This window comes from Zalophus californianus, chromosome 11 (assembly GCF_009762305.2).
Source record: "Zalophus californianus isolate mZalCal1 chromosome 11, mZalCal1.pri.v2, whole genome shotgun sequence".
In the NCBI taxonomy this organism is placed as follows: domain Eukaryota; kingdom Metazoa; phylum Chordata; class Mammalia; order Carnivora; family Otariidae; genus Zalophus; species Zalophus californianus.
Window position 1 is genome coordinate 22,830,053 of NC_045605.1, and position 144,179 is coordinate 22,974,231.

Sequence of the window (144,179 nt, forward strand, 5' to 3'; positions counted from 1 at the left end):
ATAGATCACACCTAAATTCTAAGGAAGACAAAGTCTGCCAGCCAGGGATACATTTGCCTTCCCAACACAGCTCTCTACAAACAGGGAAGGCACAAAGAAACATTTCAAAGACAAGATCCTCCAGATTAGCATGTGTTCTTGATTTATTCTGTAATTAACGATAACTCAGAAACAGAATGAGAGGTTCAGAAAGACAGCAAATGAATATGAGCCAAATGAAAAAGGAATCTGGGATGTCAAACACGGTGAGATGTGTGTTTTGTCCCTGTCTGTGAGCAGTGGTTTGATCAGGCAGGCTTTATGTGAGGTAGGGGAATATGTAGGGATTTTAATTTGACTTGCGTGGTTTAGAACACAACATCATCCCTGGCTGCAGAAATTGATTTGAGAATACAACTCGCCTGTAGCTTTCCCTCTGTGTTTGCCTTCAGGTTGGAGAAGAGGCTAGAAAATGCAGGCTTGCAAGGTGCTGATGCCAGGTGCTGGTGAAACTGGGAATATGCCCAGCTATTTATCTATCTCTTGATCCATAGGGAATCTGAAAATATTAAAGAGGTAACTTGCATTAGAAACTTACGTTGCATCAGACACTGGTCTAGGTGCTCAATGCATATGTTCTATTTTTCTGATCCAACCTCAGGAGATAGGTCAGTTTTTTTTGTTTTTTTTTTTTTAATTTCAAAAAATTTATTTCTGATGCTTCTCAGAAGCTACTGGAGGAAATGCTTCATTAAAATGAGACTAAACCAAGAAAAGAGGACATAGGATCCGGGAAACAGGGCATCCAGAAGAAAAAATACTAAAAGAAATAACCCTGGAAGAAAAATGGAATGGATGAACCCTGTAATAGTTTTGACAAAGTGGAAGATTATACTCTTTGTTTTTTTTTTAATATTTTTATTGTTATGTTAATCACCATATATTACATCATTTGTTTTTGATGTAGTGTTCCATGATTCATTGTTTGTCCACAACACCCAGCGCTCCATGCAGAATGTGCCCTCTTTAATACCCATCACCAGACTACCCATCCCCCCACCCTCCTCCCCTCCAGAACCCTCAGTCTGCCCTTCAGAGTCCATCATCTCTCATGGTTCGTCTCCCCCTCTGACTTACTCCCCTTCATTCTTCCTCTCCTGCTATCTTCTTCTTTTTCTTTTTTCTTAAAGTATGTTGCATTATTTGTTTCAGAAGTACAGATCTGTGATTCAGCAGTCTTGCACAACCCACAGCGCTCACCACAGCACATACCCTCCCCAATGTCTATCACCCAGCCACCCCATCCCTCCCCCCCCAACCACTCCAGTAACACTCAGTTTGTTCCTGAGATTAAGAATTCCTCATATCAGCGAGGTCATATGATACATGTCTTTCTCTGATTGACTTATTTCACTAAGCATAACACCCTCCAGTTCCATCCACATTGCGGCAAATGGCAAGATCTCATTCCTTTTGATGGCTGCATAATATTCCATTGTGTATATATATCACTTCTTCTTTATCCATTCATCTGTCGATGGACATCTTGGCTCTTTCCACAGTTTGGCTATTGTGGACATTGCTGCTATAAACATGGGGGTGCACGTACCCCTTCGGGTCCCTACATTTGTATCTTTGGGGTAAATACCCAGTAGTGCAATTGCTGGATCGAATGGTAGCTCTAATTTCAACTGTTTGAGGAACGTCCATACTGTTTTCCAGAGGGGTTGCACCAGCTTGCATTCCCACCAACAGTGTAGGAGGGTTCCCCTTTCTCCACATCCCCGCCAACATCTGTCGTTCCCTGACTTGTTAATTTTAGCCATTCTGATGGGTGTGAGGTGGTATCTCATTGAGGTTTTGATTTCGGTTTCCCTGATGCTGAGCGATGTTGAGCACTTTTTCATGTGTCTGTTGGCCATTTGGATGTCTTCTTTGGAAAAATGTCTGTTCATGTCTTCTGCCCATTTCTTGATTGGATTATTTGTTCTTTGGGTGTTGAGTTTGATAAGTTCTTTATAGATTTTGGATACTAGCCCTTTATCTGATATGTCATTTGCAAATATTTTCTCCCATTCTGTCGGCTGTCTTTTGGTTTTGTGGAATGTTTCTTTTGCTGTGCAAAAGCTTTTTATTTTGATGAAATCCCAATAGTTCATTTTTGGCCTGGCTTCCTCTGCCTTTGGTGATGTTTCTAGGAAGAAGTTGCTGCAGCTGAGGTCGAAGAGGTTGCTACCTGTGTTCTCCTTTAGGATTTGGATGGACTCCTGTCTCATGTTTAGGTCTTTCAACCATTTGGAGTCTATTTTTGTGTGTGGTGTAAGAAAATGGTCCAGTTTCATTCTTCTGCATGTGGCTGTCCAATTTTCCCAACACCATTTGTTGAAGAGACTGTCTTTTTTCCATGGGACATTCTTTCCTGCTTTGTCAAAGATAAGTTGACCATAGAGTTGAGGGTCCATTTCTGGGCTCTCGATTCTGTTCCATTGATCTATGTGTCTATTTTTGTGCCAGTACCATACTGTCTTGATGATGACAGCTTTGTAATAGAGCTGGAAGTCCGGAATTGTGATGCCGCCAGCATTGCTTTTCTTTTTCAAGATTCCTCTGGCTATTCGGGGTCTCTTCTGGTTCCATACAAATTTGAGGATTATTTGTTCCATTTCTTTGAAAAAAGTGGATGGTATTTTGATGGGGATTGCATTGAATGTGTAGATTGCTCTAGGTAGCATTGACATCTTCACAATGTTGGTTCTCCCAATCCATGAGCATGGAACGTTTTTCCATTTCTTTGTCTTCTTCAATTTCTTTCCTGAGTATTTTATAGTTTTCTGAGGACAGATCCTTTGCCTCTTTGGTTAAATTTATTCCTAGGTATCTTATGGTTTTGGGTGCAATTGTGAATGGGATCGACTCCTTGATTTGTCTCTCTTCTGTCTTGTTGTTGGTGTATAGGAATGCCACTGATTTCTGTGTGTTGATTTTATAGCCTGCTATTTGACTGAATTCCTGTATGAGTTCTAGCAGTTTTGGGGTGGAGTCTTTTCGGTTTTCCACATAAAGTATCATATCATCTGCAAAGAGTGAGAGTTTGACTTCCTCCTTGCCGATTTGGATGCCTTTGATTTCTTTTTGTTGTCTGATTGCTGTGGCTAGGACTTCCAATACTATGTTGAAGAGCAGTGGTGAGAGTGGACATCCCTGCCGCTTTCCTGACCTTAGGGGAAAAGCTCTCAGCTTTTCCCCATTGAGAATGATATTCGCTGTAGGTTTTTCGTAGATGGCTTTTATGATATTGAGGTATGTACCCTCTATCCCTATACTCTGAAGAGTTTTGATCAAGAAAGGATGCTGTACTTTGTCAAATGCTTTTTCTGCATCTATTGAGAGGATCATATGATTCTTGTTCTTTCTTTCGTTAATGTATTGTATCACGTTGATTGATTTGCGGATGTTGAACCAGCCTTGCAGCCCAGGGATAAATCCCACTTGGTCGTGGTGAATAATCCTTTTAATGTACTGTTGGATCCTATCGGCTAGTATTTTGGTGAGAATTTTTGCATCCATGTTCATCAAGGATATTGGCCTGTAATTCTCCTTTTTGATGGGGTCTTTGTCTGGTTTTGGGATCAAGGTAATGGTGGCCTCATAAAATGAATTTGGAAGTTTTCCTTCCATTTCTATTTTTTGGAACAGTTTCAGGAGAATAGGTGTTAATTCTTCTTGAAATGTCTGATAGAGTTCCTCTGGGAAGCCATCTGGCCCTGGGCTTTTGTTTCTTGGGAGATTTTTGGTGACTGCTTCAATTTCCTTAGTGGTTATAGGTCTGTTCAGGTTTTCTATTTCTTCCTGGTTCAGTTTTGGTTTTTGATACATCACTAGGAATGCACCCATTTCTTCCAGGTTATCTAATTTGCTGGCATAGATTTGCTCGTAATATGTTCTTATAATTGTTTGATTTCTTTGGTGTTGGTTGTGATCTCTCCTCTTTCATTCATGATTTTGTTGATTTGGGTCATTTCTCTTTTCTTTTTGATCAATCTGGCCAGGGGTTTATCAATCTTGTTTATTCTTTCAAAGAACCAGCTCCTAGTTTCGTTGATCTGTTCTACTGTTCTTTTGGTTTCTAGTTCATTGATTTCTGCTCTGATCTTTATGATTGCTCTTCTCCTGCTGGGTTTAGGCTTTCTTTGCTGTTCTTTCTCCAGCTCCTTTAGGTGTAGGGTTAGGTTGTGTATTTGAGACCTTTCTTGTTTCTTGAGAAAGGCTTGTATTGCTATATACTTTCCTCTCAGGACTGCCTTTGCTGTATCCCAAAGATTTTGGACAGTTGTGTTTTCATTTTCATTGGTTTCCATGAATTTTTTTAATTCTTCTTTAATTTCCAGGTTGACCAATTCATTCTTTAGTAGTATGCTCTTTAGCCTCCATGTATTTGAGTTCTTTCCGACTTTCCTCTTGTGATTGAGTTCTAGTTTCAAAGCATTGTGGTCTGAAAATATGCAGGGAATGATCCCAATCTTTTGGTACCGGTTGAGACCTGATTTGTGACCTAGGATGTGATCAATTCTGGAGAATGTTCCATGGGCACTAGAGAAGAATGTGTATTCCGTTGCTTTGGGATGGAATGTTCTGAATATGTCTGTGAAGTCCATTTGGTGCAGTGTGTCATTTAAAGTCTTTATTTCCTTGTTGATCTTTTGCTTAGATGATCTGCCCATTTCAGTCAGGGGGGTGTTAAAGTCCCCCACTATTATTGTATTGTTGTCAATGTGTTTCTTTGCTTTTGTTATTAATTGCCTTATATAATTGGCTGCTCCCATATTCGGGGCATAGATATTTACAATTGTTAGATCTTCTTGTTGGATAGACCCTTTAAGTAGGATATAGTGTCCTTCCTCATCTCTTATTACAGTCTTTGTTTTAAAATCTAGTTTGTCTGATATAAGGATTGCCACCCCAGCTTTCTTTTGGTGTCCATTAGCATGGTAAATGGTTTTGCACCCCCTCACTTTCAATCTGGGGGTGTCTTTGGGGCTAAAATGAATCTCTTGCAGACAGCATATGGATGGGTCTTGTTTTTTAATCCAATCTGATAGCCTGTGTCTTTTGATTGGGGCATTGAGCCCATTTACATTCAGGGTAACTATTGAAAGGTAGGAATTTAGTGCCATTGTATTTCCTGTAAGGTGACTGTGACTGTATATTGTTTGTGTTCCTTTCTGATCTATGCTGCTTTTACGTTCTCTCTTTGCTTAGAGGACCCCTTTCAATATTTCTTGGAGGGCTGGTTTCGTGTTTGCAAATTCCTTTAGTTTTTGTTTGTTCTGGAAGCTTTTTATCTCTCCTTCTATTTTCAATGACAGCCTAGCTGGATATAGTATTCTTGGCTGCATATTTTTCTCGTTTAGTGCTCTGAAGATATCTTGCCAGTCCTTTCTGGCCTGCCAGGTCTCTGTGGATAGGTCTGTTGCCAATCTAATTTTTACCATTGTAGGTTACATATCTCTTCTCCCGAGCTGCTTTCAGGATTTTTCTCTTTGTCTCTGAGACTCGTAAGTTTTACTATTAGATGTTGGGGTGTTGACCTATTTTTATTGATTTTGAGAGGGGTTCTCTGTGCCTCGTGGATTTTGATGCCTGTTTCCTTCCTCACATTAGGGAAGTTCTCTGCTATTATTTGCTCCAATATACCTTCTGCCCCTCTCTCTCTTTCTTCTTCTTCTGGGATCCCAATTATTCTAATGTTGTTTCGTCTTATCGTATCACTTATATCTCGAATTCTGCTCTCGTGATCCTGTAGTGTTTTCTCTCTCTTTTTCTCAGCCTCTTTATTTTCCATCATTTGGTCTTCTATATCACTGATTCTCTCTTCTGCCTCATTTATCTAGCAGTTAGTGCCCCCATTTTTGATTGCACCTCATCAATAGCCTTTTTGATTTCGACTTGGTTAGATTTTAGTTGTTTTAATTCTCCAGAAAGGGTTTCTCTAATAACTTCAACACTTTTTTCAAGCCCAGCTGGTATCTTTAAAGTCATGATTCTGAACTCTAGGTCTGACATCGTACTAATGTCCGTATTGAGTAGGTCCCTGGCTGACGGTACTACCTCTTGTTCTTTTTGCTGAGGTGATTTTTTTCGTCTTGTCATCTTGTCCAGAGGAGAATAGATGAATGAGAGAACAAAATGCTAACAGGTTTACAACGTCCCCAGCAAATATACTGTATACAAATCAGAAAAGACCTGAAACCAGAGGAAAAGAAAGGGAAAGAAAGAAAAAAGAAAGAGAAAAAAAAAAAGAAAAAAAGATAAAAACAAAAACAGAACAATACAAAAAAAGCAGAATATGATCAAATATGATCAGGCTAGTGCATAGGTCAGTGCCACACACTAGATTTTGGGCTTATTTTGGTCTGTTAGAAAAAAGTGCCTCCTAAAATTTTAAAGGAAGAAAGACATATATATACAAAATAAGGGTTGATACAATGAAGGGATAGAAGATGACTGTAAAGATGAAAATTATAAAAGATTTTATAAAAGGACTTGATAAGATAAGAAGTTGTTTGAGAAAAGAAAGAAGAAGATTTAAGAAAAAAAAAAAGAAAAAAGGAAGAGAATGTGATCAGGCAGGAGACTCGAACAGAGCCATACACTAGTGATTTAGGGTATATTTTGATCTGTTAGAAGAAACTGTATCTCAAAATTTTAAAGAGAGAACAACTTATATATATATGCCAAAAATAAGGGTAACTACTATGAAGGGATAAAATATGACTCTCAAAATGAAAAATAAAAAAATTTTTTTTTTAAAAAAAGAGATTGATAAGATGTTGGTTGAAAAAGGAAAAAAGAAAAATTAAAAAAAACAGTTAACAAAAATTAACTTTGATAAACTAATGAATCATGGTAAAAAAAAAGCCATGAATTCTATGTGCAGTATTCCCCTAGTGCTGGAGTTCTCCTGTTCTCCTTGATCGGTAAACTTGGTCTTGGCTTGCTGGCTTTTCGTGCTGATCTTCTGGGGGAGGGGCCTGTTGCCGTGGTTCCCAAATGTCTTTGCCAGAGGCTGAATTGCCCCACCCTTGTCGGTCCGGGCTAAGCAAGCTGCCTGAGTTTGATCTCAGGAGCTTTTGTTCCCTGCAAGCTCTCCGTACAGCCTTGGAGGACCAGGGCAAAAATGGTGGCCTCCCAATCTCCACCCGGAGGAGCTGAGAACTCTGGGCTCCGCTCCTCAGTGCGCCCACAGAGAAAAGCAGTCACTCCCTTGTCCCCGGTCTCCAGCCGCTCTCCGCGCTCACCCGGCCCGTGACCGAGCGTTGCTATCTCTGCCACCCGACCCCGTGTGAAGTCTCCAAACCCAGCAGATCCCTGCGGTGCGTTCCCGCGCCACTCCTCCCAGGGAAGGAAGGGGAGTCTCCCCGGCTCTGCCACTTGTTGGGTCCCTGCTGTAGGAGCAGTGGCCCGACTGGGCCGCGGATCACAGTTTATGCCAACCCCAAGATGAGACCCCGCGCCTCGGCTCCGTCTCTGCAGCCGGCTTCCCCGCTCCGATACCTGGGAGCTCTGGCACACTCAGGCACCCCCGGTCTTTCTGTGACCCCAAGGGTCCTGAGACCACACTGTCCTGGGAGGATTCCACCCCCCGCTTAGCCACTGGAGCGACGTCCCTCAGCGGAGCCGACTTCTAACAGTTCCGATTTTGTGCTCCGCGGCTCTATCACTTGCCAGAAGCGGCCCCTGGAGGCCCCCTCCCCCGCCGTCTATCCTCCCGAATATCCTCCGCATGTCCTACCTTCCAGTAAGTGGTCGCTTCTCTGTTCAGAGAGTTGTTGCTACTCTCCTCTTCGATCTCCTGTTGAGTTCGTAGGTGTTGAGAATGGTTTGATCCCTATTCAGCTGACTTCCTGAGACCAGACGAAATCTAGGTCTCCTACTCCTCCGCCATCTTGCTCCACCCTCCGAGATAGGTCAGTTTTGCCCTTGGACTCAGGTAAGAGAGGCCTCTACCCGGACCTTGTTTTAGTGGGTGTATTTTGGCTCTTCTCCAGATGTGTCCCTCCCCAGAGGGTAAGAAGCAGCTCCATGCGGACCAAAGGACATTCCCTCCAGACACCTGGGACAAAGCAGTTTCCTTCTCTCATATCCCTGGACTAAATCCAGGTTCTGAGCAGGCCTCCTACCCAGGTCTGTCTTTGATGCAGACTGTGTTCACAATGTGATCCCACATCTCCAAGCCAACTGCATGGCCCATAGACACACAGAGAGTTTTGTGTAAGCTGGACTGCTAGGAAACTTACCTCCACGGGACTTGCAATGCGGGGAGGAGCCAGGTGTGGGAAGGGGATGGGAGGAGGGTAGCCTGGGCTGTGTCATCTCCTACACCATCAAAGAGTTCTAAATTCAAACCTTGTGCTTCCAGGTGATTATAAACGTGTTCCTCAAGGTGGGAGGATAGAACATGCTTTATTTAGTCTGTTTGCCTAACTTTTACTTTTGATATAGGCTGCCATGTGTATTCTTGTTCTGGGCTCCGATAATGTTAGGGGTGGGCTCAATGTAGGGATATTAATAGAAAAATGGAAAATTTAGTCACTGGTTAGTAAATGCTGAAGTCAGAATTTGAATTCGGGCAGTCTTACTGCAGGATCTGTACTCTCAACTAGTACCTGATATTTACTCTTATGAGGGCATCCTGGGGAGGTGCCCATTCAAGTCAGCTAATATCCTGATGGGATTAGAGCCTTTAGACAAACATGGACAAACTTTCTCTCCCACTGTGTTTTAGAAGAAGTGTAATGGAACCCCTGGCAACCTCTGATAAGGTAAGTAGAGTGCATGTCAGGGAGGAAAGGGATCAAGGGAGAATCAGAGATATTGGAGATAAGGAAACCTGTTTGAGCCACCTTATCAGTGTCCTTGCCAAAAATCTGTAACTTCATTTTAGTAATGAGTAAATAAATCTAGCAAGTCCAGAATGGAGAATGTGATAGGTAGATTCCCGAGACGGACCCCCAGACTCCTGGCTTTGGTTATGCATGCCCTGCGTAATCCCCCACCATGGCGGGGCAGGGTCTGTGGATTATGGGATAGTCAATCCCTTGACTATCATGCAAACATGAAAGGATCTTACCAATGTAACTAAAGTCCCTAATCAGTTGTCTTTAAGGTAATTAGTTGGAAGGAGATTATCCCAGGAGGAAATTACTCCATCAGTAGGGTGGCCTTAAATCAGGGCTCAACCCTTTCCCCTGGGAAAGAAGCAGCAACAGACATTCTTTCAGCCTTGAAGAAGGAAGCTGCTGTGTTTTGGAGAGGGTCAAGTGGCAGGTGGTGGCCTTTGGGAATGGAGAGCTTCAGACCTACACCTGCAACAAACTGAATTCTTGTTAACACCAGTGAGCTTGGAAAGGAACCCCAAACCACAGATGAGACCGCAGCCCCCAACACCTTGAGTTCAGCCTGGCGAGACTCTGAGCAGAAGACCTGTGTAACTCAGGCCCAGGATCCTGACCCACAGACACTGGGAGATAGCAAAAGTGTGTTATTTTAAGCTGCTAAATTTATGGTAATTTGTTTCATAGCAACAGGAAGCTAATGGAAGGTGGATTTTACAAGACAACTGGTTTGTACTCTCCAAAAAATCACGATCACACACACACACACTCACTCACACACCAGACATAAAGGTAAGGGGAAGATTCTAGTTTAAGAGCAACTAGAGAGCAAATAAATAACAATACAGAGCACCAACAATTGCAGAACCCGTCTGGGCCAGCAGTGATTTATGGAAGTTGGTTCACACTGAGTCTTGACAACTCAATTTTTGTTTTCCTGCCTCTCAAATGTCCTTTACCCTGTGTTTCGAGCAGAGGGTAGGGCTTATGGCTTTGATCTTCACAATGTCCCAAAGTGGATAGGGACAGTTACTTGAAACTAATTGTGCTATCCTCTTGCTATGGAGAAGTGACCCCAGTCTCCGAAGGCCAGGGTTTAATGGCTGTGGTGGGGTCGTGTAGATGAACATCAACGGTCCACACACACCCTCCTTCCCATAGCTCTGATGGTTTGGGAGGTGGGGTTATGAGCTTCTTGGACAAATTTATAGTGATGGCACAATATATTGGGACCGGACAATACTTCTGCAGCAAGGACTTTGTGCTTGGGAGGCTCAGGATGACGTTTGCTGGCAGTACTCCACTTGTCATTTCCCCACTTAGAGGACTGTACTCCCCACCTAGACTGCTGTCTTCAACAGGGAGGATAAAGTTCCTGAAAATGGAATTTACATTAAGTTGTGAACGATCTTTCGACTGCCCGAATGGTTCCCCCAACTACTACCACCAAATTCACATGTTGATGCCATAACCAGCAAAGTGATTGTATTTTAGTTGGTAAGTAAAGTTAAATGACGTTATAAAAGTGGGATCGTCATCTGATAGATCAGTGGCCTTACAAGATGATGAAGAGAGAATGATCTCACTCTCTGCACGCATGCACCGAGGAAAGGCCATGTGAAGGCCCAGTGAGAAGGTAGCTGATTGCAGCCCAAGGAGAGGACTCTCACCAGACAGTGACCCTGCCAGCACCTTGATCTTGAACTTTCCAGCCTCTAGAACTGTGAGAAAGTACATTTCTGTTGTCCCCGCCCCCTAGTCTATGCATTTTGTTATGGCCGCCCAAGCTGATGAATACAAACCTTGACATAGGCACTATATTACCTGAAAGACTGCTGGGTGAGTCCAATGTTTAACCCACAGGACAAGCTCTCTGACTGTGGAATTTCAGTTTTTGTGACACTTTGGTATTGGAAGTCAGCCTGAAGATCTCTAGAGGGTTCTAATGATTTTACTTATGGAGGTGGGTCTGTTGGAGGAATTGCAAAACATGCGTGCATGTGCATTTGTGCACAATGTACACACACACACACGCACAGCACCAGAATAGCTGGGTGGCAAACACATTAATTGAGCCAGGAAAAGATTCATGGGCAGGAGTACATTTTATTCATTCATTCGTTCATTCAACAAACAGGTATTAATCATTATAAACTAAGGTTATATAGGGAGAATGACATATTTCTAGGCAACATGGAGCATGCTAAGAAATATAAAGACGTGTCCTTGGAGAGGTCCCAGACATACACCAACATAAGACAATGCAAGTTCTATTTATTAAATGCCTAAAATGAACTTGGCCCTGTACTACATGGCTTAGCTTAGATTACTTCATTTCTATACAATCAGTCAAGGTGTATATAATTGCTTCCAATTTATATGTGTTCTATTGAGACCCAGAAAGTTTAAATAACTTCTCCAAAGCCACACAGACAGAACCAAGACTTGTTTGCTCTCCAATATAGCATTCTACATGAATCATTAATAAGGTGGTGTCTGATTAACCATGTCCCTGAAAAAAAGAAATAGGCTCTAAAGTGTTAGAGAAATTCAGGGTTTGATATCTGAGCTAATAGTCAAGGAAAGCTTCATGGAGAAGGTGGCATTAAACTGAATTTATATAGAAGAAGCAGACACGTGAGGGAAGACAGTCTAGGTAGTTAGAAAGGGCTGACCAAGGCCACAGTGATAGGCCCAAGCTATGTGGGAGCAGTGAGATGTCTGCACTGGCCACAGCAGTAAGGATTGATCTAGTAGCGTAGCCAGACTCAGAGAGAAAAAGGAAGTGGTGAGCAGGAAGAATCTGGAACGGAGAGCTCCTGGAACCCAAGCGGCCAGGCTCAGAGCTCGGGCCATAGCTGGAGAGAGCCTAAGTCAGGGTGGAGGAGGGAAGAGCCATGGGGTGAGTCCTCACATTGTCGCCAGGGTAGGATGGTGGTCCTGGTGTGCCACCCTGTGGTGCTGGGGAAGGGAGAGAGGCAAGGGATGCGTGCCGTTGAGGACGAAGAGGAAGAAGAAGATGATGACAAGAGGGCTGACTTAGTAAGCAGTTACTACGCGCTGTGCCCTGTAGCGAGTATTGTTCCGGGTAAACGCATACCAACAGCACCGGACAATAATAGACACTGTTCACACCTCCACTGGACAAGGGAGAAACAGGTTGCGAGAGGTTAAGTAACTTGTCTAAGTTCCCACAGCTTGCACGTGGCAGGGACAGGATCTGAGCCCTGGTTGCTGAGCACACCTGCAGAGCTGAAAGCAAGGGAGGAGGGTCCCCCAGCTGAGCGATGGCACATCTGGGAGGGTCTTCACGGTCCCCCGCTGTGTTTGCCGTCCTGTAGCCCACACCAGAAGGGCCGTGGGGAACACGCAGAAAATACCAAGACATCTAATTGACAACAGGGGTTTTGAAAATGTCTCCGTGTTCTCTAAAATAAGGAGTGCCGGCCTCTCGCGCTGCTTCAGAACTTCTTTATCTTTTAACAATATTTCCCTTCAAATTTTAACTCTGCTGCCTTCTGCACTGAGGATTACCTAAAGGCCAAGTTTGACATTCTTAATCCAACCATTTCTGAGTTATCTGAGAACAGGGAAGGTACAGGGATAAATGCTTGCAGCATTAACTCTAGGAGGGAACAGATGGGAAAGTTTCCTTCCCTGAGGACCCCGAGGGGCTCAGACCTAGGGCAGGACCCCTGTGAGCCGGGCAGAGATAGACCTACTTTTAGGTCCCAGAGCCCCTTGTTTGTTTTGGCTATTTTTAAACACTGCCTATAGATAAATGAGGTAGCCACTGAAATTGCGGGGAAGGTATTATTTCCCCAAAAGGAGCTTAACTAGAGGAATTGGAGCCATAGGAAGGCATTGACAAGCTCAGCTGTCAAGGAAAATCAGCAGGTGTTTATTTTGCAGGTACCTGCCATGAACCCCGGGAAGGATTGGGCCAGGAGGCAGATATGCAGAGGAAATATCCTATGAAAATAACCAAAGCCTATAGGAATTTTTATTTCAATTCAGTCATTATTGAGCATCCACCAGGCAGCAGACATGATGCTCTGTGCTGTTTGGTGAAGCAGGGACAAGCAAAGCAGTTCTGCCCTCACAGAACTCATATTTTACACTATTTATATGGAATTAAACCACGTTTTTTTCAATTGTATTCTGAATAGAAACAAAATAACAGCCAGGCACAGCGGCACTATATTCTTCACCTGAATTAAATTAAGGTAGTAGGAGATTCTAACACGTTATTTACCGTAATGATAGGGACAGTGACATTGAGCCAACACAGTCTTATACACACACACACAACACGCACACACACCTCTTTTATCTCATGTATGAAGGATATATTCTTTGTTTACAATTAGCCGAAAGAAAAGTTTGTAGTTTTTAGGTTTTAATAAAGCGAGAAAATATAGGGCCAAATCCTCCCTATTAAGTGTCTTACAATTGGTTTGAAAAGACCTTCACATAGGAAAAAATGAGAGAGCAATTTAAGACGATATAGTCAAGTTCTGCTGTTACCCAGGCCACTTCTATCAAATTTAAGCACAGATTCTGCCTCCTTAAGGGAACAGACTGCTCCTAAGAACTTGGCATTAATTACTGGGATGCAGATGGGTACGAAGGGATGCTGCCACAGCTACAAATGAGTCTTATCCATCCAATAAACTAGGCTTACTCAGGAATACGTTATAGGTCCTAAAAGTCATAAAAGTGGACTTCTTTACAATTATACTACTTTCCTATTTTATTTCTAAATTCATCTGAATTGCGGGAGTTCACTCAACTACCCCAAAGCCTGTATGTTCAAGGCATGGTAGTGTATTCTGGGGTAACGCAGTGAGCAAAACAGCCCCATAGGGTGCCTGCCCTCACGGAGCTTCCATGCTGCCAAGTGACCCAAGAACAGGTAAATCAATACATAAATTAAATCACTGCAGGAAAAAAGTCTATGAAAAACAATAAGGCAACAATAAGGGAGAGGATTATGGTAAGGGTCTACTTTAGACTGAGCGGTCAGGAAAGGCTTAAGGATGAGTAAGGATCAGCAAAGTGAGTAGCTGGGGAGAGCATTTCTGCTGTAAGTAGATAAATAAAAGGGCCTGGTGTTTTCCAAGACCCAGAGAAGTCCATCTTGGCCACTGGCTAGTGAACACGGAAAAGTGTGGCCAGAAGCTAGAGAGAGGGGCAAGGATGGCCAGATCCTACAGGACTTAAAAGATCACAGTACGAAGCTTGGACTTCCCAAGTAGAATAGGACATAATCTGAGGGTTCTGAGATAAATAGGAACATGATACAGTTTGGAAATGGACAAGATCACTCCACTTCTGTGTGGAGAGTAGATCAGAGCACGCCTGGGGTGGAAACTGGCCTTGGGTGAGGAAGCTATTGCACTGGTCTGGGTTAAGAGAGAAGTGCTGACCTGTTAAGGGTTAGGACCGTGGAGATGGAACAGGTGGACACATCTAAGAGATACTGAGAATCTGCTGCTACCTCACTTGAGGGGGTGACAGAATGGGCAAAGTCAGGGATAACTTTCTCTTTTACTTGAGTAAATGAGTGGCCGGAGTGCCCATCTGTGACAGAAAGGAAGAAGAGGAAATGTGAAGGAAAAACAGATTTGTAGATTTGACGTTTGGAGGAAGAGAGACTTTATGTGTGAAGGTTTCTATTTTCCTAAAAGAAGGTGAGATCCCAGCTCCCCCACAAGGCCCCCAAATATTTTTTGGTCCATTGCCCATTTTTCCAATTTCCCCTCTTAACATTTTTACGGCCTCCTTCCCCCTCTAGCACGTCCGCCATTTCTTCCTGTTCTCTGGTCACTTAGCTCCAAGAGTGCAGGCCTCTGAGTGCAGCAGACATACTCAGAGCCTTCCCCAGATACAGATTCTACTGAAACCCAGACCCAGGGGAACTACAAAAGGGAGGCGGAGAAGGTTCAGTATTTTTTTATTATTATTATGATTGCCAGTCTCCCATTTTAGGGCACCCTGATTGCTCTGGGGAACTATGGAGCAGTACTTTCTTCCATTGTCAGTTTAATGACCCTATTATACTAATTGTCCCTTTCACCATAATATCAACTCTTCCTCCCACATCTCTCAGACAAATGACCTATCCCTCCAAACACAATCCACAGAAGGCTTTGACACCCACCTAAGTAGCCTGCAACTATAGCACACCGGTGTTTGTACACGTATATGCACAATATAAGGTCCCAGGAGGAATAGATGTTCCAAAAATAAATGTCATCATATTATTATCCTGTAATTTTCTACCATTATTTGCAGAATCTGAGATGCACCAGGTAGAAGGATGAGGGACCTGCAGTTCAGTAGTTTGTATTTAGGGTAGAAACATATGGAAGAATGACAAGTGGAGATAAAACCTGGCTAAGGGGACATAGGACTTGCCAATCTGATCCAGTCAGTCATTTGTTAATTCTTTCATATCTTAAATGTTCGCTGAGTATGCACTCAATGACTTCTCTGTATGTTCTTGGCATTAGAAATTTGAAAAATGAATATGAGCTAATTACAGTGGGAAAAGAGCAAGTAGGGCTAAACTCCAAGTGTCCTCGGGACTCTGATTCAGGAGAGACAGCTGTGCAGCTGGAAGTAGGGCTGGAGAAGGTGTGGGCAGGGCCGCTCATGGTCAGGGAAGACTTTTATAAAGGGTGATATTTATGTCTCATCTCAGTGATATTAAGTGGCCATGGCATAAGGTATATGGGTGAGGGGGAGGATGGAGATTGGAAAAAAGAGGTGAATAAAGGATACGAGGCAGAAAAAATATGCGGGAGCTATCTATCTATCTGGACAGGTGTTCTGCTTTGCATTTCATAAACATCTTCTGTAAACATCTTGCAAACCTATGTTTACAAGTGTTTGACTGCTCTGGATATTCTATCTCTGCATCTCACTCCTCAGTCTTTATCTGCTTGGGTGTTCTTTTCCAAAACGATTTTCCATACTGTTTAACTGGACCTAGGATCACTCCCTCAGATAAAAAAGCAGTTCTCTTTGCCAAGGTTGACTTCTGACCCTGGTCTTTGTCTCTTAATCACTCAGCACCATGTACTGTGCTGATGTCAATGAATAGATTTTTCACAAGGTTGTGGTGGTGATGCCGCATTGAAAGAGAGAGATGCAGCAACTCAGAATAAAGGAACAGAAATCTGCCTTACTCCTCAGATTCCCTAAAATCTAATTGACAGAGTAAACATACTAGCTTTAAGTGACTTAAGGGCACTTGCAAAATAACCTTCAGACAACTATGAGTTCTTACTCTCCAAGCTGAGTACCTGAGTGCTGAGTGGAAGAAGAAGAAAATGGCTGACTTCATCTGTTTCAGTTACTTTGGGAAAGCTTGCCCAGATAGCATTTGACGAATCTGTGTTTCGGGGTGGTGCAAAGAAGGGCAGTTGGGGGTGGGGGTGGGGACCAAAGGAAAAAGGCAATGCTTAGGGACTCAGTGTTGGTGAAGCCTACTCGGGAGCTCCTTGCATGTTGAGTGACTGGCACAGCTAAGAAACTGGTGCCCATTTATTTGCCTGACTCAGAATCAACATTCAGAGAAAGATGAAAATAAAAAAAAAAAAAATGAAAAAGGCTTAGATTCTTTGGCAAACCAATAACAGGCTTTAGGATTTTGCTTTAAACATTTGAATAATCCTATTAGCATCTTAGAAAAACGGGGTTATTTTAATGACAAAGTATACATATCTATATATTTCCCATCCACCAGTGTCTGAAGGAGATTATCTATACTCGTTGAAGCCTACTCTTTTTGTGGGGTTTATTTCTGCCCCCAGGTATGGAGAGGCAGGAGAGGGAAAGAACCACTCAGCTGCTCTTCTGGGGCTGAGTCTGTCAGATAATGTCTTCTTTGTCCAGCGTGCCAAGTGGCATATGGATTGGTTCTCTTTGGTGTCAAGACAGCCCAAGCCCAGAGGGGGCAACACCGTGCAGGGGCCGACTCAAACTGCAGAGTCAGAACTCTGACCCAAGTGTAGGTTTCAGTTCTGGCTATGACATTTCACTTACAAAATGGGAACGACAACAATAAAGTCATGAGGCTGTCTTGACAATTGAACACTTTCAAGTGCCCAGACAGCCAATTCTGATTGTTATTTATGGATGCTTTTGATGACTGTGAGCCTGTTTTGTAGTGTTTTTGTTTTTGTTTTTGTTTTTTCAAATCAGCTACCTTGACTTGGAGCAGGTAGGGTTTGTTTTCTGGCTGACATGTAGCCTTGCTGGAGGTAGAGTATAAATGACTTCTTGTGTTCTCTTCCAGCCTTAGGATCTGACCAATGAAGCTTATGGAGTTAATCTCTCTGTTCAGTAATATCATGTCTGTATGAGAATAGTATATATGTTTTTGTGAATGTGAGTTGTATGAGTTTTAAGGAAAGAATATCGCTATGTGGTTGGATTTTCTTAGCAATCCTCTTTATTTTACCTACCCACCCCTTTCCCCCAATTCAAGAGTTTCATGATCCCTGGACAAGAGAAACATAGATGCTTACATGAGAACTAGGACTGAATTTCTTCCAAAGCCTTCCTATTTCTCTGATGTTGTTACTTGCAGGGATCAGATGTGCATGCTGCCAGAAACATTTCTTCTATATGTTGTAATGACTCATGCCCCCAGGATAATGAACAAGACTTGGCAAATGCCAGTACCTGGTACCAGAGCCAACTGGAGACGTCCACATCAGAGAAGCTAATAGTCAGAAGGCTCGAGTAAAAACTCCATTAGGAATTTGCAGTGAAAACAAAAGGCATTAGCCACCAAAATCTTCTTTGATTCTAACAAATGATAGTTCCTATATGTGTTTCTTAGATGTATTTTCCTTTCTGATCATTTAAATTTCCCATTGTAAATCTTTATTTCAGCTAGTAAAACAGGCAAGGAGAGCTTTGGGAGATATTAATTCATAGTCAAAGAAATCTATTGAGAGACATATATAGACGCTGTGTTCTTGGAAAAATCAGAGTACAGTGAAGACAAAAGTGTAATTTATTTTTCATTCAACAATCAGGTAAGTTTAGTTTATATTGTGCAGGGCCAGAGGAAGAAAAGAGGTGTACAGACACGGCTGTGCACATAGTAGGTGCTGGTCAAGTGCATAGGGGGTAGTAGGAAGAAAAGAAAGGATTGATGGAGAAAGGAGACGAGGGTGACAGGCCGAAGGGAAAGAAGGAGAGAGCATGGCATGACCAGGAGCAAAGGGAGGAGGAAGACACACAAGGAGACACTGGATGAATCTTGAGGAAAGTGCTGGAAGTCATACTCAGCTCCTCCTCTTGTAGTTTCAGAGAGCTGCTGCCTGCTGAAATGCTAACTGATTAGCTATATTTTTCATGCTCTTCCAGTGTTTTACACTGTAAACCAAATTCCCTGTAAATTGGAGAACCATAGCAACCCAATACGTTATAAATTGGTCCTGGGGGACAGAGCCAGTGGGGGTGGCCAGAGGGCCAGGGAAATCAATGTCAAGGTCAGAAGAGGCCCTTGAGGTAGAGGTCCTTGGTACCCTTAAGGCACTAGAGTCAGAATCCATCCGCAGAAGGACCATGGAGGGGAGGGTGCAGAGACAAGGGCTACACCAAGGAAGGGGCTCTTCCTGCTCCTGCATGTCCCACGTCTGGTTGGCCTCAGGGTTCAGCCATGCTCCAGTGCACAGGACAAGGTAATGGAAGAGTAAGCAAGAACATTCGTTATTTCTACCCAGGCAGAAAACAAACAGCATCAAGAACAGCAGAAGACTCAATGTAGAACAGCCTACAAACTGCAGGCTGCAACCTCCATGGTATTGATTGAGTGCACCTGTCCGTCTTCATCTTTAACCGTGAGCTTGATTGCTGGCAAGTTTATAGGATTATGGCTTTAATTGGATGCCTGTGTTTTACTAGATGTAAGTGAAATTTATGGCCCTGGGGTTTGTGGTGCTAAGGTTTACCTCAGTCACTGCCTCTTAGCTGAGAGGTCTGAGACCTGGGAGCCAATCCGAGCGAGCTCTGGGGCTTGCGTGCGAGGGAGGCACCTCTGGAGGCTGCCTGCAGACTGGGGTCACACAGAGAGCAGACAGACCAGGACAGGAGCAAGGAACTCGTGCTGCACCCAGGAGCCTTCCTAGCTTTCTGGCCTCATCTGATGCTAAGAGGAACTGGTGACAGGCATCCTGGAGAAATTACTGATCTTTTGTTAGGTCCCCAAGTGCTGGCATTACACAGGCAACTGCTCAGGAGGATGGCTGCTGGGCTCGCTCTTATGCACACAGTTATTGCAAAGGCTTCTAGAAGAGTCTGAGGGTTTGGGAAGTGATAGGAGTACATGCAAGCTCATTAAGCCTTGAACCTAACCCGTTGGTGTATTCATCATCGGCTATTTAATAACTTGTTATGTAAATTTAAATTATTATTTCATTTTTCAAAGTATGATTGCTCCTAATAACTCATTTGGACTGCAGAGGAGCTCTTCATTCACATATTAATTTATTCATTTAGCAAATTATTTATTGAGTGCCTAATACGTGCTATTTCCTGGGCTTTTGGGTGAGAGCAGGGAGAGTTCTGATTTTCTCCATTTTGAGGCTGAGAAAATGAAAGCCCAGAAAATGTATGTACTTTAGCCTGGTCACACAGAGACCTCCTGGAGAATTCAGAACCAGAACTCAGATACCTTATTCCAAGTTCAGAAAGAACATGGCCAGCTGGTTTAGTGGATCAGACTCAGAGATAACAAATAAATTGGCAAACTCCAATTAGTAAATGAATCCTTGGACTTCTGTTCGGCTACTCAGAAAATCCAAACGCTTATTTTCTAGTTTTACTTTGTCTTGGACAGTTTTACTTGCTAAATTAAATGGCCCCCAGGAAAGTGAGAGATTAGATACATCACTGGGTCACTTCTCCTGACCAAGGACAATAGAACAATGCCTGATGAGATCCAATCCCAGTTGTTTGCAAACAATTGCATTCCTTATTTATGAAGTGGCTTGGATTTAAGGTTCTTTGGGTGGGGCCCAGGTTGAAGTAGCAAAGATTCATCATTATAAAACAATTTGATAAGATAAAAATAGAAAAGGCTTCAGTATGTGCTAGGTACTCTGGGCAGCACTTTGCTTGCAGTATCTCATTTGATTCTTAAAACACCCATTTTACAGATGAGGACATTAATTAGAGAAATTATACAATTTGTCCAGGGCAGACGGCTCCCAAATGGGCAGAACTAGGATTCTAAGGTGCTTTAATGTGACCACACAGCCCAAGCCTTTAATCGGTACACTCCCCTAGAGAGTACGTTGAGGCAGGCACCATGACTTTATTAATGTACCGATGACACTGTTTTAAAAAGAACTTAAACTCTTCACACGTTGGCTGACAAGATAAATGAATAAATACATGATAGAAGAAGAGAGAGTGCTAAAAAATTAGGGTGCCCAGGAGGATGGAAGAACTTAACTGCCAGATCAAAATGGTTGGATTGAATCAGTGGCCCTAGAGAGCCTTTGAAGGCTCTTGAACAGAGGCACCATGTAAGGAGAGCTACATTGTATGCATTCACCCACCGACGGGATTAGGGACCTACTGCAGTAGGAGAGGCAGTGCTGAGGCAGTCAGTGCGCTTGGCAACAAAAAGGAGTAGGTTAGTTCTGGTAAGAACGCAATACACTGGCAGGTCAGCCTTGGACGCTGGGTCTGAAACGTCTGTACAATTCACGCGGATATTTGGAAGAATCTGGAAATGCCAGCCTGGAGATCAGGAGAAAATAGGCAGGGGCTGGACAGATGCGTTTTAGATAAAGCTGACAGTTTGAAGGAGCTTAGGAAAGGAGGGATCTTATGCGGCCACCAGATGGATAAAAGACTGATCTCAGACGTCTCTTTTTGAGAAAGAGCAATAAGAAAGAGAGAGAGAGAAGTGAGAAAACCAGGAGATATATGTGGGATAGAATTTCATGACATAGAGGATAATCAAAAGTTTCAGAATCTGTAGAGAAGTCAGGAATGAGGATTAAGAAACAACAGTTGGCTTTAGAGATTCGGAGATCACTGGTGTCCTCGGGAGAACCATTTTGGGAGACTGGTGAGAGAAAGTCATCTTGCGGCGTTCACGAGTGAGCGGATGTTTGCTGAGGGGTTGGGGGGCGCACTCTGTTGAGGCAATAGGGTAGCAGCTTAGAGGTACCAAGAGGTTAGCAAGAGAGCAGAAGGGCATTTTATTTTATGGGTGAGGAGTGATAAAAATCTCTTTGTAAATAGAGCAAAAATAGCTAGAGAAGGAGATAATGATTGAAGCAGTAAGGTAGTAGATGAGATCTCTTTTTTTAAAGATTTACTTATTGAGAGAGAGAGTGAGCATGAAAGTGGCGGGGAGGGGTAGAGGGAGAGAGAATCTCAAGCAGACTGCCCGCTGAGCATGGAGCCTGATGTGGGGCTCCATCTCACGACCCTGAGATCATGACCTGAGCCAAAACTAAAAGACGCTGAACCGACTGCGCTACCCAGGCACTCTGAGGAGATTTTTGATAGAGCAGGGTCTTTGAGAAGGAGAAAGTGGTGGGGAAAGAACCTAAGTGGTGAGCTTGGTCATAAGAAGAAGCATGGGGCTGCTTCCAGTACAAGGACTTTGAATGAAAGGATGAGCAGAGAATGGCATTCTAGGCTCCTGGAAGATTTGCGTAAATATTCTCGGGGTCTTCTTCTGGAGCACATGTGGGTTGAGTGGGTGAGGAAATAGCAAGATTTCAGGAAACTTTCAGGGGAAAGGGAATGTGGAGTGATGAGAACTTAGTATGTGACGAGATTGTAGGTGAGATGAAAAGTCCAGCTGAGGTGAATATGACGTGTGGTTAACAAAGATTAAACATGTTTTTGTGAAATTCTCCAGTTGCATTTCACAGCCTTGGAGGGTGAATCGAAAAAGCACAGGGTAGTTTCCCAAAGTTGAGAGCTGCCAAGGAGAAACATGATAAGGAGAGCAAGGCGTTTGAGGGTGGTAGTGGAATGAGTCAGCGTTAAGGTGTGTAGGGAGGCGAGTGAGCTAAGAACGGAGGTGATGAGTTACAGGGGAAGAAGGAATGGCATGCTTACTGCAACTCGTGGCTAAAACAAAGTAAAGGCAAAAGGGACACTGAGAAGAAGGAGCGAGAAGCTGGAAAAGGAACTGCTGCAAGTTTAAGACCCCAGATGTAGGAGAGTAGGTTCTGAGGGGCGGTGATGTGTGGCTGTGAGGGTACACAGATCCGCTAGTCTCTGAAAATGTTACAGTTACAAGATATCCATGTGAATGCTGGCATAAAGGATCAGGGAACAATCACAGAATGTAATGACATTCACATGCTGAGGTCAAGGAAGAAGCAATGAGTATCCTGGAACTCTATAGCTAATGAGTACAGTATGGTATAGGCTTCAAAGATGAGCAGATACCTGAGGACAAAGGGACACCGGTCTAGAAGCTGCAAGGTGCACAAGCACATTCCCTTCTTCTGGCTCTGGGTTGTCATGGGTGGGGAGGGAAGAAATGAAGTTTGTTGGGAAGCCTGTAGGGGAGACAATAAAGCATGATGGTTATCAGCAGGGCTTCCTGGTCAGACTAGTTTGTTTCAATCCTGGTTCTGTCCCTTTCTAAGTGGGTAGTCAGGGGTAAGCTACTCAACCACTGTGTCCCTCAGGTTCCTCAATTTTAGAATGGCAGTACTGGTGGTATCTACTTCATGGGGCTGCTGTGAAGATTAATTGAAATAATTAATAAAAGAGAGTAGCATCAATGCACTCACTATGTAGTAGTTATTCAATAAACAATTAGCTTCCATGTTGACTATTTTATAATAATTATTGCTATTTTTGGAAAGGGTATACAGGAATTGGTATCATCAGGGAGAAAAGTGGTTTCAAGTTTATGTAGCCAGGTGGGGAGCAGTATTGAAAAATAATATCAAGAATGTAAGTAAAACTGAGGAATGGTTACATAAAATGTGCTGTATGTGTCAATAAAAAGAAATATTATTCAGAAAAAAAAAGAATGTAAGAGATTTTGTCTACGACAGAATTGGGATTCCAAGGTTCACCCTGGTTCTGCTCCTCAGAAAAGCGATAGCCTTTAAGAGAACAGGGGAACAGCAGGTTGGGGGTGATGAGGAGCTGGAAAAAGAAGGAAGGAGTCAAACTGAAACTTCCAGAGTAGATTAAAGGGAGTCAGGATGGAGGGAAAAGCACTTTTGATCTGAGCTTTTTAAAAAATGTTCCCTTTTTTAGCTTATTTGTCCTACAATGACTTAGAAAAATGCTTTGCTTTCTTTTGATGAGAATAATAATCCATAGCATTGCTTTGGAAATTTTAAGTTTTGAATGCAGGAAGTCTTTTGTCCTAGTTTTACCAACAAATACTGGATTTGATGAAGGTCTGTTCTGTTCTTTTTACTAACCCAGTAGTTTCTAAAAGTCTTTTTAGAAAAATTATGTCATTAATTTGAAAGAAGACATACTAAAGTATTCGTTATTACAATCCTAGTTCCTTCTTCTGCCCTGGAAAATGACAGATCTCAAAAGAAGAGAGGGGGTTTTGCTGGCACAAGTTTGGCTGGCTTGTGAAAGGCTTGTGAAAGGCTTGGAAAGGCACAAGTTTATCTGGGATTTCAGTTGGGGGTATCCAAATGTCTGGGGGCTGAACTTATCTGGAGGACTCTACAGATAAACCTAGGAATGACTCCAAGTCTGGTCTTCGTTGGATCTGTGGAATGGAGCAACCATGTGTGGCCCCTCCCCATGGCTTGGGCATCTCACAGCATGGCATTTGGTTCTGAGAAGGAGCATCTTAAGAAAGGAATGGCCTTTCCAGGAGAACTAGGTAGAACCTGATTAGGTTTTTCCGATCTAGCTTTGGAAACCTTCCAGTTTCATTTCTACCAAACCCTGTTGGCCACAGAAGGTATAAACACGTCCATATTGGAGGGAACATAGATCCCTTCCTCTGCATGGGGTGGCTAGGAAAGACTTTGTGGCTATTTTTAAAAACCACCAGAAAGACAAACTATTATATGACAAGGCTATTATCATACAACAAAAATAGTTTCTTTTTTTTAAAATTTTTTTATTGTTATGTTAATCACCATATATTACATAATTTGTTTTGGTGTACTGTTCCATGATTCATTGTTTGTTCATAACACCCAGTACTCCATGCAGAACGTGCCCTCCTCAATACCCATCACCAGGCTAACCCATCCCCCCACCTCCTCCCCTCCAGAAACCTCAGTTTCTTTTTCAGAGTCCATCATCTCTCCTGGTTCGTCTCCCCCTCTGACTTACTCCCCTTCATTCTTCCTCTCCTGCTATCTTCTTCTTTCTCTTTTTTCTTAACATATGTTGCGTTATTTGTTTCAGAAGTACAGATCTGTGATTCAACAGTCTTACACAATTCACAGCGCTCACCGTAGCACATATCTTCCCCAATGTCCATCACCCAGCCACCCCATCCCTCCCACCCCCGACCACTCCAGCAACCCTCAGTTTGTTCCTGAGATTAAGAATTCCTCATATCAGTGAGGTCATATGATACATGTCTTTCTCTGATTGACTTATTTCATTCAGCATAACACCCTCCAGTTCCATCCACGTCGTTGCAAATGGCAAGATCTCATTCCTTTTGATGGCTGCATAATATTCCATTGTGTATATATACCACTTCTTCTTTATCCATTCATCTGTCGATGTACATCTTGGCTCTCTCCAAGGTTTGGCTATTGTGGACATTGCTGCTATAAACATTGGGGTGCACGTACCCCTTCGGGTCCCTACATTTGTATCTTTGGGATAAATACCCAGTAGTGCAATTGCTGGATCGAATGGTAGCTCTAATTTCAACTGTTTGTGGAACCTCCATACTGTTTTCCAGAGTGGTTGCACCAGCTTGCATTCCCACCAACAGTGTAGGAGGGTTCCCCTTTCTCCACATCCCCGCCAACATCTGTCGTTCCCTGACTTGTTAATTTTAGCCATTCTGACGGGTGTGAGGTGGTATCTCATTGAGGTTTTGATTTGTATTTCCCTGATGCCGAGCGATGTTGAGCACTTTTTCATGTGCCTGTTGGCCATTTGGATGTCTTCTTTGGAAAAATGTCTGTTCATGTCTTCTGCCCATTTCTTGATTGCATTATTTGTTCTTTGGGTGTTGAGTTTGATAAGTTCTTTATAGATTTTGGATACTAGCCCTTTATCTGATATGTCATTTGCAAATATTTTCTCCCATTCTGTCGGTTGTCTTTTGGTTTTGTGGAATGTTTCTTTTGCTGTGCAAAAGCTTTGTATCTTGATGAAATCCCAATAGTTCATTTTTGGCCTGGCTTCCTCTGCCTTTGGTGATGTTTCTAGGAAGAAGTTGCTGCGGCTGAGGTCGAAGAGGTTGCTACCTGTGTTCTCCTTTAGGATTTGGATGGACTCCTGTCTCACGTTTAGGTCTTTCAACCATTTGGAGTCTATTTTTGTGTGTGGTGTAAGGAAATGGTCCAGTTTCATTCTTCTGCATGTGGCTGTCCAATTTTCCCAACACCATTTGTTGAAGAGACTGTCTTTTTTCCACTGGACATTCTTTCCTGCTTTGTCAAAGATAAGTTGACCATAGACTTGAGGGTCCATTTCTGGGCTCTCGAATCTGTTCCATTGATCTATGGGTCTGTTTTTGTGCCAGTACCATACTGTCTTGATGATGACAGCTTTGTAATAGAGCTGGAAGTCCGGAATTGTGATGCCGCCAGCTTTGCTTTTCTTTTTCAATATTCCTCTGGCTATTCGGGGTCTCTTCTGGTTCCATACAAATTTTAGGATTATTTGTTCCATTTCTTTGAAAAAAGTGGATGGTATTTTGATGGGGATTGCATTGAATGTGTAGATTGCTCTAGGTAGCATTGACATCTTCACAATGTTGGTTCTTCCAATCCATGAGCATGGAACATTTTTCCATTTCTTTGTGTCTTCTTCAATTTCTTTCATGAGTATTTTATAGTTTTCTGAGTACAGATCCTTTGCCTCTTTGGTTAAATTTATTCCTAGGTATCTTATGGTTTTGGGTGCAATTGTGAATGGGATCGACTCCTTGATTTGTCTCTCTTCTGTCTTGTTGTTGGTGTATAGGAATGCCACTGATTTCTGTGCATTGATTTTATAGCCTGCTACTTGACTGAATTCCTGTATGAGTTCTAGCAGTTTTGGGGTGGAGTCTTTTGGGTTTTCTACATAAAGTATCATATCATCTGCAAAGAGTGAGAGTTTGACTTCCTCTTTGCCGATTTGGATGCCTTTGATTTCTTTTTGTTGTCTGATTGCTGTGGCTAGGACTTCCAATACTATGTTGAATAGCAGTGGTGAGAGTGGACATCCCTGCCGCGTTCCTGACCTTAGGGGAAAAGCTCTCAGCTTTTCCCCATTGAGAATGATATTCGCTGTAGGTTTTTCGTAGATGGCTTTTATGATATTGAGGTATGTACCCTCTATCCCTATACTCTGAAGAGTTTTGATCAAGAAAGGATGCTGTACTTTGTCAAATGCTTTTTCTGCATCTATTGAGAGGATCCTATGATTCTTGTTGTTTCTTTTGTTAATGTATGGTATCACGTTGATTGATTTGCGGATGTTGAACCAGCCTTGCAGCCCAGGGATAAATCCCACTTGGTCATGGTGAATAATCCTTTTAATGTACTGTTGGATCCTATTGGCTAGTATTTTGGTGAGAATTTTTGCATCCATGTTCATCAAGGATATTGGTCTGTAATTCTCCTTTTTGATGGGATCTTTGTCTGGTTTTGGGATCAAGGTAATGGTGGCCTCATAAAATGAATTTGGAAGTTTTCCTTCCATTTCTATTTTTTGGAACAGTTTCAGGAGAATAGGTATTAATTCTTCTTGAAATGTCTGATAGAATTCCCCTGGGAAGCCATCTGGCCCTGGGCTTTTGTTTCTTGGGAGATTTTTGATGACTGCTTCAATTTCCTTAGTGGTTATAGGTCTGTTCAGGTTTTCTATTTCTTCCTGGTTCAGTTTTGGTAGTTGATACATCTCTAGGAATGCACCCATTTCTTCCAGATTATCTCATTTGCTGGCATAGAGTTGCTCATAATATGTTCTTATAATTGTTTGTATGTCTTTGGTGTTGGTTGTGATCTCTCCTCTTTCATTCATGATTTTGTTGATTTGGGTCATTTCTCTTTTCTTTTGGATCAGTCTGGCCAGGGGTTTATCAATCTTGTTAATTCTTTCAAAGAACCAGCTCCTACTTTCGTTGATCTATTCTACTGTTCTTTTGGTTTCTAGTTCATTGATTTCTGCTCTGATCTTTATGATTTCTCTTCTCCTGCTGGGTTTAGGCTTTAGTTGCTGTTCTTTCTCCAGCTCCTTTAGGTGTAGGGTTAGATTGTGTATTTGAGACCTTTCTTGTTTCTTGAGAAAGGCTTGTATTGCTATATACTTTCCTCTCAGGACTGCCTTTGCTGTATCCCAAAGATTTTGGACAGTTGTGTTTTCATTTTCATTGGTTTCCATGAATTTTTTTAATTCTTCTTTAATTTCCTGGTTGACCCATTCATTCTTTAGTAGGATGCTCTTTAGCCTCCATGTATTTGAGTTCTTTCCGACTTTCTTCTTGTGATTGAGTTCTAGTTTCAAAGCATTGTGGTCTGAAAATATGCAGGGAATGATCCCAATCTTTTGGTACCAGTTGAGACGTGATTTGTGACCTAGGATGTGATCAATTAGGAGAATGTTCCATGGGCACTAGAGAAGAATGTGTATTCCGTTGCTTTGGGATGGAATGTTCTGAATATGTCTGTGAAGTCCATTTGGTCCAGTGTGTCATTTAAAGTCTTTATTTCCTTGTTGATCTTTTGCTTTGATGATCTGTCCATTTCAGTCAGGGGGGTGTTAAAGTCCCCCACTATTATTGTATTGTTGTCAATGTGTTTCTTTGCTTTTGTTATTAATTGCCTTATATAATTGGCTGCTCCCATGTTCGGGGCATAGATATTTACAATTGTTAGATCTTCTTGTTGGATAGACCCTTTAAGTAGGATATAGTGTCCTTCCTCATCTCTTATTACAGTCTTTGTTTTAAAATCTAGTTTGTCTGATATAAGGATTGCCACCCCAGCTTTCTTTTGGTGTCCATTAGCATGGTAAATGGTTTTGCACCCCCTCACTTTCAATCCGGGGGTGTCTTTGGGTCTAAAATGAATCTCTTGCAGACAGCATATTGATGGGTCTTGTTTTTTAATCCAATCTGATAGCCTGTGTCTTTTGATTGGGGCATTTCGCCCATTTATATTCAGGGTAACTATTGAAAGGTATGAATTTAGTGCCATTGTATTGCCTCTAAGGTGACTGTTACTGTATGTTGTCTGTGTTCCTTTCTGATCTTTGCTGCTTTTAGGCTCTCTCTTTGCTTAGAGGACCCCTTTCAATATTTCTTGGCGGGCTGGTTTCATGTTTGCAAATTCCTGTAGTTTTTGTTTGTTCTGGAAGCTTTTTATCTCTCCTTCTATTTTCAATGGCAGCCTAGCTGGATATAGTATTCTTGGCTGCATATTTTTCTCGTTTAGTGCTCTGAAGATATCTTGCCAGTCCTTTCTGGCCTGCCAGGTCTCTGTGGATAGGTCTGTTGCCAATCTAATATTTTTACCATTGTAGGTTACATATCTCTTCTCCCGAGCTGCTTTCAGGATTTTCTCTTTGTCTCTGAGACTCGTAAGTTTTACTATTAGATGTCGGGGTGTTGACCTATTTTTATTGATTTTGAGAGGGGTTCTCTGTGCCTCCTGGATTTTGATGCCTGTTTCCTTCCTCACATTAGGGAAGTTCTCTGCTATTATTTGCTCCAATATACCTTCTGCCCCTCTCTCTCTTTCTTCTTCTTCTGGGATCCCAATTATTCTAATGTTGTTTTGTCTTATCGAATCACTTATCTCTCGAATTCTGCCCTCGTGATCCTGTAGTTGTTTCTCCCTCTTTTTCTCAGCCTCTTTACTTTCCATCATTTGGTCTTCTATATCACTGATTCTGTCTTCTGCCTCATTTATCCTAGCAGTTAGTGCCCCCATTTTTGATTGCACCTCATCAATACCCTTTTTGATTTCGACTTGGTTAGATTTTAGTTCTTTTATTTCTCCAGCAAGGTTTCTCTAATAACTTCCACGCTTTTTTCAAGCCCAGCTAGTATCTTTAAAGTCATGATTCTGAACTCTAGGTCCGACATCGTACTAATGTCCGTATTGAGTAGGTCCCTGGCTGACGGTACTACCTCTTGTTCTTTTTGCTGAGGTGATGTTTTTCGTCTTGTCACTTTGTCCAGAGGAGAATAGATGAATGAGAGAACAAAATGCTAACAAGTTTACAACGTCCCCAGCAAATATAGTGTATACAAATCAGAAAAGACCTGAAACCAGGGGAAAAGAAAGGGAAAGAAAGAAAAAAGAAAGAGAGAAAAAAAAAGATAAAAACAAAAACAGAACAATACAAAAAAAGCAGAATGTGATCAAATACGATCAGGCTAGTGCATAGATCAGTGCCACACACTAGATTTTGGGCGTATTTTGATCTGTTAGAAAAAAGTGCCTCCTAAAATTTTAAAGGAAGAAAGACATATATGTACAAAATAAGGGTTGATACAATGAAGGGATAGAAGATGAGTGTAAAGATGAAAATTATAAAAGATTTTATAAAAGGACTTGATAAGATAAGAAGTTGTTTGAAAAAAGAAAGAAGATTAAAAAAAAAAAAGAAAAAAGGGAGAGAATGTGATCAGGCAGGAGACTAGAACAGAACCATACACTAGTGATTTAGGGTATATTTTGATCTCTTAGAAGAAACTGTATCTCAGAATTTTAAAGAGAGAACAACTTATATATATATGCCAAAAATAAGGGTAACTACTATGAAGGGATAAAATATGACTCTAAAAATGAAAAATAAAAAGTTTTTTTTTTTTTAAAAGAGATTGATAAGATGTTGGTTGAAAAAGGGAAAAAGAAAAAGAAAAAAAAGACAGTTAACAAAAATTAACTTTGATGAACTAATGAATCATGGTTTAAAAAAAGCCATGAATTCTATGTGCAGTATTCCCCTAGTGCTGGAGTTCTCCCGTTCTCCTTGATCGGTAAACTTGGTCTTGGCTGCTGGCTGTTCGTGCTGATCTTCTGGGGGAGGGGCCTGTTGCTGTGGTTTCCAAATGTCTTTGCCGGAGGCTGAATTGCCCCGCCCTTGTTGGTCCGGGCTAAGCAAACTGCTCGGGTTTGATCTCAGGAGCTTTTGTTCCCTGCAAGCTCTCCATACAGCCTTGGAGGACCAGGGCAAAAATGGTGGCCTCCCAATCTCCACCCGGAGGAGCTGAGAACTCGGGGCCCCGCTCCTCAGTGCGCCCCCAGAGAAAAACAGTCACTCCCTTGTCCCCGGTCTCCGGCCGCACTCCGTGCTCACCCGGCCTGTGACCGAGCATTTGTATCTCTGGCACCCGACCCCGTGTGGAGTCTCCAAACCCAGCAGATCCCTGTGGTGCGTTCCCGCGCCGCTCCTCCCAGGGAAGGAAGGGGAATCTCCCCGGCTCTGCCACTTGTTGGGTCCCTGCTGCAGGAGCAGTGGCTCAACTGGGCCGCGGATCACAGTTTATGGCCACCCCGAGCTGAGAGCCCGCGCCTCGGCTCCGTCTCTGCAGCCGGCTTCCCCGCTCCGATACCTGGGAGCTCTGGCGCACTCAGGCTCCCCCGGTCTTTCTGTGACCCCAAGGGTCCTGAAACCACACTGTCCCGTGAGGGTTTCACCCCGCTTAGCCACTGGAGCGACGTCCCTCAGCGGAGCCGACTTCTAAAAGGTCTGATTTTGTGCTCCGCGGCTCTAGCACTTGCCAGAAGCGGCCGGCAGAGGCCCCTCCCCCGTCGTCTATCCTCCCGAATATCGCCTCGGATTCACTTCTCCGCACGTCCTACCTTCCAGTAAGTGGTCGCTTCTCTGTTCAGAGAGTTGTTGCTACTCTCCTCTTCGATCTCCTGTTGAGTTCGTAGGTGTTCAGAATGGTTTGATCCCTATTCAGCTGAATTCCTGAGACCAGACGAAATCTAGGTCTCCTACTCCTCCGCCATCTTGCTCCGCCCCCCCAAAAATAGTTTCTGAACGTCATCTAATACCAACTATTCCCCAATTATCTAAAAAATGTCCTTAATAGCTGATGCCTCATTTTTTTTTTCAAAACCTGGATTCAATCAAGGACAATACGTTAAATTTCTTATCCTATATCTTTTTTTAAAGATTTTATTTATTTATTTGAGAGGGAGCACAAGTGGGGGGAGGGGCAGAGAGAGAGGGAGAAGCCAACTCCCCACTAAGCAGGGAGCCCGACACAAGGATCAATCCCAGGACCCCAATATCATGACCTGAGCCAAAGGCAGATGCTTAGCTGACTGAGACACCCAGGCACCTCTCTTATTCTATATCTTAAACTGAATTTTAAAGAAATCTTACCGTATAATATGCAATTTAACATCATTCTCCATTTGCCCAAGTAGCTTACTTTCAGTAAAATCTGAAACAACTGTTTAATGCTTTCAGGGGCAAATTTGCAATCTGTCTTTGTGTAGATGCAGTACATATGCTGAGACTGGCCTGAAATCGGACTGATTACATTTGTATCATTCACTCACTCATTCATTCATTCATTCATTCATTCATTCAATAACTTATTGAGGGTACACTATATTCTGGGCACTGTGGTAGATGCTAGGCATATAAACATGAATAAGACAAAAATCATATAAAAAAACTCAGAATCTTCACATTCAATTAACTTTCAATTAGGCAGAGTAGACAGAAACTCAATAGGCAATTATTATCTAGTAGGATATCTGGTACAACTGGTCTAACAGGAAGTTTAGTAGAGTCATGGGAGCAAAGAGACAGGAGGGCCTCACTGTTGAGGAATCAGTTCAGAGTCTAACAGGGATATAGATATGTCTGTAGATAAATCACAGGAGAGTGCTATAACAGATATAATAGAGCACGGTAAAGAAAGTGCATATAAAAAACATTTAATGACCCATTTCCCATAAAATAAAATCCAGATGCCCTACCACGTTTTGCTTTACCTCTCTTCCCTTCACTCTTCTCTGATTCACCTTCCTACGTCCAAAAGTGTCTTCCTAAGAATCTTAGTCCTGTTGGGTTGCTCTCTGGCCTAGCCCATTTACCCAAGTGGGTCCTCGGCACATTTTATTTCATAAAGTTTAGACATACCCCATTATACATTTAGACTTATTTCTGGGCCCAGACACAAAGTCTGCAAATTCTACTCCCCACCCTCTGTGTGCTTCCCCTTGGGTTTTTTCCTATGGACGTTGGAAAACTGATGGGCTCCCACAGACTCTGCCATTTTGGACAACATCACTGCTGCTCACTAGGGAAGCCATAAAGCCTGGCTCATTTGCATGAATCTCTGCAGTGGCTCTTCTGACCCCAGGGCTGTTAGAAGTACTCATTAGATCCTCTTTAATTAAATATGTAACACACATCATGCCATCAAGCATAGGAAAAAAAAAAAAAAGAAGGAAAGAAAAATACAAATCTAACAACGTTCCTGCTCCTAATTAAAAGCAGGCTGTCTTTGCCTGAGAGCAAGCTGGGGACAGCGCTTTTATCCTGGGCACAGCCTTGGAACCCCTGGTGCCAAAGCCAGGGGGCAGGGATATGAGGCTTTGGATGTGCCAAGGGGGTTGAGCTTTGTTGGGTGACACAGGCTCTCTACCTTCCCAGTAGGTGGGATCTAATTTCAGCTCCTGATATGTGATTCAAGGTAAGGACAAGCTTTCATTTCCTTTCATCCCACTTTTCAAATGCTCTTCAATTCAATACCATATAGTAGTATTGTAGGTAAACAAAGTATAAACACAGTGGGATGGTCTCACCAAGCAAAACCTCATGAAAGCTCAAAGAAAAGGAACCACATGCACCAGTTGCTCATATGTGATGTCAATAGGAAGTGGAGGAGCAGATTGGCCTGGGGGCCCCAGGGGTAAGCTCTTAGAGAGTCTCTATTGTATGCAAGGCAGGAGGTTGAAAGCTGCATCCATAAGTAGGAGACCTCTACACTCACCATCTCATAATCTTGGTTCTTAGGTACCCCTTGAGCTTTCCTCCTCCTCTCTCCAAATCTCTTCTCATTTGCACTCCACTCTTGCCAGTTCTCTTTCTTCTGGTGAAACTTAGCAGGGCCTCTCCACCCCTGCACTTGAGCGACCTTTGCTATTGTGTCCAAATCTTGAAACAGCTTCCCCATGCTCAGTGGAACCAAAACACATCTTACTCATATTTTCAGGAATAGTGGCTTCTGAATTTTTATATCAGAGGGATAGTCTGGTTGGAAGGGAGGCAGGGCAGGAACGGTGGCTGGGAAGGAATTTATCCTGATGCTATATATGCTTTGTCAGCCCAGTTTTTATTGATTGTGTTTGTTTGTTTGCTGTAGCCTTAAAGGGGCTAGGGACACTCCCTCCTTAGGTGCTGCTCTCAGATTAACCAGGATTTCTGGATCCTTTATAAAACTTACTTGATGTGGAAAGAATGATTGTTTTTTAACCCTGCTGTTCTCTTTAACTTTTCACTCCAGTCCACACCCAATGTAGTGTCGTAATGGTCATCAGGGAGAACAGGAAAGGAGGCTATTCATGGTATTTATTTGCCAGGTTTGCTGCCAGCTCTTGGAGCACAAGAGCCATTGAATCTATCAAGGTCCTTTAACCACAAGGACATTCATTTCACAAATAATTATTGGAACTTATTATGTGCCAGGCCTTGTTTCAAATACTGGGGAAATAGCAGCAAACAAAGGAGAAAATGCCCTTCCTCCGGCAGAGCTTACATTTCAGTGTGTGAGTCAGATAAGACAAATAAGCACCTAACTATATGAAATGTTAGGTAGTAGAAATGTCAGTGAAGGAGAAGAGGCAGGTAAAGCAATGGGAAGTGATAGAGGTACTAGTTTAGAAGGGTGGTTGAGCAGGACTCTCTGATGTGTGCAAACGTGAGCAAAGACCTGTGTAAATTGAGGGGGTGAACTGTGTGAATATCTAGGGCAAGAGGCAGGTAGGATAGCATATTCAAAGCCGCTGAGGCTAAATCTTGGAGTATTTGAGGACTAGCAAGGAGGTGACTGGGGCTGGAACAGTGGGAGCCCATAGGAGAAGCATTAGGATTCCTCTGTTGATTCTAAAGGGTCAAAGCCCAAATTTGAATCTTGCTACTGCTTTGGACCACACCTACATCTTCCTCTTAATGTCTGAAGACTGGAGAGAGGAGATGATTGGCTGCTATTTGTCATACCCCAATTTGGTCATGGTGAAAACAATATCGTGGTGAAGAGTGGAGATCTTGGAATGCAGGAAGGCCGTCAGGGGGCAATGCTATGCAACACAATCAGGAAATTAGAGATGCCAGGCAGAGACAACTCTTTCAAGGCTTTGGACCTTGAAAGATGGGACAAAGGCAAGAGGGTGAAGCAAGAATAAGACAGGTCTAAAAACTTGCTATTTACATGAGTAGAGAAGTGTCAATTTGGATAGAAAAGGCTCTAGTTGATTTGGGGAATGGGAAAAAAAAAGCTGAAGTAGAATCAGACACTCATGATTCAAAAGAAAAATAGAGCTTAGCTAAAGGAAGAAACTGGAGTGGAGGTATGAAGGGTGGAATCAAAGGCATAGGTAAGGTGTTAGATTTGGGAAGTGTACTACTTCTTCCCCTGGGCCAGAAAGGACAAAGGACTCATGGGTAAAGATTTAGAGAAATATGGAAGTTGTATCTCCAGTCCAGAATCATCTCCAAAATTCAGGATTTGTGTATCTAGATATATCTAGAGTCATATTTCTGGTTTAATAAGAATATGAATATCTATTGTATTCAATACAGTTGTATTTGTGTACAAATTATACATTTATTGTATATAATTATTTATTGAGTAATAGGTCCCTCTATTATATTGTATAATAGTTATTATTGTATAATAATACAATTATTATATTATAAGATAGATCCCTCAAACTCTTTGTGTCCATACCTAAACTACCGATCTGCTTCACCCACCTCCAGATGTGCTCCACCCTGGTCTTCCCCATCTCTGATGTAAACAACTCTTTCTAGTTGCTCAAGCCATTCAGAGCCCTTCTTTTTCTAGCCCCTTATCAAGAATTTCTGTTGTCTCTATTCAAAATATATCCCCACCCAGTTATTTCTCATCACCTTTATAACTATGACCCAAGTCTGAATCATGATCAGCTGTCACATAATTTATTATAACTGCACCCTAACCAAGCTCCCTGCTTCTGTACTGGCCTCCCCTCTGCCCTCAAAGTCTACTCTAATCAGAAGCCAGGGGGCCTCCTTAAAAAATCAATGTCTGGGGGCATCTGGGTGGCTCAGATGGTTAAGCATCTGCCTTCAGCTCAGGTTATGATCCCAGGGTCCTGGGATCGAGCCCCAAATCGGGCTCCTGACTCAGCGGGGAGCCTGCTTCTCCCTCTCCCTCTGCCTCTCCCCCCTGCTCATGCTCTCTCTCTCTCTCTCTCTGTATCTCTGTGTCTCAAATGAATAAATAAGTCTTAAAAAAAAAATCAATGTCAGATCATATCACTCCTCTTTTTACAATTCTGGAATGTCTTTCCATTTCTAACACAGTAACATCCCAAATCCTTAAAATTGGTGAGACTCCACATGATCTCCCTTCTCTGCACCCCCTTACCTTCCTGACTACATCACTGACACATCCGGCCTTTCTTACTCTGCTCCAGCTACTTTGGCTTCTTCTTTGGTTGTTCAAGACACCAGGCATCCTTCCATCATAGAGCTTTTGCTCTATCCCTTCCCTGGATCTGGGTGTTCTTGTCTCGTAGATGCCCGCTAATTCCATCACCTCCTTCAAGTCTGCTCAAATTTTACCTTCACAACAAGGCCTAACCTAACTCCAGTTATAGTACATACTCTTTCTTATGGCTTTTGCTCTTTACCATAGTACAGTTGATCCTTGAACAACACAGTGGGGTTAAGGGCACAGACCCTTGCACTACTGAAAATTCACGTCTAACTTTTGTCTTCCCCCAAACTACTAATAGCCTATAATTTATCCCAAGCCTTACCAATAACATAAATAGTTGATTGATACATATTTTGTTCTATGTATTATATCCTGTATTCTTATAATAAAGTAAGCTAGAGAAGGGAAAATGCTATTAAGGAAATCATAAGGAAGAGAAAATACATTTACCCTACTGTTCTGTATTCACTGGGAAAAATCCACAAATAAGTGGACCCACGCAGTTCAAGGGTCATCTATACTTATCTTCAGATAACATATTATATGTTTGTCAAGTTATTATATTTAGTTTTTATCCCCCTGCCAGAACGCTCATGTAATTTTGTCATTTTTTGTTGTTGTTGCTTTAATTCACAGATGTAGCCCAAATACTTAGAAGAGTTTAGGTGCTTTGTTTAATGAATCAGAATGGTAGGTAACGGAGAATTTTAAGGACCTTGTACTGGGTGAACTTGGTTTTCCTGGCAAAATATGCGGCAAAGTCATCTGCTGAAAGTAAGATAGAAAGTTGAGGGATTGAGATTTGAAAATACTTTGGAACTATCTCTGAAGAAAGGAGGTAGGGAATTATCCAAGTAGAAATAAAAATATTACTGACTGTCAATAAGGGTCAAGCTTTTTAAAATTTATTTATTTTAAAATTTTTATTATTTATTTATTTGAGACAGAGAAAGAGAGAGCATGAGTGGGGCTGGGGCATCAGAAAAAGAGGGAGAAGCAGGTTCCCCACTGAGCAGGGAGCCCGATGTGGGGCTCGATCCCAGGATCCTGAGATCATGACCCGAGCTGAAGGCAGACGCCCAATCGACTGAGCCACCCAGGCATCCCCAAGGGTCAAGCTTTTAGTTTTTTAAAAAAGCAAGTGTATTAAGATGCCAAGATGTATGATTATATTATTATCTTCAGAAACGCCTACCATCCCATCTGTAGTAAGTTGAAAGGTGGCCCCCAAAAGGAATGTGTGCATTCCACTCCCTGGAATAGATGAATATTACTTTATATGGCAAAAGAGTGAATTTTACCTTTTATTCGGAGAAGGCCATGGAAAATGGAGCCAGAGATTGGAGTGCTCCCGCCACAGCAAAGGAACGTCAGGGATGACTAGCAGCCACAGGGAGGAGGAGGGAGCCCTGGGCCAGCTCCCTTCACCCCTTCACTTTCCTTTCTAGTCCCACCTGTTCATGTATTCAAAACAACATATTATTAATTTTTAAAATTTTGATATGTAGAAAGCCTGATGCACTCGTTGGAATTGTTTCTTTGATCTGTATTATGTTTACTATTCATTCCTCTTGGTGCGTGTAATAGTAGGGCATTCTTTTCCGGTCCTACTGTAAGCACCATCTCTTCCATGAAGCCTTTCTAATCCTTTACCTGATCCAACATGCCCTTTGACAGAACATTTAATTTTTCCTTCTTTTCCAGGAGTTCCTATATTCTGCCTTGTGAGATAGTTTTGCATCTCTCTTATATTTACTCCTTGTGCATTAGGCCTTTAAAAGCAGAGTGTTTGTCACAGATTCCTTTGTATCCTCAATAGCACTAGACCTAATGATGATGCATCATTCATGCTTATAAGATGCTTATTGAGTGCATTATGTTGATACCTACAGTATATATTTGGATGGAGGATCCTTTATTACATATTCGTTAAAGTCTGGACAGCTTAATAATAAATATATCTCATTTATTCCTCATCTTACTAAACTATTGTGCACAATCTGCTTAGTGTTTGACTTCACTTACCTCCTCACTAGTCTTGTTTCATCTCTCAGAAGCTGTGTGTTGTATCTGCTAACCTGCATCTGGCTGGTACTGGAATCTTTTCTCAAACGAAAACAAGTGGGGAAACAAAATGTAAGTGGGTAAAGGATTCATCAGAGTCAGAGTTCTTAATTCTATGCTTCTTGGACTGAACACATGTAAGGAGGGGGAATCCAGTAATAAAAGCATAAAGAGTAAGGAACAACCCCCAAGAACATGTATGGAGATGCCATCTGTTTACCGGGGTCCCTGCTGGAGGGAGCACAGTGGTTCCCGGGGCTTGAAGTCCTGGAGCCCCTGGTCGGCTTTCCGAGCCAAAGAACAAGCGTGCTTGGGAAAGCTCAAAGTGAATTCCCCTAAGCTCAAAGCATACAGAGCAAAACACAACTTCCTTCTGAAAAGGAAATGAAGTGTTTTATTTCTTTATTTATTAGATTTGTTACTAACCGTACCCTGTGCCAGAGGCCCCAAGGCAGAAAAGCTTATTGTAAAATAATAGAGATAATTAAATTTTATATTATGAAACAGCAATCAATGCAGCAAAACTAGTATCTAGTCCACTGGGGATATCAAAACTAAAGAGGTGGGTTCTGCATGATGTCCCAAGGCCAAACGCCACCGTGGTCTCCATTCCCTTCTCCCCTCCTCATCCATTAATATTTATTAAAAATTGTGGTTGCTGGGTACTTCACTTTTTTTTTCCCCCTACAAAGTAAGATTGGAGCTTAATTATATAAATGACAGAGAGAAATATCTCCTGGAAAATGTTTTGGGTATTGACCCATAAAGAACTTCAAGAACTATCGTCACCCTAAGACAGATTTGTACAATTGATTAATTTTGTCCTCAGAGAGTTTTCACCTGTTTGATGCAGCTGTTCTCCCCTTAGAATCTTCTTCCTTAGATTGCTCCCAGGGTCCACATCATCCTCTCAGCTCCTCTGTGCAGAGTTTCATGTAGAATGTCCCAAATCTTTTTCCAGGACTCTCCTAAAACCCTACTTTTCTCCTAAACTTTATCGGCTTTTCAGTATGCCATTTGCATTTTTAAAAAGTAAACATATCTGCAAATATATATTTCCCACAGGAATAACAGTGTAGAAATTAAAAACAGAGGATTTAGTGTGTAGGAGATCTGGGTTTGATCCTGGCTTCCTCACCTAGCCCACCATATGACCTTGGGAAATTTTGTTAATCTCTTTTAGATGTATTTTCCAGTTTCACCTAGAAAACAAAAATATAACTTCACTTTTCTTTGGAAAGAAAAGTAAACCAGTAACTTGTTTATTGGCTGTCAAGAATTTGCTCTCACAAGAAAAAGAAGGCAGATCCTGCAAAAGACAATAAGCAAACATTTCAGAGACAGGGGGACTGAGGTCTGGGGCCATGTGGATACTTGTCCATAAAAAAGGAAGTGCTGAGTTGAGCATTTCACCATCACAGTGGCAATGCAGCAAGAGACATGAAGTTTACAAAGATTTTTAGAGCATCACAGAAATCGCCACAGATTTGCAAACTACACAATTCGTGGACATTTGAGACACTAAGGGAACTGTGGATTTGCGTGGTGGCTAGAAATATTAAAGTCCAGCTCTGTAGAAGGTGAGGGAGTTGAGGCATAGAGAGTCTAAGTAACTTTCTAAAGAACACGGAGCTATTAAGCAGTGGAGCTTGGAATCACATGGAAAGTCCTTTAAATCTGTTCCACAAAAAAGGGAGGTGAGTGTGGGTGGGATAAATAAGCGATGGTGAATAAGGAGAGCACTTGCGATGAGCACTGGCTGTTGTATGGAAGTATTGAATCACTATATTGTACACATGAAACTAATATTACACTCTATGTCAACTAACTGAAATTTGAATAAAAACTTTTAAAAAAAGTCTCTGGAAACATAGAGTTGGTGGGGAATAGCTGTCCCTTTAAATGAAAAAGAACATGAAAACTGATTGTTCTGATGTAAGCATGAGCCATACTATATCCTGGAAGAATTATTAGAAAGAAAGGGACATAAAAAATCATATGTGGTTATATTTTGGAGGTAGATTGCAAGGGTTTAATTTTTTTTTTTTGGCATACACTGATGTACTTTTAAAATATTCTACAGTGGGAGTGCATAATTGTAAAATAAAACTACACATTATTCAAAAGAAAAAAAAATCCGTTCCACAAAAAGAATCAAAGTTCTTCGACTTTTGGTATCAACTTGACTCAAGAGGGCTCAGTTTGACAGCGTAGACATCGTTCAGTGTCAGACTTTGGACTCCTGGATGAATGAATTCAATGAATTTTGAAGTAATAATGACATTCATTTAGGTAAGAATACAATTCTCCATCATTTCCTCAAGCACTTGCAAGTAGGTAGGAAGAGTATAACCGCAAGGTCTTCTTTTCTTTTTCTTTTTTCTTTTTTTAGAGAGGGACAGAGGGAGAAAGAGGGGCAGAGAGTGAGGAAGAGAATCTTAAGTGGGCTGTATGCCCAGCACAGAGCCCAATGCAGGGCTCAATCTCACAACTCTGAGATCATTACCTGAGCTAAAATCAAGAGTCGGACACCTAATCAACTGAGCCACCCAGGCGCCCCAGTTCTTCTATTTAAACATCACTTCACAATATTTAATATTTTTATCATTAAATAACTCATTTGTGGTGCATCTTTGTCCGTACTTCTACCCCTGGGCACTAAATATAACAAGTACAAAAGGGCTACCTAAGAGTTTGGGGTAGCTTCCAGTAGAGGACCAAGCCAGGATGTTTGCAGAATCAGCAGCATCCGGTGCTACCCAGAGCGACAGAACAGGTGTAGGGAATCCCACTATGGGTCCAGGAAGACAAGATGTGTCATGGTGAGCATCACAGAAATGGCCAATGTGTGTATAACATGGCAAATTGCAAAGTGTGCTGCCTTCCTGTGCACTTACGTCACCAAAATCTCAGAGTACTTACTTAATCTGTTTCACAAAGGAAAAAAGTCGGGGGGTTAAAAGAAAAATAGAAAATGTCTTTATTGAATCTGAATACCTGAGGAGATACTGAACAACTAGGCTTTAAAAAAATTTTCCTTTCCTGTCTTCTCAGTGATAATAGCCACCAGGGGACATTACAACAACTTTGGAAGCATAATCTACATATATATTGCAGTTGTGAACAGAGAAAAAGATTTGGAATCAGACTGACTCAGGGTGACTAGTAGATCCACCACCTAGTAGATATGAGAACTCAGTCTTCTCAACTGGAAAAAGGGGCCAGGAGTCCTCATCTGTCATGGTCATTATAAGGATTAGATACGATTATGATGTACATAAAACAATATTAAGCTTGGTGCATCAGAGAAATTCAATTACTTATAACTGTAGTTGTTATTTTTATTATTACTAGGAGAAGGATATGAGAAATAATCTACTGGCTACATTAATAATAAGGAAAAAAAATTGTTCTGCATCATGACTCATTATAAAAGAATGATGTTCCCTTGAGGAAATGATGGAGAACCCTACTCAAACACCTGCAAGAGGGTAGAAACATACTCACCAATGTGATCAAAATTTTTAAAAATAAACATTTTATGATAAAGCAGAGGAAGGCCCAGATTAAACTGATTAATACCATGGAAAACAAAATGTGTGCCTCAGGGGGAGAAAACAATGAGAAAATAATGAATATAATAGGAATAATATCAATGGACCTCTACATGTTAGACACTGAATACTGTCAATATTAAAATACTAAAATATGGCTATTTCAATACAAAGTAATGTATATACAAAGTTATATGTATATACATATATATATATGCATATATATATGATACCCTTAAAGTAGTACTGAGATTGAGCGGGATTTGAAGATGGCTATAATGTTGTAATAGAGGGGGAATACCTTGCATCAACAAAATTAATCTAATAGAAATTCCAGAAGAAGAGCACCATGTAAAAATTTGCGTATCAGTAGCAATCTTCAATCTACAATTGGAGCATAATGGCACATATTTGAATGTGGACTGAAAGCAGAAATGGATAGAAGTGTTTTAATGGCAGAATAGTGTTATAGACCCTCTAAACCCACCTAAAATGTGGTACAGAACTCCCTAGGGAAAGATACTGACCTAATGGCTTATTGTGACTATCCAGGCAATGCTGGAGAGTCTGAATCTTCTAGAAGTGGAGCAACTTGTGAAAACCATGACACGATGTACTTCTATTTTGTATTTTAAATGGTAAAGAAAGTCACAAGGAGGAAATCGTTGCACTGATTTAATTCTGTCCACTTAGGCAAAATTGGTACTGTTGTGTGAGAGGAGCAAGGACCTTGGAGAGAGTACTCTTGTGATATTCACAAAAGCCTGGAAAGACACAGAGGTGACTTCAGAACAGCAAAGTTAAAAATGATCAGATCATGTGTGTGGGTGTGTGATCCCAAGGAAAGAGACTTGAAAGATAACACAGCTTGGGAAAGATAAGATGGTCTGAGCACTTGGAAAATAAGCCCCTATAATCAGAAATTATTCTAATGATAAAGAAAAAAGGGATATAAATCTAAAGGAAGTAATTTAGCTGAAAGTCGAGTTCATATTTTAAAAGGACATATATTAAATATTGAAGGAGGAGAATAAACATCAAGAGAATATAAAAGAGCAGCACCAGGCTGTAGGAATAATGTTAGGTAGCCTAAATATTAAAATAAGACAAAGATTTGAGAAAAATGCTTAAAAAAGAAAAAAACAACAACAAAGAAATTTAAAAGCTGTGTGTAGAGCAGGATGAGCAAGAAAGGTGTTTCAGCCCTCAGCCTGTGTTTCCCAGAAAGCAAAGTCGGAAACAAAGGCTTAAGTGAGAGTAAGAAGCGTTTAGAAGCCATCTCTAGGGGCAAACTTGGGGCAGAGTAAAACAGGGAAGGAGGGAAAGTCCATACAGGGACGCATTAGAGTTGGACACTGTTGAGAGAGACTGGTGCTGGAGCCCATGGAACCTTCTGAGGTGACTTTTGAGGTGGGTCTCATGTCTGTCTGACCTTGAAATGAAAGGTGGGCGTATTGTCCAGCAGTTCCCATCCTTTGGGGTTCGAGGGTAGTGTCTTGAGTGTTCACTCCCCTGCACTTCCAGGTTGTGCCTGAGTGAGGACCAAGATGGCTACCCCAACCATCGCTGTAGATACTGGGCAGGAGGGGAGAGGAGCCCAGCACAGAGATGCAGTGGTTTAGGCTGGCGGGAGCCTTCTTGGGGCTGATTGGTGGCTGTAGCCATGACTGAAGTAAGAGCTGGAGCCTAGAGGACCTGAAGTTTGTGCAAGAGGTGTTTGAGGAAGATGGTGTGATGTATACAGGGAGCAGAAAGGGAAAGCAAAATGGCTCATCTTAACTTCTCTATTAAGGGAAAAAAATCATGAAACTATAAAAGGATAAGCCAAGCATAATTAAGGGAGAACTGAAGCCATTTAAAAATGTCTGGCTGATGGTGCCGGTTTTTTCCACTCAACATTCATGAAGACACAATAAAATAAGATGCACTAAAACTAAAATTACAAGAAAAATGATAAAGAGTAAAGTATAAAACAGTGTGTACAGAAATCATAGTATTTATGGAAGCATTACCATGTACGTTTAAAAAGTGGGGCATATGTATGTATATGTGTTCATATGAAAGATTCATGTATCTCTTACCGTGCAACCTTGGATTATTCATTTAGCCTCCTCAGTACCTCAGTGTTTAGCTCCTGCTCTTAGAGGTGCTCCCACATTATGTTCACTAGTGTGTCCCTGATACCTAGAAGGTGCCAGACTCATCATTAAATGGATAAATAAGAAGTTAAATGGATAAATAAGAAGTTGATTGAAATATGATTGTTACAGGAAACATTCAAATACTTCTTGAAGACCTAGATACTTTTAATATCATACATTTTAATCCATGGATATATTGAACTTTGTATGCTACACTCAGAGCATATATTTTATTTTCAAATTTCAATGAACGATAAAAATTGATTAGGTTCCAGGTCACAAATAAACCTCTTAAATCAAAAATTGAGCAGGAAAATGTCCTGTAACAACAGAGCAAACTGTAAATTAATAACCAAAGTTTAAAAAACAAACAAAAATAAGACCCAGCAATTTGGTAATTTAAAACATTCTTTAGGAAACCTATTAGGACAAAAAAGAAATCAAAATTACAATAATAGGCTATTTAGAAAATAATGGAAATTTAAAAATTGCTTATTATTGTAGTGTGAGGCAACAAAAGTTAATTCTCAGCGGCAATCATCTTAAATACTTTCATTATTAAAATAATAATAAAATAAAGGAATTTAACAATCAACTCAATATATTGGAAAACAACCACAAAATAAACCTAAAGAAAATGGAGAACATGTAATAAGTATAAAGAAAGATTTTTAATGAATTCAAAGACGAAAAAATATAATTTATCAGTAAATCCAAGAACTGTTTCTTTAAACACAACATTCCAATATGAATGAAAATCACAAAAAGCTAATCCCATCAAGACAAAAGACAGAAAATAAAAATAAAATTTTTAAATGGGGACATAATAATAGAGATTTGTTTTTATTTTTATTTTTATTTTTTTTTAATTTTTTAATTGTTATGTTAATCACCATATATTACATAATTTGTTTTGGTGTAGTGTTCCATGATTCATTGTTCATAACACCCAGTGCTCCATGCAGAATGTGCCCTCTTTAATACCCATCACCAGGCTAACCCATCCCCCCACCCTCCTCCCCTCCAGAAACCTCAGTTTCTTTTTCAGAGTCCATCATCTCTCCTGGTTCATCTCCCCCTCTGACTTACTCCCCTTCATCCTTCCTCTCCTGCTATCTTCTTCTTTTTCTTTTTTTTTCCTTAAAATATGTTGTGTTATTTGTTTCAGAAGTACAGATCTGTGATTCAACAGTCTTACACAATTCACAGCGCTCACCGTAGCACATATCTTCCCCAATGTCTATCACCCAGCCACCCCATCCCTCCCACCCCCGACCACTCCAGCAACCCTCAGTTTGTTCCTGAGATTAAGAATTCCTCATATCAGTGAGGTCATATGATACATGTCTTTCTCTGATTGACTTATTTCACTCAGCATAACACCCTCCAGTTCCATCCACGTCGTTGCAAATGGCAAGATCTCATTCCTTTTGATGGCTGCATAATATTCCACTGTGTATATATGCCACCTCTTCTTTATCCATTCATCTGTCGATGGACATCTTGGCTCTTTCCACAGTTTGGCTATTGTGGACATTGCTGCTATAAACATTGGGGTGCACGTACCCCTTCGGGTCCCTACATTTGTATCTTTGGGATAAATATCCAGTAGTGTAATTGCTGGATCAAATGGTAGCTCTAATTTCAACTGTTTGAGGAACCTCCATACTGTTTTCCAGAGGGGTTGCACCAGCTTGCATTCCCACCAACAGTGTAGGAGGGTTCCCCTTTCTCCACATCCCCGCCAACATCTGTCGTTCCCTGACTTGTTAATTTTAGCCATTCTGACGGGTGTGAGGTGGTATCTCATTGAGGTTTTGATTTGGATTTCCCTGATGCCGAGCGATGTTGAGCACTTTTTCATGTGCCTGTTGGCCATTTGGATGTCTTCTTTGGAAAAATGTCTGTTCATGTCTTCTGCCCATTTCTTGATTGCATTATTTGTTCTTTGGGTGTTGAGTTTGATAAGTTCTTTATAGATTTTGGATACTAGCCCTTTATCTGATATGTCATTTGCAAATATTTTCTCCCATTCTGTCAGTTGTCTTTTGGTTTTGTGGACTGTTTCTTTTGCTGTGCAAAAGCTTTTTATCTTGATGAAATCCCAATAGTTCATTTTTGCCCTGGCTTCCCGTGCCTTTGGTGATGTTTCTAGGAAGAAGTTGCTGCGGCTGAGGTCGAAGAGGTTGCTACCTGTGTTCTCCTTTAGGATTTGGATGGACTCCTGTCTCACGTTTAGGTCTTTCAACCATTTGGAGTCTATTTTTGTGTGTGGTGTAAGGAAATGGTCCAGTTTCATTCTTCTGCATGTGGCTGTCCAATTTTCCCAACACCATTTGTTGAAGAGACTGTCTTTTTTCCACTGGACATTCTTTCCTGCTTTGTCAAAGATAAGTTGACCATAGAGTTGAGGGTCCATTTCTGGGCTCTCGATTCTGTTCCATTGATCTATGTATCTGTTTTTGTGCCAGTACCATACTGTCTTAATGATGACAGCTTTGTAATAGGGCTGGAAGTCCGGAATTGTGATGCCGCCAGCTTTGCTTTCCTTTTTCAATATTCCTCTGGCTATTTGGGGTCTCTTCTGGTTCCATACAAATTTTAGGATTATTTGTTCCATTTCTTTGAAAAAAGTGGATGGTATTTTGATGGGGATTACATTGAATGTGTAGATTGCTCTAGGCAGCATTGACATCTTCACAATGTTGGTTCTTCCAATCCATGAGCATGGAACATTTTTCCATTTCTTTGTGTCTTCTTCAATTTCTTTCATGAGTATTTTATAGTTTTCTGAGGACAGATCCTTTGCCTCTTTGGTTAAATTTATTCCTAGGTATCTTATGGTTTTGGGTGCAATTGTGAATGGGATCGACTCCTTGATTTGTCTCTCTTCTGTCTTGTTGTTGGTGTATAGGAATGCCACTGATTTCTGTGCATTGATTTTATAGCCTGCTATTTGACTGAATTCCTGTATGAGTTCTAGCAGTTTTGGGGTGGAGTTTTTTCGGTTTTCCACATAAAGTATCATATCATCTGCAAAGAGTGAGAGTTTGACTTCCTCTTTGCCGATTTGGATGCCTTTGATTTCTTTTTGTTTTCTGATTGCTGTGGCTAGGACTTCTAATACTATGTTGAATAGCAGTGGTGAGAGTGTACATCCCTGCCGCGTTCCTGACCTTAGGGGAAAAGCTCTCAGCTTTTCCCCATCGAGAATGATATTCGCTGTAGGTTTTTCGTAGATGGCTTTTATTGTATTGAGGTATGTACCCTCTATCCCTATACTCTGAAGAGTTTTGATCAAGAAAGGATGCTGTACTTTGTCAAATGCTTTTTCTGCATCTATTGAGAGGATCATATGATTCTTGTTGTTTCTTTTGTTAATGTATGGTATCACGTTGATTGATTTGCGGATGTTGAACCAGCCTTGCAGCCCAGGGATAAATCCGACTTGGTCGTGGTGAATAATCCTTTTAATGTACTGTTGGATCCTATTGGCTAGTATTTTGGTGAGAATTTTTGCATCCATGTTCATCAAGGATATTGGTCTGTAATTCTCCTTTTTGATGGGATCTTTGTCTGGTTTTGGGATCAAGGTAATGGTGGCCTCATAAAATGAATTTGGAAGTTTTCCTTCCATTTCTATTTTTTGGAACAGTTTCAGGAGAATAGGTATTAATTCTTCTTTAAGTGTCTGATAGAATTCCTCTGGGAAGCCATCTGGCCCTGGGCTTTTGTTTCTTGGGAGATTTTTGGTGACTGCTTCAATTTCCTTAGTGGTTATAGGTCTGTTCAGGTTTTCTATTTCTTCCTGGTTCAGTTTTGGTAGTTGATACATCTCTAGGAATGCACCCATTTCTTCCAGGTTATCTCATTTGCTGGCATAGAGTTGCTCATAATATGTTCTTATAATTGTTTGTATTTCTTTGGTGTTGGTTGTGATCTCTCCTCTTTCATTCATGATTTTGTTGATTTGGGTCATTTCTCTTTTCTTTTGGATCAGTCTGGCCAGGGGTTTATCAATCTTGTTCATTCTTTCAAAGAATCAGCTCCTAGTTTCGTTGATCTGTTCTACTGTTCTTTTGGTTTCTAGTTCATTGATTTCTGCTCTGATCTTTATGATTTCTCTTCTCCTGCTGGGTTTAGGCTTTTTTTGCTGTTCTTTCTCCAGCTCCTTTAGGTGTAGGGTTAGATTGTGTATTTGAGACCTTTCTTGTTTCTTGAGAAAGGCTTGGATTGCTATATACTTTCCTCTCAGGACGGCCTTTGCTGTATCCCAAAGATTTTGGACAGTTGTGTTTTCATTTTCATTGGTTTCCATGAAATTTTTTAATTCTTCTTTAATTTCCTGGTTGACCCATTCATTCTTTAGTAGGATGCTCTTTAGCCTCCATGTATTTGAGTTCTTTCCGACTTTCCTCTTGTGATTGAGTTCTAGTTTCAAAGCACTGTGGTCTGAAAATATGCAGGGAATGATCCCAATCTTTTGGTACCCTTTGAGACCTGATTTGTGACCTAGGATGTGATCATTTCTGGAGAATGTTCCATGGGCACTAGAGAAGAATGTGTATTCCGTTGCTTTGGGATGGAATGTTCTGAATATGTCTGTGAAGTCCATGTGGTCCAGGGTGTCATTTAAAGTCTTTATTTCCTTGTTGATCTTTTGCTTAGATGATCTGTCCATTTCAGTCAGGGGGGTGTTAAAGTTCCCCATTATTATTGTATTGTTGTCAATGTGTTTCTTTGCTTTTGTTATTAATTGCCTTATATAATTGGCTGCTCCCATGTTCGGGGCATAGATATTTACAATTGTTAGATCTTCTTGTTGGATAGACCCTTTAAGTAGGATATAGTGTCCTTCCTCATCTCTTATTACAGTCTTTGTTTTAAAATCTAGTTTGTCTGATATAAGGATTGCCACCCCAGCTTCCTTTTGGTGTCCATTAGCATGGTAAATGGTTTTGCACCCCCTCACTTTCAATCTGGGGCTGTCTTTGGGTCTAAAATGAGTCTCTTGCAGACAGCATATGGATGGGTCTTGTTTTTTAATCCAATCTGATAGCCTGTGTCTTTTGATTGAGGCATTGAGCCCATTTACATTCAGGGTAACTATTGAAAGGTAGGAATTTAGTGCCATTGTATTGCCTGTAAGGTGACTGTTACTGTATGTTGTCTGTGTTCCTTTCTGATCTTTGGTGCTTTTAGGCTCTCTCTTTGCTTAGAGAACCCCTTTCAATATTTCTTGGAGGGCTGGTTTCATGTTTGCAAATTCCTGTAGTTTTTGTTTGTTCTGGAAGCTTTTTATCTCTCCTTCTATTTTCAGTGACAGCCTAGCTGGATATAGTATTCTTGGCTGCATATTTTTCTCGTTTAGTGCTCTGAAGATATCTTGCCAGTCCTTTCTGGCCTGCCAGGTCTCTGTGGATAGGTCTGTTGCCAATCTAATATTTTTACCATTGTAGGTTACATATCTCTTCTCCCGAGCTGCTTTCAGGATTTTCTCTTTGTCTCTGAGACTCGTAAGTTTTACTATTAGATGTCGGGGTGTTGACCTATTTTTATTGATTTTGAGAGGGGTTCTCTGTGCCTCCTGGATTTTGATGCCTGTTTCCTTCCTCACATTAGGGAAGTTCTCTGCTATTATTTGCTCCAATATACCTTCTGCCCCTCTCTCTCTTTCTTCTTCTTCTGGGATCCCAATTATTCTAATGTTGTTTCATCTTATCGAATCACTTATCTCTCGAATTCTGCCCTGGTGATCCTGTAGTTGTTTCTCCCTCTTTTTCTCAGCCTCCTTATTTTCCATCATTTGGTCTTCTATATCACTGATTCTGTCTTCTGCCTCATTTATCCTAGCAGTTAGTGCCCCCATTTTTGATTGCACCTCATCAATAGCCTTTTTGATTTCGACTTGGTTAGATTTTAGTTCTTTTATTTCTCCAGAAAGGGTTTCTCTAATAACTTCCATGCTTTTTTCAAGCCCAGCTAGTATCTTTAAAGTCATGATTCTGAACTCTAGGTCCGACATCGTACTAATGTCCGTATTGAGTAGGTCCCTGGCTGACGGTACTACCTCTTGTTCTTTTTGCTGAGGTGATTTTTTTCGTCTTGTCATCTTGTCCAGAGGAGAATAGATGAATGAGAGAACAAAACGCTAACAGGTTTACAACGTCCCCAGCAAATATACTGTATACAAATCAGAAAAGACCTGAAAAAGAAAGGGAAAGAAAGAAAAAATAAAGAGAAAAAAAAAAGAAAATAAGAAAAATAAAAACAAAAACAGAACAATACAAAAAAAGCAGAATGTGATCAAATATGATCAGGCTAGTGCATAGATCAGTGCCACACACTAGATTTTGAGCGTATTTTGGTCTGTTAGAAAAAAGTGCCTCCTAAAATTTTAAAGGAAGAAAGACATATATGTACAAAATAAGGGTTGATACAATGAAGGGATAGAAGATGAGTGTAAAGATGAAAATTATAAAAGATTTTATAAAAGGACTTGATAAGATAAGAAGTTGTTTGAAAAAAGAAAGAAGAAGATTTAAAAAAAAAAAAGAAAAAAGGGAGAGAATGTGATCAGGCAGGAGACTCGAATAGAGCCATACACTAATGATTTAGGGTATATTTTGATCTGTTAGAAGAAACTGTATCTCAAAATTTTAAAGAGAGAACAACTTATATATATATGGCAAAAATAAGGGTAACTACTATGAAGGGATAAACTATGACTCTAAAAATGAAAAATAAAAAATGTTTTTTTTTTTTTTAAAAAGAGATTGATAAGATGTTGTTTGAAAAAGGGAAAAGAAAAAGAACAGTTAGCAAAAGTTAACTTTGATGAACTAATGAATCATGGTAAAAAAAAGCCATGAATTCTATGTGCAGTATTCCCCTAGCGCTGGAGTTCTCCCATTCTCCTTGATCGGTAAACTTGGTCTTGGCTTGCTGGCTGTTCCTGCTGATCTTCTGGGGGAGGGGCCTGTTGCTGTGGTTTCTAAATGTTTTTGCCGGAGCCTGAATTGCCCCGCCCTTGTCATCTGGGCTAAGCAAGCTGCTCGTGTTTGATCTCAGGAGCTTTTGTTCCCTGCAAGCTCTCCGTACAGCCTTGGAGGACCAGGGCAAAAATGGTGGCCTCCCAATCTCCGCCCGGAGGAGCTGAGAACTCGGGGCCCCGCTCCTCAGTGCGCCCCCAGAGAAAAGCAGTCACTCCCTTGTCCCTGGTCTCCGGCCGCTCTCCGTGCTCACCCGGCCTGTGACCGAGCGTTTGTATCTCTGGCACCCGACCCCGTGTGGAGTCTCCAAACGCAGCAGATCCCTGCGGTGCATTCCCGTGCCGCTCCTCCCCGGGAAGGAAGGGGAGTCTCCCCGGCCCTGCCACTTGTTGGGTCCCTGCTGCAGGAGCAGTGGCCCGACTGGGCCGCGGATCACAGTTTATGCCAACCCCAAGCTGAGAGCCCGCGCCTCGGCTCTGTCTCTGCAGCCGGCTTCCCCCCTCCGATACCTGGGAGCTCTGGCGCACTCAGGCTCCCCCAGTCTTTCTGTGACCCCAAGGGTCCTGAGACCCCACTGTCCCGCAAGGGTTCCACCCCCGCTTAGCCTCTGGAGCGACGTCCCTGAGCGGAGCCGACTTCTAAAAGGTCCGATTTTGTGCTCCGCGGCTCTAGCACTTGCCAGAAGCGGCCGACAGAGGGCCCCTCCCCCGCCGTCTATCCTCCCGAATATCGCCTCGGATTCACTTCTCCGCACGTCCTACCTTCCAGTAAGTGGTCGCTTCTCTGTTCAGAAAGTTGTTGCTACTCTCCTCTTTGATCTCCTGTTGAATTCGTAGGTGTTCAGAATGGTTTGATCCCTATTCAGCTGAATTCCTGAGACCAGACGAAATCTAGGTCTCCTACTCCTCCGCCATCTTGCTCCGCCCCCCCAGAGATTTGTTTTTAATTCAAAGAAATATTACACACACGTTATACTAACTTAAAACCTACGTTAAATGGATGAGTTTATAGGAAAAAGATCAATGGCCAACATTAAGTTAAGGAAAAGTAGAAAATCTGATTAGAGCAGTCATGTAAAATAAATTGTCAAAAGTCTTCAATAACAGATCCATGATCAAATGATTTTACTGCCAGAATTTCAAAGAAGAGGTAATTCCCATGCTACATAAACTATTCTAAAGCATAGAAAATGACAGATTGTTATTCATTTCATTTTCTTAAGCTTGAATGTCACAAAAAGACCTACCTATCAGGAAAGCTCCCACCTATCAGGAAAAACAAAACAAAACAAAAAACAAAAAACCCCCCAAACAGCCCCCAAAACTTATAAATGAGTTCACTGACAAATACTGATGCAAAATTCTTGAACTATTAGCAAATCAAATTCAAGTTATCTTCAAATAATCATCCGTGACCAAGTAGGATTTGTACTAAGATTGAAAGGCTGGTATACTACCAGGAGAGATGTGATTATAATATGGTATGTCTCTAAGTCCAATACAACAAAAAATAGTCTCAAAAGATGCTCTAAAATGTTTGATGACAATCCATATGCCTTTAAATTTTTTTAGAAAAGCAAAAACACGGGGCGCCTGGGTGGCTCAGTTGGTTAAGCGACTGCCTTCGGCTCAGGTCATGATCCTGGAGTCCCGGGATCGAGTCCCGCATCGGGCTCCCTGCTCGGCAGGGAGTCTGCTTCTCCCTCTGACCCTCTTCCCTCTCGTGCTCTCTCTCTCTCATTCTCTCTCTCTCAAATAAATAAATAAAATCTTTAAAAAAGAAAGAAAAGCATAAACACATTAAAGAAACTAGGGGTTTAGACGATTAAACCCTTAGTTGCAAAAGGGTATCTATCCGAAATTAACAGCTAACATAATTCATGATAGCAAAATGTGAGAGCCAATCCCATTAAAATAAGTCCACTATCTTCTTTATTATTTAACTCTATTCTTTTATAATTAGAAAATAAATCCTAAAATAGAAGAGGAACAAAAGCAAAGAGACAAAAGGAAAACCATAATGCCAAAAGAACAACTGGCTGCATAATTATATTCCAAATACTTGGTATAAACAATTTAAACCCCAGGGTACAGAAAAAAATGGTAGAAAATATTCAGGCATCAATTGTGATGTATTTTGAAGCATGGAGCCATGCCCGAGACTGCTTGAGATAAACAGATGCTATCTTACTCTTTCTCTATGGAAAAAGGTGGATTTTAATCCACAGGCTAGGACACTGGCAATGGACCCTGGAAATATATATACACACACACACACACACAAAATATAAAAAATTATAAAAATATTAATATACATATCTTATATGTGATATATATTAATATATATCATATATATTAATGATAGAAGTGCTTAGCAGAGGTATCAATTTGAATCAAAATTTGAATTGAACTTGAGTTTGAACTGGTTACTAAGAATTCTTCATTGTTAAAAAAATTTAGTTATATACCAATTTTAGTTAGTTTTACTTCCTACTTTTTAAAAAGTAGGAAGTAAAAGAGAAGTTGATGAAGTAGGACTTAAGGTTTGGTGCATTCTCACCTGCAACTAGATTTTTGGTGAACTATTTTAATGTCCTTTTGGATAATATGGGCTAGGCACCATCTATGGGATTTGTGTTGGTTGAGCCACTGCATCCAGACCAGGCTGTGCACGGCTGAGACAGTTCAAAAGAAGGAGTTTGGGTCTGTAAGCCAGATGGGCTTGAATTACCAGGACAATTCCAGTTAAATTTGTTGGTCTTGAACAAGTTGCTCAATTTTGGCCCATCTTTCAATGAGGATACTTAACTTACATGCAAATAATGACGATTAAAGTTAATTTATAGCAAGTACTTGAGACAGTACCTGGCGGTGTACAGCACAGTATAAGAGAAGCTTCCGTTTTCTCAGTGGCTATTTTAGATGGCTAGAATAGAAGTCTTTAGTGGCATGTGTATTGACTGTATTTTCTCATTTTCTATATTCTTAATGCTCTGACATCTGGGACCTCACCAACTGGAAGGAGACTACCCTTCCCAGAGGTTAGTCAATTCCTAGAGATAACAAACACTCTCAAGAGAGTGCCCTCTCCAAATGCAAACCAAAGAAATCAGAGCCCGTATCCCCACCTGCCTTCTCTTATCAGGGGCCTTCAGTCTGGGACAGTATCCCCCTGCCTTAAGTCACCCCAGGGCTAAGTACTAGATGGACCACCCCTATATCCCAGAGCACACTGTAATTATTCAAATTAGACAACCCTAAGCCTGCCTACCCTGTTTACCCTGCCTTACCTGACCATAAGTTCCCACAAAAAACACACCGAAGGCTCACATCCATGCTTTCCCCTCCCTCCTGAATGACCCTGGTGCTTCCCTGTGTCGCTCCCCCTGACATGCTGTGCCTCTTGCTTTCAGGGATCTGTGAGTATTAACTTCTTCCTTCATGACAGTCATTTCCATGTCTATTGTCTCACCGTATCTGATTAAAACAAATCCCGGTACATTTTAAGCCAGTATGTCATAAAACTGCTGCTGCTTATCTTGCTCATTACGATTATTTTTAATATCCTATAAATGTGTTTAGAAAGAGGCATAGATTTGGGTAAATTAGAGCTAAAGTAACTCAAATTCTGGGTAACAATTAAAAGTCTAAAAGATCTTGACAGGTTGGACTTATAAGGGCAAATAGCACAATTCCTGTACTTCAAAGAAGTGATGCATTAAATGCTGAATGGGGGAAATAAGGCCTAACCACAATCCATCGGGGGAAAAAAGCATTTATACTTATCTCTACATTTGGATGGCTTCAATTTTCAGGATTAGGCTAATGGTATGACATGGTTACTGAAGAAGCAAGAACGAGGGGGGCCCATGCTAATAGTTTGATTGTCAACACAAAGCAGAGGCTCTTTGCCGTCCTATGTGCTGGTTGGGACAAAATCTGAAGCTTTGTTCTTTGTGAGTCCTAGGAAGCAAGGAACACAGTTAGAGTTGGAAAATTAGGAGAGTGAAGGGAGCAAAATAATGTTGAAGGAAGCTACACAGGGTGCAAGACATTGTACTGTCTTATACTCACATATACCTTACGTTCTAATATCTAATGTTCTCCAAATACAATATTGCTATTCTTCTAACAAAAGTTCATAAAGTATTTTATAAGGAATCCCATGGAAGGTAAGATTTGGTATCCTGTAAGTCCTCTTCAAATACTAAGAATTTGTAATTTGTTAGTTAGCAGTCATGCTTTAGGGAAGGAGCCTGGGGCAGAAGGTGAAGTGAGACATATTTTCTTTCTCTAGCAAATAAAAACTCTGCTCCCTATTATATACCTCATATAAAGACATTTTTTTATCTGCTTATCTTTTGAGAAAGGATCACATGTTTAGTAATTTGTATTTAATAGGAGCTCATATTAAATTTAATATCATTTTCATGGGCCAAGTGACTACAGTTGGCTGTTTAAGGTTGGCCATAACATAAAATATTCAAGGAAGAGTTAGATCATCATTGGGTAAATTGACACTACCGTAAGAGTCTAAAATATCTAGACATTGAGGTATTCTTGACTTTGTGGCTTGCTTTGATTATATGTAACATAGAAAAAAAAATGAAAAATCACAAGAGATAACTGCTATTTTGTCTCCTAGGGGATTGGCATGAGTTTTTCTTAAGAGGAATATCTTGTTCATATGCATGAAAAATGAAGCTCCAAAAAACTTTGGAAGAAGACCATGAAATGAAGAAACAGTTAAATTGCTTGGCATAAAAGCTAACACTTATTTGAAGAAGCAAAAAGTAAGGAGTGAGGGAAAGTTCAGAGACCTGGAGATAGGGCCAAGCAAATGGAGAGAAGTTCAGATGTATATGGAAAGAATTCCATGAAGAAAAGTTGGACAGTGAAGGCAACCTATTTGCAAATGATATATCTGATAAGGGGTTAATATACAAAATTCATAAAGAACTCATACAACTCAACACCAGAAAAACAAATAATCTGATTAAAAATAGGTAGAGGACCTGAATAGACAATATTCCAAAGAAAGACAGATGGCCAACAGATACATGAAAAGATGTTCAACATCACTAATCATCAGGGAAATGCAAATCAAAATCACAATAAGCTATCACTTCACATCAGTTAGAATGGCTTATATATAAAAGACAAGGAATAACAATGTTGGCAAGGATGTGGAGAAAAGGGAACCCCTGTGCACTGTTGGTGGGAATATCGATTGGTGCAGCCACTGTGGAAAATACAGTAGTCCTCAGGAAATTAAAAACAGAAATACCATACAAGCCAATAATTCCACTTCTGGGTATTTACCTAGCGAAAATGACAACACCAATTCAAAAATATATATGTACCCCTATGTTTATCGTAGCATTATTTACAGTAGCCAAGATATGGAAGTAACTCAAGCTGTCAATATAGATAGATGAATGGAAAGAAGAATAAAGAAGATATACACACATACACAATGGAATATTACTTGGCCATAAAAAAAGGAATGAAATGTTCTCTTCCGGGGGGCAGAGCAAGATGGCGGAGGAGTAGGGGACCTGGATTTTGTCTGGTCCCAGGAACTCAGCTGGATAGGGATCAAACCATTTTGAACACCTACAAACTCAACAGGAGATTGAAGAAAAGAATAGCAACAACTCTCTGAACAGAAAAGTGACCACTTTCTGGAAGGTAGGACATGCGGAGAAGTGAATCCGAGGTGATATTTGAGAGGATAGACGGTGGGGGAGGGGGCCTCCGTCGTCCGCTTCTGGCAAGTGATAGAGCCCCGGAGCACAAAATTGGAACTTTCAGAAGTCTGCTCTGCTGAGGGACGTCACTCCAGTGGCTAAGCGGGGGATGGAACCCTCGCGGGACAGTGTGGTCTCAGGACCCTCGGGGTAACAGAAAGACCAGGGGTGCCTGAGTGCGGCAGAGCTCCCAGGGATCGGAGCGGGGAAGCCGTCCGCAGAGACGGAGCTGGGGCGCGGGTTCTCAGCTCAGGGTTGACATAAACCGTGATCCGCGGCACAGGGCCACTTCTCCAGCAGGGACCTAATATGCGGCAGATCCGGGGAGACTCCCCTTCCACCCCCGGGAGGAGCGGCGTGGGAGCACATCGCAGGGATCTGCTGGGTTTGGAGACTCCACACAGGGTCGGGTGCCAGAGATAAAAACGCTCGGTCACAGGCCGGGTGAGCACGGAGTGTGGCTGGAGACCGGGAAGACGGGAGTGATTGCTTTTCTCTGGGGCTCACTGAGGAGTGGGGCCCCGAGTTCTCGGCTCCTCTGCGGCGGAGATTGGGAGGCTGCCATTTTCCCTCTCATCCCCCAAAACTGTACCGAAAGCTTGTAGGGAACAAGAGCTCCTGAGAGCAAACCCGAGCAGATTCCTTAGCCCGGACCCAGAAAGGGTGTGGCAATTTCGCTTCTGGCAAAGATGTTTGGGAACCACGGCAACAGGCTCCTCCCCCAGAGGATCAGCACGAGCAGCCAGCCAAGACCAAGTTTACCGATCAAGGAGAACGGCCGAACTCCAGAGCTAGAACACTGCACATAGAATCCATGGCATTTTTATCATGATTCTTTAGTCTTTCAAAGTTAATTTTTTTAATTGTCTTTTTTTTTTTGAATTTTTCTTTTTCCCTCTTTCAACCAACATCTTATCAATCCCTTTTTTAAAAAACATTTTTATTTTTCATTTTTAGAGTCATATTCTATCCCTTCATAGTAGTTACCCTTATTTTGGGCATATATATGTAAGTAGTTCTCTCTTTAAAATTTTGAGATACAGGTTCTTCTAACAGATCAAAATATACTCTAAATCTCTAGTGTCTGGCTTTGTTCTAGTCTCCTGCCTGATCACATTCTCTCCCCCCATTTTTCATTTTTCTTTTTTTTAAAATCCTCTTCTTTCTTTTTTCAAACAACTTCTTATCAATTCCTTTTATAAATTTGTTTATAATTTTCATCTTTACAGTCATATTCCATCCCTTTATTGTATCAACCCTTATTTTTGTACATATGTATGTTTTTCTTTCTTTAAAATTGTGGGAGGCACTTTCTTCTAACAGACCAAAATACACCCAAACTCTAGTGTGTGGCACTGATCTATGAACTAGCCTGATCATATTTGATCATGTTCTGTTTTTGTTTTGTTTTGTTTTGTTCTGTTTCTGTTTGTTTTTATCTTTTTCATTTTCTTTCTTTCCCTTTCTTTTCCCCCAGTTTCAGGTCTTTTCTGATTTATTTAGAGTATATTTTCTGGGGACATTGTCACCCTGTTGGCATTTTGTTCTCTCATTCATTTATTCTCCTCTGGACAAAATGACAAGACGGAAAAAATCACCTCAACAAAAAGAACAAGAGGTAGTACCGACTGCCAGGGACCTACTCAATATGGACATTAGTCCGATGTCAGACCTAGAGTTCAGAATCATGATTTTAAAGATACTAGCTGGGCTTGAAAAAACCATGGAAGTTATTAGAGAAACCCTCTCCGGAGAATTAAAACAACTAAAATCTAGCGAAGTCAAAAACAAAAAGGCTATTAATGAGGTGCAATGAAAAATGGGGGTGCTAACTACTAGGATAAATGAGGCAGAAGAGAGAATCAGTGATATAGAAGACCAAATGATGGAAAATAAAGAAGCTGAGAAAAAGAGAGAAAAACAACTACAGGATCACGAGGGCAGAATTCGAGAGATAAGTGATACGATAAGACAAAACAACATTAGAATAATTGGGATCCCAGAAGAAGAAGAAAGAGAGAGAGGGGCAGAAGGTATATTGGAGCAAATTATAGCAGAGAACTTCCCTAATGTGGGGAAGGAAACAGGCATCAAAATCCAGGAGGCACAGAGAACCCCTCTCAAAAACAATAAAGATAGGTCAACACCCCGACATCTAATAGTAAAACTCACCAGTCTCAGAGACAAAGAGAAAATCCTGAACACAGCTCAGGATATGTAACCTACAATGGTAGAAACATTAGATTGGCAACAGACCTATCCACAGAGACCTGGCAGGCCAGAAAGGACTGGCATGATATCTTCAGAGCACTAAATGAGAAAAATATGCAGCCAAGAATACTATATCCAGCTAGGCTGTCATTGAAAATAGAAGGAGAGATCAAAAGCTTCCAGGACAAACAAAAGCTAAAGGAATTTGCAAACACGAAACCAGCCCTCCAAGAAATATTGAAAGGGGTCCTCTAAGCAAAGAGAGAGCCTAAAAGCAACAGAGACCAGAAAGGAACACAGACAATATACAGTAACACTCACCGTACAGGCAATACAATGCCACCAAATTCATATCTTTCAATAGTTACCCTGAATGTAAATGGGCGAAATGCCCCAATCAAAAGACACAGGCTATCAGACTGGATTAAAAAACAAGACCCATCCATATGCTGTCTGCAAGAGACTCATTTTAGACCCAAAGACAGCCCCAGATTGAAAGTGAGGGGCTGCAAAACCATTTACCATGCTAATGGACACCAAAGGTAAGCTGGGGTGGCAATCCTTATATCAGACAAACTAGATTTTAAAACAAAGACTGTAATAAGAGATGAGGAAGGACACTATATCCTACTTAAAGGGTCTATCCAACAAGAAGAACTAACAATTGTAAATATCTATGCCCCTAACATGGGAGCAGCCAATTATATAAGGCAATTAATAACAAAGGCAAAGAAACACATTGACAACAATACAATAATAGTGGGGGACTATAACACCCCCCTGACTGAAATGGACAGATCATCTAAGAAAATGATCGACAAGGAAATAAAGACTTTAAATGACACACTGGACCAAATGGACTTCACAGACATATTCAGAATATTCCATCCCAAAGCAATGGCATACACATTCTTATCTAGTGCCCATGGAACATTCTCCAGAATTGATCACATCCTAGGTCACAAATCAGGTCTCAAGCAGTACCAAAATATTGGGATCATTCCCTGCATATTTTCAGACCACAGTGCTTTGAAACTAGAACTCAATCACAAGAGGAAAGTCAGAAAGAACTCAAATACATGGAGGCTAAAGAGCATCCGACTAAAGAATGAATGGGTCAACCAGGAAATTAAAGAAGAATTAAAAAAATTCATGGAAACCAATGAAAATGAAAACACAACTGTTCAAAATCTTTGGGATGCAGCAAAGGCAGTCCTAAGAGGAAAGTATATAGCAATACAAGCCTTTCTCAAGGAACAAGTAAGGTCTCAAATACACAACCTAACCCTACACCGAAAGGAGCTAGAGAAAAAACAGCAACTAAAGCCTAAACCCAGCAGGAGAAGAGAAATCATAAAGATCAGAGCAGAAATCAATGAACTAGAAACCAAAAGAACAGTAGAACAGATCAATGAAACTAGGAACTCGTTCTTTGAAAGAATGAACAAGATTGATAAACCCCTGGCCAGACTTATCAAAAAGAAAAGAGAAATGACCCAAATCAACAAAATCATGAATAAAAGAAGAGAGATCACAACCAACATCAACGAAATCCAAACAATTATAAGAACATATTATGAGCAACTCTATGCCAGCAAATTAGATAACCTGGAAGTAATGGATGCATTCCTAGAAATGTATCAACTACCAAAACTGAACCAGGAAGAAATAGAAAACCTGAACAGACCTATAACCACTAATAGCCGATAGGATCCAACAGTACATTAAAAGAATTATTCACCACGACCAAGTGGGATTTATCCCTGGGCTGCAAGGTTGGTTCAACATCTGCAAATCAATCAACGTGATACAATACATTAACAAAAGAAAGAACAAGAATCATATGATCCTCTCAATAGATGCAGAAAAAGCACTTGACAAAGTACAGCAACCTTTCTTGATCAAAACTCTTTAGAATATAGGGATAGAGGGTACATACCTCAATATCATAAAAGCCATCTATGAAAAACCTACAGTGAATGTCATTCTCAATGGGCAAAAACAGAGCTTTCCCCCTAACGTCAGGAACACAGCAGGGATGTCCACTATCACCACTGCTATTCAACATAGTATTAGAAGTTGTAGCCACAGCAATCAGACAAAAAGAAATCAAAGGCATCCAAATCGGCAAAGAGGTAGTCAAACTCTTACTCTTTGCAGATGATATGATATGTTATGTGGAAAACCCAAAAAGATCCACCCCAAAACTACTAGAACTCATACAGGATTCCAGTTAGGTGGCAGGTTATAAAATCAATGCACAGAAATCAGTGGCATTCTTATACACCAACAACAAAACAGAAGAAAGAGAATTAAGGAGTCGATCCCATTTACAATTGCACCCAAAACCATACGATACCTAGGAATAAATCTAACCAAAGAGGCAAAGGATCTGTACTCAGAAAACTATAAAATACTAACGAAAGAAATTGAGGAAGACACAAAGAAATGGAAAAACTGTTCATGAATTGGAAGAACAAATATTGTGAAGATGTGAATGCTACCTAGAGCAATCTACACATTCAAAGCAATCCCCATCAAAATACCATCAACCTTTTTCAAAGAAATGGAACAAATAATCCTCAAATTTGTATGGAACCAGAAAAGACCCCGAATAGCCAGAGGAATGTGGAAAAAGAAAAGCAAAGCTGGCGGCATCACAATTCCGGACTTCCAGCTCTATTACAAAGCTGTCCTCATCAAGACTGTATGGTACTGGCACAATAACAGACACATAGATCAATGGAACAGACTATAGTGCCCAGAAATGGGCCCTCAACTCTATGGTCAACTAATCTTTGACAAAGCAGGAAGGAATGTCCAATGGAAAAAAGACAGTCTCTTCAACAAATTGTGCTGGGAAAATTGGACAGCCACATGCAGAAGAATGAAACTGGACCATTTCCTTACACCACACACAAAAATAGACTCCAAATGGTTGAAAGACCTAAACGTGAGACAGTAGCCCATCAAAATCCTAATGGGGAACACAGGCAGCAACCTCTTTAACCTCAGCTGCAGCAGCTCCTTCCTAGAAACATCGCCAAAGGCAAGGGAAGCAAGGGCAAAAATGAACTATTGGGACTTCATCAAGATAAAAAGCTTTTGCACAGCAAAAGAAACAGTGTACAAAACCAAAAGACAACTGACAGAGTTAGAGAAGATATTTGCAAATGACATATCAGATAAAGGGCTAGTATCCAAAATCTATAAAGAACTTCTTACACTCAACACCCAAGGAACAAATAATCCAATCAAGAAATGGGCAGAAGACATGAGCAGACATTTTTCCAAAGAAGACATCCAAATGGCCAACAGGCACATGAAAAAGTGCTCAACATCGCTCGGCATCAGGGAAATCCAAATCAAAACCTCAATGAGATACCACCTCACATCATTCAGAATGGCTAAAATTAACAAGTCAGGAAACAACAGATTTTGGTGCGGATGCGGAGAAAGGGGAACCCTCCTACACTGTTGGTGGGGACGCAAGCTGGTGCAACCACTCTGGAAAACAGTATGGAGGTTCCTCACAGAGTTTAAAATAGAGCTGCCATATGATCCAGCAATTGCACTAAGGGGTATTTACCCCAAAGATACAAATGTAGGGATCCGAAGGAGTACATGCATCCCACTGTTTATAGCAGCAATGTCCACAATAGCCAAACTGTGGAAAGAGCCAAGATGTCCATCGACAGATGAATGGATAAAGAAGAGGTGGCATATATATATATATATATATATATATATATATATATATATATACACATTGGAATATTATGCAGCCATCAAAAGGAATGAGTTCTTGTCATTTGCAATGACATGGATGGAACTGGAACGTGTTATGCTGAGTGAAATAAGTCAATCAGAGAAAGACATGTATCATATGACCTCACTGATATGAGGAATTCTTAATCTCAGGAAACAATCTGAGTGTGGCTGGAGTGGTGTGGGGTGGGAGGGATGGGGTGGCTGAGTGATGGACATTGGGGAAGGTATGTGCCATGGTAAGCCCTGTGAATTGTGTAAGACTGTTGAATCACAGATCTGTACCTCTGAAACAAATAACACATTATATGTTAAAAATAAAAAAGATAGTAGGAAGGGAAAAATGAAGAGGGGGAATCGGAGGGGGAGACGAACCATGAGAGACGATGGACTCTGAAAAACAATCTGAGGGTTCTAGAGGGGAGGGTGTGGGAGGATGGGTTAGCCTGGTGATGGGTATTAAAGAGGGCACATTCTGCATGGAGCACTGTGTGTTATGCACAAACAATGAGTCATGAAACACTACATCAAAAACTAATGATGTAATGTATAGTGATTAACATAACATTAAAAAATTAAAAAAAAAGAATGAAATCTTGCCAATCATGACAACATGGATGGACCTAGAGGATATTATGCTAAGTGAAATAAGTCAGACAGAAAAAGACAAATACCATATGATTTTACCTACATGTGCAATCCAAAGAACAAAATAAATGAAAAAAACAAATAAACCAGAACCAGACTCACAAATACATAGAACAAACTGGTGATTGACAGCAGGGACGTGCATAGGGGGTGGGTGAAATAGGTGATGAGGGTCAAGAGATATAAACTTCTAATTGAAAGAAGGGGAAAGAAAGGAAAAATGGAAAGAAGGAAGGACAGAAGGAAGGAAGGAAGGAAGGAAGGAAGGAGGGAAGGAAGGAAGGAAGGATGGAATGAAGGAAGGAAGGAAGGAAGAACAAAGGAGGGAGGGAGGGAGGAAGGGAGAGAGGGAGAAAGAAAGAAAGGAAGGAAGGTTGGACAATGAACGTTTCCTGGTGGTAGGGATGACTGGAAGAATTTTAGGAAGAATTATTTTAAACTTAATTTTGTATATTGCTGCAACTTAATAGCCATTTGTTCCACAGAAATGTCTTTTTTTTAAAAAAATATTTTTATTTATTTATTTGAGAGAGAGAGGGAGAGACCACGCACACATGAGCAGGAGGGAGGGGCAAAGGGAGAGGGAGAAGCAGACTATCTGCTGAACATGGAGCCAAGTGTGGGCTCAATCCCAGGACCCTGGGATCATGACCTGAGCTGAAGGCAGATGCTTAACTGACTGAGCCACCAGGCATCCCAAAAACGTCTTTTAAGGAGAGAGTTTTAGGGAGTAAAGGGGCTGTGTTGGTGTATGAGTTAGCACTGGACAATAAGAAGAGAACAGTCTCGATGGGAGGGGAGATGCAAGTTCAATGGAAATAGTTAGTTAAAAATACAGATAACGATGAGAAGGTACATTTAAGATGTATGTCAAAATCTTAGAGTGGATATTGAGCTCCTCATTAAAGATGGGCATAGTGGTTGACATTAATTTCATGTAAATCTCAAAGGACAGGGCGACCTCAGCTGACATCCAGATTGAATGCATAATTGCCTCAACTCTCTTTTTCACTGAGCTTCTGTAGAAACATCTCGAAAGCCAAGCTTGTGAAACAATTACAAACGTGTTCCCATTATTCATATAGCTTAGGCTTTTAATTTTTTTTTCCACCAAAAAGCCTGAATCTGTTATTTCATGTTGAAAGTAGAAAAGGTGATATGTCTCTTGGACATGTTTTTTTTTTTTTTTCTATTCAAATGAACTCATTGTATTTGACCCTTACATAGCACTAGATAGTTTGAAATTAGTTGCATAAATTTGAAAGACTTCAATTTTTAATATGGTCCCTTTAGTAAAAAGTTAGAGGGATTCAAAGCGCCTGTTACAAAATACCAAAGCAAAATCCATGACATGCCACCTCCCCTGAGAGTTCGGGGAGGTTTCTAATTGGTAGTTAAAGGCACATGTTCTAAACTGAAAATCCTATAGAAGAGTGGCTTGAGAACTTCCCATGCGCCAGGCTTTCTGACTCCTCCTTTGCTTAATCTTCCATCTGGCAAACTACGACTTCAGCAGCTAGAATATATATTGATAAACTTTCTTCCCGTATTTTCTTTATTGATCTAGTACAACAGCATAGAAATACATTTCCAAATTAAAGGAAGTATGGAATTGACACCCTAACAGCCTTAGAATAATTTCTGCTTTACTAGATTCTGAACTCTTTTCTCCCTCAAGTTATTTGAATGTGAGCCGAGGTGTGAACAAGGCAGCAATGAGAATCAATAATTAAGCCTGTTCTCTTTATACCTACTATGCTGGGAAATCCATTTCTTTTTCTCAGCCTGATTATTATTTAGCATTTATCCAATACCCTCGAGCCAGGTCTCCATAGCAGTAGAATAAAACTTCGCTAAAATGAAACAAAAACACCTATCAGGACAACCCACTTAGTTTGTTTCCATGAGGGTATTTTATTGTCTTGGAGTGGTCAAGTCCTGGGGGAAGAGGCTGGTGTAGCATAAGAGGGGAGCTAATTTTGTTGTTTGTTTTCTTGGGTGTGAAATGTCATACACCATCCCATGGGGCCACTAGCACGTGTGACCACTGGACAAAAAATGGAAGAAGGATGCCTGTAGAGATGCCTCTTCCAATTTCTCCAGTCTGCCTTGCTCACCTATAATTCCCCCCAGGAATTGTGAGTATTTCTACCCCTATTGACCAGGGAGCAGGTCATCGCAAATAAGAAATGCCTTGTGGGAATAGGTCCAGAACCTTGCACCTTAAGAATACTCCCTGAAATCTTGCAGCCAGATTTTCTAAGGAATCAGTTATGAGGAGAGAGAGAAGAAAAAAGAAGAAAAAAATCATGACCCAAGAGACAAGTGATATTTGTTTATTCCCTCATTCCACTGGGAATGAGTTCTACTGGAAGCTCAAGTCATCTTTGTTGGTTCCAAGCTGATTGAATGCAGGGTGGGGGAATTTGTCACAGCTGGAGAGAAGCCTACTTATATTTCTCCTTTCATTATTTTCCCCAGAAGACTGCAAATCACTTGAAAAATAATGCCTCTTCCAACGTCTTCCCGGGCTCTGATGTTGTCCAGACACAGTTACAGGTACCAATTTAATGGCTTGTACTGGGGCAATGTGTGGACAGATATTTTATTCCAAGAAGAAATGGGGCAATTCTTTATGTAATCCATGTCTGTTGAGGTCATACCAAGTTTGAGACCAAGTTTGAGACCAAGTAATGTCCTAGAGAATCAGGCTTGCATAGTTTTTCGTACTTGATGTTTAATATCCTAAAACATCTTTACTCTGTGTTCCTGCTTTCTAGACTCTTCTTCGGTCTTCATTTATCTAAAAATTGGCTTCCATGGGCAGCAGCCTATGAAAAGGAATTCATTAGCATCCTTTGGAGATTCATATGGTTTTCTCTCTTACCTCTCTAATAAACTTCCTTATTTCTCCTACTTTGCTAGCCATTGCTCAGTCTATCATCTCAACTTCTCCTAAAACCCATATGATTTATCTGTGTTCACAGTCCTGTTTTTTCATCTATCCATTTTCTTAGTGAGCTCATCTATTTCCTCTTTATGCCAATTGGCCTCTGTGCACTTTGCTCTTCCTCCTCTGACTTCAGTCCTGAGCTTCCAAATGGCATTTCCATGTAATTCATGCCTCAAACCCAACCTGTCCCAATTACATTTCTCATTTTCTTCAGCATCTATTCCATACATCACCCAGCTCAGTTCCAGACACCATAGGTATCCATTGGCAGCCTCGCCTCTAACTTGCTCAATTCAATCACTACTTTCCCAACAAGGTCCTAAATCTTTCTGGTTACAAATAATTCCCCTCTATAAAAACCTATAGAGTTGTGTAATTATTTCTTTTTTAAAAAGATTTATTTATTATCTGAGAGAGAGAGTGGGAGGGGCAGAGAGAGAATCTGAAGCAGACTACCCACTGAGCGTGGAGCTAGACTTGGTGCTCAATCCCATCACCCTGAGATCATGACCTGAGCTGAAATCAAGAGTCAGCTGTTTAAACTCCTGACCCACTCAGGCACCCTAATTGTGTAATTATTTCTGTCATCATGTATATCAAACCTGCTTTGTATTATTTGTATTTCAGATAACACTTTATAATTCACACAATTTCTATCTGTCATCACATGGACTCTGTTTTTCTCACTCTTCTGTGAATTTCTTTGAGGGTCCAAGATTTTGGATTATTTATAATCATACCTGCTAAAATTTCTAACACATCTACATTGTATGCAATAGGTGTGCAATAAATCATTGTGGGTTAGTAGATGTCTTAACTTTTAACTCTTTTTTCTACTTAATCCAACATTTCAATGCTTCAATTATGCTACTTCCAAGAAATTCTTTCTCTTGTTACTCATGCCCCAAAATGTGAGAGATGAATAGGAGCTTTGCATGTAATGAGCATCAGGATTTACAACATTGGCAATGGTTGCAGATACTGGTGAAATTTTCTAAATGAGTTGACCATAAAAGTCATACTAATTACAGCCATTTAAATGGACTGTGTACGATGCAACCCAAAACATAATGATTCATAACAGTAATACATGTTAAATTAACTTTGTTGTAAATTTTACCTGATATGATCTTCTTGATTACACTGCTAAAATATTCATGTGTATTTAATTGCCATAAGTTATTCCAATTTTCACACGGTTGTCTATTGAGGATTTAAAAAGAAATCGATGAAACTGTGCTTAGCATGATCTTTAGTGTTGCTGGTCTTACCAGAGTTGCAGTCATTAAAGAGATTGTAACGTCACTTAAAAAAATAAACATATTGTAAAACTAACATTTTTGTGTGTGAGCAGATCTCTGAGTCTTAATACATGTATAGATTCATGTAGCCACCACCCCAATCAGGACATAAAACAGGCCTATTAATAAGAAAAACTTCATTTGCTGTCCTTTTACTACAGTCGAATCCATTCCCATTGCCAGCTCCTCATAACCACGAATCTAGTTTCAGCCCTTTAGTTTTACATTTTCCAAAATGTTGTATAAAGAATCATGCAGCCTTTTGAGACTGCATTCTTTGCTTAGATTCATCAGGTTGTGTGCCTATCAATACTTGCTCCCTTTTTCCTCCTGAGTAGCATGGCGGTCCCTACTTATCCATGGGGGATCCCTCCCAAGGTCTCCAGTAGATGCCTGAACCTGCCTATACGTACTATGTTTTTCTTATATAAACAACTATGATAAAGTTTAATTAATTTATTTTTGAAAAAGATTTTATTTATTTGTTTGACACACAGAGAGAGAGACAGCGAGAGAGGGAACACAAGCAGGGGGAGTGGGAGAGGGAGAAACAGGCTTCCTGCTGAGCAGAGAGCCCGATGCCGGGCTCGATCCCAGGACCCTGGGATCTTGACCTGAGCTGAAGGCAGACGCTTAACCGACTGAGCCACCCAGTCACCCCGATAAAGTTTAATTTATAAATTAGTCACAGTAAGAGATTAACAACAATCACTAAGAATAAATAGAACAATTGTAACACTATGCAGGCACTGCGACATAGTGTTATGCTGTTATTGACCTTCTGAGGATGCATCGGGAAGTTTTAATTACTCTAGTAATACATAGGAGTGCAATTTCTAGGTCATATAGTAATTGTACGTTTAGTTGTATAACAAACTGCCAAGGGGCACCTGGGTGCTGGAGAGGGAGTCTGCTTCTCCCTTTCCCTCTGCCTCTCTCCCTGCTTATGCTCTCTCTGTCTCTCTTTCTCTCAAATGAATAAATATAATCTTTTAAAAAAGTAAAAAAAAATTTTTAGAAGTATTTAAAAAAAAAAAGAAACTGTCAAGCTGTTTTTCTCCAGTGGCTGTATCATTTTGCATACCCACCAGCAATCAATGAGAATTCTGATTGTTCCACATTCTCATAGTACCTGATATTGTCAGTTTTTATTTTACTTTATCTATTTTAATAAGTGTGCAATAGCATTTCCCTAGTGTCTAATGATGTTGAGTACCTACTCATGTGCTTCTTTGCCATCCACAAATCTTTGGAGAAGTGTCTGATTAAATCTTCTATCCATTTGTTTTTTAAAATAGGCTGTTTGTTATTATTGAGTCTTGAGAGTTCCGTATATATCCAACATACAAATACTTGGTCAAATATATGAATTGCAAATGGGTCTTTTCTTTTAATTTTCTTAACAATGTCTTTTGAAGAACTAAAGAGTTTTTAATTTTGCTGACATTTAGTCCATTTTCTTTTCCATTTATGGATTGCACACTTGGGTCACATTTTACAGTTATTTGCCAAACACAAAAAACATGAAGATTCTGTCTTGCGTTTTCTTCTACATTTTACAAATAAATATATGGTTTATTTTAACATACTTTTTGTAAGAAATGTAAAGTATAAGTTTAGGTGCTTTTTCTTTTGAATACATGGATCTCTAATTGTCTGAATGTCATTGCTTGTGAAGACTATTCTATCCTTTCCCTTCCTGAATTGGTTTCGTATCTTTCTCAAAAATATGATTTTTAAGAGTATGCTTGTCTCTATAAAAAAAAAATCCTGCTGATATTTTGACTAGAATTGTGTTGAATCAATAGATCAATTGGGGAAAACTATACATATTTACTATATTGAATTCTTTAACCTATGAACATGGTATGGCTCATCTTTTGTTTATGTTTTTTTATCTGTAGGGTTCTTAACTTTACCTTTTTATGCATGTTTTCCCAGTGGTCGCTCAAAGAATACAATATTCATATTTAACTGTTCACAGCCTACTTAGAATTAATATTTTACCACTTCAAATGGAATGTAAAAAGCCTGCCAGCATATAGGTCCTTTTACCTTTCCCCTTTCACGTTGTACTTACCAACATAAATTGGAAATCCCTTCAGAAAATGTTATATATATTTTATATTTTAAAATACATATTTTAAAGAATTCAAGAAAATAAAATTAGTCCATTATATATATTCAGAATCAAAATTTCTATTGCTCTTCCTCACTCCTAAAATGCCAAGTTTTCTTGTCATAACAAATCCCTTTCTCTGAACTTTCTTTAGCATTGCTTTCAGAGCTTACCAGTTGGTGATGAATCCTCTTGGTTTCTTTCATTCTAGAATATCTTTATTTTGTCTTTGTTTCTGAATATAGATCTAAAATAACTGGATATGGAATTGTGGGTTGACAGTTGTTTGCTTTCAGCACTTTAAAAATGTAGTTTTGTTATTTTCTGACCACCACGCTGGTTCATGAGAAATCTGTAGTCACTTGAACTGACTGCAATCAATTCAAGTATTCCCCTATGTGCAGGGTGCTGTTTTCTTTGGTTGTTTTTAAGATTTTTTTCTCCGGTACTTTGATTATGATATGTCTGGGCATGTATTTCTCTAAGTGTATCCTGTTTAGGGTACACTGAGCCTCTTTATCTGCCGGTCTATATCTTTCAACAGATTTGAAAAGTTTTTGGTAACTATTCCTTGGAGTGGTGGGGGGGTGGGAGGGATGGAGTGGCTGGGTGATGGACATTGGGGAGGGTATGTGCTATGGTGAGTGCTGTGAATTGTGTAAGACTGCTGAATCACAGACCTGTACCTCTGAAACAAATAATACATTATAATTAAAAAAAAGAAGAAGAAGATAGTAGGAGGGGAAAAATGAAGGGGGGAAATTGGAGGGGGGGACGAACCATGAGAGACTATGGACTCTGAGAAACAAACTGAGGGTGTTGGAGGGGAGGGGGTTGGGGGGTGGGTTAGCCTGGTGATGGGTATTAAGGAGGGCACATATTGAATGGAGCACTGGGTGTTATACGCAAACAATGAGTCATGGATCACTACATCAAAAACTAATGATGTAAAAAAAAAAAACTAATGATGTATGGTGACTAACATAACACAATAAAATAAAATTAAAAAAAATATTTTCTGCACCAAATCCTTTCTCTTCTTCTGGGGCTCTGATAACATGTGCTTTAGGTATTCTTATACTGTCTTAAAGGTACCTGAGCCTTTGTTCATTTTTTTTTAAATGCCAGTTTTCTAATTCTTGTTCAGATTGGATAATTTCTACTGACCTATTGTCAAGGTCACTGCCTCTTACCTCTGTCATTTTTATTCTGCTATGGGACCTATCCACTGAATTTTGTATTAATTATTGTATTTTTCAATTCCAAAATTTCCATTTGGTTCTATTTTATAGCTTCTATTTCTCTGCTGAGGCTTTCTGTCTTCTCGTTTGTTTCAAGGGTGTTCATTTTTACTTCATGACGGTAATAATAGCTACTTTAAAGTCCTTGTAAGATAATTCTGCCAAATTATCTGATTATTCTGTATCATCTCAAGGCTTCTGTTATTGTCTCATCCTTTGAGAATCTGTCAAATTTTCTTACTCTTTTGTATGTTGTATAATTTTGAATTGGGTCCTGGACATTTTGAAAATTATGTTATGAGACTCTGAGTCTTTAAAAATTCTTACAGAGATTGTGTTTTTATTTTTGCTTTTTAAGCCATCAATCAATCTGGTTATGTTCAGGCCACAAATTCTGATTCATCTTCTGTGGGCTATGTTGCTAAAGTCAGTTCTGTTTTTGAAGGCTTTTTAGTGCTATTTGGATCTCCCAAGAACAATCTGCAACCTGACAGTGGCCTCACCCATAGCTCAGTTCCCACAGCTTTTGAGAGTCTACCAGGCACATTTAGGGACACATCCCTCCATGAGAAGCTTGGTCTGAGCTCAGAGTTTCTTTTTCTCATAGCCTGTCCTCTGTGCTATCTCGCTCACAGTCTTTGGAACCCAGAGGTTCCCCCTTATTGTTCTTTGGGGAAAAAAACCCTGGGACTTCAGTTTGTCTGTCTGTGTTTTGCTGCTTACCTCTCATAGTTGGGTCAGCCTTCAGGGCCATGTGGCTGGTGGATAATGGGAAAGAAAAGAGCAACATGGATTCCCTACACACTCTTTAGACCATAGTTCCTCTGGTCAAAGAGAATGGTTTTCCTCCTTTGGAGTTTCAGGTGCATGTAGCAACTGCCATAGAATAGTCATAGCTTTGGGAGTGCAGTTGCCTGGGTGCCTGATGAAGAAAGAAGTGAACAGAACAGAGTTTATAATACTTTCTCTGTCCTGTAGGGGGCCCTTCTCCCACTTCAGTTATCAGAAGGAGAAGGCTTCTCTTAGAGAACTTTGTGTCTACACATGGTGCACAAATCCAAGATTTATGCTGCCTTTGAACCCAGGTTGAGAGATATGGAAAGAAAAACCAGGAAACTCACTGCCAAATCTATTGAAACTTATGTTCTGGTTTATTTCTCCAACATATGTACTACCACTTACTTTTCAGAGTCTTTAGATAATTGCTCTATTCATTCTATCCAAGAATTTTAATTGCACTTAATGAGAGAGACAGGATGGAACATACTCTCTCTATCTTAACTGGACCTGGAACTTGTCTATAAAGTAGCTTTGGTGATAATTATACCATGTAGGAACCCACTACTGGTGAGACTGTACATTTTGTAGAACTAAATTTTGTGGTACAAACTGGGTCAGTTTGTAAACAAACTAGTAAACAGACTCATAAAACAAATAGAAAACAAATTATAAAGAAGTATATTTTCTAGAAGTCTTTTTGAGACATCTTGAAGGAGACCAAACATTTATACATACATGGTAGGATTTGGTGAAATGAAGAGAGCAAAGACATTCTGGATGACACATCCATAGTATAGGCACAAAGAAAAAATGGAAATATCCCTCTAATACTAGATGACTTGGTAGATTTTTTAAGACTCCATCTACCATTACCTTTAGCATGCTACTCAACAATTTCCTAAGAAAGATCTACTTGCCTTCCAAGTTCAAATACTCTAGCTGCTTGCAACATCTAATAATCTACTAAAGTATCAACTTGCAAAGAATGAGGAACTGCAGTTTTTGTCACTTAAGTAGTTCAGTGGAATTAACTGTAGCCTCAAACCAAGACTTCAGATTCATAAATTGGTGCATGACCTAATTGTTGTACCTACTTTTCAAAAACCCCAGAGCTATTCTCTGTAGTAATATGCAGAAAACATAACAGCAAGCTGAAGGGTTGGACCAGGGCACTTTAAATCACCAGGCCACCTGATTTGTTTATTAAACTATGGGAGGTCCTTTCTACCTTCTAGAATTTTCTACCCTCTTCCTTCTTGCTTTGAAAGACACATATCTTTGCCCTCATGCCTAAATGTCTTCTTTAGTATTTAAGTCATAAAAAAAGATAATCCCTCCCTATGAAAGGCAAAGACTATGTAAGTGGATTGACCGGTTGAAAATCTACAGTTAGGAAGATGCTTCATGAAATCTGTCTTTTCTGCTACCTTCTTTCTTTTTTTTTTTAAGATTTTATTTATTTGAGAAAAAGAGAATGAGAGACAGAGAGCACGAGAGGGAAGAGGGTCAGAGGGAGAAGCAGACTCCCCGCTGCTGAGCAGGGAGCCCGATGTGGGACTCGATCCCGGGACTCCGGCCAGGATCATGACCTGAGCCGAAGGCAGTCGCTTAACCAACTGAGCCACCCAGGCGCCCTCTGCTACCTTCTTTCTAATCAACTCAAACCAAGCTTTTAAGATAATCTTTTCCAAAGTAAAATCATAGAAGTTAGTGAAATTAGTCACAACTGTTAGTATCTGTGAGGCAGCCAAGACTATTAACAAGTATGATGTAGAGATAGAGTAAGAAATATTGTGTTACTATTATCACAGGCTCTAATTATATATCTGCCACATGGTGTTATCTCCTGGGGAGTTCATGAGTTCCTTACTTTTTGTGGCATCCATATATTGGCTAGATCAATCTGGACAAGACATTATGAAAAGAATTCACTTTGTGGATGAATAGTTGAACAAAATGAACCTTAATCTCATATTCAACCCTGTTATTACTTAAATAACTGTGTGACCTTAGCCACATGGCTTTGCTATATTTAAATCCTTGAAAGGATATTCTATAAAGTGAGGGTAAAGTTTATTTTCTGTAGCCCAAAATACAGAAGCAAAATTAATAAAACTGTAAAAGATACATTTTAGTTTATTATATGGACATTTTTTATTTTTAAAAATCTTTAATGTAAAATATGACATAAAGAAAGTACATAAGGCAAAGGACAGTCCTTCAAGTTTATTAAAAAGAAAATGGGCTTGTTGAGAAATAGAAGTTGCCAGAAACACCAAATGCCCCTCCCATCATGGGTTCCACTGTCTTCCCAAGCTAAGAACTGTTCTGATTTTGGGGGTGCCTGGGTGGCTCAGTTGGTTAAGCATCTGCCTTCAGCTCAGGCCATGGTCCTGGAGTCCTGGGATCAAGCCCCATGTTGGGTTCCCCGTTCAGCAGGGAGTCTGCTTCTCCCTCTCCCTTTGCCCCTCTCCCCTGCTCGTGCTCTCTCTCTTGCTTGCACTCTCTCTCTCTCAAATAAATACATAAAATCTTAAAAAAATTTCTGATTTTCAATAATTACTTCCTACTTTGTTTATAGACTTACCACCCAATATGCACCCCTAAGCCCTATGTTTTTGAGTTTATGTAAATAAAATCACATAGTATATATATTCCTTTATGTTTGCCTGCTCTCAAAAATGTTTTATAAAATTCATAGGTTCTATAAACTGCAGTTAAGTCATTTTCATTGCTGTATAATATTCCATTGTAGAAAACAACATTCATTCTACCCTGATAGACATTTGGGTTGTATCCATTTGGGATTACTACAAATAAAACTGCTGTGAATATTCCTGTATATTTTTCTTGGTACACATAAGTCATAGAATAAGACTTAGTGCCAAATTTTTGTTGAAAATAATCATGCCAGTGTATACTCCTGCTTGGATAGATGAGAGTTTCAGTTGTTCTATATCCTTGCCAATGCTAACACTGGCAATATATTGTCTTTAAAAAATTTTTAATCCATATGGGAGGTCTTTTAGTAATATCTCTTTGTTATTTTAATTCATATTTCTCTAATTATTAATGAGGTTTTTATACTTCTACATATTTTCTGACCATTTTAATAATTTATTCTATGAAGTAGCTAATCAAGTCCTTCATTGTTTTCTATTGGGTGTTTTTCTTTTTCTTATTGATATATGTGAGTTTTTTATTTATAGAATATGACCATGGTGAATATCATCTTTTACTTTTTTACTGTCTTGACTTTTCACTCACTTAATGGTGTTTTCTGAAGAACAAAACTTCTTTATTGTAATTAGTATAATTTTTCAACATTTCATTTGTGACTACCGATTTTGCGTCTTGCTTAAGAAAAGTTTCTATATCCTGAGTTCTTTATTAACGTATAGAAATCACATATCTACAATCTGCTTGGAATTTATTTTTGTAAATAAAGTGATATGAGAGTCAATTTTCGTTTTCCACACAGAGATCTGATTGAATAGTACATTTCCTATTTAGTCAGTTATTTAGTCAATTCTTTTCCAATGGTCTGTAGTACTACACTTATCATAAATCAGGTGTGGGTCTGAAGTCAGACACTATTCTGTTCAACCTTATCTAATAGTCTATACTTGTGCCAATATCACACTTCAAAAAAATTACTACAGTCTTGATACCTGGTAAAGTAAGACTCAACTTTGTTCTCCTCAGGCTTACTGCTATGACTGAATGTTTGTGACCTCCCCAAAACTTGCATGTTAAATTCTAAACCTCAATATGATGGTATTAGGATGTGAAGCCTTTGGGAGTTGATTAGATCATAAAGGTGGAATCCGTATGAATGGGATTAGTGTCCTTATAAAAGAGATTTCAGAGAACCCCCTTGACCCTTCTGCCATGTGAGGACACAGCAAAAAGACAATCATCTATGAGTCAGAAAGCAGGTCCTCACTAGACACCAAATCTGCTGTCATCTTGACCTTGGACTTTCCAGCCTTCAGAACTAGGAGAAATAAATTTGTGATTGTTATAAACTACCCAGTCTATGGTATTTTGTTATGGCAGTCTGAACAGACTAAGACAATAACCTTAGTTCTTCTTACTTTGCATTTTCAAGTTAATTCTAGAATCAGCTTATATATTTCTACAATATAACCTCTGGAGATTTTATTAGAATTGCATTTAATGTACAGATCAATTTGGTAGAATTGATATCTTTATAATATTAAATCTGTCAGAATTTGGACATAGTATATACTTGTATTTATTTAAGTATTCCTTAACTTCTTTCAATATTATAATTTTATAATTAGAAATAATTTTTATAATTTTCTGTGAAAGGATATTGAATATCTGTTGTTATATGTGTTCCTATGTTTTCTAGTATTATGGTAAATATTTTTCAAGAGCTAATATATTACCCAGAAGAGGTACATTTAAAACAGACTAATAAATGTTGAAAATAAATGGATAAGAAAGATATAGTATATAAATATGAGTCAAAAAAAGGCTATAAGATGAATCTTAATATTTGCAAACCAGAATTAAGGCAATAATATTATAAAGCACAAAGAATGGCATCACATGCTGCTAAGACTGACTATAAAAAAGTAAGGAATGTTCATCATAAGCACATAGGGGCCTATCCATATAGTCCCTCAATATATTAAACAACAGCTGCCAGTGCTGAAATAGGAAATCGATGAAACAAAAGTTTTAGGTGGAGTTTGAGCATATTCTTTTCAGAAACTGATAGAACAAAGGGACAAACCATGAGCGGATACATTAAGCATGTAAACAATAAATTTCTTAAGCTCATGCAACTATATACGGAATTCTATACCAACAGACAAAAAAAGATACATTTTTTTCAAGGCTGCACGTAATACTTATAAACATAGATCATGTATTAAGCCTTAAAAAAGTCTCAGAAATTTCAAAAGTTCAATGCATACCCATGATCTTCTCCAATCATAATGTAATAAAACTTAAAACCAGTAATAAAAGGGGGAGCCTTAAAAGCCTACAGGTATGGACTTCAGCTTCTGGGTAAAATGGGGAACTAAGGATTGAATTTACTCTCCCACCTGAAATAACTACGGAAATGAACAAAATACTAAATAAAATGTTTCTTAAAACACTGGATATCAGGTGATGAAAGACAGAGATCACTCAGAGATGGAAAACAAATGAGGTGAGCACTATGATTGCCCCAGGTTACTGCCTGAAAAAGGTTTCCAGGAGGTAGTCCAAGGAGAGGGAACCCTGAAAAAAGCCCAAGAGTCTCCCCGAGTTGAGGAAATGGAATTGGGAGTTCAGAGAAGCTAGAGAAACAATGACAAAAGTTTTTCCAAATTCAATAGAACTATAAACTCACAGATCCAAGAAGCTCAGTGAATCCTAAGCACAAGACACATGAAAGAAACTACACAAGGCACATAAGAATCATTTTACATAAAATCAGTGATAACCAGAAAATCTAGACACTTAAAAAAAAAAAAAGACATCTAGATGGCTAACAGGCACATGAAAAAAGTCTCAACATCACTCATCATCAGGGAAATGCAAATCAAAATCATAGCGAGATACCATCTCACACCTGTTAAAATGGCTAAAATTAACAACACAAGAAACAACAGGTGTTGGCGAGGATGTGGAGAAAGGAGAACCCTCCGACACTGTTGGTGGGAATGCAAACTGGTGCAGCCTCTCTGGGAAACAGTATGGAGTTTCCTCAAAATGTTAAAAATAGAACTATCCTGGGTGCCTGGATGGCTCCGTTGGTTAAGCGACTGCCTTCGGCTCAGGTCATGATCCTGGAGTCCCGGGATCGAGTCCCGCGTCGGGCTCCCTGCTGAGCAAGGAGTCTGCTTCTCCCTCTGACCCTCCCCCTCTCATACTCTCTCTATCTCATTCTCTCTCTCAAATAAATAAATAAAATCTTAAAAAAAATAGAACTATCCTACAATCCAGCAAGTGCACTGCTAGGTATTTACCCAAAGGATACAAAAATACAGATTCGGAAGGATACATTCACCCAGATTTTATAGCAGCATTAGCAACAGTAGCCAAACCATGGAGAGAGCCCAAATGTCCGTCCACTGATGAATGGATAAAGAAGATGTGGAGTATGTATATATATGTGTATATATATATATATATATATATATGTGTATATATATATATATATATACTCAGCCATCAAAAAGAATGAAGTCTTGCCATTTGCAATGACATCGATGGAGCTAGAGTATATTATACTAAGTGAAATAAGTCCGTCAGAGAAAGACAAATACCATATGACCTCACTCATAGGTAGAATTTAAGAAAGAAAACAGATGAACATATGGGAAGTTGGGAAAGAAAAAAAGGAGAGAGGGAGACAAACTATAATAGAGTCTAATGATAGAGAACAAACTGAGGGTTGGTGGAGGGAGGTGGTGGTGGATGGCTAGATGGGTGATGGGCATTAAGGAGGGCCCTTGTTCTGATGAGCACTGGGTGTTGTATGCAAGTGATGAATCACTGAATTCTACTCCAGAAACCAATATTACACTGTATGTTAACTACCTAAAATTTAAATTAAAAAAAGTGGTCAGACAAAAAAAGGATACGTTACATGAAAAGTAAAAAGAGTAAGACAGCAGATTCTTGAGGAACAACCAAGCCAGACAGTGGAACATCTTTAAGGCAATAAAAAGAAGAGCAAAACATTCAAAAAACTTTCAACGTAGAATTCTTTACCTTATGACATTACCTTTCAAAAATTAAGGTGATGTAAAGACATTTGCAGGCATACAAAAGCCAAAAGAATTCATTACTAGCAGATTTGTATTATAAGAAATGTTCAAAGGAGAAAGGTGGTGGGTGGAATTCTGTAACTAAGAAAAACTGAGGATTACAGAAAATGATAATTATATGAGTAAATATGAAGACCTTTTTTATTATTCAAATCTATATAAAAGATAATTGGGTGCTTATAACGAACATAGCAGCAATGTGTTATGGAGTTTATAACGTATGTAGAAAGAAAATATATGACAGGAGTAACGTAAAGGTAGAATGAGTACAAATGGAAGTAAACTGTCGTAGGCTTACATGAAAGGTAGTATCACTTGACAGTAAGCCTTGATAATTTAAAAATGTATATCAGAAAATATAATACTGAAAAGTTGCAGCTAAAAATCAGACAAAAATGGAATCGTAAAAAGATATTTAATTAATATAAAACAAGGAAGGAGAAGAGGGAAAAAAAAGAGAGAAAGGAGCAGATTAAGCAAAGAGAAAATAAATATCAAAGCAATAGGGTTAAACACAACTCTCTATAACACATTAAGTATAAATGTTCTCAGCACCCCAATTAAAAGGTAAATATTGTCATCTTAGGTAAAAAGCAAGATCTAACTATATACTGCCAGTAAGAAATCCACTTTAAATATAAAGACACAATATGTTAAAAGTAAAAGCATGGAAGAGGTAAACATGTTAAAAGTAATGAAAAGAAAGTTGGAGTAGCTATATTAATGTCCAACAAAGTAGATTTTAGAATAGGGATTATTACCAGGGATGAAGGGGATCATTTCATAATGATAAAGATGTTGATTCAGCAGAGAACATAATCTTAAACAGTTTTTCACCCAGTAACAGTTATAAACTATAGACTTGCCCCATTTATTGTGTTTCCCTGTATTGCACTTCAGATATTGCTTTTTTTTTTTAACAAATTGAAGTTTTGTAGCAACTCTGTGTCAAGCAAGTCTATCGCACGATTTTTTCCAAGAGCATTTGCTCACTTTGTGTCACATTTTTGTAATTCTCACAATATTTCAAACTTTTTCATTACTATTCTATTTGTTATGGTGATCAATGATCAGCATTTTCTTGAAATCGAATCTACTCTTGGTGAGGCTGTGAAGATTGTCAAAATGACAACAAAGGATTTAGAATGTTACATGAACATATTTGATAAAGCCGTGGCAGGGTCTGAGAGAATTGACTCCAGTTTTGAACAAAGTTCTAACTGGGGGTAAAATGCCATCAAACTGCATCCCATGCTACAGGGAAATTGTTTGTGAAAAAAAGTCAATCTATGTGGCAAAATTCACTGTTGTCTTATTTTAGGAAATGGCCATGTCTGCCTAACCTCCAGCAACCACTACCCTGATCAGTCAGCAGCCGCCGACACTGAGGCAAGACTCTCCACCAAAAAGAAAAAAAAAAAAACTACAACTCACTGAAAGCTCGGATGATGGTTAGCCTCTTCTGACAATAAAGCATTTTTATTTGTTTGTTTATTTGTTTATTTGAGAGAGAGAGAGAGCACAAGCTGGGGGAAAGGGGCAGAGAGAGAGGGAAAGAGAGAATCTTATGCAGGCTCAATGCTCAGTGCAGAGCCGGATGCAGGGCTTGATCTCACGACCCTGAGATGATGACCTGAGCTGAAATCAAGAGTCAGATGCTAAACTGACTGAGCCACCCAGGCATTCCAGGAGTAAAACATTTTTAAATTAAGGTATGTACATTGTCCTTATAGACCTACTGCTATCACACACTTAATAGACTATAGTATGCTATAAACATAACTTTTATATGTGCTGGGAAACTGAAAAATTTACTTGATTTGTTTTATTGTGATATTCACTTTATTGCGATGGTCTGAAACTGAGCCTGCAATTTCTCCAAGGTATGCCTGTCCATGAAGCAAAACTGATAAAGGAAATGGACAAATTAATAATTATAGTTGGGGATTTCACTACTCCTCTCCTAGTAATTGATAGAAAAAGCAGACATCAAAAAAGAAAGACTGCCTGACTATAGATGACTTAATACTATCAACTAACTTAATCTCATTGCATTTATAGAACAATTCTCACAACAACTGAATACCCATTCTGTTAACTGTACATGGAACTCTTACCCAGACAGACCAGTCTCTAGGCTAGGAGTCAGAAAACTGGCTCACAGGCTCAATATAGCCCATTCCATATTTTTCTAAATAAAGTTTCATAAGAACACAGCCATGCCAATTTACATGACAACTGTAGAGCTATGTGTCTATGACAGACACTTTATGGTTTGAAAGTTTAATTTTTTTACTGTTTGAACTTTTATTGAAAATGTTTATTGACCCCTACTTTAGGCCATAAAACATACCTCAACACAAAGAGCACAATCCATGAAAGAACAAATTAACACATCGAACTTCATTAAAATTAAGAACGTATGCCCTTTAAATGACACTGTAGGGAAAATGAGGAGACAAGTCACAGACTAGGAGAAAATTCTGGCAGACCGCATGTTTGATAAAGGACCTGTGTCCTTTATAATCTGTAAAGAACTCTCAAACTTGATAAGAAAACTCAGTAACAATCCAATAATAAGGTAGGTAAAAGATACATTAATGACAAACACATGAAAACATGACTGACCTCATTAGCCATTAGGGAAAAGCAAATCAAAACCATGAGCTAGCATTGCATATGGAGTAGAATATCCAAAACTAAAGACCGATTGTATCAAATATTTGCATGGGTGTGAAAAACTGGAACATTCATACATTACGGGCAGGGATATAAAGTGGTATAAATAAGAGTTTCGGAAAAGAGTTTGGAAGTTTCTTTAGAAAGGTAAACATACATTGGCTATTTAACCCAGTCTTTCCCCACCTACTGATATAGGGAACAGAAATAAAGGCATATATTTATACAAAGACTGGGGCAGAATTTACTCTAGCAGCTGTATTTGTAATTGCCCCTAACTAGAAATAACCCAAATGTCCATCAATAAGTGAATGGATAAACCAGTTGTGGTATATCTGTATAATGGAATACTATTCAGCAGTAAAGCAGAATAAACTATGGATGCATGCAGCTGCACAGATAAATCTCAATATAATGATGCTGAGTGGAAGAATTCGAGCAAAATCAGAGCACACACTGTATGATTCAACCTACATAAAATTTTAGAAAACGTGAAGATATATGACTGAATGCAGATCACTGGTTGCCTAGTGTGAGTGGGGGCAGGGGAGAAGGAGGAATTACAAAGGAGCATGAGAAAACACATGGGGTCCATGGATACATTCATTATCTTGGTGGAAAGGGAAACAATACAGAATTTAATAAAGAAATCATTACATCGGCCCCAGCCAGAGGTAGCGGTGCCAGTAAGACTTCGTGGTTTTTTACCTACATGCCTCTATTAACATTAGCTCTTTTACCTAGAATGTTTTCCTTCTGTATCCCACTGCAAGTGAAAAAGTAACATAGTTTTATAGAGATTGAATTCTGTCTCTAATTTTTTTTAAAGATTATTTATTTATTTATTTGACAGAGAGATAGAAGCACTAGTACGCAGAGAGGCAGGCAGAGGGAGAAGCAGGCTCCCCGCTGAGCAGGGAGCCCGATGCGGGACTTGATCCCAGGATCCTGGGATCATGACCTGAGTCGAAGGCAGCCGCTTAACTGTCTGTCTCTAATTTTTAACCGATTTGAGGTTCCATAGTATTTAATGTTTTTCCTATTGAAACGTACATGTCAAGCACGACCTTGTTGTTATCATGATTCCTTATTAAATTGTAAGATGTTTGAGGGCTCACAAGACCCTGTTTTTTGAGGTTTTGTAATTACCTCCAGCACAGCAGAAGTAGTCCATTAATACTTACTGAATAAACAAATGAGGGAATGAATGTATTGGTGAAATTCAAGGCCGACACTACGTGAACACTGGCTGGAATTATGTACAATGTCATCATTTCTATAGGTCTAGTTAGATATCCTTTATGATCTTTTATTTTATTTAAAGATTATATTTATTTATTTGAGAGAGAGAGAGAGAGAGAGATAGCATGAGCACAGGGTGGGGGGAGGGGTGCAGAGGGAGAAGGAGAAACAGATTCCCTGCTGAGCAGAGAGCTGGACCTGGAACTTGATCCCAGGACCCCGGGATCATGACCTGAGCCAAAGGCAGACACTTAACCTACTGAGCCATGCGGGCGCCCCTCCTTTATGATATTTTAAGTCTCCAAAATATTGTAATTCCCTGAAGACATCGAATTTCCTCTTTTATATTATTATGATTTTAACTAAAATTTTCTCTGAGGTCCATTCCTATTCTTACCTTTCAACTACCTTGCTATTCTAAAAAGAGTTAAAGTATGTTCCTCCAGAGATTTCCCCATTGATTCTTAAATGGAGTGTCAACAAAGAAAATACTTTGGTGAGGGGGGTACCCATGAAAAAAGATAGTGATGCATGGAATAGGTTTTCTTACAAAAAGTATTTAAAATACGTTATTATGTATGGAAAAATGTTAAGGACATTTCTATCCCTGTTTTTTTACTATGCTATTGTATGCCTTTTAAGAAGTGGGGTGCAGTCATGAAGAATGCCAAGATGCCGCATGATTGATCACCTGATGCATGTATAAATGACATTCAGTTTGCGCAGCATTTACAAACTATCATATTGATGTATGTGGTCTATTTTGTTTTTGCTGGTCTATCTTGTATATCTTGTTTTATTTTCTTACATGTATTGTGATATTTTATTATCTCGTTTATTCTTGTTTTTAATAAAATATTTTCTCTCTATAATTTGGATTTTTTCTATTATAGAATAAAAAACCCACATGAATCAAATTTTTATCACTCCTCACAGTAATTAAGTAATCTGCGATACCGCTTCTTGCTGTCTACTTTCATTCATTTGCACATTATATCTTATGATCTTTTATTGGTGTTGCATCAATACATTTTCATTTTTAATAAATTCCGTGTTCCAAAGTTTGGGAAATGCTGACTTCGTCAAATTATTTATGTGACTATTTGATTAATGTTCTTATTTCTCTCAAGAAAATAAGTTTGAAAACAGACCCCATGTCTGTTTTTTGCTGTTGTATCTCCAGCACCTTGCTCAGTGCCTGATACATGCAAATCCTAAAACAAAACAAAACAAAACAAAAACTCGTCTGTTAATATCCATACAATCGGGAACTGGTAATTTATGCCACTACATTAACAGGGATTCCTATAAGGCATTCAGCCTCATGATAGATGATGAATCAGGTTTTGTTACTTCCAATGGCTTGGTTTTACCATTAGCTCTAGGTTGTCCTGGTTCCAGCCAGCAATCTATCAGGCTGTTCTAGATGGCATCACATATCCCACTAATTGAATATGTTATTTTCTGCCTTGTCCTTTATGGCAAATTTTTGCTTTGCGGGAAAAGAAGGTTTAACTTACCCCATTGCATAAAAGCTACCTTTAGTAGCTTGTGTAATTTAAACTCACTATCAAAGTAATTTGCTTCTCTATTTTTAAATATCACCTTTCTAAAATATTTCAACTGGTGTTTAAGTTGGAAATGTTCTTAAGCATTGTTATAGAGAAGTTATTCTGCAACTTACTAGGGCAGATCAATGAGATTTGAGGACATGTACATTTGTACTTCTAGATTGTAAACTGTTTAATTTGGCATTTTACTGGTGATGACTTCTGCCACATTGTCTTCACTAGAAGGGAGTCACTAAATTCATCCCACACTCAAGGGGGAAGGGAATTAGTCTCTATCTTTTTTTTTTAAAAGATTTTATTTATTTATTTGACAGAGAGAGACACAGCGAGAGAGGGAACACAAGCAGGTGGAGTAGCAGAGAGAGAAGCAGGCTTCCCATAGAGCAGGGAACCCAATGTGGGGCTCGATCCCAGGACCCTGGGATCATGACCTGAGCCGAAGGCAGACGCTTAATGACTGAGCCAACCAGGCGCCCCTAGTCTCTATCTTTTGAGGAATGGACCGGAAAAGATTGTGTAGACCTATTTTTAAAACACCACATAGAGATACATACAAAAATCAACATTATTAGGGAAAAAAAGTTACTTCATTTCTAAAATAAGCACATAATATTACAAGAATGGGATAGAGAGATAACAAGAGGAAACTACGAAAAATTAAGGGGAAAATCACTAATACAATTGCTGAAATACATACATACAAATATAAAAGAAGGGATAAAACTTAAAAGTTGAGAACACTGCTTACATTTTATCATGAGAACCCATAAGGGTAAAAATGTGGAAAACAAGAGTAAGAATATAGATCATTGATCATGAAGATCCAATGTCCAACCGATGGTCAATGCAGCATGGAGAAACAGAAGGGAAATACTTCTCAACAAAGGAGAAGGTAGAAGAGAAGGAATGGAAGGGGAGGAGAAAGGAAATAGGATGTGAACAAAGGAGAAGGAGGGAGAGGAGGGTACAAAGAGACAAAGGAAGAAGAAGAAGAGAAAGAACAAATTTCCTTGGATCCATTGAAGCCGTGTTCTCATTGGTAACTCTGAGTGCTGGAAGATAATATTGCAAATTACTTCAAAAATCTGAATGAAAATGGTGGCCATCCTAAGCGACCATAGCCAGAAAAAGTTCCAATTACATGAGATTACAAATATTTTTAAGATAGGTGAGGACAAAGAATTTTGATCTTTCACAAGGGCAAATAGGAGTAAAAATTTTATATTGGACAGGAAGGATTAATGGCCTGGATGAAAGTCTCCAGAGGAAAAGTGGGATAAGTTATATAAAAGTCAACATAAAAAGGCGATTGAGACTTCCTCTTCCACTGAACACTCCCAAAGAGCAAAAATAGAAAATCTGGAGAAAAGAATCTGTTTGAAGCATTGGGAATTAACAAGGCAGTGAAGATGTAGGAAGCCAAGATTTCCTAAGAAGAAAGCCTAGAGAGGTAAGCTTTTAACCACAGGGACATCTATGGACTTAAGAGGTAGAGCTGGGCAGAGCTTTAGCAGACTTGAATGACTTGGGAACAAATGTTGGGGTTCACAGTCTGCACACACAGGGGCCTTGGTGAGTCTCTTATGGGAAATATAGTAGGATCAAGAGCAAATCCTAAATGAGTCAGATCTCACATGGACTGAAGCTTAGCTTTAATCATATAAATCTTTTACTGGGCTAAGGTGGCTTGGGGTTGCTACTTCCCTAGTTACCTGTCAGAAGAAAATGTTCTAAGGGAAGATAATATTCTGGATGGCAAATATCTCTTTCTATTTTTTTAATAGAGGATGTTCTATATCCTTAACTTCTGGCAACCCCTAATATGTTCTCCATGTATAATTTTTTTTCAAAACTGTTATATAAATGGAATTATATGAAATGTTACTTTTGGCTTTTTTCTGCTCAGTATAACATCAAGTATTTATCAAGTTTCTGTGTATATTAATAGTTGGCTAATTTTCATTCCTGGATAGTACTGCATGCTAGGTTTGTGTCACAGTTTAACCACTTGTAACCAAACCAACACGAGTTTGCTCCTTGGTGAGCCAGAAACTGCACCAGGGTGGGTTGTCACACAGAGAAAACTTTTATTTGCAGAAAATAAGGAGATCCAGGGGAATGGCTTCCAAAGCCATGACTCCCCAGGAGAGGGTCAGTGGGTTCCTTTTGTTTAGGGTTAGGATGACGGTTTAGATAGGGAAGCCTTGTCATCGTATGTAGAGGTAGGCACAAGGTCTCACAGGGGTCTTAAGAAAACATGCCTATACATACATTATATGTTATGTAAATAGGGCTGAGGCTCCTCCTTGGGCAGATATTTCAATATTAAAATGAGGTAAAGGAGGTCACTCCAAGGTCCATCTCTGCAGGCATGAGTCTGGGGTTTAGTTCAAAAGGTCTGGGTGGTCTGGGCCAGTGGGAGGTCTTATCAGGTAGCTGCCATCCCCTGAAGTGTGGTTTCTGGTTTCATTTGCCTGAGTTAAGAGGTAAGCCAGAAAGAAGAGCTTAAGGAGAAACATAAGACAGATGTTAGTGTATACAAGCAGGTGGGCAGTAGAGTCAGGTCTTGGGATCTAGCTGGTGACACACTCACTGGTTGAAGGACATCTAGGGTTTCCAGTTGGGGAATATTATGAATAAAACTGGTATGAACGGTCATACATAGGTTTTTGTGTTTTTCTTTCTTGGTCATAAATTTTCAAGAAGGCAATTTCTGGGTCAAATGGCAATTGAATGTGTAAGTTTATAAAAACTACCAAATTGTTTCCTAAAATGGCTGCACCATCTTGACATTCTCACCAACAATGTATGAGCGATCCCATATCTCCACATCTTTGCCTGTATCTGGTGTTGTCGCTTTTTTGGCTAAAGGCATTCTGGTAGGTGTAGAGTGATATCTCATCAAGGTTTTTCATTTGCATTCTCTCCATGGCTAATCTGTAAAGCATCCTTTCCTGTGCTTATTTGCTGTATGCATATCTTCTTCATCGAAATGTCTCTTCCTGTCTTTTGCTCATTTTCTAATTGCATTTTTTTAACTGTTGAATTTTGAGAGTTCTTTACATATTCTAGATACAAGCCCTTTGTTAGATATTTGGTTTGCAAATATGTTCTCTCAGTCTCTAGCTTGTCTTTCCATACTTTTCACAGGGGCTTTTGCAGACAAAAATTTTAATTTTGATGAGGTTCAATTTATCAAGTTTTTTTTTTTTAACAGATTGTGCTTTTGGTGTCAAGTTTAAGAACTCTTTGCCTAGCCCTAAACCCTGAAAATCTTCTATGAACATTTTACCTTTTACATTTAGATCTGTAATCCATTTGAGTTAATTTTTTATATAAGAAGGACTGATCGGTTTCGTTTTAGGTCCCTTTCTGTATGAATTCAATTTTAAAATACAGCAACGCATTTCTTTGAGTTTCAAATAAACCAGGTCACATATACATAAGTTGAAAGAACGTCAATAAAAAGGAAATGACATGTTTTATGCTTTCGTACTTTGATGCCTTTGTTTTTGCTGTGCCAGCTGCCAGAAATATATAGTATTTTCCTTCCTAAAATCTTCACTTTCTTAAAGTGTAGCTCCAAGTCCCATTTTGCCGAGAAAGCTTTCCCTGACCACCTCTCCTGAATAGAGACACTCTTCCTCTCGTGTTCTATGGCATTCATTGTTTGTACAGTTTGTGCTACGTCCAACTAGCTTCCAGTCATGTCTCACTTCTTTTAATACCCTGTGCTCCTTTCTACCCCAGGACGTTTGTGCATGCTGTTCTCTCTGATTGCAATCCTTCACCATACCCTTCACCTAGGTGCCTCTTCCTTACCTTTCAGTTCTCAGGAGTAATGTTATTTTCACAGAACAGGTTAAGTGGCCCAGTCTTAAACTTTCATAGAACTGGTACTTACTACAGTTGTTAAGCAGGATTTATTTGTTTGATTGTTTGACTTTTTGTCTTTCCCACTGAACTATTTGGTTGTGGTCACTCTTGTGTATAGAGAACAATGCCTGGCAAGTAACCGATGCTCATTAAGTGTTTCTTGAAAAAGAAAAATAAAAAAGAGTGAATGAATGAATTTTTGGTTTGTAAATATCTAAAGGCAAGGCAGAGATTTATAACTTAGAGGTCATCACAGAATCTAGGTGCTAGAAAGATTTAATAATGTCCCAGTGAGAAAACAGAAGCCTTAGTTTATCTACACAAAAGGTATGTAGGAGAACAGCAATATTTATCCAGATAATTTTTATTGGGAGCGGGGGACAGGGTGGGACATAAAAGCCTTCCTGAAATACCCATGTAATTAGAGTTAAATAGCCATAATAATTTAAATGATCTGAGTAATTACTTATATTCTTTGATTCCTTTGCTAACAAAGCCTCCTATTATTTTCTTCATGTAGTAAAATGAAATGACTTAAGAAATATGGGATGGGGGGCACCTGGGTGGCTCAACGGGTTCAGCATCTGCCTTCAGCTCAGGTCATGGTCCTGGGGCCCTGGGATCCAGCCCCATGTTGGGCTCCCTGCTTAGCAGGGAGTCTGCTTCTCCCTCCCCCTCCCCATCTGTCCTTCCCCCAACTCTCCCTCCCCTATCATGCGTTTTCTCTCTCTCTCTCTCAAATAAATAAAATCTTAAAAAAAAAAAAAGAAGAAGAAGAAAGTGGGATGGCCAGGCAAAGGAGGATATTAGTGGCCAGATTTATTTCAGAGCACTTTATAAAGACTGAATATAATTTTGCTGGCCTATTTATGAGTTAAAAATATACATTATTTTGTTTGGCCCATTTTCCATTTTAGTCTCTCCTTGGAGCCCAGTTGAACTGTGGCTCATTTTTAACTCTCCCATCATTGCGTATTTTCTATCCACCTAGGCTGGATGGGACTGAAAATCCCTTTGCTATTGTCAACTAGGCTGGAGCCCACGGAATCTCTCCCAGAAGCAGGAAAGGTAAAAGCCCCTTGTAGAGGACTTTCCATTCTTAGCTTATCCTAACTTCTGTGGCCTGAGGGGCTAATCAAGTATTATAAACACTGATTAAATAAGGTAGGTCATTTCCATCACTCGTTTCCAGAGGGGGAAATGGAGGCGCCTCACGTGGGAATGGTATTTGCAGACTGAGGAAGACAATTTATCGTCGCCTCCTTCCTTCCCTCTTGCAAAATGCCAGCAGAGAGCACTGGAGGCGTTAGGCAGAGTTTGAACGGTATTCAAGCAGGTCACATTTGGGGGCTGAGGTGTCTCATTAAAACTTCCAGTTTCACTGCTGTATATCCATGCGCTGTATATCCAAATCCATGACAGAGGCACTGTACATCTCCCTGTCTTAACGGCTAATGGTCTTTGCCAGGCAGAATGAAAAAGTTGATTACACACAGCTTTGCCAACATCTCTTGACAGGAAAGAGCAAAAAAAATCCTCTTGAACAAATGAAATGTCAGTCAAAACTCAAACATATTAAAACGAGATAAGCTGTATTATTTTCTTAGATTAGAGATTAACTGGTTTCTAATTAATTCCTTGGATGTGTAACAGGCTAGCATGACTGGATTTATCATTCAGGAATATTCTTTAATCCAGTTTTTTTTTTCCCCCTTTTTTACTGACGTGCTTACCTCTTTCTAAAGTTGGTGTTACTATGCAACTCAGAAAGCCACTCTGTCGGGAACTGGAAGAGTGTAGCGCTCAGAAATTCTTTCTTAATAAGGTATAGTCTGTAAAATGTTAGAACAGGCCAAGATCTTCCAGGGGGAAACAAAACAAAACAAAACAACAACTGAGTTTAAGCAATTTGCATCTTGACAATCGCCCACCCCCAAACTTGCTCTGAGCCCTAGTTTGCCTCACAGGGATGTTCCCAAAAAATTGGGTTGTGTGACTGTGTGGGCGGGAGGCAGGAAGGAAAAGGAGGGTTTTAGAATTAAATAGGGCTTTCAAAATATGTTGCAAAATTTCATGGCAGGGAATGTGGCGTGGGGGAATCACTGGAATTAGTGCAGGGTCTATGACATTCACACTCCTGTTTTCTCACTAATGGCTTTTCTTCTTGAAGGTTGGATACGAGCAAATCTCTGTATCTTGACGCAAGGCATCCTGAAGGAGAGACACCCATCATTCATAGCTTCTTTTGTGGGTAGAATTTATGAAACTGTAATCCAGAGATCTCCATATGGCCTTCAGATGACGTCTTCCTTGGTTTAGAACTTCAGACCTTAATGAGACCTTAATGAGATTATCTAGATTCTTGAGACTGAAAAGTGTAGTCCAAGGAATAACAACATTTCTATGACCAGGAAGCTTGTTAGGGATGTAGAATTTCTACCTCAGACCTCCTGAATAAGAACTTGCCTTTGAGTGAGATCCCCAAGTAATTCATGTGCACATTCAAGTTTGAGAAGCACTGTTCTAGATCAAAGCCCTCATTTTATAGATTAGGATATTGTGGCTCGGATCTAGGGAGTTATTAGTGTCATACAACAAATCAGAGCCTACTGTTCTCTTTCTCCCGGCATGTGGCTTTCCTTCTCCTGAACCTTGAATTAAGAATTATTTGTCTTGGGGCGCCTGGGTAGCTCAGTCGATTAAGCGCCTGACTCTGCTTTCTGCTCAGGCCATGATCTCAGGGTCTTGAGATTGAGCCCTGCGTAGGGCTCTGCACTCAGTGGGAAGTCTGCTTATCTCTCTTCCCTCTGCCCCTCCTCCTGCTCACGGTCTGTCTGCCTCTCTCTCAGATAAATAAAATAAAATCTTAAAAAAAATTACTCATGTATTCAGGGGCACCTGGGTAGCTCAGTTAGTTAAGGGTCTGACTGTTGATCTCAGCTCAGTTCTTGATCTCAGGGTGGTGAGTTCAAGCCCTGCATTGGGCTCCATGCTGGGTGTGAAGCCTACATTAAAAAAATGTTATGAATTTCTTGTGTTTGTGTTCACTAGTATAAAAGAAAATAACTCCTCATTCATGTAAATATAAATTGTGTCTGGATTTTCTTTATTTCTGATTATCTTACAGAAAATACCAAGCACTGTGCCTATGTATATAGTAGGTCTACAGTGAATACTCTTGTCATATTGATAATTATTAATACTAATAGTTATTTTCATTAATTTTGTGTATGCAAAGGAATAACAGAACATACTGAAACTTTCCTGTACAGGTTGTATTATCCACCCAATTAGCTTGCAGACCAGGAAATCAGAGAGGCTGGTACAGTGGCACATGGGTTTGTTTTCACTTAAATTCCTGCCAGAAGCTAGGAGGAGGTTAGCTGGTGAAACATCTACTGTCACCTTATAGCTCTTTGTAATCATAAGAAGGTTATCTTTGCCCACTTCCCTGGCATTGATAGAGTAGAGGATGCAGAATCACTAAAGACACTACCAATGTCTTCAGGGGAAATCTGTCCTGCTAATTATAAGCTCAGTGTTTCTGCATTATTTGGAGAAGACTCACCTCCTGGCTTGTGATCTCTTTCCTCTTAATTCTTTTCTTCCTTTTCTCCTTCTTTTGCCCCCCCTTCCCTGCCACTCAACATTTATTGAGCACCTACTACATGCCAGGCTCAACAATAAACACTGTCAAAATAAGCAGTGCTTAATTTCTTTCCTCAGAAAGATCTTATTGCGGCAAGGGAAACAGACATATATGCAGCTACTTACAATGCAGGAGATAAGAGCTATAAGAAAATATGAAGAAATACTATGAGAGAGCAAGAGATGTTTTGGTTAACAGTAACTAGGATTTATTTAGTACCTATGGTAGTTATACACTGTGATGGACACATTCCATACCTTGTTACTTCTTTCCAAGAGCAGATGATGAGAAGGTCTTGATTAAAGGAGTAATATTTGAGTTAGTTCTTAAAATCAAGCAGTGTTTCACCAGGTGGTAGAATGGAGGAAGGTTCTGGTTGGCAGAAGGAATGGCATAAGCAAAGATGGTGTTGAGACTGGAGTATGTTCAGAGAATAACAAATAAGTTTATTGAATCATTGGTGTATAGAGAAGAAGAGCAGTAAATGATATTGGAAAGGTAGATTGAATTTTAATTTTAATCCTTTATGTTCTGCTAAATAGGCTGGCCTCTGTCTTATCCACTGAAACATTTTAAGTAATGAAGTAACATAAATCAAGTTGAATCTTAGAAAGTATGTGTGGTATTTTGGCTGTGAGGAGAACTTAGACACAAGATGACCAGCTTATCACACTATTGAAATAGTTCAGACAAGGGTGGCTAAGCCCTGGAGCCAGAGCAGGGACAGAAGGAAGGGGAAGTAGATTAGAATAACCACAGGATGCAAAACAGTTCCATGTCCCCCAAAACTCCCCTGTGCAACCACGTTGTAGACTCCCCAGACCCCTGACTCCTAGCGAACACTGATGAATCCTCAATTACCATAGATTTGGCTTCTTGAGAATATCATATCACTGGAATTCTGCACTCTATGATCTTTTGAGACTGGCTGCTTTCATGCCACAATAATGCCTTTGAGATTCACCCAAGTCATTGTGGATGTAAGTAGTGTGCTCTTTCTATTGCCGAGTGGTACTTCGCTGCATGGATGTCTCACAGTCTGTTTATCCGTTCACTCATTGAAAGACACTTGGATTGGGGCACCTGGGAGGCTCAGTCAGTTAAGCCTTCAGCTCAGGTCATGATCCTGGGGTCCTGGGATCCAGCCGTGTGCCGGGCTCCCTGCTCAGCTGGGAGTCTGCTTCCCCCTCTCCCTCCCCTCTGCCCCTTCCCCCCACTCATGCTCAGGCTCTTTCTCAAATAAATAAATAAAATCTTAAAAAAAAAAGGATACCTGGATTGTTTCCAGATTTGGCAATTATGAATACAGCTGCTGTAGACATTTGATGCATAGCTTTTTGGGTGAACACAAATTTTCATATCACCCAGGAGCAGGATTCCCGGACTTATGGTAAATGTATGCGTAACTTTATAAAAGCTGCCAAACTATTCTCTAAAGTGGCTGCACTATTGGGCATCCCCTCTAGCAATGTGTGAGTGTCCCAGCTACTCTGTTTTCTCACCAGCCCTTGGCATTATCAATATGTTATATTTTAGCCATCTTATAGGTGTGCAGGCGTATCACATGTGGTTTTAATTTGCATTTCCCCACTAGCTCATGGCTAGTGATGTTGATTATTTGTGTGTGTGTGTGTGTGTGTGTGTGTGTGTGTGTGTGTGTGTGTGTGTGTGTGTGTTTTCCTCTTAGGTAAACTGTTCAAGTTTCTTGCCCATTTTTAGTTGGGTTGTTTTTCACCGTTGGAATTGTGTTGCCTATAAATCAACTTTGGAATGGACATCTTTACCGTATTGTCTTTTAATACATGAACACTGTATGTGTCTCCATTCACACAGGCCTTCTTTGATTTCTTTCATCTGCATTTTATAGTATTGAGAAGAGAGATTCAGTATAGTTTTTGTGAGATTTATGTATAAGTATTTTATGTTCTTTAAAGCTATTGTAAGCAGTGCTTTTTTAAAAAAAATTGTGTTTTCAACTATTCATTGCCACTATATATAAATACAATTGATTTTTTTGTGTTGGCCTTATTATGTTCTGTGACTTTGCTAAACTCGGGTATTATTTCTAGGAGCTTTTTTGTAGGTTCCTGGAGATTTTCTACAGAGTGAATCATGTCATCTTGAATAGGGACAGTTTTATTTATTTTCCAGGCTTTTCCTGAAATGCCTTTCTATGCACAGGTCAGTGCCCACCTCCAGCTTTTATGCTACTCTGCTTTCACCCTGGGGGAGAGAGGAAGAAAAATGTGAAACTCCCTGATAACTTGGTGGTACTTTGAGTTTTAGTCTTCTTCCACAACCCTTCTGTTACTATTTTACTGTCCAGAGTCCTCAGAGAGAGTCCATGAACTCTGCACAGCTGCATTCAATGGGAGAGACAGTGTGAGTTGGGCTAACTCTATGTTACTTTGAACCCAAGTCAGAAGTTGGACTTGAGGTCCTTCCCCTCCCCCAGTAATTAGAATGTATTTGTGTTTCTCCATTCACACTCTTTTTCTGTTCCGACTCCTTACCTTCATTCTGACCTTAATCCTAGACCAAATAGCTAGGAGTGGGAGCAAGGAGTATGTCAAAGGAATATAGTAAAATCAAGTGGGTATTGAACACTGAGCTTTGGCCTTCGTAGCGGTGTGTTCCAAGAAACTGAATTAAATGAGTCTGGACACAGGGCAAGAGAAAACTTTAGCTCAGCTTATGTTCAGATTATTTCAAATTAGTGAGTTAATGAGCCCCTTAAACTACAGAAATTATCTGGATCAATTTACAACACAGGAAATCAATGGAAGCTTTCTTTGGTTGACCAGTGTGCTTATTGGTAATTCTGCAACATTTACATTCTAAAATGTGAGTGTGTTCCCGTGTTGCTTGAGTGGGCGATCGGTTGCAATGGAGGGTGCGGCTGGAGAACCAAGTCAAATCAATGGACAGAGTAAAACAAAAGAAAGTGGGGACGTGAAATTTTTGAGAGCTTGTTTTGACTGATTTCACGGTTTTCACTTGAGTTTTGTCTTTTGCTCTGGAGTCATCAAGTACACTTCGGCCCTCTGAAAACATCTTTCCCTTTATTGGTGACCTGGCTGGTAAGGGTAAACTGATCGAACCCCACAGAAGCTGCTTTGTAGCTTCCTACTATTTCGGAATGAACTTTGGAAGGACCGTTATCACCTTTAAGATGCACTGCATGTGTTTTTTCAGTTAGGGACACGCAGCCAACACACTCCGGGGTTCACTTTAACGTTTCCTGTCATTTCTCACACTTCCACTGCATCAGGAGGCTTTGAGCGCTGGTCTGCAACATCGCCATCTGGTGGCTCCAAAGGTACATGGACGGAGGGGGAAAAAAAAAAAAAGACTCGGCTGTTTTGTAGCGTTTTGGGAAGACCTTTCTTCTGCTTCTCTCAGTTGATTTAGGATGAACTCATGGCGGAATCGTGCACCACTGTAGGCCTCTGCCCGAGCCGTTTCTCTCTTCCTGCGGGTACATGCCCAGAGTTGTCTGAGGTCAAAAAGAAGGAAAGCAGAGGGATTTGGAAAACAACAGAATTTTTGACAAGAAACTCTTAAGAATTATACAGAGAAATGGTGCTACGGGAAATGCATCTGATCTGAGTGGAGGGGTATCAAATTTCCTTTTCTCAGCTTGGGTAATTTTAGGGCTGTTTAGTCGCTTTAGCACAGATAACAAAATTGGACCGAGATATCTTTTTACTGCCATGGTTCTGGGTTTTGGGTCTTACCCAGAGAATGCCTTCCATACCAGACTCCCTCCCTGCGTCCCCGCCTTCAGCTCCTGCTCCTGCCTTAGCCCCCAAAAGGCGCTCTGTTGTGTCATGCATTATGTTTTGCCTAAATAAATCTAGAGAGCTTTTCTGTGCTCTGAAATTTTTAGTATTCTAGTTGAAAATGCTTCAGTAACCCTGATGGAAACATAAGCTCATAAGGAACAGGAATCTGTGCTGTGTATTTATTTCACCACTGTTGGCCCCTCATCTCTCTCCTCCAAATTGCTCACCTTAGGAATTCCTCTTTCGTTTCTTTTTTCCAATTTCTCCTTAATGTGATATGTATATATGTGTGCCTGTATGTGAGTGTCAATTTCTGTGTGTGTGTCTGTGTGTGTTTGTGTGTGTGTGTGTTGTAGGAAAGATACAGTGACGATGAAAAGACATCAAATTAGCTACGTGTTGGATGTTATAGAGGCCAAGGGCAGGCTGCATCAAAATGTACCACCTTGGCCCCTCCAATGACCAACCTCTGAACAGTTGACTATCAAAGTGGTTTATTACACATGAATTTAGATACATTCTAAGGGCAGGGATTAAAGATATTTCATATTTCTAAAAAAAAACCAAAACCTCAAAAAGTTGGAAATGGCAGACTAATCTGTTTGAAAATATACATAAAGACCTCATGATCAGTTGGAACCCAAATGTAAATTAAGATTGGGGACTTTATTGTCAAACTCCTGAAAACACTATAACAATCTGAATCACCGAAAATTTTACCAAGAATACAGGAGTAAAATATTTTAAAATTTCCCTGACTACCCAGAATCGATGTTCCAGAATCCATGTACAAAAGCTTAAAGTTCAGTTCTTTATTTATAAGTAAATTCCTTATATCCACATTCGGTCTACATAAATGACTAATTTGCCACAGAATTAAGCTTGGCTATCTGGTCTTTCAAAACCACATTTAAAAAATGCTAAGTTTGACAGTGCAAGTTCTATTTTAGGCAAACAAATTGGTAATACTAGGAAGTTAGAGGTAACCATTTGGGGAGAATTTTTGCAAACAGAAAAAAAAAAGCAAGAAGTCAATGTTTCAGAGGCCTGGATCATTTTAGGAAGGAGCAAGTAGATTCACCAAACACAATACCTGTTAAGGGTTCTACCGTATCTTATACTATGTTCTTCATCTTCTGTTTGAAAGACAATGTCTATGTATAATATATTTTAGAAATATTTCCATAACAAAATGGTTGCAAAAATTAAGGATGCTTAAAGGTGAAACCCTGTGGTCTCTAGAAATTAGACAGATCACTCACCTACTTCTGTTACAGAGTGACCCACTGAGGTGCCACGGTTACACACAAGGTTGGAGAAAAAGTGTCCTGATGATAGAGTAAACTTCCTAAAGAAATCAGTGTGAGTGGAACTGAGGGTAGGGGAAGAAGGAAAGTCTCAGGCAGGTGATTCAAAGTCCAGAATTGGGGATAGAAAGGAAGGGATGGAAAGGAAGAAAGAAGGAATGGAAGGAGGGAAAGATGGTATAGGGGAGGAAACAACTTTTCTGCTACCTTTATAGGTTTTTGGTTAAGACCCCCCACCCCATAATAAAAGGCAGATTAGCAGGAGAATAAAACAAAACAAAACAATTTTAATGGCACATATGTACTAGAGTCACATAAAGATATGGGGGAGGTAATTCACCAGAAAGCCGAGAGGAGGAAATGTTTGGTAAACAAAACAGCCCTATTATGTAGATAAGTTTCTTAGGTAAAAAGTTATCTCTGATAGTAGTTCTCTTCCTGGTACAGGCTTCCATTGTAATGTAAATTTTCCTTACAAAAAAGTACCTTCCATTCTGTTTTCAGAGCTTCTTCTCTGCCTGCAGTCTCTCAAAAATATCAGCTCAAAAAAATTCTTATGCCAAAGAGGCATAGTTTGGGGTTGCGTCCTCTGCTACCCTTCAAGAGAAAATAAGAACAAATCTCTTATGTGTCCGTGTATCATATTATTGATTAATTTATCAAATATTTATTGAATATCCTACAGCAAAAGCAAAAACAAACATTTGTCTTTGAGATAATCCTAGCATTCAAATTTTTTGGTTAATTTACCAAATAAATATCTTATTTTAAGGAAAATCAAAAGTCAATAAACCAACAAAATTATAAATCCAATAAGGAAGTCAGGCAATTTAGAACATTTAGATTTTTTTTTTTTCAGGGAACAAGGGTTCCTGTCCCCTTTAAAAGTCCTTCTAGCTGGACTAAGAATCAAATTGACAAGGGACAGATTAACAGGAGAAAATCAAATTTAATCATGTATGTACAGGGGATGCACAAAGACGCGGGAATTCCAAAGACAGGCAAAATAAGGTATGTATGTCATTCTGAAATAAGGAGAAGCAAGTGGGGGTTCTGGGACCTCACAGGAAAAGAATGCATTTCATGGGCAGTAAGAAAAGCAGATGTTCAGTAATTAGATGTTTGCCCTGCTTTACAGATGGGTCACTCAGATTAAATTTTCTGTTAATGATCCTTATTCTAGGAAAGAATCCCCAATTTAGAGTCTTCTACGTAGTTTAGGGAGGGGCAAAGGTTTCTCTTGAGCCCGCAGGGTCTCAGTTGCCTTCAGCTCAAGATTATCTGCATGCCAAAGTGGCACATGCTAGGGAGACCTGTCCCTAATCCTACTCAAATTGTTTCTACTCAGATTATGGTCCACGGATCTTTAGCATTAGCCAAGAACCATGGACTTGTGACCCGTGTTCACAAAGACTCTGTGGTTTAATATACTGCTGTCACCATCTTGAAATTCTTAATTTTTCAACAAAGGGCCCTGAATTTCTATTTTGCACTGCATTTCACACATCATGTAGGTGGTCTTGTGCAACTCCTGGGTCCTCAGAAGTACTAAGTAAGAATCTGCATATTAACAAGATCCTCAGGTGATTTGCAAGTGCCCTAAAATTGGAGAAACATTTTCAATTGAAGAAAAATTTTAATAAGTAGCATGTCTTTATCTCTTGCATCACATGTCTGACTTTTATCTTTCATTGCTCCCGCCTTTAGTTACCAGAAGGTTCATGAATATAACCTTCTCTTACTGACCATCTCAATTGTTGGTGTTTTGTATGGTGCCTATAAGTGTGTCCTCTTATAAGTTTCTCTTTCATCAGACAAAGGGTAGGCAACATTTTCAGTTTAAAATTCGAGTAACAGGACAGAGTCAGAGAACAGTTGAAAAGGGTACTAAGGAAAGGAAGGAGAGCGAGTTAAGGAAAGAAGACAAAATGAGAAGTGGAAAATGGATATTGAAAGAGGAAGTTTGTTTTAGAATGAAGAACTACTCTTTGTCCCAGGTTCCAGACATAAAGGTTCCAAAACCCTGGAAATTTCCTGAGTGACAGAAGTGTCTTTGTTATTCATCAGCAACTTGAATCAAACCTGAGTTTAGCTGATGAGGTGACTCATGGTGGGCCTCCACATAAGGATGGAGGCCAATCACCAGAAAGACCAACCATGTGATTAAGAAGTGGGTCTTTGAGCCAGCTCCACCCCCAAAGAGGAAAGACAAGGAGATCAAGTTAAATCACATGACTGGTGATTTAATCAATCAAATCTATGTAATGAGACCCCAGTAAAAATGCTGGACACTGAGTGGAGCATCCTGGTTGTAGAACACATTGATGAAATTCTGGGGGAGTGGACACACCCTGATTCCACAAGGAGAGGCCATGGAAGCTTTGCATTTGAGGACCCCCATAGGCCCTGCCCTTTGTGTCTCTTCATTGGGTTCTTTGTGATTTCCATCGTTTATAATACAAATCTAATTATCAGTGTAACGCTTCCCTGAGCTCTGGAAATCATTCTAGCAAATTCTCAAATCTGAGGGGGTCACAGGAAACCCCCAAATGTGTAACTAGTTGTTCAGAACTATGGGTGGCCTGGGAACCCTCAAAGTGTGGCTGGCATCTGAAATGGGGCAGTTTTGTTGGCAATGTGACCTTCAACCTGTGAGGTCTGCACTAACTCCTGGTGGTTAGATCTCGGATTGAATTATAGTGCTCCAGTGGGTGGCCAGATGGTTGGTGTCAGAACAAAGGTAAAAATGCAACTGTGGAGAGGTCTTGGCCCTATTTGATGTTCTCCACTAAGGCGAAGGCCCTAGTCATATAGACACACACTGGACTGCAGTAAGTTGTCCCAAGGTAGCCTAGCCTGGATCCGTGCTTTATACACATGAAGTTGCCAGCCAGCACAGTCATGGGAAGGGGCTCACAAAGCAGCTGCCCGCTTATTCTTCAAGAAATACATAAATCAAATTATTATGTCGTACAGCTTCAGTGCATACAATCTTTATTTAAATAAATATATAAATACAATTTTTAAAAAGAGAGAAAGCTTCCGAGGCTCACAGAGACAAGGGACTGGGAGTGGCAAGCAGGGAAACAGGGGAAAACATATTGCTTTCTTCAGCTGGGAAGCACCAGCATCATAAAAAGGGTTTAACAATTTTACAGGAATCCATGTTCTCTCAAAGGGGTGGGTCCCTCATCCTTTGAGACCTTATTATGTAACTTTATGATAAATGGTGTGGACTCTACCCCCCCAAAAAAATCACATACAAATGGAATTCTGCTTATGATTTTAGCAAGTTCGCAGACCCTCTGAGACCTGCCCATGGTGATCAGGTTCACTGATTAGAGAAAGCCTGAGGTGCTTGGATTCAAAATAATGACCGAGCCACTCCTTTGCTACTTGAGCATGTTACTTAACTTCTCTGAGCTCTATCTTTCGGAGTTCTGGGAAATTCACCTTTGACATAAAATGGATATCCAGTTAAGTGGTAGCTGTTATATTCCTAAAAACCCATTTGCTAATAATATGCATGTGTGTTAGAGGATTCGTTTTTGCTTTTATTATTATTATTATTTTTGTTTATTTATATATAGATGTGCTCACTGTGAAATAGAAAAATTTGTAGAGGAGCAAATGAAAATCCTGTAAAGTTCCATCATCCAGAGAATTCAGTGTAAGTCCTAGAATCCATTTTCAGCCAACAATCAGACATTTTCTATGTCAATAATATTGATTAATATGATCATTTCAGTGTTTGTATAATATTCCATTTATATAATCCCATAATTCATTAAGCCAATATTGATAAATATTATTTCAAATTTTAATTATTGCAAGTAATGCTGTGATAAACCATCAAAAACATATGCCTTTGAAAAGCTTTTTTTTACTTAGAAAACATTCTAATTACACTTAGAAGTGTAATTGCTTAGTCAAGAGATGTGCATATTTTGTCTTTTGAAACATTGCCAAATGCACTCTTGAAAGTGAAACCAAGTTACTTTAGTATCAGATAGTATAAAAATAGAAGTATGGCCAAGCCCTAACAACTTTTATCTTTTCAATCTTGGCAATCTTTTGCAAACTGTTAGGCTAAATAAAATAAAATAAAATAAAATAAAATAAAATAAAATAAATAATAATAAAAGCTCCTCCTTATTTATGTTCCTTTGATCAATTAGTATTTTAGTATTTTTATATCTTTAGCATTTATTATTTCAAATGTTATGTTTGTATCTTTTGCTTGTTTTTGTTTTGGATTTTTTTTTGAGGGAGTTTTATTTCTTTGTTTTTGTTTGTTTATTTCCCCCCCACCCAGAGATCATTATATATTAGGGATATAAATTTTTGTCTGGTATAAACAGTTTTGTTTTCCAAATTCCATTTGGTTTTCAAATTTGTTTATAGTGATTATTTTTTCACACAGAAGTTAAAAAAATAGATGTCAAATGAATCAAACATTTAAATTACAGTGTTTGTCTTTTATATTATTCTTAGAAAGTAATCTAGTTTTTTAAGAGAGCACTGCAGGATGTTACTTACAAAGAAAAAAATCATAATGCCCATAAATAACCTAATAACTATTCTTTAAAGCCTAGTCTTGATATGAGACACCCTCATAATGGAGGATCCTGATTAATATTAAAGACGCCCAAACTTCCAAACTTTAGCTTGCATTTTCCTAGAAAGTAAGCTAAAATCAAAGAAACAGAATGAAATCTGAAATAAAAGAACTGGTTTAAAATATTGGTGTACCACTTAGCAATTGGGCAACCTGTGGAAAATCACCTCTCTGAGCCTCCGATCTATTCAATATGTTAAAGACATACTCATTACCTAATCATAAATATTTTTTCTTCTGGTACATATTAATTACCCAATAAATATTTATTTAAAGTGATCAATTTGGGGGCGCTGGGGTGGCTCAGTCAGTTAAGCGGCTGCCTTCGGCTCAGGTCATAATCCCAGGGTCCTGTGTTCGAGCCCCGCATCGGTCTCCCTGCTCGGCGGGGAGCCTGCCTCTCCCTCTCCCTCTGCCTGCCTCTCTGCCTACTTGTGCTCTCTCTGTATCTCTCTGCCAAATAAATAAATAAAATCTTAAAAAAATAAAGTGATCAATTTGTTGTTTTTGAAAATTTTATAATGTTTATAATTTCCTTCCTTCCTTGTCTTCTTTCTGTAATCATCCTGCACTTCTTATACCCTGATTTTAAACAAAACTTTCTGAAATATTTAATCTGTACAAAAAATCTTTAATAAATGTTCAGGCTTAAAAAGCAACAAAACAATGACCCACATATAAAAATTAAATTAGCAGTACTTTGAAGGCCTGAACGTACTTCCTATCCATTTACATCACTCCCCATACTTCTCCCCCTCGAATGATTACATTATAATCCTGGAACCTGTTTTATATCTCTTCACTTTTCTTTATTGTTAATCACATGTACATTTTTATGAACTTTATGTGGAACGATATTGAATATATTCTTCTGTACCTGTTTTTTTCTTTTCATTTAATCTTGCTTTATTTTTCTGAGATTCATCATATAAATGGGGTTCATTTATATTGATTGCTTGTATAGTACTCCGTTATATGGATATACTACAAGTCGTTTATACATTTCCTTAAAAACTTCTGTCATTCCTATGGCACACATGTACCAGAAAGAATATGCCTCAAATTAGAATTCCTGGAGCTAAATTGTTTTCCAGAATGATCAATGATCAATGTTACCTGCCAGCAGTATATTATTATTATTATATCCTATTCGCTTCAGCACTTGAAATTGTCAGACTTTCTAATTTTGGATGAATGTTAAAATGCCACTGTATTATGGTTTAGTTTGCATGTGCCTCTTTAATAATGTTGTGCATATTTTCTTATGTTCGTGGCAATTTTTCTTTTCTGTGAAACGCTAATTTAAGCCCTTTGCCAACTTCTAATTTGCTTATCTTTTTCTTATTGATTTATAGTCATTCTTTATGTATTCTCTATACCGATTCTATGTCAAATATTGCAAACATTTGCAAATACGAGTGTCCTATTTCTGGCTTGTCTATTCATTTTCTTTATAGGCTATCTTGTCTTTTAAAAATTATATGATATACTGGGGCGCCTGGGTGGCTCAGATGGTTAAGCATCTGCCTTCGGCTCAGGTCATGATCCCAGGGTCCTGGGATCGAGTCCCGCATCGGGCTCCCTGCTCCTTGGGAGCCTGCTTCTCCCTCTGCCTCTCTCTCTCTCTCTCTGTGTCTCTCACGAATAAATAAATAAAATCTTTAAAAAATATATTTAAAAAAATAAAAATAAAAATTATATGATATAGAATCCAACTGTAATAAAATTTTGCATATGATGAGACTTGATGGAAATCAATTTTCATTTCCTTTAAATGAAAAACTAATTGCTTTAAAATAATTGATTTAAAAGTCTATTCTTTCTTCACTAATTGGCAATGCCAGCTCTGGAACAAGATGAGAGTCCAATTTTTATTTATGTGGAGGTCACTTTCTAGACTCTCATTCTGTTCCATTTGTCATTTGATCTATTACTGTGTAGTTTCACCATAGTTTATAAGTCTTAATATCTGATAGGAAAAGTCCTCCTAAACTATTTGATTAATTCAGAATTGCCTTACTCTACCAAAAAATTTACATGAAACTTTACTTAAAAAGAAAAAAACAATCTGTTGGGATTTTGACTTGAATCAAATTGTTTTGTAGTCAATGAAGGGAGATCTGATGGTTTTGTAATTCCATATACCAAGTCATTATGCTGTACACATAAAAATAATACATTGTTATATGTCTATTAGATCTCAATGTAACAAACAAATAAAAAGACTGTCATGAAATATGAAGAGCACAAGGTAAACAAGAGGTAATTAGTAGCAAACACTAAGAAAATAACTTAATTATCAACTGGAGAACATATCCTTATATATCTATTGTGGGCATAACTGTAGGTGGCAAGACATGTTGTTTAATATGAATGAAATGATAGTTGGTAACATTATTCTTTAAAAAGAGAAACTATTTAGAATGTAAACACTTAGCTGAAGTTAATAATTAAGGGCTATTGTATAATAGATTTGCAAATGAGTTAAAGAATTAATTATACTCTGAATAAACAATATTGATCTCAAACAATGTAAACTTGAATATTCAAAAGATTGCATTATTTCATGGTCAGTTTGTGTTCTTGTGTCAACAATGTTTAGAACCTTTATTTAGCAAATAGATATGTTGATGTATTAGGAGCCACAATTTTCAGTGGGAGAGAGGAAAATTCAGGTATAAAAGTAGAGAAGTTAAGTAAATCCCTATAATCATAAAATTGAATTGGAAATGTCAGTGTGAACTCATAAATTTCTTCATTAAAAATAAATATTTCATAGCTCTTTCCACTGAAAATTTCTCAAAACAATGATTGATCCAGTAGTAATGCCCATACTATGGTATAATTTCTCACTGAAACAAACTAATGCTGTGTTTTTGGTTGAGTTCCTTAAGCAGAGCCGGAGAGAGGGATTGAATGGGATTTATTGAAGGAAAGCTCTCAGGAGGAGAGCTGAGGAAGGCAGGATAGGATAAGGGTCAGAAGCTAATAACGAGGGACACCCGCTTGACTGGAGATGAGCATCAGCCTGCTCCTACATTGGGTCTGGTGCGCAAATTACACTACAGAGTTACTCACAACTTAAGGCAAGTCTTTTGTCCTCCACCTCAGTTAGTCATTGGCCATGAACTACTGAGGTAAGGGTGTGAGGAAGTTTGGTAATAGCGCAGGGCTGTTCTTTGACGAAGTTATTAAATTATTGTGAGTTATTAACAGTCAACACTCATAGCAGTCGGGAGTGCACAAGCTGGGTAGAAAGCAGCCATTACGGGTTCCTTGAGAAAATGACTGATTCCATATCCAGAACAGGAAAGGTATAATGGGTCTGACACATGAAAGAAAGAAAGAAAGAAAGAAAGAAAAAGAAAGAAAGAAAGAAAGAAAGAAAGAAAGAAAGAAAGAAAGAAAGAAAGAAAGAAAGAAAGAAGAAAGAAAAAAAGAAAGAAAGAAAGAAGAAAGAAAGAAGAAAGAAAGAAAGAAAGAAAGAAAGAAAGAAAGAAAGAAAGAAAGAAAGAAAGAAAGAAAGAAAGAAAGAAAGAAAGAAAGAAAGAAAGAAAGAAAGAAAGAAAGAAAGAAAGAAAAAGAAAGAAAGAAAGAAAGAAAGAAAGAAAAAGGGAGGGAGAAAGAAGGGGAAGAAGGAATGGAGGGAGGAAGGAAAAGAAAAGAGAGAGAGATGTTTCATAAAAATATTTGGGGTGTCACTTAGTTTTCTCTTCTTTGGTAAAAATTTAGTAAAATTGGGATTTTTTTCCCTGACGTTTTAATAAAATATACTTGTAAAATATCTGACCTTGGGATTTCTTTGGGAGAAGATTTTGAACTATTGATTCAATTTCTTAAACTATTTTAGACTCATTCTGAGTTGTCTTTTTCTTATTGAGTGAATTGTGTAGCTTTTCTAAGTATTTGTCCATTTTATCAAAGTTTTCAAATTTATCAACATAAAATAGTGATAATATATTTTTAAACATTTTCAGTTTCTACTATATTCATAGTTATATTCTCCCCCCATCTGTCTTTTCTTAATATTGTTTATTTGTGCCGTCTCTTTTTTTCTTGGTCAATCTAGCCATGATTAGTCCCTTTTCAGTTTTTAAATGAGTTCACGTTTGGTGTTTGTATATTTTTTCTTCTCACTTACTAATGTCCTCTCTGATATTCTTTTTCTTTTTTCCTTTCTTTATGCTATTCTTTTTCTGATTTCTTAATTTGAATATTTGACTCCTCTTAAAAATTATTTCTTCTCTAAATAATAATTTAAGGTTGTATATTTTGAGTCTGTAAATTTATAACCATTTCGGCTATACTGTCCTATTAAATATTATCTTATTACCCTTATGACAGTGTCTTGATGCCTGCGTTATTTAGAAGTGTTTTAAATTTCCAAGTGAATATTTCTTCCTATTTTCTTTTTGTTGCTAACTGCTATTTTCATCATATTAGATGATTTCGTAGCTTTTGAACACTTGTTGAGGTTTGGTTTATGGCTTACTGTGCAGTCAATATTTGTAAATGTTTCATGTGTGCTTAAAAAAGAAATATATTCTCCGTTATTGGCTGATACTTTATAAGTGTCCATTAGACCAGACTGATGATTTTATTGCTCAGAATTTTCTATCCTTACTGGTTTTTACCTATCAATTACTAAGCGGGGCAATAAAATTTCCCACAACAATGGATGATGCATCAATTTTCCTCTGGAGTTTCCTTAATATTTGCTTTATGTGGTAAGGAACTAAGGTCCTTGTCCAACAGCCAGCAAGGAACTAAGTCTATCTGCCAACAGCCACATTCGTGATGTTGGAAGCATGTCTCCCAACCCCAGTCAAATCTTCAGATTATTATAACCCTGAAAAAACATCCTGACTGCAGTCTCACAAAAAATAGCCAGAACTTCTCCGCTAAGCTACTCTTGAGTTCTTGACCCATAGAAACTGTAAGATAATAAATGATTGCTTTGAACTCTTTTTTTGTCACTCTCCTTTTAACTTATATTTTTACCCAGTAATTTATTCTCTTGTTGATATAATTCTTTTTGATTTATTCTACTTGTGAAAAGATTTCCCCCTTCAAATTAATTAACATATCCATCACTCACATATTTACCTTTTGGGGGGTGGGGTGGGGATGGGTGGGGACATTTAAGTTCTAGTTTCTTAGGAAATTTCAATTATACATATAGTGTTATCAACTAGAGTTATCATGTTACACATTTAGAGTCTCAGACCTCTGTCTTACAACTGAAAGTTAAAGTTATCCAACATACTAAAAATTATTAATACTATCTTATTAAATCCATATTTGTTTGCTTTAACCACCTATATATTTTTCTTTGCTAATTACTGCTTCTTGCATTCAGATCTTCTATCTGGAATCAATTGACTTCTTCCACATAAAAACCCTCAGAAATGCCTCTGTATATGGTCTTTTGGTATAATGCTCTCAGTTTGGCTTGTCTGAAAATACTTTTATTTCAAAGTTGCTTTAAACAAATCTTTTTTTTTTTTTTTTTTGAGAGAGAGAGAGGTGGGGTGAGGGCCTGAGGAAGAGGGAGAATCTTAAGCAGGCTCCAGGCCCAGTAGAGAGCCCAATGTGGGGCTTGATTTCACAACCTGGAGATCATGACCTAAGCTGAAATCAAGAGTTGGACACTTAACTGGAGCCCCTAGACAAATCCTTATTGCTATATAATATACTCACATAAAAATGTAGAAATTAGATGTGCCCAGTTTGAAGATATTTTTATAGGTAAATCCACCAATGTAAGCAGCACCTAACCAAGAAACAGGACAGTCCAGCACCCTAGAGGTCCCCCCATGACCTTTCCTCTAAACTAACCCCCCAAAATTAATAAATACCCTACATTCCAAAAGCATAGATTAGCTTTGCCTTTTGTGAACTTTATACAGTAGAATCTTATGGTAAATAAGTTTTTTATGTCTGACTTATTTTGCTCAAGGATATGTTTGTGACATTCATCATGTTGTTGAATCTAAATGTAGTTCATTTTCATGGGTGTGAGAATATTCTATTGCTTTTATCTATTCAACCATCAGTAGACATTTGGGTTAATTTCAGTATTTGTCCATTACAAAGCGTGTTGCTATGAACTTCCTCATATATATCTTTTGGTATACATATATGTATGTATTTCTTTGTAATCAAATAGAATTGCTAGTTCAGAGGTATTCATATATTCAGCTTTAATAGATATTGTTAAGACCATTCCAAAGCTCTTGTATCAACTTATACTTCCATGAACAATGTATCAAAGTTCCAGTTGCTCCACATCTTTGGATTTGGAATTATCTACATTTTGTGTTTTAGTCATTCTGGAAAGTGTCCAGTCACATTGTGGTTTTAATTAACATTTCTTTGGCTAATGAAGGTAAGTTTAGTTTTATATTTTCATTGGCCCTTTGGATATCCTCTTTTGGAAGATGTTTATTCAAGACTTTGACTCACTTTTTCTTTTTAGTAGTTTGTGTTTTCATATTAACAAGTAGAAGTACTTAAATATGCTAGCTGAAAATGTTTTATTGGATACTACACATATCTTTTCCCACTTTATGGCATAATTTACACTCCTAACTTTTGATAAATAAAATTTCTTAGTTTTAATGTGGTATGATATATCAGTTACATTCTTTATGGTTGGTGGTTGTATGAATTAAAGAAATTTTTGCTTACCACAAAGTCATGAAAAATATCTTCTTATGTTTTCTTCTAAAAGCTTTATTGTTCTTTTACTTTTATAGCCATGATCTATGTGGGATTATTTTTACATATGGTGTGAGGTAGGGATAAAAATTTATTTTTTTCATATGACTATCCAATTGACCTAACATTTTTATTGTATTTCCATATAAATTTTAAAGGCTACTTGTTCATTTCTATAAAAAATATGCTGCTGGAGTTTTTATTGAAATTCCATACAATTCGATAGATCAATTTGGAAAGAATATCTTTATAATTTTGAGACTTTCCATTTTGAACATGGTTTATTTATCTATTTTTTTAGGTCTTTTAAAATTCCTCTCGGTAATCTTTTATAGCTTTTATTGTAAAAACTTATACAACTTTTATTATTTCTTTGAATTTCTGCTAATATAAATGGTAGAGTTTATTTTAAATTTACACTTATATTTGTGTACAAAAAATAGATTTTTGGTTAATTTTATCTAAGTAACTTGCTAAATTCACTACTAATTCTAGTAACTTATCTAATCAATTATCTCTCTCTTTGTACAGAGTTATGCCATTTCTGAATTATTACCAGAATTATTACAATTATTTTTTCTTTCTAATTTTTATGCTATTTTTTCCCCCTTATTGTGCTTTTAGGCACCATTAGTTCAGTGCTGAATTAGTTCAGTGCTATTAGTTTAGTATGCACATCTGTTTTCCTCCCAAATTTGGAGAGAAAGCTTTCAGTATTTCACAAATAAAATATTTGATTCTAGTTATTTTAAAATATACCACTTATTAGCACAAGGAAGCTTCCTTCCTCTTAATTTGGTAAGCTTTTTTCTTTATCATTAATGGATTTGCATTTTACAAGTGCTTTTTCTGCCTCTATCAAAATAATTGTATGATTTTCTTGTTTTCTCCCCTATGGTGAATTCTGATGATTGATTTTTGAAGTTTAACCAACAAACCTAGAATAAATTGCACTTAGTGCATGATATAGTATACTTTTCATATATCACTGGATTCTATTGCTAACATTTTATTATAAATTTTTGCATGTATGTTCATAGTCTTAATTTCTTTTATAATCTCTTCTCAAGATTTGTAATCCAGGTGATGATGGTTTTTTAAAATGAGTTTTAAAATGTTTACCCTTTTTCTATTCTGTGGAAGACGTTTTGTTATATTGATAATCCTTTAATTTAGGACACTTTTTTGATGAGATTGTCAAGGCCTGAAGAAGTTTGTTTGTTTGTTTTTTTAATTTTTATTGTTATGTTAATCACCATACATTACGTCATTAGTTTTGGATGTAGTGTTCCATGATTCATTGTTTGTGCATAACACCCAGTGCTCCATGCAGGACGTGCCCTCTTTAATACCCATCACCAGGCTAACCCATCCTCCCAACCCCCCTCCCCTCTAGAACCCTCAGTTTGTTTTTCAGAGTCCATCGTCTCTCATGGTTCGTCTCCCTCTCCGATTTCCCCCCCTTCATTCTTCCCCTCCTGCTATCTTCTTTTTTTTTTCTTAACATATATTGCATTATTTGTTTCAGAGGTACAGATCTGTGATTCAACAGCCTTGCACAATTCACAGCACACACCATAGCACATACCTTCCCCAATGTCTATCATCCAGCCACCTTGTCCCTTCCACACCCCCCCACTCCAGCAACACTCAGTTTGTTTCCTGAAATTAAGAATTCCTCATAGTGAGGTCATATGATACATGTCTTTCTCTAATTGACTTATTTCACTCAGCATAACACCCTCCAGTTCCATCCACGTCATTGCAAATGGCAAGATCTCATTCCTCTTGATGGCTGCATAATATTCCTTTGTGTATATATACTACCTCTTCTTTATCCATTCATCTGTCGATGGACATCTTGGCTCTTTCCACAGTTTGGCTATTGTGGACATTGCTGCTATAAACATCGGGGTGCACATACCCCTTTGGATCCGTACATTTGTTCTTTGGGGTAAATACCCAGTAGTGCAATTGCTGGATCGTATGGTAGCTCTATTTTCAACTTTTTGAGGAACCTCCATACTGTTTTCCAGAGTGGTTGCACCAGCTTGTGTTCCCACCAACAGTGTAGGAGGGTTCCCATTTCTCCACATCCTCGCCGACATCTGTCGTTTCCTGACTTGTTAATTTTAGCCATTCTGACTGGTGTGAGGTGGTATCTTATTGAGGTTTTGATTTGGATTTCCCTGATGCCAAGCGATGTTGAGAACTTTTTCATGTGTCTGTTGGCCATTCTTCTTTGGAAAAATGTCTGTTCATGTCTTCTGCCCATTTCTTGATTGGATTATTTGTTCTTTAGGTATTAAGTTTAAGAAGTTCTTTATAGATTTTGGATACTAGCCCTTTATCTGATATGTCATTTGTAAATATTTTCTCCCATTCTGTCAGTTGTCTTTTGGTTTTGTTGACTGTTTCTTTTGCTGTGCAAAAGCTTTTTATCTTGAAGTCCCAATAGTTCATTTTTGCCCTTGCTTCCCTTGCCTTTGGCGATGTTTCTAGGAAGAAGTTGCTGCGGCTGAGGTCGAAGAGATTGCTGCCTGTGTTCTCCTTTAGGATTTGGATGGACTCCTGTGTCACGTTTAGGTCTTTCAACCATTTGGAGTCTATTTTTGTGTGTGGTGTAAGGAAATGGTCCAGTTTCATTCTTCTGCATGGGCTGTCCAATTTTCCCAGCACCATATGTTGAAGAGACTGTCTTTTTTCCATTGGACATTCTTTCCTGCTTTGTTGAAGATTAGTTGACTGTAGAGTTGAGGGTCCATTTTTGGGCTCTCTATTCTGTTCCATTGATCTATGTGTCTGTTTTTGTGCCACTACCATACTGTCTTGATGATGACAGCTTTGGAATAGAGCTGGAAGTCCGGAATTGTGATGCTGCCAGCTTTGCTTTTCTTTTTCGACATTCCTCTGGCTATTCGGGGTCTCTTCTGGTTCCATACAAATTTTAGGATTATTTGTTCCATTTCTTTGAAAAAAGTGGATGGTATTTTGATGGGGATTGCATTGAATGTGTAGATTGCTCTAGGTAGCATTGACATCTTCACAATGTTTGTTCTTCCAATCCATGAGCATGGAACGTTTTTCCATTTCTTTGTGTCTTCTTCAGTTTCTTTCATGAGTATTTGATAGTTTTCTGAGTACAGATCCTTTGCCTCTTTGGTTAGATTTATTCCTAGGTATCTTATGGTTTTGGGTGCAATTGTAAATGGGATTAACTCCTTAATTTCTCTTTTTTCTGTCTTGTTGTTGGTGTATAGGAATGCCACTGATTTCAACAAGTTTGTTTTTAACTGATTAATTGTATTTAAGTCATACTCTTTAGTATATATAGGAATATTTAGATTTCTAATATCTTCTATTTTCAATACTGGAAAAAATTTTTTTAAAGACATATAGTCAAAACTGACTGCAGTAATGCTAATCAACTATAAAATGCGTGGTTTGCACAAGCTTTTGTTTTCTTGTTGATTTTCATGAATCTGTAGGTCAGGTGTGATTCTCCTGAATTCATCTGGGGTACTGTAGGTAAAGCTCAGGTCAGGTCCACAAGCTTTTTCAGAGTTTACATAGGTCCTGTTACAGGGGGTGGAAAAATGACGTGTGACAAAACCAAACCATGTGAACACATTTAAAGCTTCTGCTCAGGGTGGCACAGTCGGTTAAGTGTCTGACTCTTGGTTTTGGCTCAGGTCGTGATCTCAGGGTCCTGGTCTCAGGGTTGTGAGATTGAGCTCTGCGTCAAGCTCTACACAAAGCTTAGATTCCGCTTGAGATTCTCTGCCCATCCTGCTCAGGTGTTCTCTCTCTCTCTCTAAAATAAAGAAATAAATCTTAAAAAATAAAGCTTCTGCTTACCAATTGTCAGTTCATATTTCATTGGTGGAATCAAGGAAGAGGTCAAGCCCCAAATCCACGTGTGGGATGCATACATCAAGGGAGGAAAATACGTCAAGAGTGAGAAAGGAAAGAAGAGCCACCTACCACCAACAAATTACTCTTTTAATCAGAAATTTCTAATTTATTATTCTAAAGTATTTAACATATAATATTATTATGTAGTCACTATCTTAAAATTGGTTAGTAATATCTTCCTTTTCATTTCTGATCTTGTCATTCTGTCTTCTCTCTTTTATTTGCTTCTCTCTTCTTACTTTTTATCTCTCTCTTTTTACCTTTTTAGTCTTAGAAAAGTTCTCTAAAATTCATTGGTCTTTTCAAATACTAACTTTTAGTTTGTTCATTTTCTCTGTTGTATGCCTTTTAAATATTTCATTAATGTCTACATTTATCCTTAATATTTGTCTCTACTTTCTATGAGCTTAATTTACTGCTCTTTTTCTTTTTTGTGTCCTTTCCAGTTTTACTGAGATAAAACTGACATACAGCACTGTATAAGTTTAAAGTGTATAGTACAGTGACTCGACTTACAGACTTACACATATGGTGACGTGATTAGTTAACACTCATCATCTCATATAGATACAAAAGGAAAAAAAAAGTGGTTCTTTTCCTTGTCATAAGAACTCTTAGGAACTACTCGAACTTCTAGTTGACATGTTGTACATGATAACCCCAGTACTTATTTATCTGATAACTGCAAGTTTGTACCTTTCGATCACCTTCCTCTAATTCTCCAACATTTACCTTTGGCCTCTAGTAATCATAAATCTGATCTCTTTCTCTATGAGGATTTTTCTTTTTTTGTTTTTGTCAAATTCCACATACAGGTGCAATCGTACAGTATTTATCTTTTCAGTCTGACTTACTTCACTTAACATATTGCCCACGAGGTTCTTCTGTTTTATCATAAAGGACAAGATTTTTTTTTTTTAATGGCTGCATAATATTCTATATATATATAATAGGAGATATATATATATATCCAACAACTTCTTTATCCATTCACCCATCAATGAACAGGTAATTTGTTTTCATAGCTTGACTATTAGAAATAATACTGCAATGAATGTGGTGGTGCAGATGTCTTTTTGACATAGCGTTTTCATTTTCTTTAAATATATTTCTACAAGTGGAGTTGCTGGATTATATGGTAGTTCTATTTGCAATGTTTTGAGGCTCCTCCATACTGTTTTACATAGCAGCTGTACCAATTCACATTCCCACTAATAGTGCACAGGGTTCCCTTTTCTTCAAATCCACACCAGCATTTGTTATTCTCTTATCTTTTTGATGCTGGCCATTCTAACAAGCATGAAGTGATATCTCATTGTGGTTTTGATTTGCATTTCCCTAATGATTAGTAATGTTGAGTAGCTTTTCATGTATCTATTATCCATTTGTATATCTTCTTTTGTAAAATTCTATTCAGTTCCTCTGCTGATTTTAAATAATTTTTTAAATCTTTATTTTTTTAAGATTTTATTTATTTATTTGTCAGAAAGAGAGAGAGAGAGAGAGAGAGAGAGAGAGAGAGAACACAAGCAGGGAGAGCACAGCTCCTGCTGAGCAAGGGGTCTGATTCAGGGCTCCATCCCAGGACCCTGGGATCATGACCTGAGCTGAAGGCAGATGCTTAACTGACTGAGTAACTGAGGTGTCCCCCTCTGCTGATTTTTAAATTGGGTTATTATTTTTTTATTTTTATCTTTTTGCTGTTGAGTTGCATGAGTTCTTTATATACAGTTGGCCCTTGGACAACACAGGAGTTAGAGGTGCCAACTCCTAACCCCCATGCAGTCAAAACCCCATATATAACTTTAGACTCCCCCAAAACTTAACTACTAATAGCTTACTGTTGACCAGAAGCTTTGCAGATAACATAAACAGTCAATCAACACATATTTTATGTATGTATTTGACACTGTATTCTTATAATAAAATAAACTAGAGGAAAGAAAATATTAATAAAATCATAAGGAAGAGAAAATACATTTAGAGTACTGTGCTCTATTTCTTGAAAAAAAAAATCCATATGTAAGTGGACCTGCACAGTTTAAATCTGTGTTGTTCAAGGGTCGTCTGTATTTTGGACATTAAACCCTCATCAGATACATGGTTTGCAAATATTTTTCCACATTCTGTAGGTTGTTTTCTCATTTTATAGTTTCTATTGTCATGCAGAAGCTTTTTCATGTGATGTAGTCTCACTTGTTTATTTTTAATTTTGTTGCTTATGCTTTAGGTATTATTCTGCTCTTTTTCTAAATCCTTGACATAGATTCTTTGATAATTGGTTTTTTAGCTATAAATATCCCTCTAAGTACAGCTTTAGGATATCCCATAAGTTTGGGTATGTGATATTTTGATTTTTATTTAGTTTAAAATATTTCTAATTTATTTTGTGATTTGTCTCTGAACTAGAGTTTACTTTAAAGTGTGTGAGGAATTCTTAATCTCAGGAAACAAACTGAGTGTTACTGAGTGGTGGGGGGTGGGAGTGATGCGGTGGCTGGGTGATGGACATTGGGGAGGGTATGTGCTATGGTGAGCACTGTGAATTGTGCAAGACTGTTGAATCACAGATCTGTACTTCTGAAACAAATAATGCAAGATATGTTAAGAAAAAAGAAAAAGTAGAAGATAGCAAGAGGGGAAGAATGAAGGGGAGTAAGTCAGAGGGGGAGAGGAACCATGAGAGATGATGGACTCTGAAAAACAAACTGAGGGTTCTAGAGGGGAGGGGGTTGGGGGGATGGGTTAGCCTGGTGATGGGTATTAAGGAGGGCACGTTCTGCATGGAGCACTGGGTGTTATGCACAAAAAATGAATCATGGAACACTACATCAAGAACTAATGATGTAATGTATGGTGATTAACATAACAATAAAAAATTAAAAAAAATAAAGTGTATGTTTGATTGTATACTGGGAATTTTCTACCTATCTTTATTCACTTATTTCTACTTAAATTCACTGTGGCCAGACAACGTGTTCTGAATGATCTCAAGTCTTGGAAATTTGTTGAGCATTTGTAAGTAAAGTTTGATTGGAACACAGCCTTGTACATTCATTTCCAAGCTGTCTACATCTGTGTTCACCTATGATGGCAGATTGACTAGTTGCTACAGAGTCCGCATGGCCTGTAAGTCTAAAATATTTACTACCTGTATCTTTAAGGAAAAGTTTGCCAACTCCTGTAGCTTATAGGTCAACATTCTATAAATATCCATTAGATTACACGTATTATTTATGTTTTCCAGATCTTCTATATTTTTACAATTTTTTATCTTTATTTTGGCTTTGAGGAAGAGAGCTGTGTTTGAGTATCCCTCTGTGATTGTGAGTTCGTCTATTTCTCCTTTTAGTTCTGTCAATTCTTGCTTTTGTATTTTGAAACCATGTTACTGGATGCCTAGAGATGAAGGATTGTGATATCTTTCTAGTGTATTGACACTATTATTTAAAAATGCCTTCTTTAATTCTTGTATTGCTTGTTTTTTTTTTTTTAAGCCTAAATTGTTACGTACTTAAAACTATGCACATCTCCTGGTGGTGTTTGGGAAGGTGGAGATGTTAGTGCTTGCTTAGGAACATATTTTTCTATCTTTATACTTTTAGTTTTTCTCTATCTTCAGATTTAAGTAACATCTTTTGTAAGTGACTTATATTTGCTTGCTCCAGTCTGGCGTTCTTAGTCTTTTAATTGGATTTAGTCTAATTTACATTTAATGAACTTGCTAACTTAGTTAATTGTGTATCTACCATTTTGCTATTTTATCTTTGTTGCATGTTACTTTTATTCTTCTTTGTAGCCTGCTTTTGGCTTAATCATTTTTTTTTTTTGTTTTCCTCTATTTGATTTTGTATATATTTTACTCCTACTTCAGTGGAAAATGTAGAGATTACAACATGCTGTTTTAACAGTTTAGTTGAATTTTTAAAAACTCATTTAAGAGAGCATGAATCACACAACACCTTAACTCCGTTAAACTCTTCTTGTATTTTATATCATTGCTAGCTTGCATTTTATTTTATTTTTTTAAAGATTTTATTTATTTGACAGAGAGAGAGCACAAGCAAGGGGAGCAGCAGGCAGAGGGAGAGGGAGAAGCAGGCTCCCCGCTGAGCAGGGAGCCTGACATGGGATCATGACCTGAGCCAAAGGCAGATGCTTAACCGACTGAGCCACCAGGCGCCCCTTCCTTGCATTTTAAATCTCTATTTTTAAATGATTCAAAAAATATTACTGTTATTTTGTGCTATCTGCTTTCATCTGTCTCTGGTTTGTCCCCTTCCCAAATGACAGCCTGGAATATCCTCCAGGGCCTTTGCTCTCTGGCAGGTCCTAAAATATCTTTTCCTTCCTGGCAATGTGAGATTACCAGTGCTTTTGTGGTGGCTTTTTGCTTGGCCTCTTGGCTTCTGGCCCCAAGAAGCTTCAGAATTTTTTATATGTCTTGAAGGAACAAAATGGTAACGTTAAGTTCAGATCTTCACCCCTCCCTTCTCACGTAAGCATCTGTTACCATCAGACTGTCAAAAGCGTCTCTGTTTTCTCCACCTGCTGGCAGGTGTCCCTCTGCCTAAGCCCTTTGCTTGGCCCATCAGACTGTTGTTCTATACCACAAACTGGCCAATACAAGAAGGTAAAAATCTGCTGCAGAATGTTGGGTCCATTTTTCCCCGAGGTTTCTTCTTTCCTAAATTTTTTCCCCTCAAAATCTGATTACCTTTCTAGGTCTACAGTTTCCTCAAATAGGTGTTTCTATGTATTTTATTCCACTTTTCCAATTTTTCTTGGCAAGAACATTGCTCTGCCACAGGCTGTTTCATCATACTTGAAGTTGGATGTCCCTCCCTGGTGTCATAAATTTTGGTTTTATTTATTTTCCACTTACAGCATTACACTTGATGTTTAAAAAAAATCTACTTGGTTACTTTCAAGACTTTGTTCTCTTAAAACATACTCAGCATCTTTATTATGTTCCAGCATTTTCTTTCAGTTGCATTTTCTGAATTCTTTACAAGTCTGACTCTGCTCTCCATCATTTCCACTGTTTCATTGTCCCAGTTCCTTGTTTCCTCATGAGTTTTGGCATTTTTCCTATGAGCTCACACCCTCTGGAACTTTATCTGTGGGAACTTTCTGATGCCCGATCCGAAGCTGTGGTTTTTTGGAGAGGATTTTAATTCGCTTCTAACAGGGACCCTGAGATACCACAAACCAGTGCCTTGTGTTGCCCTTGAAACGGAGAGGCTCAAAGACTTCAAGATGCAGCATTTGCCCTCAGGTTGAGAGCGAGCATCTGTCCTCATTGATCTCTATGAATTCACTTTTTGCTCCAGTTTTGGACTTCTAGGATTTTCTTTGTTTTATTGCCAACTCAATGATGTGTTGAATATATTTTAACTTTGATTGTAAAGTCAAAAACAAATACAGAACACCGCACAAAAATACATAGCTTAATGTAGAAGATGTTTACTTTTATTTATTTTTATTTTGAAATAGAGAGTGAGTGCATGAGAGTTGGGAGGAGAGGGGAAGTGTGGGGCAGAGGGAGAGAGAGAATCGTAAGCAGACCTCAGTCTCAGTGCGGGGCTTGATCTCATGATTCTGAGATCATAACCTTAGCCAAAATCAAGAGTCAGTTGCTCAAACTACTGGGCCACCCAGGCACCCCACAGATGCTGACTTTTAAACACCCTAATCCCAACGCTCAGGTCTAGAAATAGGACTTCACCACCATCTCCTTCTGCTCTGTATCAATCACAAATCCTTCTTTCTCCTCCAGAAAACAACCATTATCCTGACTTTTGTAGTAATCATTTTCTTGCATTTCTATATAATTTAATCACCCGAAGTTGAATTCATAGACATTAAAGCTTAAACTTAAAACTTAGTCCATTTTTTGTTTGGTGTGTCTTTGAAATCCTTTATAATTTACAGATGCCCCACCTATAACCCTTTCTTCTCCTTACAATTTACTTACTGAAAAACAAAATCCACAGAATGGATTTTGCTGATTTAATATTCATAGCAATGTTCAAGATGTTCCTCTGTTCTCTGTATTTCCTGTGAATTGTGAGCTAGATCCAGAGGCTCCATCAGGTTGGGTTCCATCCCTTTAGCAAGTCTTTATCTGGTGGTGTGGACTTCCATCAAGAGACACATCATATCTGGTTGTCTCTCTTTATGTGATTTTAGCATCTGTTTATGCTCAATGCATTGATCTATTCATTAATCAGCGGTTGTCAATGGTGATTTTTTTATCACTTCTTTTGCATTTATTAATTTGAATCTTTTTATAAACAGATACTTCTCATCAACCAGCTGGTTATCCAGTGATACAGTTCACATGGGAAAGGCAGAATAATGCTTGATTTGTTTATATACTATTTGTTTTTATAGTGAATCAATTTCTTATTCACCTGAAGGTGATTAATTTGTGGGTGTATGCACATACATATTTTTGTGTATTATTTTATATTTATTGTATTTTATATATACAAAATAGGTAGTATATATGTAGTTAGTGTGTATATAATTAGGAACTCATACATTTAAATATATTTGATAAATTTAAATTCATTGACATTATTATCCTTAATGAAATAAAAATTATTCAACCCGTGGCCATTAACAGTTTCTTTCTCTTTTTTTAAAAATTTTAATTCTAGTATTAACATACAGTGTTATATTATTTTCAAGTGTATGATACAGTGATTGAATAATTCTATACACTGCTCAGTGTTCATCTTGTTAAGTGTCCTCTTACCACCCTTCACCTATTTCACCCATCCCCTCACCCTCTGGAAACCATCAGTTTGTTCTCTGTAGGTAAGAGTCTGTTTTTGTTTTGCATCTCTTGTTCTTTGTTTGTTTTGTTTCTTAAATTCTACATATGAATGAAATCATATGGCCTTTGTCTTTCTCTGACTTATTTCACTTAGCATTATACCCCCTAGATCCATCCATGTTGTTGCAAATGGCAAAATTTCATTCTTTTTTATGGTGGAATAATATTCCATATTCTATCTATCTATTATCTATCTATCTATCTATCATCTATCATGTATATATACATATATACACATATATACATATATATGATATGATATATATATGTATATATATATATATACGTATATATATATCACATCTTTTTCTGTTCATCTATCTGTGAATACTTGTGTTGTTTCCATCGTTTGGCTATTGTAAATAATGCTGTAATAAACATAGGGGTGCATATATCTTTTTGAATTGGTGTTTTTGTATTTCTTGTGTAAATACCCAGGAGTGGAATTACTGGATCATATAGTAGTTCTAATTTTAATTTTTTGAGGACCCTTCATATTCTTTTCCAAATTGCACCAAATTTCATTCCCACCAACAGTGCAAGAGGGTTCCTTTTTCTTCACATCCTTGTCGATGCTTGTTTCTTATGTTTTTTATTTTAGCCATTCTGACAGGTGTCAGGGGATAGCTCATTGTGGTTTGGGATTGCATTTCCCTGATGATTAGTGAAGTTGAGTATCTTTTCACGTGTGTGCTTTCCATCTGGATGTCTTCTTTGGAAAAATGTCTGTTCATGTCTCCTGCCAATTTTTTAAATGGATTATTTGGTTTGGGCTTTTGAGTTATATAAGTTCTTTATATATTTTGGATACTAACATTTTATCAGATAGGTCATTTGCAAATAACTTCTCCCAGTTAGTAGATTGTCTTTTGTTGATTGTTTGCTTTGCTGTGGAGAAACTTTTTATTTTTATTTATTTATAATTTATATTGTTATGTTAATCACCATACATTACATCATTAGTTTTGGATGTAGTGTTACATGATTCATTGTTTGTGCATAACACCCAGTGTTCCACGCAGAATGTGCCCTCTTAAATACCCATCACCAGGCTAACCGATCCCCTGACACCCCGGCCCTCTAGAACCCTCAGTTTGTTTTTCAGACTCCACCATCTCTCATGGTTCATCTCCCCCTCCGATTTCCCCCCCTTCATTCTTCCCCTCCTGCTATTTTCTTTTTTTTTTCTTAACATATATTGCATTATTTGTTTCAGAGGTACAGATCTGTGATTCAACAGCCTTGCACAATTCACAGCACTCGCCATAGCACATACCCTCCCCAATGTCTATCACCCAGCCACCCCAACCCTCCCACCCCACCCCCACTCCAGCAAAACTCAGTTTGTTTCCTGAGATTAAGAATTCCTCATAACAGTGAGGTCATATGATACATGTCTTTCTCTGATTGACTTATTTCAGTCAGCCTAACACCCTCCAGTTCCATCCACGTCATTGAAAATGGCAAGATTTCATTCCTTTTGATGGCTGCATAATATTCCATTGTGTATATATACCACTTCTTCTTTATCCATTCATCTGTTGATGGACATCTTGGCTCTTTCCACAGTTTGGCTATTGTGGACATTGCAGCTATAAACATTGGGGTGCACGTACCCCCTTGGATCCCTAAATTTGTATCTTTGTGGTAAATACCCAGTAGTCCAATTGCTGGATCATATGGTAGCTCAATTTTCAACTTTTTGAGGAACCTCCATACTGTTTTCCAGAGTGGTTGCACCAACTTGCATTCCCACCAGGAGTGTAGGAGGGTTCCCCTTTCTCCGCATCCCCGCCAATCTGTCGTTTCCTGACTTGTTAATTTTAGCCATTCTGACGGGTGTGAGGTGGTATCTCATTGAAGTTTTGATTTGGATTTCCCTGATGGCAAGCAATGTTGAGCACTTTTTCATGTGTCTGTTGGCCATTTGGATATCTTCTTTGGAAAAATGTCTGTTCATGTCTTCTGCCCCTTTCTTAATTGGATTATTTGTTCTTTGGGTGTTGAGTTTGATAAGTTCTTTATAGATTTTGGATACTAGCCCTTTATCTGATATGTCATTTGTAAATATTTTCTCCCATTCTGTCGGTTGTCTTTTGGTTTTGCGGACTGTTTCTTTTGCTGTGCAAAAGCTTTTTATCTTGATGAAATCCCAATAGTTCATTTTTGCCCTTGCTTCCCTTCCCTTTGGCGATGTTTCTAGGAAGAAGTTGCTGTGGCTGAGGTCGAAGAGGTTGCTGCCTGTGTTCTCCTTTAGGATTTGGATGGACTCCTGTCTCACGTTTAGGTCTTTCAACCCTTTGGAATCTATTTTTGTGTGTGGTGTAAGGAAATGGTCCAGTTTCATTCTTCTGCATGTGGCTGTCCAATTTTCCCAGCACCATATGTTGAAGAGACTGTCTTTTTTCCATTGGACATTCTTTCCTGCTTTGTCAAAGACGAGTTGACCATAGAGTTGAGGGTCCATTTTTGGGCTCTCTATTCTGTTCCATTGATCTTTGTGTCTGTTTTGGTGCCACTACCATACTGTCTTGATGATGACAGCTTTGGAATAGAGCTGGAAGTCCGGAATTGTGATGCTGCCAGCTTGCTTTTCTTTTTCCACATTCCTCTGGCTATTTGGGGTCTTTTCTGGTTCCATACAAATTTTAGGATTATTTGTTCCATTTCGTTGAAAAAAGTGGATGGTATTTTGATGGGGATTGCATTGAATGTGTAGATTGCTCTAGGTAGCATTGACATCTTCACAATGTTGGTTCTTCCAATCCATGAGCATGGAATGTTTTTCCATTTCTTTGTGTCTTCTTCAATTTCTTTCATGAGTATTTTATAGTTTTCTGAATACAGATCCTTTGCCTCTTTGGTTAGATTTATTCCTAGGTATCTTATGGTTTTGGGTGCAATTGTAAATGGGATCCACTCCTTAATTTGTCCCTCTTCTGTCTTGTTGTTGGTGTATAGGAATGCCACTGATTTCTGGGCATTGATTTTATATCCTGCCACTTTACTGAATTCCTGTATGAGTTCTAGCAGTTTTGGGGTAGAGTCTTTTGGGTTTTCCACATACAGTATCATATCATCTGCGAAGAGTGAGAGTTTGACTTCCTCTTTGCCGATTTGGATGCCTTTGATTTCTTTTTGTTGTCTGATTGCTGTGGCTAGGACTTCTAACACTATGTTGAATAGCAGTGGTGAGAGTGGACATCCCTGCCGTATTCCTGACCTTAGGGGGAAAGCTCTCAGCTTTTCCCCATTGAGAATGATATTTGCTGTAGGTTTTTCATAAATGGCTTTTATGATACTGGGTCATGTACCCTCTATCCCTATACTCTGAAGAGTTTTGATCAAGAAAGGATGCTGTACTTTGTCAAATGCTTCTTCTGCATCTATTGAGAGGATCATATGATTCTTGTTCTTTCTTTTGTTAATATATTGTATCACGTTGATTGATTGCGGATGTTGAACCAACCTTGCAGCCCAGGGCTAAATCCCACTTGGTCATGGTGAATAATTCTTTTAATGTACTGTTGGATCCTATTGGCTAGTATTTTGGTGAGAATTTTTGCATCCATGTTCATCAAGGATATTGGTCTGTAATTCTCCTTTTTGATGGGGTCTTTGACTGGTTTGGGGATCAAGGTAATGGTGGCCTCATAACATGAGTTTGGAAGTTTTCCTTCCATTTCTATTTTTTGGAACAGTTTCAGGAGAATAGGTATTAATTCTTCTTGAAATGTTTGGTAGAATTCCCCTGGGAAGCCATCTGGCCCTGGGCTTTTGTTTCTTGGGAGATTTTTGATGACTGCTTCAATTTCCTTAGTGGTTATAGGTCTGTTCAGGTTTTCTATTTCTTTCTGGTTCAATTTTGGAAGTTGATACAGCTTTAGGAATGCATCCATTTCTTCCAGGTTATCTAATTTGCTGGCATAGAGTTGCTCATAATATGTTCTTATAATTGTTTGTATTTCTTTGGTGTTGGTTGTGATCTCTCCTCTTTCATTCATGATTTTGTTGATTTGGGTCATTTGTCTTTTCTTTTTGATCAGTCTGGCCAGGGGTTTATCAGTCTTGTTCATTCTTTCAAAGAACCGGCTCCTAGTTTCGTTGATTTGTTCTACTGTTCTTTTGGTTTCTAGTTCATTGATTTCTGCTCTGATCTTTATGATTTCTCTTCTCCTGCTGGGTTTAGGCTTTATTTGCTGTTCTTTCTTCAGCTCCTTTAGGTGTAGGGTTAGGTTGTGTATTTGAGACCTTTCTTGTTTCTTGAGAAAGGCTTGGATTGCTATATGCTTTCCTCTCAGGACTGTCTTTGCTGTATCCCAAAGATTTTGGACAGTTGTGTTTTCATTTTCATTGGTTTCCATGAATTTTTTTAATTCTTCTTTAATTTCCTGGTTGACCCATTCATTCTTTAGTAGGATGCTCTTTAGCCTCCACGTATTTGAGTTCTTTCCAACTTTCCTCTTGTGATTGAGTTCTAGTTTCAAAGCACTGTGGTCTGAAAATATGCAGGGAATGATCCCAATCTTTTGGTACCGATTGAGACCTGATTTGTGACCTAGGATGTGATCAATTCTGGAGAATGTTCCATGGGCACTAGAGAAGAATGTGTATTCCGTTGCTTTGGGATGGAACGTTCTGAATATGTCTGTGAAGTCCATTTGGTCCAGTGTGTCATTTAAAGTCTTTATTTCCTTGTTGATCTTTTGCTTAGATGATCTGTCCATTTCAGTCAGGGGGGTGTTAAAGTCCCCCACTATTATTGTATTGTTGTCGATGTGTTTCTTTGCTTTTGTTATTAATTGCCTTATATAATTGGCTGCTCCCATGTTCGGGGCATAGATATTTACAATTGTTAGATCTTCTTGTTGGATAGACCCTTTAAGTAGGATATAGTGTCCTTCCTCATCTCTTGTTACAGTCTTTGTTTTAAAATCTAGTTTGTCTGATATAAGGATTGCCACCCCAGCTTTCTTTTGGTGTCCATTAGCATGATAAATCATTTTCCACCCCCTCACTTTCAATTTGGGGGTGTCTTTGGGTCTAAAATGAGTCTCTTGCAGACACAATATGATGGGTCTTGTTTTTTCATCCCGTCTGATAGCCTGTGTCTTTTGATTGGGGTATTTAGCCCTTTTACATTCAGGGTAACTATTGAAAGATATGAATTTAGTGCCATTGTATTGCCTGTAAGGTGACCGTTACTGTATATTGTCTGTATTCCTTTCTGGTCTTGCTGCTTTTAGGCTCTCTCTTTGCTTAGAGGACCCCTTTTAATATTTCTTCTAGGGCTGGTTTCATGTTTGCAAATTCCTTTAGTTTTTGTTTGTCCTGGAAGCTTTTTATCTCTCCTTCTATTTTCAACGACAGCCTAGCTGGATATAGTGTTCTTGGCTGCATATTTTTCTCATTTAATGCTCTGAAGATATCATGCCAGTCCTTTCTGGCCTGCCAGGTCTCTGTGGTTAGGTCTGTTGCCAATCTAATGTTTCTACCATTATAGGTTACATATCTCTTCTCCCGAGCTGCTTTCAAGATTTTTCTCTTTGTCTCTGAGACTCGTAAGTTTTATTATTAGATGTCGGGGTGTTGACCTATTTTTATTAATTTTGAGAGGAGTTCTCTATTCCTCCTGGATTTTGATGCCTATTTTCTTCCCCACATTAGGGAAGTTCTCTGCTATAATTGGCTCCAATATACCTTCTGCCCCCCTCTCTCTTTCATCTTCTTCTGGGATCCCAATTATTCTAATGTTGTTTCATCTTATGGTATCGCTTATCTCTCGAATTCTGCCCTTGTGATCCAGTAGTTGTTTATCTCTCTTTTTTCAGCTTCCTTATTTTCCGTCATTTAGTCTTCTATATTGCTGATTCTCTCTTCTGCCTCATTTATCCTAGCAGTTAGTGCCCCCACTTTTGATTGCACCTCATTAATAGCCTTTTTGATTTCGACTTGGTTAGATTTTAATTCTTTTATTTCTCCAGGAAGGGTTTCTCTAATAACTCCCATGCTTTTTTCAAGCCTAGCTAGTATCTTTAAAATCATGATTCTGAATTCTAGGTCCGACATCATACTAATGTCCGTATTGAGTAGGTCCCTGGCAGATGGTACTACCTCTTGTTCATTTTGCTAAGGTGATTTTTTCGTCTTGTCATTTTGTCCAGCGGAAAATAGATGAATGAGAGAACAAAGTGCTAATAGGTTAACAACATCCCCAGCAAATATACTCTAAAGAAATCAGAAAAAACCTGAATCCAGGGGAAAAGAAAGGGAAAGAAAGAAAAAAGAAAGAGAAAAAAATAAAAGAAAAAGAAAACGATAAAAACAAACAAAAACAGAACAAAACAAAAACCAGAATATAATCAAATATGGTCAGGTTAGTGCATAGATCAGTGCCACACACTAGAGCTTGGGTGCATTTGGTCTCTTAGAAGAAAGTGCCTCCTAAAATTTTAAAGAAAGAAAGAGGTATATATGTACAAAATAAGGGTTGATACAATGAAGCGATGGAAGATAACTGTAAAGATGAAAATTATAAAAGATTTTATATAAGGAATTGATAAAAAGTTGCTTGAAAAAAGAAGATATAAAAAAATGAAAAAAAAAGGAGAGAATGTGATCAGGTACGAGACTAGAACAAAGCCATACACTCTTGATTTAGGGTATATTTTGATCTGTTAGAAGAAACTGTATCTCAAAATTTTAAAGAGAGAACTACTTATATATATATGCCAAAAATAAGGGTATCTACTATGAAGGGATAGAATATGACTCTAAAAATGAAAATAATTTTTTTTCAAAAAGGGATTGATAAGATGTTGGTTGAAAAAGGGAAAAAGAATAATTCAAAGAAAAACGGTTAAAAAATTAATTTTGAAAAACTAATGAATCATGGTAAAAAAAGCCATGAATTCTATGTGCAGTATTCCCCTAGCGCTAGAGTTCTTCCGTTCTCCTTGATCGGTAAACTTGGTCTTGGCTTGCTGGCTGTTCGTGCTGATCTTCTAGGGGAGGGGTCTGTTGCCGTGGTTTCCAAATGTCTTTGCCGGAGGCGGAATTGCCCCGCCCTTGTCGGTCCAGGCTAAGCAAGCTGCTCAGGTTTGCTCTTGGGAGCTTTTGTTCCTTGCAAACTCTCGGTACAGCTATGGAGGACGAGAGTGAAAATGGTGGCCTCCCAATCTCTGCCCGGAGGAGCTGAGAACTTGGGGCCCAGCTCCTCAGTGCGTCCCCAGAAAAAAGCAGTCAGTCACTGCCGTGTCCCTGGTCTCCCGCCGCACTCCGTGCTCACCCGGCCTGTGACCGAGCGTTTCTATCTCTGGCACCGGACTTGGTGTGGAGTCTCCACACCCAGCAGATCCCTGCAGTGCGCTCCCGCGCCGTTCCTCCCAGGGGAGGAAGGGGAGTCTCCCCGGCTCTGCCACCTGTTGGGTCCCTGCTGGAGGAGCAGTGGCCCGACTGGGCCACGGATCACAGTTTATGGCAACCCCGAGCTGAGAGCCCGCACCTCGGCTCCGTCTCTGCAGCCAGCTTCCCCGCTCTGATACCTGGGAGCTCTGCCACACTCAGGCACCCCCTGGTGTTTCTGTGACCCCAAGGGTCCTGAGACCACACTGTCCCGCGAGGGTTCCACCCCCCGCTTAGCCACTGGAGCGACGTCCCTCAGCGGAGCCACCTTCTAAAAGTTCCGATTTTGTGCTCTGCGGCTCTATCACTTGCCAGAAGCGGCCGGCAGAGGCCCCCTCCCCTGCCATCTATCCTCCCGAATATCGCCTCGGATTCACTTCTCCACACGTCCTTCCTTCCAGTAAGTGGTCGCTTTTCTGTTCAGAGAGTTGTTGCTATGCTTCTCTTCAATCTCCTGTTGAGTTCGTAGGTGTTCAGAATGGTTTGATCCTTATTTAGCTGAATTCCTGCAACCAGACGAAATCCAGGTCTCCTACTTCTCTGCCATCTTGCTCCTCCCCAGAAGCTTTTTTTTTTTTTTTTTTTTTGATGTAGTCCCAATAACTTATTTTTGCTCTGGTTTCCCTTGCCTCAGGAGATATATCTAGAAAAACGTTGCTATGGCCAATGTCAAAGAAATTACTGCCTGTGCTCTCTTCTAGGATTTTTATAGTTTCAGGTCTCACATGTAGGTCCTTAATCCATTTTATTTTTATTTTTGTGTATGGTGTAAGAAAGTGGTCCAGTTTCATTTTTTGCATGTAGCTGTCCAGTTTTCCCAGCACCGTTTGTTGAACAGACTTTTTCCCATTGCACATTCTTGCCTCCTTTATCAAGATTAACTGACCATACAATTATGGGTTTATTTCTGCACTCTCTATTCTCTTCTATTGATATATGCATCTATTTTTGTGCTGGTGTCATACTGGTTTGATTACTACAGCTTGGTAGTATATTTTGAAGTCTGGAATTATGATACCTCCAGTTTTGTTTTTCTTTTTCAAGATTGCTTTGGCTTGAAAGCAATTTAGTTCTGTGAAAATGTTATTGATATTTTGATAGAACTTGCATTAAATCTGTAGGTTGTTTTGGGTAGCATGGACATTTTGACAATATTTGTTCTTCTAATTTGTGAACATGCGCTATCGTTCCATTCCTTTGTGTTGTTTTTAATTTCTGTCATCAGTGTTTTATAGTTTTCAGAGTACAGGTCTTTCACCTCCTTGGCTAAGTTTATTCCTAAGTATGTTGTTATTTTTTATGCCATTGTCAATAGGAGTATTTTCTTATTTTCTCTTTCTGCTGCTTCATTATTAATGTATAGAAATGCAATGGATTTATTTATATTGATTTTGTATCCTACAATCTTACTGAATTCATGTATCAGTTCTAGTAGCTTTTTGGTGAGTCTTTAAGGTATTCTATATATAGTATCATATCATCTGCAAATAATTAGAGTTTTATTTCTTCCTTACCAATTTGGACCTCCTCCATTTTTTTCTTTCTGTTGTCTAATTGCTGTAGTTAGGACTTCTAGTACCATATCGAATAGAAGTAGTGAGAGTGGACATCCTTGTTTTTTTCCTGACCTTAGGGGAAAAGCTGTCAGTAGTTTACCATTGAGTATGATGTTCCCTGTGGGTTTTTCATAAATGGCCTTTATTATGTTGAGATATGTTCCCTCTAAGCAAACTTTGTTGAGGGTTTTTATCATGAATGGATGTTGTACACTGTCAATTGCTTTTTCGGCATCTATTAAAAAGATCGTATGATTTTTATCCTTTCTCTTATTAATGGTGATGTATCTTGTTGATTACTTTGAGAATATAGAACTACCCTTGTAACCCAAGAACAAATCCCACTTTATTGTGATGAATGATTCTTTTAAATGTATTGTTGGATTTGATTTGCTAGTATTTTGTTCAGGATTTTTGCATCTATGTTCACCAAATACATGGAACCATTGTTCTATTTTTTTAGTGGTGTCTTTATCGGGTTTTAGTATCAGGCTAATGAATTCGGAAGTTTTCCTTCCTCTTCTATGTGTTTTCCAACAGTTTGAGAAGAATAGGTATTAACTCTTCCTTAAATGTTTGGTAGAATTCTCCTGTAAAGCCATCTGGTCCTAGACTTCTGTTTGTTGGGAGTTTTTTGATTACTGATTCAATTTCATTGCTGGTAATTAGTCTGTTCAAATTTTCTATTTCTTCCTAATTCAGTTTTGGAAGATTTTATGTTTCTAGGAATGTGACCATTTCTTCTAGGATGCCCTTTTTGTTGGCATATAATTTTTCATAATATTTTGTTATAATCCTTTGTATTTCTGTGGTGTCAGTTGTCATTTCTCCTGTTCCATTTTTGATTTTGTTTGAGTCCTCTCTCTCTCTCTTTTTATGAGTCTGACTCAAGGTTTATCAGTTTCACTGATTTTTTTTAAAAAACCAGTTCCTGGTTTCAGTGGTCTGTTCTACTTTTTTGTTTTGTTTTGTTTTTATTTCAATTATTTCTGCTCTAATCGTTATTATTTACTTCCTTCTGCAGGTACTGGGATTTGTTTGCACTTCTTTTTCTAGTTCCTTTAGATGTAAGGTTAGATTCATTTGGGATTTTTATTTGCTTCTTGAGGTAGGCTTGTATTGCTACAAAATTCCTTCTTAGGACAGCTCTTGCTGCATCTCAAAGATTTTGAACCAGTGTGTTTTCATTTTCATTTGTTTCCCTATAATTTTTATTTCCTCTTTGATTTCTCAGTGGTTAGTAGTATGTTATTTAATCTTTGTGTATTTGTGTTCTTTCCTGATATTTTCTTGGGATTGATTTCTATTTTCATAGCATTGTGGTTGGAAGAAGCATAGTATGACTTAAACCTTTCTGAATCTGTTGAGACTTGTTTTGTGGTCTAATATGTGATCTATTCTGGAGAATGGTCCATGTGCATTTGAAAAGAACGGGTATTCTGCTATTTTTTTTTTTTTTTTAAGTAAGCTCAATGTGGGGTTTGAACTCATGACCCTGAGATCAAGACCTGAACTGAGATCAAGAGTTGGACAATTAACTGACTGAGACACCCAGTATTCTGCTATTTTAAGAGTGGAATGTTCTGAATATATCTGTTAGATTCAGCTGGTCTAGTGCTCCTTTCAAAGCCACTGTTTCCTGGTTGACTTTCTGTTTGGATTATGTATCCATTGAGGTAAGTGAGGTACTAAAGTTCCCTACTATTATTGTATTACTTTGTCCAATATAAATATTGCTACTCTGGCTTTCTTTTTTACTTCCGTTTGCATGATAGGTGCTTTTCCATCCCCTCACTTTCAATCAGCACGTGTCTTTTGATCTGAAATAGGTCTCTTATAGGCAGCATATAGATGGGTCTTCTTTTTTTTATCCATTCCATCACCCTATTTGACAATTTCTTCAAGTTCCCTCCAAAGCTCTTCTGACAGGACCCCAGATGTTTCAGGCTCATCTTATATTTATCCTGTCCCAGACTTAGACTCATCTATTTTCTCAAGAAGTTCTGCTTTCTTTTAGTGGGAAATCATAGTTTAAAACTACCATCGAAGCAATATAAATGCTCATTTTATTTGGTTGTTCATTTTCTATAGGCCTTCAGGAGATATTTAATATATATAATTCATCCAAAGATATTTTTTATGCAGGAGGGTTGTTCAGGTTGTTTAGTCTGATTTATCACAAGAAAATGAAGTGTATTGCCCACCGTTGAACTTAGAGTGTCATACTATATTCTTAAGGATGAATAGGAATCTAAAATTTAACATGCATGGCTAAATCAATTTTAAAGTCAATCTCCTATTTGTGGACATTTGGATTTTTTTCAAAATACTAGATTTGTACTAGCAGCACTTCCTATAACTAAATCTTTGTGTATAATCCTAATGATTTCCTTAGTTCAAATATCTTTTAGTGGAATTGCAGGTTCACATTTTCTGAGTATTTTAATGACTTTGAAATACATTTCAAGTCTCTTTCTATTTGTTGTTGTTTTTCTATTTTGCTTAAGGGTTGAGAAGAGAGAAGACACTGACAATGGGACATGAATATTCTACTATTTTTCGCTGCAAATTCATGTATTGGCAGAGACTGACTTATCAGTATATCTGATAGGAATTGGGTCAGTATATTAGATGCCCCTAGAAACTAATCATCAGCGAGCAAACCCATAAAATTCAGTTCCTGAATCTTTAACAGGAAGAGGCACGCCTTGGATCTGGCTTGGTCTAGTTACATGAGGCTCAGCTGAACGGCCAGACCTTATGCAATATGTGGCCTTCCCTTAGCCGGGGGAACAGTTTAGATAAATATGCTAAAATAGCTCCTTCAATGTCGAGGCTTCAGACAGCTGTGGAGACCAAAGCTACCCTCTCCCTCTTCATCTGCTTCTTCCCTCCACCGCCAAGAAACAGCCTAGACTTTGGGTATCACCTCCCCCCCTCCACCTCCCTGCCCAATGAACTATGTTGGGAGCACAGACTTGGTACACTTAGTTGCACCACCCCAGAGACTCAGCACTTCTGAAAGGGGCCCAGGCAGTAGTGTGTTCAATGGCCTGTGTGTGAGCAGCGCCTGGAATGAGAATCCTTATCCTTGACATGGATCCCTGGCCCTGGATGTTAAGAAAGGCATGGTTTTCTTGGGCGAAAGGGAGGCATGGACTCTGTATCTGATGGCCATTTCACAAGGCAGACACCATGAGCGAAGGGGTTCCCGCATTAGCCATAGGGGGCAACCCACGGTGTTAAATTGTCCATAAAAGCGTTGTTAAAGCCGGGGGTGGAGGGGGGAGAGAAGAAGAAGAAGGGGGAAAAAGAAAAAAAACAAACAAACTCGCAGCCCTTCTGCAGACGCTCTATGGGCTGCTTATTCAGGAATTTCACAAAAGCTTAAGGCCAGTAATGAGGCCTCCACTCCTCCTCCGCGCCCGGCTCAGCGTGACCGGCAGGCCACGTGGTCCCTGTACATTGAGGCCTAATTGATGAGGTTCTGATGACTAAATGGAGCTCTGATTGCCGAGTTTCAAGGAACTGCTGCCAGTCAGGGCTCCGGAGGTGAGGGGCACTTTTACACTTCATTCCCAGAGCTCAGCTAATGACCGTTATGAAATGAAAACTAACTTAGGGAGAAATGGAGAGGACAGGGGAGGGGAACGAAGGCCCCCAGGCTACGTTCTGTAATCCGATCGTCCCTTTGCAGCGGGAGACCTGAGAACAAAATGCCCTCCAAATACCTTTTGCTCATTCAACGCCCGAAGACCAGTCAGCTTGTTTCAATTCAGATTGTGGATGGTGCATCTGGTTCTGGAAAGTTATATTAATCGGACAGTCAAATGCCTTAAAAATGAGGTGCGGTGGTCGCATCGCCATCAATCGTAAAATGCTTCCTTCCCGGCGTGGAAGCAGACAGACGGGTCCCAACCTTGGCTCAGCCACTTTATAGCTCTGGGCAAGTTTCTCCCTTCTCTAAACCTTGTAATCATCATCTGTAAAAGTTAGGGTGGACTGGTGCCTTGCAGCATTATTAAGAAGATTACAGGAAATAACGAACATGGCAAGTTAGCCTGGCACGCAGCTGGACGTTCAGAACCTTCACCTTCCCCTCTTCACAACTGCTTCCTTTGTGCCGTGGCCAATGGCAGGTGAGCTGGTCTTTCTGGCTGCGTAACAACATCAACCACCAAAACAACCAACTTTTATGCTTGAGGTATAGCAGGTGCAGTGCTGAGCGCGGACCATGTCAGTTACCCACTTAGCGCCTGGGACACACGCGCGCTAGTTTTCCCCTTCTCATCTGCGCCCTTCTTGCTCCCGTTTGTGCCCTCCCATTCATGTCCCTTCCCTCCTTCCCGGGGGAGGTCAATGAGTTGGGACTTCCTCTACTCCTGGATCCTAGTTGCCAGGATTGATTGTGGGGGCGGATGTGCTGCTGGCCCGGCTCCTGAGACACTGGGCTGTCCATCTCCAGGTTACAAATGAGGGTGAGTCAAGAAGCAAGAGAAGGTCTGAAATGGCAAGGAAAAAGTGTATAAGAAGATCCAGATCTGAGGTTAAAAAATCTGCAGTATACACTTGTCAAGATAGCTTGAAGGAGATTCGGGGGAAGATCCTAGAAATATTCCAAAAGCCAACGATTATTCAGGCACAAGTATTTAGGGTATTTCTATGAAGCCTTGAAGAGAAGGCACTGACAGAGGCATTTCTAGCAAAGGCCAGCTCTCAGACTCCCTCCCCTGGTGGGATGCGACTATTCTTCCCTGTCTTTTGTTTGTTTTGTTTTAGAGAGAACTTTCCTTGACTGAGGCGTGGGAGGTGGGTTTCTGGAATCTTTCCTCTAGGCTGGACCTCTGTAGCCACTTACGCACTGTGGCTGACCTGAAGTCACTGCCCATCTGCACGGCACACTCTTATTCACACCTACATCCTTAAAAATAACAATGTAAAACGCAGCCAACAGTCACTTTCTCACATTCTCATTTATCAACCAGGACTCAGTCCAGGGTCATCTGGATTCTGCCCTGATAACTGCTTTGGAACGTTGCTTGCCAAGATCCTATTGACCATGGCCTGTTGATTATGAAAGAGTGATTGCTTTTCCATCTTTATTTTTTTTTTTAAGATCGTTAAAATTTATCTATTTGAGAGAGAGAGAGAGAGAGGGAGTGCAAGGTGGGAGAGAACAGAGGGGGAGGGACGAGAGGACTCCCAGTGGGAGCCCAAGGCAGAACTCGATTCCAGGACCCTGAGATCATGACCTGAGCAGAAATCCAGAGTCTGCCCCTGAACCGACTGAGCCACCCAGGAGCCCCTTGCATCTTAGTTTATGTGCCCTGGCTACAGCATTAGAGCCTGATAACTCACGGGAAATTTTCTCCCTTGTCCTCTCTGCTGGGTTTCCTCCCAGCACTCGGACCTCTCACCTCCCTTGCTCAAATACTGCCCCCAGTTCAATACAGTGGCTGGGGTGGGGGGATTTGTATCTCCTCCACTGGCCCTCTGATTTCCTCATCTTTGCTTTTCTGTTTTCCATCTTTTTTTTTTTTTTTTGCTACATATTGTGGGAGAGTTCCTCAATGTCATCTTCTAAACTTCTCCATAGTTTCCCCTTTCTGATATACAATTTTTATAATTTCCAGGGAGCACCCAGGCTGTCTGTACTTGGCTTCCTGTTCCTGTTTCATGGTTGTAATTTTGTCTTATTTGAAAGCAGAAGGAGAAGATATTTTTCTCCCTGCACAGTTTCTGTTCTTGCTGGATTGTGTTCATTTGTATGTCTTGGTTTCTAGGTTTCAGATTATAAACTATCTTCAGATGCCAGGTAATCCTTGATTTCAGCTCTTATATCAGGATCATATTTAGAAAAGCTTATTGGAAGCCCCGAGTGCATGGCTGTGGTTTGTAGACCTTGAGGGATCAGGCTGGGCCAGTGAGTGGAGAAATATCTAGGGTGTGGGTTTCTTCAGGGGTTTCCTCTTGACACAGATTTCCCAGAGAAGCTTCTACTATCTTGTTTAGTGGGTGAAGAGCTGATTGCCATCATTCCTGGAGCTGACTAGAAAAATCGGACCGGGGTTGTCAGTATCGAGTGTCTACACAGGTACTTAAGTCCCCTGTTTTTAGAGTACTGACTCCTGACCTAGCTGTGCCCTGTGCCCGCCAGTCCAGAGTGCGCTTCTGCTGTGTTCTCTCAAAATACAAATCTCCAGTCTTGTACCAGGGTGAGGGAAAGGTTAGCAACACACTAGCCCGGGTTGGTGAGAGGATCTGACTGCTTCTTAAATCAATTTTCAACCAGTCCTCATTAATTTAGGTCCTTCCCTTCAAACTGGCTCCCAGGGTGCTTTGTTTCCTCAATTCCTGAGTCTTTCAGAGATTCTGGTATAAATTGGGTTTGCTCTTCACTTTCGCTCCTGCTTGTTTGGGATTTGGTTTTCTCCAGCCTCAAAATTTTACTTTTATTTTACTCATTGTCTATTTGATTTACACCATTCAGGCTTTTATTGTTTTCTCTTCTCCTATCTTCCTTATCTTTAGAGGGTTTTGCTTTTAACATACATTTATAGTGATTCTAGTGCGATTTCAGGAGGGAACAGAAGTAGCTTCAGGTGACCCATGTACCCTCTTACCCCATCTTCTTTGATTTTCTTAATTCACCTAAACTAGCGACACATGCGGATAGAACAGCAACATTTCTCAGACTCTTCATTTCTGAAGATACTTTTGTTTGCTTTTCATACTCAAATGATAATATGGCTGGGAAGAGTGTGTTTCCGTTGTTCAGAATTATTTTTCAGCATTCCTTTAGAGGTCATCTCTATTATCTTCTTGAAATAAGTGGTGCTAGTGATAAATCTTATTCCATCTTATTTCCATCCCTTTGGAGATCATCTTCTCAGAACCTCTGTAAGCTGTTCTGATTTCCTTTATTCTTTAACATCCTGAAATTTCTCTACTGTCTCCTTCTCAGTTTGCTACAAACAGTAGGATGAAACTTTTGAATCTGTCTCTTGTGTCTCTAACTTTTCCTGGCATTTGGGGGATATTTCCTCAATTGGATGTTCTACCTCACTAGTTGGCTCCACAGCTGTGTCCACTATGTTCATTTCTTTAGTGTGTTGGCTACGCCTTTTCACTTAGGTACCCTACCTGGCACAAGTCCTGTCTTACCACGCTAACATATTAAAAACATCTCTGGCTACTGATTTCTGTGGAAATGCCTCTTTCTGGTGTTACTCTTCCAATGCTGATGTTTCATCATGAGTTTGTCATCTTCCCTTAAAATGTTGGTCTTCTGTGACAATGGGAAGGTACCGCTACGAGGTGAAAAATGTAGCCTGTAGCATACTCATGCCAGCATTTTTTCCCCAATCCAGGATTTTTATTCAAACATATCTGCCGTGTTCACACCTCTGTTGGCCTCCATTTGGCCCCCATCTCATTACCTCACCAAAACTGCCCTTGCCAGTGTTACGCTCTCCTCCATATTGACAAAGACAATAGCATTTTTAGTTCTCAACGCATTGGGTTCTTCAGTAGACTTTAACTTAATCAACAATAGCCTCCTTTTTTCTTACCTCTTGTGAAATCACAGTGGCCTCGTTTTGTCCTGTCCCTCTGGTTGTTCCTTCTCAGCCAGTCCCACTGCCCTTAGCAAACCTGTGGACACTGGAATTCTGCCGTGTTCACTACTGACACTTCTCTTCTCTCTTTCGTGGGGACTTCATCTACTTAAACAGTATTTAATCCCATCTAGAATCCGAAATGATGTCTCGAAAGGGGATACATGCATTCTATCTCGCTATCGTCTATCTATCTAACATACATATTATACATGTATAGTGTGTAATATATATCTATATTATGTATATAGATATATATACACACACATATAGAGGTGTAGTGTCTAGGACCTTCATTTTGTGGTTCAGTTTAAATATTCAATTGTCTGTGGGGTGTAGTTCCTCGTTGTGTTACAAGTATCTCACAGTAAGGTCATTCAGTCAGTAATCCACATCAGAAAAGTGTTCCTCCTTTTTTGTACTCCATTGTCCTTAATACGGTCAGTTGTACATATACATATATATATGCATATGTGTGTGTATATATATATATATAAAATATGAATTAGTTCTGTGCTTCCTCCTATTTCTTTTTTTAAAAAGATTTTATTTATTTATTTGAGAGAGAGCGGAGCAAAAGAGAGCACAAGTTGGGGGTGGGGAGGGGCAGAGGGAGAGTTAGAAGCAGGCTCCCCCTTGAGCAGGGAGCCAGATACGGGGCTCCAACCCAGGAACCTGGGATCATGACCTGAGCCAAAGGGAGACACTTAACCGACTGAGCCACCTAGACACCCTCCTCCCATTCCTTAATACCAGTACCCAGGTACAGGACTTCAACCTTATTATCATAGGCTGGTTTTCCTGGAGACACAGACCCTGGACAGAGATGAGCAGTTAGTGGGCAGGTCATTTACCAGGGAGTGCTTTGGGGATCAACATTTTGGGATGGAGTGGATGGAAGCAGGGCTGGGCAGGAGGAGAAGCTAGGCCACACTGCAGTCCCAATAAAGGCTTCAGCTGAGCCCAGAGGGAGCTCTATGGCTGGGGAGTCCTTTGGAGTTGTCTCAAGGTAGGATGAGGAAGCCGGGCTTTTGTACCCTTATGTACCCTGTCATTAGAGGTGAGTTGCTCTTGGAAGAAGGTGTGACCTTGGCCACAGCAGTTTTCCCGGCCAAGGCAATCCTCAGAGAAGGCTGACAGCTGAAGTCCATCTTCTGGCAGCACTCCCAGCTGTGGAGGGCATAGGCTCTTTGTCCCTGAAGAGGGACCTGGGTGGTACATCTTAGTGTCCACCACACTTAATTTTTGGGTCACTGAAATAACATTCTAACTGATCTCTGAGCTTCCAGTCTTCCCCACCCCCAACCCACCCTAATCTATTTTCACACAGCTACGAGAATGAACATTTTTTTAAAAAGATATTTAGTTAAATCATTTCCGTGGCTTCCCATTGCCTTCCAATTACAGCCGAAGCCCATTAACAGTATGCTATAAAGCTCCCTCCTCTTTTGTCACTTTGTACTTCACAAGCCTCAGCTTTTACCACGTCCACATTCCTGCCGTGTGCAAATACTTGTTTTCCTGAACACTGCACTGTTTTTCCCATTCCTGTGCTGCTAAGTGTTCTGTTGTCTCTGGTATTAATGACAGCCTCCTTCTTCACCTGTTGGTCTTCCATCCTTCCTTTAAAATTCAGTTTGGACCTCATCTCCCCTGGTAAATCTTACCTAACTTCCGCTGCTGACCAAATGTTCACCCTCTACGCTCTCAGGGCTCTCTTTGGTTACCTCTTTCATAACACCTATCACAGTGGGTTTTCTTTTTTTCCCCATTTGTCGGATTCCTTTATTACACTGAAATTTCTTCAGGGCCAGGGGCTAAGTCTTTCTCAACTTTGTATCCTCAAGCCTAGGTTGGTAAGTGTACAAGATTCTGGTCACCAATTACAATGTGGGTCCTTGGGGGAGGCTCTCCTACCCATCCAATAGTTCTCTGGATGTCAGTTGCCTGCCCTACTCGAACACTACCTACCAGAAAGATAGTATGAGAATACAGGCTGAGGGGTCAGTGCTACAAGATTGCCTACCCTCCCTGCCCACGTCAGATGCTCGTCACAAACCCAGGTTTTTACCTGTGTTTCTGACTGACTGGTTATCAATCAGAGGTTTCCACAATGCCCACCTTGGGTTCAATTAATTTGCTAGGGTGCCTCACAGAACACAGGAAACCCATTTACTCACTAGATCACAGAGGTTATTAAAGGATATGAATCAATAGCCAGATGAAGAATGCCATAGAGTGAGATCCTAAACAAAGGAGCTTCTGTCCTTGTGGAGTTTGGGGCCCAGCATGGTGGCATATGGAAGCATTCTGGTTCTCTAGGCTGGAAACTCTCCAAAACCCTTCCTCTTTTTTTTTTTTTTTTTTGGTTAAAATTTTTCATGGAGATTTCATTACATAGGCATGAGTGATTAAATCATCGGCCATTGGTAATTTATTCAATCTGCAGCTCCCCTAACCTCCCTGGAGGTGTGTGTTGGAGTGGAAGGCCTGAAAATTCCACTCCTCTACTTGTGGTTCATTCCCTTGGCAACCAGCCCCCATCCATAGGTGCTTCCAAAAGTCACCTCATTCACATAAACCCAGCTGTGGAAAGGGATTTTGTATGAATAACAGGACACTCATTTCACTTTTAGAGCTCAGAAGCTTTTCAGAAACTATGGACAAGAGACAAAATATTATAACAAAAGATGCTCCCATTGTTTTTTTTTTTTTTTAAGATTTACTTATTATTTATTTTGAGAGAGTGAGAATGAGAGAGAGAGAGAGAGAGTACATGAGGGGGGGAAGGTCAGAGGGAGAGGCAGACTCCCTGCTGAGCAGGGAGCCCGATGCGGGACTCGATCCCGGGACTCCAGGATCATGACCTGAGCCGAAGGCAGTCGCTTAACCAGCTGAGCCACCCAGGCGCCCCGATGCTCCCATTGTTTTTATTGGTCAGGAAATTCCAAGGGTTTTGGGAGCTATAAGCCAGAAATCATGGACAAAGACTAAATCAATATGCAAAATATACTTCGGTCATTTGAATTCCCAAATATATATTTTCCATAAATTACAATGTGTCATGAACTGATAAAAAGCATGTATTCCAGAAATATTTGTTGCATTAATCAGCACATGAATAAAGACAGTGAGCCCAGGGTCGGGTTAGCAGGGCAATGTGCAATGTGATATTTCTCTTGAGGTGGTTCAACTGTGCTTTACCAAACTATATACCAAGCAGACAAACTTTCATAAAGCCAGACTCCAGCAGAGAATGCAAGGTCCCCCAGAGGCAACATATTATGGTGAAGAAAGACACTGGACTTTGAGCCAGAACTTCTAGTATCAATTTCTCCTTTTTCATTTATTAGCAATGGGACTTGGAAAGTCAGTTAACTTCCCTGTGCCCTTGTAACCTAATCTGTAGCAATATGGGATTAGATTACATCATCCCTAAAGGCTCTGTAAAATTAGATTATTGAATTGCTTGTTAAGCAAATGTCTGATTGTCCTCTGGAAAATTCCACTCCGAATTCAACTCTAACTTGTGGATTCCTGCCTCATCTTGCCCTACAAAATCATTGCTCATGTTGTATCTGACAGCTCCAGAGTACTTTTCTCTCCGCCTGACCAGTCTGTTCCAGAGTGAGGCCATGCATATATCTGAATTCCAGGTAAGCCCTTTACTAGTGGAAAAGAACTGGGACCTGTCCTGTGGTGTCTAAAACACCTCAGGTCACAGGAAGAGTAGGCAAAAGACCTCACTGTCACTGAGGGAGAGCAGAATATGTGACCCCCGAGTCTGCCACTGGGGCATGTGTATTATTTTGAGCTGAAGACCATCAAGACCCAGCAGACTCAAGAAAAACATTACGTTCCCCTTAACTACCTAAAAGAATTTTGACAGGGAGCCTGGCTTAGTGAGAGCTAATTTTTATCTGAACGATCTATCTGTTTGGCAGGGCAAACATCTAATTACCAAATACTGTTTTTCTCATTATCCTGTGAATTACCCTCTTCCCCTTTGGAGCCCCAGGCTCCATCCCTTTTAGCTCAGGATGGCAAAATTAGGTGTCTTGCCTGGTGTCAATTGCCTGACTTGTCCTTGGGTATCATATTTTTATGGGGCTTCCATACATACATGATTAAATTTGTTTTCCTCCTGTTAATCTGTCTTATATCCATTTACTAGCCAAAGAACATAAAAGGGTAAAGAAAAAAATTTGTCCTCCCAAACATCACCAAGAATATTCTGGATGACTCTGGGTGTTGAAGATGCTCTCTGTCTTCCCCAAGGGAATCTTACAACTATTAGATTTCCATGGCATCTATGTAGAAACTGGCATGCACTGGGGACTCAGCAGAATATTATTCCCTCCCATAATAAATGGAAAAAGAGAAATTCATAAATCTGTGCTACAGAAATGTTTATTGTTATTTTTTCTTACTTAAAAAAATACCTTGGTTTTTAAGATAAATGCAACGTATATATTCCTGACTCAATGTGCAAATTATTTCACACTATATAGAAAATGAACGATACATGGATCGCTTTTCCCTTAAATGGCAATTTCCGCTGTATTACACAGATGGAAAAACAGAGGCACAAAAAGTTATGTGCTTGCCTAGTGTTTCAATGTTTGTTATGATGGTGATGAGAACATTTCAATTTATTGAAATTAACTGTGCTCACGGGTATGCATCCTTTCCTTAGAATTTTTCTCTTTCTCAGGAAAAACAATCCTTAAATAGCTTTGGTCCAGCAGATTGCAAAACATTTTTTTGGCTGCATGTTTTGAATATCACATCAGAACACAATTCTGGTAAAGAGAAAAGTGATGGGGAATAAAATTCTGCTCCTGATTCATTTGACACTTCAACAGCAATGTGTCCTGGGTCTTCTGATTCTGCACAAGTGTCATTGCCTGTATTGAAGAGCATCTGTGTCTAATGAAGGGACCACCCACCATGTGGCTGTGCTGAAGACTGGGGGTCACTCTGTCTTTCTCCTTTACCTGCAAAGTATCTCTTCATTGATTCTGTGTCTGGTTCTGCCAAGTGTGTGATGGTGGCCTATGTGTGCAAAATTGTTTGTACTTGGAGAAGTGAGCTTCTGATTATGGGCCAAGAACATGGCCATGGACCGAGTATAGAGAACTGGTAGTTCCAAATCTGAGATTTTAGTCTATCATCTATCTATCTATCTATCTATCTATCTATCTATCTATCTATCTATCTATCATCTATCTATCTATCATCACACACACACATACAAATGGAACCATAGTTAGGACTGTAATCAAGGTTGGCATCCAAAAAGGCAAATAATGAAGAATGTAGATGCTATGTCCCTGGTTCACAGTAGGCACTATTATTAAACTGATGTTCAGGAGAGGGGACCATAAACCCCAGGTTAATAACAGTGCCCAGAAAAGACACAGTTATTAAACTGGAGTGTTGGACAGAAGGGACCAGGAAGGTGATCCTTCTATAAGAAAAGGAAAGCCTCACATAACCTTGATCAAGGTTTTGAAAATGTCCTCTGGGATCACGAATAAAAGGTCTGAGATAAGTAGCAATTACAAAAATAAGAGTGCATCCTCAGTGTAATACATTTCATGTAGTAGAGTTGTTTAATAATCCTTTACTGTGTCTCTCCAGTACACAAAGTCTAGAATTCCCAAATTAGCCATTGAGGGTTTCAAAGAGTTTTCCCAGACACTTTTATTTTCCTTTATTAGTATGCTAGCTAGATTATTCTTTTGTGCTATCCATTTTGTAGAAAGAAAATGCTTCTGCACTGTATGGCTAAGAGACCAATCTGTTACATGAAGTGAAATTACCCATGGTATGCTTCGGCCCTGCATACCTAAGCCTTCCTAGGATATTGATTTGATGTGTTCCTAATAACACAATCCACTTAGGGAATATTCCATCCAGCAGGTTGTGGGAAAGAGACACCCAGAGAAAAGGCCCAGGGTCCACCTCATACCCCACGGTGGGAAGCAGAATACTTTGTTTCAATTACATTTAATACCTATTGCTTCAACAGCCCTTACCCTGCTGTGATTAAATATTGATGCTGCTCTTTCAATTTGGGCTTCTGTTTCACTATTTTTTATTTATTTTTTTTATTTTTACCTTTGCTACTAGTTGTCTTGTCTCTGGGGAAAGGGTGCTTCTAACATTCTCCAAAGAAATTTATATAAATGTGGCCAGAACCCTAATATTTTGTTCTTTTAAAGAAATTGATCAGGACATCCTTATAACTGCCACCATCTGTAAGGATCCTCATTCTCTACCATGCTAACCAAGGTCTGTGTTTAAAAGGGAGTCACACTCCGCCTCTCTTTTTATCTATGCCAGCACAGCCCCAGCACATAGTAGGTGATCAGTCAGTAACACTTTAGTTAATTTAATTAAATGAAAACTGGTCAGTGTCTCTCTTCTGTCCTCATTTGTCATTATTCAGATAGAGATTCCACATCATGTAAATCATGGCCAATCTAATACTTCTATCCTTTTAGAGATGAGATAAGTAACTTTAACTTCATATAAATATGGCTAACAGTGGTGCTGGGGCTAAAACCCAGGTGTCCTGCCACCTCGAGTCCAGACAGCTGAACTCTAAGCTATTTATTTACTGCCTCATTCATCATGTTTTGTTTTCCTTTTTTAAAAAATGTTTTAAAAAGAGTTCATTTATTCATTTGCGACAGAGAGAGACAGAGAGAGGGAAAGAACAGAGGAAGCAGCAGGCTGAGGGAGAGGGAGAAGCTCCTGGCTGAGCCAGGAGCCTGACATGGGGCTCGATCCCAAGACCCAGAGATCACAACCTGAGCTGAAGGCAGACGCTTAACCATCTGAGCCATCAGGCACCCCTACATTTTTTCTTTTCCTGACTGGATATGGCCTGTAAAGGGAGGTGCCTATATACTCACTTCCCTAAAGAAAGAAAGGGGAAAATAGAGGAAACCCTGAAGCTGGCCTATCCATTTGAAGCATAGATTAAACCTAATTTATAGGGAAAGGCGTGTCTCCAAATAAGTCACAGGCACTGTCTGTTCCTAGCAAGTGTAAACAAACCAGAGCAGTAATGAATTCTTGGTGGTTACTGAAGTCAGCCTGCTGTGGAGAAGCAAAATGATTTGCTTTGGTGGATTCCTGATGGGTTGATCGGCTGCCCAGAATTGAGATCCAGTAGCCAGAGGGCTGCGGGGAGTGGAGAACTAAATAAATCTCAGCTTCCCATGGTCCATAAGTGTTCTGTGCAAAGACAGGGTGGAACAATTTGCTGCTCCAGGAAGATGGTGAGATGAAGGTTTGAGAAGGCTGTGCCTATAGCCTGCATTGCAGGACTAGGTTATTAGAAACTGGCCACCACCTCCCTTGCAGATGTCAGGAGGCGTGGAGGAGGGAAAGATACTCCTCCCCCAGACCATGCATAATCCATGTGCTTCTGCTGAGCCAGGCTCCCCGTCTCCATCATCCTGCATGGGCAAGGGGATCCTTAGGGGGTAGTCAGACTCCTTCCTTACTCACTCAGCTTCCTGAGAAGAGAAGCACCTCATGGAATCGGAAATCCTGGGAGAAGGACTTGAGTATGTACCCCCACCCAGTTCCTTCCTCTCTGCCTCTTTTGAGTGACTCTGTTAGATCTCAGTGTTGAACGTACACCATCATCATCTAGGGGGCTTCCAGAAAATGCTCATGTCTTGACTCCAGTCCCAGAGATTAGGTCTTAGTTTCTCTGGGGTAGAGCTCCAGGCACTGATGGTTTTAAAAGTTCCCTGGCTGTCCCTAATGCACAGCCAGGAGTGAGAAACAACGAGCTAGACTGTGCCCAGGAAAAACACCTCCTCTGCTCTTCCTTGTAGTGAACAGTTTGCACTCGTGGAGGGTTGTTGTAGGCTGAATTTCGCCTCCTCAAAATCCAGATGTACTCATCGCCAGCACCTCAGAATGTAACTGTATTCGGAGAGATGGCCTTTAAAGAGGTGATTCAGTTAAAATGAGGCTGTGAGGGTGGGCCCTACTCCAGTCTGACTGGTGTGCTTATAAAAAGGGAGGATTTAGGACCCAGATACATGCGGAGAAAGGACCACATGAGGATGGTCACGGAGAGAGACCTGAGAAGAAACCAAACCTTCTGACACCTTGTCTTGGCACTTCCAGCCTCCAGAGCAATGAGAAAAGTAATGTATGTTGTTTAAGCCAGCCAGCGTGCGGTATTTTGTTATGGCAGCCCGAGCAGACAAATTCAAGGACTGTCTGTGATGTCTTGTGATGACAGGGTGAGGCTGTCATTTTAGGGAAGGCGTTAGCAAACCCAGTTGTGGTGAAATATTTAGAAAGAGTTCTTAAGCATGTTTTTCCAGTAATAAAGCTGACTTGTTTTTCTCTGTCACTCTAGTATACTATATATACAGTTTTAAGTTTTCATTTTAATTCCAGTTTAGTGTGCTATTATGAAATAGATTTCATTTTGTTCCAAACCAGAAATGTGATGTGTGATTCATGTTCAGTTTAAACCCTGGGACAAGGTATTTGCCATCTTTGGCCCAATTCCTTCGGATGCTATTAGTTATTTTTGCACTTGAAGCTACTTCACATTGCGCCTTGCATGTCCCGGAGAGGGCCAAAGAAGCCAGCGCCAGGGAAGGTTTGGAAATATGCTCAGCCTTTGTGCCAAGAGCATTTCTTCCTTCTACTTAAGACACATAGTGAAAATGTAAGTAGCTTCTGCACAGTTGCATTCCATTTAACCTAAAATCTTTAAAAATGTTTATCCATAGATGTCTATAAAATATTTGTATGAAAGGAGACTGTGTTTCTCAGGATAAATTAAAATCAAAGAGCCTAATAGCATATGCCATAATGTTAAATGCTGCAGAAGGAGAATCACACAAAGTTCTTGTCCTGAGGAGGTTTCAGAATCCACTATAGCCAATCACACGCCCTGAATTTATGAAGTCAGAGTTTAACTGAGGAAGTTATTAGTCTGTTTTCTTGGGACAGTTGATGGAACCTATCTTTTTTTTTTTTTTTTTAACTCAATGGAGAATCCCAGTGGAGAGCAGGATCAGCATCAGTTACACTCTCTTTTTTTTTTCCACTCTAGAGCTATATGGAAAGTACCAACTTGGTGGGAGATGTTTTCAGCCACCCAACCCACACAGAAAACCAAGAATGTGTTGTCTGTGCTGGGAATGATTGTAAACAGTGCACCAGCTCATTGCAGCAGTGCCATTCCCTAATTCTGTAAGTGGTTGTGGATGCTTTAACCAGGCAGCACGGCACAAAGTGACTAATCTGCTATGCAGCTGCAATGTTAATGGACCAACTGTGTTATTGCACATTTGCCTGGAAGGAACAGCGG